Below are 144,179 nucleotides of genomic sequence, written 5' to 3' on the forward strand. Positions count from 1 at the left end.
AACCGTAACTTCGCTCATGCTTTTGCAAAGAGCCCATCTACTTCTGTTGAGCTACCTTACACCAGGTCTTGGCAGTGAAGGTACCATTTGTAATAATAAATAAATGTCTGCCAATGACACCATCGCCACGTGTAACATACAGGGGTTATAATGTCTATGAAACATCCTTACTTCTTTAGTGCTATCAGATTTTGGCTCTGTTTAACTGCGTGAATAATACCCCCATTACTGTTTGTATCAATTTTGAATAACAATTTCTGTTAATAAAACTCTTATTCTCAATAGGTGGTTTGCTACCTACCGAAATGATAATAAATTTAATTATGGTATGTAACGAAATCACAAATTCATTAATTAAAAACAGGATGAGCAATGTTACTAACCTAAAACATTACAACGCCAATCAAATTAACTTCTTAAACTAACTACCCTACCATTGGCACAACTCTATTCCTTATCGCGCCCATTTCCCTAACTTACATTGTTTGATACTGGTCACACAAGTCGTTTTTCATCTGAAATGGAAATGAAATGAAGTCTCACGCTTCTTTACAGAGCGTAGGGGAACGATGCGGGAGACCCGCACCACCTTACTAGGCAAGGTCCTAATGGAGGTGGTTTGCCGTTGCCTTCCTCCGACCGTAATGGGGATGAATGATGATGATGAAAACGACACAACAACACCCAATCATCTCGAGGCAGGAAAAATCCCTGATCCCGTCGGGAAGCGAACTCGGGACCCCGTGCTCGGGAAGCGAGAACGCTACCGCGAGACCACGAGGGCAGACTTTTCATCAGAAGCTCCACCTAAATGGACACAGAATCAGAGAGCTCAAGCAAAGAGTTAGTGGAACACGCACTCATTTACAATTACAGGGACCTACTTTGCCAGCTGTTTGCGCTAATATCACCGTAATTCAGTGTGAGTATCACAACGGTCGTCCCAGTCACCGGCGTGACTTTATCTAAAAACGTGGACGTGATTTCCACCCAAAAAACTCCTGACAGTAAGTTGCTCAACTGCAGAGTTCGTCACGAGTCGATACACAATCTACTTGCATAAATACCAGGAGTAATTGGTAGACTCAAGTGCGCGGCAGCAAGGGAACACTTAATGTTGCATTCGAACGCTACAAGTGAGCACAAATACGTTTTCTCTTCTCAGAGCAACAGATGATACTGCTTTTGTGGATATGTATGCACTAACTCTGAACAGTTGGAGAGGGATCACGAGTCGCAATGCCAGCAATATCTCCAAACCTAGCTATGTTTAGCCCTCCACTCGTCGACCAGACTCTCCTTGTCTGCCCAGCACCGCACCAGATACCGGAGTCCTCAGTACCTCTTATTGCCGCCAAACTTTCTAGCTCCTCTCACATGTATCCCTGCACATTTTCTACCAATCAGGACTCTGAAATTTCGCGCAGTTCTCCCAGCTTTCACAGGCCGTATTTGTGTCCCGTTACAACCGTTGTATTGCCGTAACGGCGAGAAGCAGTCTCTCTCTCTGTCTCGCATGTACGCTCTCTCTCTCTCTCTCTCTCTCTCATTCCACCTGTGTGGTCTCAGGCTCGCCCGGCGCCCCCTACAGTCACTGGTGACACTCTGCCGCCAAAGCAGGTACTGTGTGAAGCTCTGGCCAGCCACCGGCCACCTCGCTTGTTCCACAGCTCAAAACAGTTCTTTCCTGTGTCCATCCAAACCATGTCCCCAATGATAATATGCAAAGTTCTCAAAATCTTATGTACCAGTATGAACCTTGGGTTTGCTATTAGTATTATTTCTGCCTAATGGCTCTACCTGTCCACGTGGTATTTGTCATTTACTTCCTGAATCAATCTCATGTAAGGTGCTGAAATCTGCCACCTTACAATTATAATTATATTATAATTAATAATATAACTATAATATTCAGTGCTTCAGTTGTCTGAATTGTCACGGCACACCACTGTGAGTATTTTGATAAATACAGGTTTCATTAATTATCGTTACGTATTATTCGCAACATACTTTTTAAAGACTTAAGGATGTGTAAGGAGGATCGTGAACTTGAAAATATGAATACGACATTATTTTATTGCGAAAAGTCACATTTACTACGGATACTTAAAAATTTTGGTGTATGTTTAAGCAAAAAATTCAAATCAGTTACCGAATCTGGTATAAGAAATCAGTAAAAATTAACCTTCTGTTCGAAATTTTTAAATGTAAAGTACGTGACCAGATTACAGTATTTTAAAAGGATAGGTATGATTCACTCAAACTAAGTTGACACTCAGAGAAATGGCTGATGGGAGCGACCGCAAAAAGGCATTTCCCATTGACACGGTCGCTCCCATCTGCCACAGCACCGAGTGTTAACTTAGTTCGTGCGAATGGTTAAGTAGGCTCTCCCTCAACCTGGTATTGCGAAGGTTAATTGAGACTTTTCTCATGGATGTACAATATGTTAAAAGACGTTTGAATTACTTTCATTGATGAAATAATAACGAACTTGTCATGATAAATGTTTAACACAATGAAGTGTACTTGATAATTATTTGGCTGTTGTAGCCATGCATCATCAAGCAGAAATTAGTTTACAGCACTTATTTATATTGATCAGATTGCTGCACTGGCGATACTTAGAGGTCGGGTTTGAAGTGGATTGGTTCCATCCACCAACGCTTTTTATCTCCCGCCAAGGCTCACAAGAAAGAGCAAGGAGGTTAAGCATTTGGCATGTCTTGCAATATCTTTGCCGATAAGCAGTGTTGCATGAGGTGTGTTTTACAATAGAGAGAGCGAATGATTGAGTGTTACGTTTGTGTATTGCGTTATTTAAGTCTGAAAATTTTCATATAAACAGATGTTGTGAGGCTAACTTTCAATCATGCTCGCCACGATACTGTTTGATAAGGTTAGCTGGAAGTGTCAAAACGAACTGTCAATGTGTTCTCAAGAGCAGCAGTTGCGGCCGAAGCCGCTCGTGTACAAAAAAAGTCTCAAGTATCACCATTGGTCGAAAGAATAACGTCTTCAGAATATGAAATAAACCAAAGGGCATATATTTTGCAAATATTGTAAGTATTTTTCCTTGACCGCTAAACAGTTGATGATTTTTTATTAAATTCAAAGGTAGTTGTCAGAAGTCATAACGTAAACAGGCAGTTTAGTGACAAAAATGAAAGTTGTGTAAGTCCACCCTCCTCCTCATTTAGGATTTGCTTGAATGTATGAGAACGACATTATTGCAAAAATTGGATTATGATGTTTTGTTTTGGACCCGGAGCAATTGGTAATGTGTTTAGTATGCCAACACTTTGACAATTTTTTAAAACATATCTGTAAAACTTGTTGTACATTAACTCATTTTATGTTCTATGATACCATATGTGCATCTGCATATCAGCCAAAGTGCGAAGGAAATCGTGCAATACGATATTTTAATGAAAATCACAATTTGCGTTACTGGTCTCGGGAGCTCACTCAATAGATGCAGTATTATTTGTCATTATTTTGGTTGGAAAGATTTTAATATATTGTATACCATTGATGGTTTTAGATTACTTGATAATATTGAAGCATCTTATTATTATGTAATGCTGTTTTGACATCTAAGTGAGTAACACATAAAATTTATAGAAGGAAGTGTTGAGAATTAACATGTATTAGAAATATTATGGTTATGAAACCAAGGCATGGAGCATGGCATAGTTCTCAACATGGATTTATGCTTTTAGCAGTAGAAAAGTCTTACTCATGAACAACTAATTAAAGCAGTGGAGTAAATAACATATTTTAATGTTTCATGTGGGGTATGGATTCTTATAGTGTTGAATCTGAAGTAAAATATATGCTGTTGTGTGATAGTTTGCTTGGTTCAGTAATTTAAACAGCAGTGATACATACATTGGGTTCAATTATGAGATAATAACATAATAATACTTGTAACAACCAAATGCTGCTGTTATTTTTACTGATAACAATAAAAATGGGATTTCTTGCAATTATGTATAATGATGATATAATTATACCGATTGAGTCAAAGACTTGAGTTTTTGTGGTAATATTTTGTTAGCTGATTTGAGGGTAGCTGAATATTAAATTTGTAACTTTCAAACAGGTACATAGATCAAATGAGGACCTCATGATGATCTTTCAGACTTTGTTTTATTTTGTAGAGTGCAGGCACCTTATTTACTTCTACTTAGCATTGAAAGGGGATTTTAAGAAAAAGAGACATCTCATATCTACCAGCAGTAGTTTCCAGACACATTACTGTGTCAGTACCACATCTCTTCTTTGATGCATGACACTATTATAGTGGTGGGCATGTCAGTAGTTCGGATGACTGATGAAGTGGAACAGTTGTCAGTCACCAGTCTGCTGGGCATTTACCACATTCAGTTGTATTAATCTCACTTATGTATGCCTGACTATCTGTGTTAACATGTGTTGATACGTGTAGGTATTATGCGAAAACAAATTGTCAACTTGTAACACTCCTAGCTCCTTTTGTGTGCTACAAGACATGAACGGTCAGCCCACCATTTGTGTACTATCAGGGGCATGGACAGTCAACCCACCAAGCCAAACTTATGCAGGGAGTCTTCCTGATCAACCCTTGTATAAAACAAACATATGGTCATTAGAAGGTCAACATTATATCAACGTTGGCATCTTGTTGTTATGAGAGATTTAAGCTGCTTGGAAAATATTTTTCCTCCACAAAATCAGAAATTGTTGGAAATATTATTAGCTTTATTGAAAACTAAAAATGTTGCAAAATTTAACCTATAGACTAACACCATTCAAACAGCAAAATTACTGCACAGAACATTCAGCTTCTGTAAGGATGTTGTGTCATGCTGCGACATTATTAACCTAGACATGAGAGTCACAGGAAGATTATGCAGATACTGGTGTCACAGAAATAAAAAATAAAAAAAAAATGATAAAAGTAAAAGGTACATTGGAGAAAAGAGTAGTACTCATTTAAACATTCAGCTCACATGCTTTGCCAGAGTCCAGATGGGCTTACACTCCAACACTTTTTATGTCAAAGCCTGTGATATGTTTCAGATGTCAGAGATAAAGACAGATTATTGTTGCATGTAAATGTGGTTGGACCTGCAATAGGTGTGGACCAGCAGCACACAAAACAGAGTAATCCTCTAAATTTCTAGTCTCTGTCTTCCTTAGCCTTCATTGCGTTATACAGAACCTTCTGTATTTATGATTTGGCAGAATTATTTTACTGTAACTTTATGGTGAGATGGCCATCTGTCACAACAGTCATTGGTTAACTTAAGGGATGGAAGTCGTGTACGCCATCTACCTGTGAGTTATGTAAACATTTGTTATGTGTGTTAATATATAGTATTCCCTGAGTTAGAGCTTTGGTACTAGCCCAGCATTTGTCTACATGAGAGGGAATGCTACCTATGAACAACATGCTGGCTCCCGGTGTTGAGACTCACTCTCTCTCCTGCCTGTCTTGCGAGCTAGTGTGCTGTGTGCTAATCTTTACAGACTGACCAACAATATTTATTTACACTGACATCCATTAATTGCAAGGTAGATAACCCTATATTGAACAGAGTATGTTTTTGGGAGCAGAAAATTCAGGGACTGAAGTAATCAGGCAGGTTCTTTCTGGCAAAGAATTGTTCGAATAAAATTAACTTAGACTTCTTTCACACAGTACTAAAGAAACAGAAGGAAATCAAATGCAGCCAATTAAAAGGCTCAATATTACTGAATGTAGCTTGTACTACAGTAAAAGCAACTATTTAAATGTTGATGCGTACAACAGTGGATTGAAATATAGTTGCATCTATCCGCATGAGCTCAGGGAAGCATATGAGATTGCCACTTACTTAGTGTAATGTTGCTCTGTAGTCAGAGACAGTCAGTTTAAAGCCTGAAGGATCTGTTGTGAACCTAGCAGCCTCTTTGGCTCAGTGGATCTGTGATTAACTGAAGACAGTAGAAAATAGTCAAGGCAATAGTTTAATTTCTATAAATTATTCCACTCTGCCCACCGTAGGTAGCTTGGGCAAAGGCACCCAGTTGTGTGGTGAAAGGGGTTATGCGCTCCGCATCTCCCACTCCCCCCCCCCCCCCCCCCCCGGGCTCTTAGAGGAAAGAAAAAAATAGTGTAATCATAGGGGAAAGAAAAAATAGTGTAATCACATGTTTTTCTTTCAAGAAAATGGTTTAAAAGTCAGTATTATGTAGGTTTTTAATGGGGTTGGAACTGAAACTTTTTTATGCATACTTACAAGTCGCCATTCATCTTCCAAAATATTCACAATACTCCATAACCTACCCCCTCCCGCAACCCCACCTCCGTCTAGTCCCCCCACCTCCCCCTACCAACTGTCATATGGGTGCCCTTGGTCTGGGGTGACTCAGTTTAACATTGCATGTAGCTCAGATGAATAATTAATGGGACCTATATTATGCAGTATATACTCATATTTTGCTTTAAAAATAATTGAACTGTATAAAATGTCAACCGCTCTTTTCTGCTGATAGAATGTTATGTTTTCCAAAAGTGTGTTCCTGCTCTTATGCATGTAATGTTCTCAGAAACATGTAAAAACAATAGTATTATGGAAATTAACCTGTAGCCATCTAAATTGTGTATCTCTCATTTTATGGTATGATGTGGTTTCACTAAGGAGTAGTTTTTAATCTGCCTGGCATCTACCAAATCTGAGGGGGAAAGACTACAGGTGACAGTGCATCACTAACATGTGGTGTGCTGCTCTTCATATGCATACTTGATATTTCATTCCATCCATTTTAGTCCCAACTTTTGAAATATTTAATAATAATTCTATAAAAAATTTCTGGTTTGTAAATGGCATTATGTTGTAAAATGATTTACTAAAGTGTCAGGTACTGCTGGAAGTGGCCTTGATCGGGACAGATAATACTACTGGGGCAGTACAACTTGAGCCTTAATACACATTTTCACTCCTGCCCATCTATAACCATAAAAGGAATGTAAATAAATTTTATCATATCATATGATTGATTGTTGGGGATTAAGAGAAACACCTATAAATTGATTTAATAATATTTTGTTTCTAGTCTGTTTCCTGTAGCTGCATGTGATATAACTATCCCAAGACAACTCCTTGTAAATATTCTGCATAATAGCCTGTAAAGATAATAACCCTAAGTATGCACCCTGTGTGTGTGTGTGTGTGTGTGTGTGTGTGTGTGTGTGTGTGTGTGTGTGTGTGTGTGTGTGTTCAAAGTGTTGATTGTTGAGTGGAAATGGAAATGAAGTCCTATGCTTCTTGACAGCGCATAGGGGAACGATGGGGGAGACCCGCATCGCCGTACTAGGCAAGGTTGTAATGGAGGTGGTTTGCTGTTGCCTTCCTCAAGCCATAATGCAGATGAATGATGATGATGAAGACAACACAACTACTCCCAGTCACCTCGGGGCAGGTGAAAATCCCTGACCCCGCCGGTAATTGAACTGGGGAACCCTTGCTTAGGAAGCGAGAACGCTACCATGAGACCACGAGCTGCGGATGACCGTTGAATAGCATCACCTATTGCACCCCCCCCCCCCCCACCCCCCACCCCCCCGCCATGAACCATAGACCTTGCCATTGGTGGGGAGGCTTGCGTGCCTCAATGATACAGATAGCCGTACCATAGGTGCAACCACAACGGAGGGGTATCTGTTGAGAGGCCAGACAAACGTGTGGTTCCTGAAGAGCGGCAGCAGCCTTTTCAGTAGTTGCAGGGGCAACAGTCTGGATGATTGACTGATCTGGCCTTCTAACACTAACCAAAACGGCCTTACTGTGCTGGAACTGCGAACGGCTGAAAGCAAGGGGAAACTACAGCCATAATTTTTCCGAGGGCATGCAGCTTTACTGTATGGTTAAATGATGATGGTGTCCTCTTGGGTAAAATATTCCGGAGGTAAAATAGTCCCCCATTCGGATCTCCGGGCGGGGACTACTCAGGAGGACGTCGTTATCAGGAGAAAGAAAACTGGCGTTCTACGGATCGGATAGTGGAATGTCAGATCCCTTAATCGGGCAAGTAGGTTAGAAAGTTTAAAAAGGGAAATGGATAGGTTAAAGTTAGATATAGTGGGAATCAGTGAAGTTCGGTGGCAGGAGGAACAAGACTTCTGACCAGGTGAATACAGGATTATAAATACAAAATCAAATAGGGGTAATGCAGGAGTAAGTTTAATAATGAATAAAAAGATAGGAGTGCAGGTAAGCTACTGCAAACAGCATAGTGAATGTATTATAGTGGCCAAGATAGTCACGAAGCCCATGCCTACTACAGTAGTACAAGTTTATGTGCCAACTAGCTCTGCAGATGACGAAGAAATTGAAGAAATGTATGATGAGATAAAAGAAATTATTCAGGTAGTGAAGGGAGACGAAAATTTAATGGTCATGGGTGACTGGAATTCGAGAGTAGGAAAAGGGAGAGAAGGAAACATAGTAGGTGAATATGGATTGGGGGTAAGAAATGAAAGAGGAAGCCGTATGGTAGAATTTTGCACAGAGCATAACTTAATCATAGCTAACACTTGGTTCAAGAATTATAAAAGAAGGTTGTATACATGGAAGAATCCTGGAGATACTGAAAGGTATCAGCGTCCGGCCATCCTGATTTAGGTTTTCCGTGATTTCCCTAAATTGCTTCAGGCAAATGCCGGGATGGTTCCTTAGAAAGGGCACGGCCGATTTCCTTCCCCATCCTTCCCTAATCTGACCTTGTGCTCCATCCCTAATGAGTCTAAAATGTTTCAGATAGATTATATAATGGTAAGACAGAGATTTAGGAACCAGGTTTTAAATTGAAAGACATTTCCGGGGGCAGATGTGGACTCTGACCACAATCTATTGGTTATGAACTGTAGATTAAAACTGAAGAAATTACAAAAAGGTGGGAATTTAAGGAGATGGGGCCTGGATAAACTGACCAAACCAAAGGTTGTACAGAGTTTCAGGGAGAGCATAAGGGAACAATTGACAGGAATGGGGGAAAGAAATACAGTAGAAGAAGAATGGGTAGCTCTGAGGGATGAAGTAGTGAAGGCAGCAGAGGATCAAGTAGGTAAAAAGACGAGGGCTAGTAAAAATCCTTGGGTAACAGAAGAAATATTGAATTTAATTGATGAAAGGAGAAAATATAAAAATGCAGTAAATGAAGCAGGCAAAAAGAAATACAAACGTCTCAAAAATGAGATCGACAGGAAGTGCAAAACTGCTAAGCAGGCATGGCTAGAAGACAAATGTAAGGATGTAGAGGCTTATCTCACTAGGGGTAAGATAGATACTGCCTACAGGAAAATTAAAGATACCTTTGGAGAAAAGAGAACCACTTGTATGAATATCATGAGCTCAGATGGAAACCCAGTTCTAAGCAAAGAAGGGAAAGCAGAAAGATAGAAGGAGTATATAGAGGGTCTATACAAGGGCGATGTACTTGACGACAATATTATGGAAATGGAAGAGGATGTAGATGAAGATGAAATGGGAGATATGATACTGCGTGAAGAGTTTGACAGAGCACTGAAAGACCTCAGTCGAAGCAAGGCACCGGGAGTAGACAACATTCCATTAGAACCACTGACGGCCTTTAGAGAGCCAGTCCTGACAAAACTCTACCATCTGGTGAGCAAGATGTATGTGACAGGCGAAATACCCTCAGACTTCAAGAAGAATATAATAATTCCAATCCCAAAGAAAGCAGGTGTTGACAGATGTGAAAATTATCGAACTATCAGTTTAATAAGTCACAGCTGCAAAATACTAACGCGAATTCTTTACAGACGAATGGAAAAACTAGTAGAAGCCGAGCTCGGGGAAAATCAGTTTGGATTCCGTAGAAATGTTGGAACACGTGAGGCAATACTGATCCTACGACTTATCTTAGAAGAAAGATTAAGGAAAGGCAAACCTACGTTTCTAGCATTTGTAGACTTAGAGGAACCTTTTGACAATGTTGACTGGAATACTCTCTTTCAAATTCTGAAGGCGGCAGGGGTAAAATACGGGGAGCGAAAGGCTATTTACAATTTGTACAGAAAGCAGATGGCAGTTATAAGAGTTGAGGGACATGAAAGTGAAGCAGTGTTGGGAAGGGAGTGAGACAGGGTTGTAGTCCCTACCCGATGCTATTCAATCTGCATATTGAGCAAGCAGTAAAGGAAACGAAAGAAAAGTTCGGAGTAGGTATTAAAATCCGTGGAGAAGAAATAAAAACTTTGAGGTTCGCCGATGACATTGTAATTCTGTCAGAGACAGAAAAGGACTTGGAAGAGCAGTTGAACGGAATGGACTGTGTCTTGAAAGGAGCGTATTAGATGAACATCAATAAAAGCAAAACAAGGATAATGGAATGTAGTCGAATTAAGTCGGGTGATGCTGAGGGAATTAGATTAGGAAATGAGGCACTTAAAGTAGTAAAGGAGTTTTGCTATTTGGGGAGCAAAATAACTGATGATGGTCGAAGTAGAGAGGATATAAAATGTAGACTGGCAATGGCAAGCAAAGCGTTTCTGAAGAAGAGAAATTTGTTAACATCGGATTTGATTTAAGTGTCAGGAAGTCGTTTCTGAAAGTATTTGTATGGAGTGTAGCCATGTATGGAAGTGAAACATGGACGATAAATAGTTTAGACAAGAAGAGAATAGAAGCTTTCAAAATGTGGTGCTACAGAAGAATGCTGAATATTAGACGGGTAGATCACATAACTAATGAGGAGGTATTGAATAGAATTGGGGAGAAGAGGAGTTTGTGGCACAACTTGACTAGAAGAAGGGATCGGTTGGTAGGACATGTTCTGAGGCATCAAGGGATCACAAATTTAGCATCGGAGGGCAGTGTGGAGGGTAAAAATCGTAGAGGGAGACCAAGAGATGAATACACTAAGCAGTTTCAGAAGGATATAGGTTGCAGTAGGTACTGGGAGATGAAGAGGCTTGCATAGGATAGAGTAGCATGGAGAGCTGCATCAAACCAGTCTCAGGACTGAAGACCACAACAACAACAACATTGCACTAGATTAAACAGCATCATATTTTTACAATAAAAGACACATTGTGTTACAGAAAGAGTTTATCTCAAATTGTAAGCAGTAATTTAGAGTAAAAATCTAATGCTGAATCAGATGTTGTAACATTGGCTGTTGGCTGAGGACAAGTTTTATTAATGTCTTGTTTCATATAATTTATTGTTTGTGTTGATGTGACAGTCTGCCTACAAATAATTACTAAGTAAGAGATACTATACTTATATTAGCTTTACTTTTCCATTGTTCCAGGTATTTTAAGAAATATTTCGAACACAAGACATAAAAGATGCATCCAGAGTGTAAAAAGTTAGGTCTTCCACTTGATGAGGATCACAGTCATTGTCAGACCTGCATTAAAGTTAAAGAATGCAAAGCAAAAGGACTGAGAACTGAGAAATGTGGTATTATTGACTGCCCAAATGATTGTGGATTTATGTTCCACAAATGCAAAACGTCAGAACATTTACTATTGTGTCTGAATTTAAGAGTTCCTTGCATTAATTCTGGAAATGGGTGCCCATTTACCATGCCTCGCAAAGAGAGGGGAAAACACTTGGAGACTTGTCCTGCCAGTGTCGTCGTGTGTACAGTGGAATGGAACCGTTGGCCAACATGCAAGATGAAAGGACCACATTTGCCTCGACAATCACATAAATCAGGACAACTAGGTAAAGTAGTTTTCCATTATTTTTATGTCTTATGTACTGTGAAAACTACATGTTTTATGTGAAATGGTTATACTTATGAGTGATGATGTTAATTATAACTTCACCCTTATGAAAAATATTCACATGTTTAGTGCATATCTGACACTATTAACCCAAAAGTCCAGCAGTTAATATTGATAAATTCGCCTTTGTGTCAACTACGGTCTAGCAGAGAGGTTTATTTCTTCTTGCGTGGAAGAAAGAGATGTATAATTTTTACATGAAAAATGACTTAGATAACCTCTCTCACATGAATTCCTTTACTTTTTCATTAGGTTATCCTAAGCAAGTGTTCTATTAGTTAAATATAAACTTAGACTAATTTACTGTGTGCTTCTGTTGGGAATTTATCGTTGGTCTTAGCCAGTCAGATGATAGGATACAGTACCAGTTAGAATTGCTTGATCATATAATATTCATTGTCACAAATATTCGGCTATTTTTTCCAGAATATGTCATGATTTCAGAGGTGTTCGTTAGATTGGGACCTGATAGTTCTGCTTAGACAAAATACCAGGTAACTTCATTTATACAGCAAAGGAAATTACGAACTACCATTGCCATTGGCTACCCACATACAACTCAATATTCACCGAGTTCACTTTGTCTGATTCATCGTCAGTTACCAACTGCAGCGAACGTTCGAGCACTTTGGCTCACCATAAATGTACTTTTACCTAAATTTGCTGTTGAGTTTAGTATGTACAGTAAGAAGCCATTTTCTGCTGTCATGTTGCATACTAATCTTGAAACTTAAGAAATGATTATTATGTATATAATGTAGGCATCAAAGCAACAACTCACCAAATAGGGAAGTGTTGGGTCATAGACAGGCACACAAAAAGGAATGAAAACTTCACTAGCTTCTGGACAAATGATTTTTTGAGCTAGATTTCACATGCATATGCATGTAGACACCCATACAGCTACATTGTGCCAACTGACTACACAATCCTTGGACAGCATTTAGGCAGATAGAGTAGGATGAGTGATTGTGCTGTGTGGAGTGGGTGAGGGGAGAAAAGAGCCATGAAGAGGGAGGGAGCGCTGGGGTAGTGCGACTGATTGCTTGGAGAGAGGTGGCAGGTGTGCACGATAGGACTGTCAGAGGAAGAGGTAGCAGGTGCACGAATGAGGAATGTGACACATGGGCACTGGAGTGAGCGAGTTCATGCAGTGCACAATGATGGTAACAGAGGGGGGTGTTCTGGGACTGGGTGACAGAACAGAAGAAAGGGAGACTTGGTTAGGGTTTGGGTGCAGAAGGTCAGTGGAGATTGAGGCCTTAATATCCGCTGAACCCCTGCACCCACACCCTCTACCCACCAGTAAAAGGGAGCAAGGAAGATTTGGTTTAACATCCCATTGACATTGAGGTCATTAGATATGGAGAACTAGTTTGGATTGTGTCAAGGATGGGGAAGAAAACTGGCCATGCCCTTTCAAAGGAAACACCCCGACATTTGCCTGGAGCAATTTAGGGATATCACAGAAAACCTAAATCTGGATGGCTGGATGCGGGTTTGAACCGTTGTCCTCCTGAATATGAGTCCAGTGTGCTAACCACTGCGCCACCTCACGTAGTCTATCCAACAGCTGCCCTTTCTTTGTCCTTATACCCTCTCCCAATCCAGACCCCCATGTCACAGTCATTGTGCATAAACTCATTGGTGGCGGTGCCCCTGTGTCACATTTTGTCCCATGAACTTCCTACCTCTCCTTCCTGCATTTCTATCTCACACCCCTGCTGCCTCCCTCCAAGATGTCAACCAATCTCTCCCAAATCTTCGCCCCTTTTCTCCCCTCACCCACACCACTTGACACAACCCCTCACCCAGTTCACCTGCCTAACTGCAATATGAGTGTTGTGTTTTCAGGCGGCACAGTGTTGCTGTACATACACTCCTGGAAATTGAAATAAGAACACCGTGAATTCATTGTCCCAGGAAGGGGAAACTTTATTGACACATTCCTGGGGTCAGATACATCACATGATCACACTGACAGAACCACAGGCACATAGACACAGGCAACAGAGCATGCACAATGTCGGCACTAGTACAGTGTATATCCACCTTTCGCAGCAATGCAGGCTGCTATTCTCCCATGGAGACGATCGTAGAGATGCTGGATGTAGTCCTGTGGAACGGCTTGCCATGCCATTTCCACCTGGCACCTCAGTTGGACCAGCGTTCGTGCTGGACGTGCAGACCACGTGAGACGACGCTTCATCCAGTCCCAAACATGCTCAATGGGGGACAGATCCGGAGATCTTGCTGGCCAGGATAGTTGACTTACACCTTCTAGAGCACGTTGGGTGGCACGGGATACATGCGGACGTGCATTGTCCTGTTGGAACAGCACGTTCCCTTGCCGGTCTAGGAATGGTAGAACGATGGGTTCGATGACGGTTTGGATGTACCGTGCACTATTCAGTGTCCCCTCGACGATCACCAGTGGTGTACGGCCAGTGTAGGAGATCGCTCCCCACACCATGATGCCGGGTGTTGGCCCTGTGTGCCTCGGTCGTATGCAGTCCTGATTGTGGCGCTCACCTGCACGGCGCCAAACACGCATACGACCATCATTGGCACCAAGGCAGAAGTGACTCTCATCGCTGAAGACGACACGTCTCCATTCGTCCCTCCATTCACGCCTGCCGCGACACCACTGGAGGCGGGCTGCACGATGTTGGGGCGTGAGCAGAAGACGGCCTAACGGTGTGCGGAACCGTAGCCCAGCTTCATGGAGACGGTTGCGAATGGTCCTCGCCGATACCCCAGGAGCAACAGTGTCCCTAATTTGCTGGGAAGTGGCGGTGCGGTGCCCTACGGCACTGCGTAGGATCCTACGGTCTTGGCGTGCATCCGTGCGTCGCTGCGGTCCGGTCCCAGGTCGACGGGCACGTGCACCTTCCGCCGACCACTGGCGACAACATCGATGTACTGTGGAGACCTCACGCCCCACGTGTTGAGCAATTCGGCGGTACGTCCACCCGGCCTCCCGCATGCCCACTATACGCCCTCGCTCAAAGTCCGTCAACTGCACATACGGTTCACGTCCACGCTGTCGCGGCATGCTACCAGTGTTAAAGACTGCGATGGAGCCCCCGTATGCCACGGCAAACTGGCTGACACTGACGGCGGCGGTGCACAAATGCTGCGCAGCTAGCGCCATTCGACGGCCAACACCGCGGTTCCTGGTGTGTCCGCTGTGCCGTGCGTGTGATCATTGCTTGTACAGCCCTCTCGCAGTGTCCGGAGCAAGTACGGTGGGTCTGACACACCGATGTCAATGTGTTCTTTTTTCCATTTCCAGGAGTGTATATGAGTGTGCTAATGTGTTCATCCAAAAGCTATCAAAGTTGTAATGTTTTTTGTGGTCCTGTCAGCACCTCAATTCTTTCAATATTGGTGAGTTTTTATCTTCACTCCTAAATTATTTATGTTCTGCCAAAATTTTCCACACCATAGAAATTATTATTACTACTTTTGATTGCCAGTATCTCTGAGGAATTAGAAACTTGCTTGATAGCAGCTGTTACAACTGTCAAAAATATCCATCTCCTATCACTGTAATGTACCAACAAAAAATAATACACTGGGTAGCAAATTCTAAGTTCTTGGCTTTGTGTGTTGATAATAACTGAAACTGGAAAAAAAATTGTAGCAGACTTGCTAAAATTTTCAGGTTGAACTGCTTTCGCCATAAGAATATTTAACAACTTTGGGAATATTCGAAAAGGGTAACTTAACATATTTTAATTCTCTGATGTCTGACAGGATAATATTGTCAGGTAACCCTTCATGTAGGCAAAAAATATTTATTGCACGGAACAATGTTATTAAAACTGTGTGGGTTCTTGTAAGCATCTGTTAAACACTTGGGAATATTAAACACAGCCTCACAGTAGATTTATTCATTCATTCATGAACTTTGTTCTCAAAAATCATCTGTAATTTGAGAGTAATGCAGATTTTGACAAATACAATTGTAGAGGGAAAATTTATCTGCACTTTCTGCTAGTGAATTTAACTTTGGCACAGAAAGCAGTGAAATTCACAGCTATAAAACTCTTTATTAGTCTAACCATGGAAATAGAATGTCTGGCAGACAGAAGAAGTTTTTCTAAATGAATATTAAGGTGGTTTTGCATGACAGCCCCTTCTTTACCATGGAGGAATATTTGAATAGACGTAAGTAGTCAATCACAAACCAATAAATGGCCAACATGTAGCCCATATATAGAACAGCATTTAAACAAAATTCAGAGAGTATTGCACTTGGGAGTAGAAACAATAGATACATAGGTAACTGCTAAAGAATTTAAATGTAATATTTTTCCCAATAAGATAATTTGACAGAAAATAGAGGGAATAAAAAATAAGATAAAGAAAACAGTGGAAATGCACGCTGTGGCTGGGGGGAGGGGGGGGGGGGGGGGAGGGAGGATGCAAGAAACAGGAAATAATTGAAAAAGAATGTGAGAAAGATGCACAGATGCATCTGAAAGGTTGCCAATAAAAATACGTTGGCGAGAAAAGGTATAATTTGTATAGCTGCGAAACTTTGGGAGTCAAAAGAAAGAGCAGACTAATCTAGCTGAATCAGATGAAGAAAGAACCATACAGGTTTTTGACCTCATATTGTAGTATGTATGTTATGCAAAAATTGCATGTTGCTAGAAATGATAATTAATGCATCTCAAACAGTGTCTGCATATTACCTGTTGGTGACACATGAAGATTTGTGTGCACTGCCACTCAAACCTAGTTTTCCCGTTTTTCACAAGTGCTCACCTTAACTACTTCAGCTATCCTTGCATGCTTTCAGGACTGACCCAAACTTCCATATGTCATACTTTTTATGACCCTATCGTTCACAACTTTACTTGGATTCCTATCACAGGGTTTCAAGGAAACAAATGTATTCAACATTAGTACTGAAATTGTCATTTTGCCTATTGAGCACATCATATGGAAGCTGGTGTTAGTGCTGGAAGTGTGCTTGGATAGACAAAGTGGTTGAGGTGATTGCTCACAGCAAGCAGGAAATCCGGGTTTGAGTCCTGGTCTGCCACAAACTTTAATGTGTCACCAGTAGGTAGTATCTTCATCAGGCCCGGATCTAGGGGGGGGGGGGGGGGGTTTCAAACCGGGTATCTTTCTCAGGTGGCAATTTCAGAGGGTGCCAAATTCATATTCTTGAAGAAAAAAAACCTTGTTTCACAAAGCACCTAGCATTTAGTGCCCATTGGTCTATCGATTATTCATATGATTTTGAAACACATCCCTATTGATTTTTGAACACATTCTAAGTTGATTTCTGAACGAATTATGAGTTGATTTTTGAATGTGTGCATAGTGCACGTGAAGTCTTGGGCAGGGGAATCCCCATTGAATCAAGAAATAAACAAACTTTCCCACAGACAAAATGGGATGGGGCTATAGGAGCTGAGCCAGGTGAATACCAATTGCTGTTTGTTTATGTAGTTGACTGGGTGTGCGAATGATAAGCATTGTTGTAATTATTAGCAAAATCCATAGGTTCAGACCACCAGAATGAAAATAAATGATTAACAGTAATAACAGGTAAGAAAGATTACATGTTATCTCCTTGGCTTATCCAAGAAAATGAAATTTTGGTAGAAAATTCTTGACAGATTGCTACACTACTAAGGGCAAGTTTTACAGTCCCTGGTTAGCAGCCACTTAAGTTCTATTCTCAGAATAGTGTGGAAAATGCATTGTACAAACACATAATAACACCTAACTGGAGAATAAACATGGGATAACTGAACTGGTAATTCCGGCAGTGTTAGAGAAGTTAACCAGAGAATAAGTTTTGGCAATGGCAGAAGTAGTTACAGAATTAGTGATGACAAAATTGTTTGTTAGAATGAGGAATGAGAAGAAATGGGGACATCACACAAATTATATAGAACAACATGCTGGCTCCAGATTTATACAAAAATTTCGTTCCACTGGTACTTTTCAGTTTCATGCTTGAGGAACTGGAGTGTATGAATGAAATGTGAAACTGTTCCTTACATAAAACCTTTTGCTTTCAATAGGCATAATAGACATTTGATATTGGTATTTCATGTGTTATATTCTGTTGTGTTATTTACATAAAGAAAGTAGATAAAAATGACCATTTGTGCCAAAACAGTCTCACTTATTTGGCATGTGTTACAGTTGCTACAATATTAGAAAGCCTATTTTGTTTTATCTCGCAGACAATGACAAAATAGATGTGATCAAATCGAGAAACCACAACACTCTTGGGTACTATTCGTATTGACAGCATTTTCAGTGTTAGATGATGACATTTTGGTTTTTCTTATAGTAAAACGTTTGATGAACTTTGATGAGGTAATTGATTCTTTTGCAGAAAGGAAAGCATGATGTAAAGTTGTAGCAAGATTAGAGAGAAAAAAAATGCTGGGACCTAAGGATTGAAGAAATGTGTACTGTCTTGCTTGTCTCTTGTCTTTACAGGTTTTATGTTTCCTATATTTAATTTTAAATCACACAAAAGAGAAAATTATTAGGTAATAGGCGATAAAGAGTGCAAATTTTCTGAAGAGTTGTTATTCTCACGGCCACAAACAATCCCACCTTGTATTAATTGTCAATTTTTTTAGGGAGGGTAGGATGTCAAACCGACCAACTGAAAGTAGGAAAGGCACCACAGTGCATTTCAATTTCCACTGCCCTGAATAGATGTTTAATGGCTTCCATTACAAAATATAAATGTATGAATTCCACAGAGTGAAATACAGTGATGTGCGATAGAAGAATGCTGTGTGAAGATGTGTGGAACTGCTCTTTGCCACACTTAAGACCTAATAACACATCCTACATTTCCTCGAACATATATGTTTTGTACATCAAACTCTTCAGAAAGATATGCACTAGAAGATAAACATATATTTGAAAAATTGAATTTTGACGTCCTATCTCAAACACTGGTGTGTGGGAGGGGAGTATAGAAGGGGGCTAATGTCAAAAAGATTCTGCAATTGTGAAAAAAACTTCATAAATTAACTACTGCTGCAAGACCATCACCAATGTCTGTTTCTTCACACACTATTAAAAATCATACTGTATTTGGGCCAATGAATTGTCACCCAGTTCCTCACTTCCTTTTTCTACTAATACATGTTTTTGACAGTTGGGTTGTGGGTTATGTAGCTGTTATTGAATGTAAATAATTCATTTTCCTCATGAACTTCCTGACCACCCTTCCTATAATCAGTAGTGCTCAAAATATATGCACCTGTAATTGGGTTTATAATAGCTCCATTCTATTCACACTTCTATTTTCTGGTGCACCACTGCTGTTGTTACTGCAAATATCTCCACAACCTACCTTCTTATGTGCACACAGCTGTATCAGTGTCGTTGCTGCCAATTGCCCTGTCATCTTCTTCTGTGTCAATTTCACCATTAATGCTGTACTATTATCATAATGATTCTGACATGAATCCTCCACAATGACTGCTTTCTCAGCAATGGAGAGTGCATGCTTTTGAAATTTTCTAGTGGATTAAAACTGTGTGCTGGATTGAGACTCGAACCCAGTACCTTGCCTGTTGTGAACAGTGCTCTTCTCAACTGAGCTGTCAGAGCATAGCTCACAACCTCTCCTAGCTACTTCACTTCTGCCAGTGCATCTCTCCTACATTTCAAACTTGGTAGAGGCTCTCCTGCACACTTTGCTGGACTATCACTCATGGAAGAAAGGATATTGATGAGAAATGGCGTACACACAGTATAGGATCTTGTTTCCGAAATTAAAATTTCTCTCTGCAGTGTAGTGCGCACAGCTCTGAAACTTCTTGACATACTAAAACTCTCTACTGGAGCGCCATTTGAACCCATAAGGGTGATTGCCAGAAATACCTCACTATATCAGTCAGTAAGAGCACTCCCATCACAAGGTGACATTCCGGGTCTCTGTTTGACACAATTTTAATCTGCAATTACTACTGTTGGCTTGTAAGTTGTTGATAATTTGTGCTACCATTGTGTAAGTAGTACATTCCACTAAAATATAATCTTTTTCTTATTGATAATTATGACTGCAACATAAAACCCACTTCACTTTACCTACTGTGCAAAACATTGCCTCATCCAGTCTGAATGTTACATTCCTCTTTTGTAAATAGTCTTTAACTGTAGCCAATATCTGCTTCAGTGTATTTAAATTTTAGGATTAAAGAGGTAATTAAATAATTCAGTGCCCATGTGTGGTTATAATAGCATCAATTTTAAATGTTTCAAATATTTTCATGTTGCTTTTAACAAAAATTTACAACTTTCTTTGAAAACCGATTTATTTCCTCTTTCCAAAAATTACAATGTAAGTGGAGTAATTGAGATGTTATGGTGTGTAAGAGATGGTGGGTACATGAAGAGTTGTGCACAGATGCAAAGAAAGCTGGAATACTTTGCAGTAATATGAGCATGTTCTTTGCCTCACTTCCAAACCATAAGATTTAACTGCTGGCTACTCAGAAAACTGGGAATCCTAGAACCTGTTCCATGTGCAAACACTGTTTTACGTATGCAGCTTTTGTGAAAAATTTATGTATGCTGAGAACTAGCAATATCACTTGTTAATGTAATTAAAATGGAAGTGGTAGCTTTATGTGACTGAAACGCTAAACAGCCTTACTATGTGTAAACTAGTGTGAAAGTCAATACCAACTGTTCTGTATGCAGCCAGAAGTGCACATTCCAGAATGACACAATTTTTTGGTTTGTCACTGTCCTTGCTATTCCAAATTGTGCTAATACCCACCTTCTTATGTGCACACAACTGAATTTGGTGGGTGGTTTAGGGTTAAAAAATCTTTTGAGCCATTCCTCAGTTCTGATAGTTCATTTTGTTGTTGTAATCACAAGTGTTTGTCCCAGGCTGCAATAATAATGCATTTGACACACACCCATTATTGCCACCAGCAGGCACAATAGTCACTTGCTTTTGCTAGAACTTTGGTGGTGAGGTTTGTATCATACTTCCAGTTAGACTGAGCATTATGCCTTGGACCAGGGCATTATGCCCATAGAACAAACATCAGCAGTAACTCTTGTTATGAAGTTTATAATCTTGCCTACATATAAAAATTCCTGTGATAGTGAATGGTTCACACAGTATTACACCTTTTCTTTGTGTAATTCTTCAATTTCCTTAAATAATTTCCAAATATCTGCTTTCTTCTTTCATCATAATTCACTGTTCATTTTATGAAAACCGTTTTTGTCATTCAGGCTGCTGCCACTTAATGGAATTTTTGTGTGTGTGTGTGTGTGTGTGTGTGTGTGTGTGTGTGTGTGTGTGTGAGTGAGTGAGTGATTTGAGCTCCTTCTATCACTGTTTCTTATTCAGTTTTTAAATGATGTAGCTTCCTTGTCACCCCAATGGCACCTAAAATGAGTTCAAGATTTTTACACATACAGCCATAGTGTCTGCCACATATAGTTAAAAGTTTCTAAAATTGGTAGGCTTTTTTTGATTATCATCTTTCTTAATGAACTTAAATAAATTGTATTTTCATGGCTACGACTATGCATAATTTTCCTAGCACTTGTTATTCTACAAATGAAGTCAATCAGCATATGTGATGAATACAGAGAGATTATAAGTCAGAGCCTGTTTATTACACTGCCATGCTCATGTTGATGTATGACTTTTGTTGAAACTCACTGACTTTGTATGAATTGTAGGGTAGAAAGAGTCTTTTGATGTCACAGGCTGTGACTAAACTTTGAGAAAGACCATAGAAGATTGAGGTAACAATGATGCAAATATCTTGAAGAAAATGAATTTCTTGTCTGGATAATGAGCATTAGTTGATATGAGAGAAAAGTATTACTGCATCCTGGTGGCAATTCATAATGTATGTACTTAACATTTGCGGCCTGAAGTGTAAATTTGTTGCTAAGATGTTAACAGGATATGGAAGGAATAGGCAAAAGGGATAAGACATTTTCTAAGTGGATCTGAATAGTGTTGGATCCATATGCCATGGAGATCCAGGTACAGAATAGAATTTTAATTTGGAAGTACTGTGAACTGATAAGTTGAGATAGTATTTGATGCTGGTGCATTTCATGCATAGCAAAATTTCTGTATGGTCTCTAGTTAGCTATCTTGGGGAAGGTTCAGTGACTTTCAGAACTGTTTGGTTTTCATTTGCATAAAGATGTGAAACTACTGTTGTGGATTATCTGACAATGTGATTAACTGACAGTTGACATAACTGGAATTGCAGAAGTGTTAGTTTCAAGACATTTATTTTATTTATTTTCTGGCATTTTTCAGATGCCGATTTAGCCCAAAGTGATGAGCGAGCCTTAGTAAAGTCATTTGAAAATCCCATGTGGAAAAGACAGTACCGACACTGTTGTAATAATTTCTTCCCAGCAATTCCTGTATCAAAGGAGAAGGATGGTATTGAGCTCGTTTTCAATGACACACAAGATGGACTTTCTTCACAGGAGAGCTCTCCAGGTATAATTTAATTTGATGCAGCAGTACTACTGCCTTTATGTTATTATTATTATCTATATTTATTATTTGCCGTCATATGTGAAGTTTGCCGGCTGGTGGCTGTAGCAAACTTTGCAAACTACTTCAGAAAAAAAGAAAGGGATATTATGGCCTCAGAGTACAGTCTCTGTTGTTACCTAAGTTGCAGCAAAATGTAACAGTCTTTTATTGTTTGCAGTAGATTGTCTTTGAAACATGCACCTTTTCAAGAATTCACTGTATGTTACTGGGTACTTTTATGAGGGTTGTGTCCATGAGCCCTCCACAAACTTTAACATTTTTTTAATTTCTAAGCATGCATTGTTTCTTGTCTGTATGAATAAATTATTCTGTGTGGAACAACATTTTAATTATTGGTATAATTATTTAGAAATAGTGTAATTGCTGACTTTTTTTTCCAGCTGTTCCTGTATCGAAACAAATTGATTGCAATGAAGGAACTTTTGTTGAGGCTTTAGATGGTTCATCTTCTCCAGAAAAATCTATAGGTAATACTGGGTATTCTAGCTTTTTGTAGCATTTCCAATAAGTGAAACTGTAGGGTAAGAAGTATTGAACCATAAAATTAGATGTTAATTAAACAATTCATTTGGGTAATGAATGATACATTTTGCCAATACTAAATTTTTATTTATCCCCCTAATCTTAATTTATGATTATGAAATTGTTGAATGATGAAACTGTGTTTCTTATTTATTGCTCTGTATTTATGTCTCATCAGAAAAATAAATAATCAGGATCATAGACCAACAACCCACTTCTGTCAAATTCTATTGCAAGTTGTAAGTTATTCACTGATTATCAGCACAGGATGAGACTTGATGGGGCATTTTCGTTATTTTTTATTTGCACTGGTGTTTGCAGTCAGAATGAGGTTTTGATCATGTGATTGTATGACATCTACATTTCTTTGATCTTGTTTCACATAATAAAGTGGTCTCACGCCATGGTATTCAGCTTGTTGGAAACCTAAAAATATACAGAGGAACTTTTACACTGAAAAATTGAAACTCTGTGACAGTCCTTTGAATTGAGACCTTTACCTTTCATGAGCAATTCTGCAATGCCCACTTCCTTCTCTCTCTCTCTCTCTCTCTCTCTCTCTCTCTCTCTCTCTCTCTGTCCTTTTGTACTTTTAGTTGTGAACTTGTTCCACATTACAGAAAGTTAGGTGGGATCTACCAAAAAGATGACTAAGAGTGGATGAATTTAAGTGATCAGTAGTCATATTAATTCCTTTTTTAGATAAAATAGTCATATCAGCAAACAAGTAAAAAAGTAGACCTCTAGTAGCAAAAGTAGGAACTTTTCTATCCCATTTTGCATTTGTAGAACACTTGCACTGGTGATAACACAGAGACCAGTGGAACAAAACTGGAGGTTCCTGAGGTTGATGATGGCAGAGTTCACGAAGTGAATGGCTAACAAAACAAGTTCAAACTGTTAGCAAAGTCATCTTAAGCGTATAAAAACAGTCCAGGGAGCAATCTGAATCACAAACATAGTACAGACAAGGTCAAAACTGTACGGATCAATGATGCACACTGAAAGCTTCAATGATTAGTGAGAGACTAACTGCCAAGTGTGGGACATGGTATTTACCAGTACTCTTTCATCGGAGGATGGGCCCATGTGATATGTCTGTGGCTGCAGCAGTGCCTCTTGTGGGGCCAAGCTGCAACTGCAGTATGCAGTCTCAGTATCTCTGACCTGTCTTCCAGATTAATTCTTGGGCTGAGCAGGGAATCTGGTTCACTGTTGGATACTAAAGGAACTATGCTACACAGATAGTTTTTTTTTCATTGTCAGTGGGGTATTTGTGGTAGAGGAAATGGGAGAGTTTATTGGTATAAGTGTTAAGGGATTTGGTGGTGTAACAAATCTGCTTTTGGCAGATGCTTTAGCTGTGGGGAAGGGTCTGTTTGTTGTAGTTGGCGAGTGGCAGTTATCGGAGTTTGGATATTGTTGTGTGTTTCTTGGTTGATTTATTGTGGCCAGATGTTTGGATACTGGGTTTAATGAGATAGAGTGTTGGAGTTGGAGGCGAACTGGATGAACATATTTTGAGCTGAGATGAGGAGTTGAAAAAACTGACTTTTTTTTTAACCATGAATCCAGATCATAAAGGTATTGATGAACCTATACCAAGACAGTGGATGGTGTTTGAGAGTTAAGGAATAACTATTCCATGCAATCCCTGAGAAATAACTGTCTCGAGGATTCCATTTGTAGATGTGATGCAAAAACCATAGGTGAGAATAAAGTTGGCTAGTGTGACAAGGAACAAGGTTTTGAGAAGACGTGTGTGTGTGTGTGTGTGTGTGTGTGTGTGTGTGTGTGTGTGTGTGTGATGGATTCAGGTAGTATATTTTATATGGTCTGCAAGACTGGGTGATTTGTTGGAGGTACTGCTATCAGATTGGTGATACATTTTGTTGGCACTTTGATACCTGCCAGAATAGTTGTCTTAAGGTATTTTAGGTTTTTTGTGTGTGTGTGTGTGGGGGGGGGGGGGGGGGGCAAGAGGGGGAGGATGTCTTCTTTCTGCTGCTGCTTCTCATCTCTGGCTCCCTTCCCCTCCCAGCAGCAAAATTACTATTCTAACTTCATCTGTGTTTCTATATCTGTATTGAACCGAGTGGCATAGAATCACCTCCCTTGTTACCTAGTGCCACCAATATCTATTGGATTACTCTGCCAATCCTAAGTTTATCAAGTTGAGTCCTCTAATCAGGTCATCCCTTGTCATTTTTTTTTTCTCCATGCCACCCAGAGTAGCATTTTGACGTCACCCCATCTGACCTTAATGTTTGCTACTTTCATATTGAACCCAATAACATTCAGAGACTACTGTCAGTAACTCTAGATTACTTTTCCTGCAACTGATCCTATTGTAAAACCTGCATCTTTCATCATGTGCAAGCCTTAGTCCATATAAAACAAACCCTGAAGCAACAGTATCTCCACATTGACAGCTTCCACTCATTCCACATCAAATTCTCCCTTTTCTACAGTCTCTTGTCATGAAAAACATACCAACACTGAATCCCACAACATATGCATCAACAATCTCTTCCATTATCTCCTCTCCCTCAACTTCACTGCAGACCATGTTCACAAACAGACAGCTTGCAGACAGTCTCCTCCTCTCGTCCCTTCACAAATACACCTCCCATTTCTTAAAAACTCTGAAAACCCACTCCCCTCTATGTTATCATCCAGGCCATTGCTCCAAGTCCATGACTCAAGTCAAGCCTTGGCATGAGATTTTGTGCCACAGATACTTTCCCACAACACCCACTATTGCCTACTCTCAGATTATTTCCTGTACACCAAGATTCCTATACCTGCAGTCATTCCCACTGTAAGATCTGCTCCATGTACACACCTACTGCCATTGTGCTAGCACTGTCACTGCTAAATTTTACATCACCAAACACAGAGAAACATATCAATCCCTGCATACCATTTACTTAGAAACATTTGTTCACTGCATAGCTTTTTGGAACAGGTGACCAGTACTAAACTGGTTGGGCATATGAATGGACACAGAATAGTGTCTGTCTTGGAGACACAGAGTACCTGGTTGCTGAGCTTGCTCCATAGCATGGCTTAAAGGGATTGAAAGCCTCCTACACAACATGGGCTATTGGGATCCTCCCCAGTACTAGTTTTCCTTAACTCCAGAGATGAGAACTAGTTCTCCATCATATTCTTCTTTGGGTTTTCCCCATTTCCTCCTAGTTTTTAATTCCACTATTAATTCCACTTCTCATTCCTCTTTTTCTTAATCCGTGTTCACTTCTGACTCCAACGTGTTCTCCTCTTCAGACTGAAGCTGACACATTGATTATCATTGTACTAATATTTGTCCAGCTGTTTTGCCTCGGATGCCGCCTCATTCTTCTTTCTCCTCACAACACGTAATTCCCTATCAACCTGCGTTTTGAATGAGTTCCCTCATTTCCAATGTATCCCTCTTTCTTTTGTGAGGAAGAAACTAGCAATTCTAGGAAATGTAAGTAACAGTTTTTTTTTTCTAAATATCACTTCACGACACTCAGTTACTAGTTCTTCTTTGATGCGATCTTCAGTCTGAAGACTGGCTTGATGCTGCTGTCTATTTTAGTCTATCCTGTGCAAGCCTTTCATCTCTGTATAACTATTTCAACCTATATCCATTTAAACCTGGTTACTATCATCAAGCCAATTTTGACCGCCGCACTTCCTTCCATTACCAAATTGATGATTCCTTGATGCCTCTGGGTATGTGCTATCAACTGATCCCTTCTTTTAGTCAAGTGGTGCCATAGATATCTCTTTTCCTCAGTTGTATTCAGTATCTGCTCATTAGTTATCCTTTCCACCCATATGAACTACAGCATTACATCGCAAAGGTGTCTAGTCTACCCTTTTCTTGCTTGAACTGTTTATCATTCATGTTTCACTTCCATTCAAGGCTATACTACAGACAAATACCTTCAGAAATGTCTTTGTAGTATTTAAATTTATATTTCATATCAACAAATTTATCTTCTTTAAAAGTGCTTTTCTTGCTATCACCAGTCTGCATTTTATATACTCTCTAGTTCTCCCATCATCACTTATTTTGCTGGCCAAATAAAAGAACTCATGCACTACTTTTAGTGTCTCATTTCTCAATCTAATTCCCTCAGACTACATTTCAGTATCCTTCTTTTACTTTTGTTGGTGTTCAATTTATAATATCTTCTCAAGGCATTATCCATACAATTCAGATGTTCTTTCAAGTCATTTGCCATCTCTTGCAGAATTGCAATGTCATTGGCAAATCTCAGGGCTTTAACTTCTTCTCCCTTCTCTTTATATCTGGAGTCTGGTTTGTATACGAGTTGTAGATAATCTTTTGTTCCGTGCATTTTATCCCTGCTCCCATTAAAATTTCAAATAGTATGTCCTAATCAGCATTGTCAAAAGCTTTCTGTAAATCTACAAATGATGTAAACACATGTTTGCCTTTCTTCAGTCTATCTTCTGTGATAAATTGGAGGATCAGTGCTATCTCACATGGTTCTACATTTCTCCAGAATCCAAACTTACCTTCCTCGAGGTTCGCTATCAGTGTTTCAATCTTTCTGTAAATGTTTTGCAATGATTTGTTATTAAACTGATAGTTCAGTAATATTCACTTCTGTCAGTGCCTGCTTTCTTTGGGTTGGAATTAGTACATTCTTCTTGAAATCTGTCTCACATATCTTGCACACCAGGTGAAATAGTTTTGTCATGGCTGGCTCTCCCAAGAGTTGCAATAAAACTGAAGGAATGTCCTTTACTTAGGGATCTTGTTTCGACCTGGATCTTTCAGTGTTATGTCAGATTCTTCTCACAATGTCATTTCTCCCATGTTGTCTTCATGTACTTCCTCTTCCCCATCTATAAAATTGTCTTCAAGTTCGTTTCCTTCATATAGCCCTTCAGTGTATTCCTACCAACTATTGGCTTTCCGTTCTTTGCTTAGTGCTGGTTTACCATCTGGTCTCTTGATATTTATGCAGCTGCTTCTCTTTACTGCAAAGGTATATCTTAATTCTAATTCTGCTACGGGTGACATCTATCTTTTCACTAGTCATACATGTTTCTACAGCTTTACATTCCTCCTTTAGCCATTCCTACTTTACCACTTTGCACTTTCTGTCTGTCACATTTTTTGGACATCTGTACTCCCATTAACTTGCTTCATTTGCATCATTTTTATATTTTCTCCTTTGTCAGTTAATTTTAATGTCTCGTGCATTATCCAAGGATTTCTACTGGGCTGAGTCTTTTTGCCTATTTAGTCTTCTCTGGGAATTGCACATAACTAATGTGCAAATATTTCATATTGTATTACAGTGTTATCATTGCCTTTTTTTCCGCCTTCAGTCTCTTATTTGCTGAGAAGTTGTTACTGCTATGATGGTCACTTCCAGGTGATGATAACTGATTACAAAGATCGTTTTTTGTGGGGAAGAAAAGCTCTGTATTCACATCTTATTCTTAAATCTGTTGGTGCCTTTTGATTCACTGTTCCCAAGTACAATATACTTATTTACATCAAAATTGTCTATTGTCTTTTCCATTGTGCTGTTAGAATATATTCTGCTATACATCTTATTTGTTGAATATGGATTGTTCCATGCGATTGCTTTAAGGTTCTCAGTTTTTTGTGTGCCTGTCCTCTGTGCTGTGGCCCTGAACATATCATATTTGTGTTTGGCTGGTGCAATGATTTGGGTATTGTGATGCTGGTGTTCTTTGATTTCTTTTAGATATGAAAGCTATGTTATTACTGTTAATTCAGATTATGAGGTCTAATGATCTTCAATAAATTCATGATATGTGATAAAATATACAGTTTTATTCTTTATTTTATTCAAGTAACACCTTAATCGTTTCAGTATAATCTGCAGTGGCAAACGATTAGGTAGCTTTCACCAAAAAACATTAGAAAAAGGTACCATAAACCACTGACATTGCCCACTTTAAAGAATTTCCTGTTTCTCTCAGAATTTGTGTGTAATGATGTTAATGGGAAAACAATTTTCAATGATGCTTAGTTACACTGATCAGCCAGAACATTACAACCACCAACCTACTATCAATAGAAAGCTGTCCAGGTGATAGCAGCTTCACCTGGTGAGGAATGACTGTTAGAGGCACACATGGTGCATGTAGGACCAGTGTGTGTGCTGTTCATGTGTAGAAAGGGAGAGGTGCATGATCCATTTGTGTTTGACTGAAGGCAGATTATAATGGTCTGTACAACTGATCAACACTCACCTTAATTACAATTTGTTCACTAACAGAATAAGACAGGTGTTAGTTCAGAGCGTTTCAGAAACTGCTTGACTCATCGGGTGTTTGAGGTGAGTGTCTTCAATGCGTGGTGAACCCAAGGTAAAACCATGTCCAGACATTGTGGATTTGGGTGGCTACCCCTCATTACAGATGTCAGATGTTGTAGGTAAAACAGGGCAGATGGTGATCTGTGGTGGAACTAACATCAGACTTTGATGCTGGGCAGAGTACAAGCATGTGAAAGCACAGTGCACCAAACACTCCTAATTATGGGTCTCCGCAGCTGACACCCATGCATGTGCCATTGTTAACACCATGACATCAACAACTATGACTGAAATGGACAAGTGACCATTGGTACTAAATGTTGGTGCAAAGGTGGAGCATTGCATGGTCTGATGAATATCCATACCTTCATTGTGTTGATGGGAGGGGTGCGAATGTATTACCTTCCAGGGGAACAGCTCCCTGACTCCTGTACTGTGGGATGGAAACAAGCTGGAAGTGGCTCCATTATGCTCTAGGGAACATTCAAGTGGGCACCCAAGTGTCCAGTGGAGCTCGTGCAAGACACCATGATGACCAAGGAGTACCATACACTGGTTTCAGACCACGTACACCCGTTCATGACAGTCATGTTTCCCAACGGCAGTGGCATTTTTCAACAAGATAATGTGCCATGTCACAAGGCTAGGAGTGCGATGGAGTGGTTCGAGGAACACAGTAGTGAGTTCCAATTGATGTACTGGCCCCCCAACTCGCCAGACCTGAACCTGATTGAACACATCTGGTATGTGATTGAACATGGTGAAAGAGCTCATCGACGCCCCCCCCCCCCCCCCCCCACCCCAACTCCCTAGAATTTACGAGTATTAGGTGACTTGTGTGTGCAGATGTGGTGCCAACTCCCTCAAGTGACCTATGAAGGCCTTATTGCTTCCTTGCCAAGATGAATCACCACTCTTATCCATGCCAACCAAAGGCAGACAACCAGCTTTTAGGTAGGTGGTATAAGGTACTGTATATGATATGGCTCTCACAAATTAGGTGAAATTTTGATCCTCAGATTTTTTGCAGTCAGGTCTTACTGTCATTTCAAACCTTGAAGGAATTTGTGGCAGATAAGAAAATTATCTGTAGACTAGATGGATTTTGTTGCTTGGAAGTGGTGATGTACTGGATCACTGAAGACCATCATTGCCTCTGTTGTGGAAATGTGTGCTCTGAACTAACACCAGTTTTATTTTGTGAGTGAATAAATTGTAATTAAGGCGAGTGTTGATCAGTTGTACAGTGTCGTTGTTGTCCTTTTTCTAGTAGAAAATACATTCCTGGAAATGGAAAAAAGAACACATTGACACCGGTGTGTCAGACCCACCATACTTGCTCCGGACACTGCGAGAGGGCTGTACAAGCAATGATCACACGCACGGCACAGCGGACACACCAGGAACTGCGGTGTTGGCCGTCGAATGGCGCTAGCTGCGCAGCATTTGTGCACCGCCGCCGTCAGTGTCAGCCAGTTTGCCTTGGCATACGGAGCTCCATCGCAGTCTTTAACACTGGTAGCATGCCGCGACAGCGTGGACGTGAACCGTATGTGCAGTTGACGGACTTTGAGCGAGGGCGTATAGTGGGCATGCGGGAGGCCGGGTGGACGTACTGCCGAATTGCTCAACACGTGGGGCGTGAGGTCTCCACAGTACATCGATGATGTCGCCAGTGGTCGGCGGAAGGTGCACGTGCCCGTCGACCTGGGACCGGACCGCAGCGACGCACGGATGCACGCCAAGACCGTAGGATCCTATGCAGTACCGTAGGGGACCGCACCGCCACTTCCCAGCAAATTAGGGACACTGTTGCTCCTGGGGTATCGGCGAGGACCATTCGCAACCGTCTCCATGAAGCTGGGCTACGGTCCCGCACACCGTTAGGCCGTCTTCTGCTCACGCCCCAACATCGTGCAGCCCGCCTCCAGTGGTGTCGCGACAGGCGTGAATGGAGGGACGAATGGAGACGTGTCGTCTTCAGCGATGAGAGTCACTTCTGCCTTGGTGCCAATGATGGTCGTATGCGTGTTTGGCGCCGTGCAGGTGAGCGCCACAATCAGGACTGCATACGACCGAGGCACACAGGGCCAACACCCGGCATCATGGTGTGGGGAGCGATCTCCTACACTGGCCGTACACCACTGGTGATCGTCGAGGGAACACTGAATAGTGCACGGTACATCCGAACCGTCATCGAACCCATCGTTCTACCATTCCTAGACTGGCAAGGGAACTTGCTGTTCCAACAGGACAATGCACATCCGCATGTATCCCGTGCCACCCAACGTGCTCTAGAAAGTGTAAGTCAACTACCCTGGCCAGCAAGATCTCCGGATCTGTCCCCCATTGAGCATGTTTGGGACTGGATGAAGCGTCGTCTCACGCGGTCTGCACGTCCAGCACGAACGCTGGTCCAACTGAGGCGCCAGGTGGAAATGGCATGGCAAGCCGTTCCACAGGACTACATCCAGCATCTCTACGATCGTCTCCATGGGAGAATAGCAGCCTGCATTGCTGCGAAAGGTGGATATACACTGTACTAGTGCCGACATTGTGCATGCTCTGTTGCCTGTGTCTATGTGCCTGTGGTTCTGTCAGTGTGATCATGTGATGTATCTGACCCCAGGAATGTGTCAATAAAGTTTCCCCTTCCTGGGACAATGAATTCACGGTGTTCTTATTTCAATTTCCAGGAGTGTATTATTTGCTGGTTTGAATAAGCATTTTCTAACTGAACATTTTTGAATGAGGGATGTATGTATTATTTTCTGGTGAAATCAGCTTCTGATATTGCTTACATCATGGGGACCAAGATTTGCTTGTTTTGAATTTATCTCAAAAAATTCACTGAGAAATTAGGAACCAACACTACATGGTCAGGAGATTATTAATTATCTGCTGTCCTCAGAGGTAACAGAAACAGTGTTTGGATATGCTTAAGTATTGAAAATTCCATGAACATCCAATGGCACTATAAATTCAGTTTGGATGTATGATGTTCACAAACAACGCTTATTGTGGACTTTGAGATATATAGCACACAAAGAAAAACTACAAAAGTTTTGAAACTTAGTGCAGATTACAACTGTGTGCCAGACTGAGACTCGAACTTGGGACCTTTGCCTTTCATGGGCAAGTGCTCTACCATCTGAGCTACCCAAGCACGACTCATGCTCTGTCCTCACAGCTTTTTTGTCTTAATACAGTGATGAAATATTTGAATTAAAATGTGAGAGGTCTTACATCTACAAGATTCATTGTTGGATAATAAATTTTGGATGTTGGTGAACCATGAAGCACATAGTATTGTAAAATTGGAGAAATGTGGGCTTGCATATCTACAGATGGAATAGGACTAATAACTAATGTCTTGCACACTTGCAAACTAATACCACTGTTTTGTACTTGCATAGTGACAAGCCTTAGTCAGAATACAAGTAGCAATGAGGAGGAATAAGCATCACTAATCTCTATGTTGAAGTGTTGTGTAAGAGTCTAGAAGATAAAAAAAGCAATGAAGTAGTGACCTACAGATACATATATCTGTTGATGGGAAATTCTCTAGTGGAGTTACAGTGTTGTGCAATTCATTTTAACATTAACACCACATAGCTGTGGAAATATGCCAATAGAGTTATGTTTATACTGTTGGCCACAAGTTAAAATTTTGGTGTTTCAATCTAATGTGTATTCTCCTTAAAAATTATTGTTTGTTTTACAGTTCATTTGATGGCCACAACCACCTTAATAATTTGAATTGATTTGAATGGGTTACGCATAATCTTTAAAAGTGTGTTACCTAGTCAGGGTTAAAATGCAGTGAATTGTAAGATAAATGTTGAACATTTGTTGTATCCACACCCATGCACATGTGCCTCCCCCCCCCCTGCCCCCCCCCCCCCTCCCCCCAACACACCCACATATGCTGCTGTTTCACTTCCTCTGCCTTCTTCATTGCTTGTTAGTACCTTGTGCTATTGGCAGCTTGTCATCTTCCTTTCTTTCAGTGGTCTGCAACATAATATCATATATCTTGTACAATCTCTCCAAATTCATACTGTGTAACTTCCTTGAGTAGTTAGTGGAAATAACCAGTTTCATATTTCTCATTTATTATTTTTGCTGGAATTCATTTCAAAGTTAAGGTGAATCACGGTTTCTTCATTATGCCATTCATACCACCATATAGTTACCCCTCTTCTGTATGAGCACAGTTTCAAAAGCTACTATCATACCAATGAGTTACGTGTAATTTCTGTCGCAGTCTCCCAGTTCTATCAGACAATATTTTTATTTCATACAACACTATTTTTGCTATTGTTTATTTTTTTTAGGTCAGCTGAACACCAGCAGCAGCGATGATGTTACTGAATTTGAGTCTGATCAAGAGCAATGCAGTTCTTCCACAAACAAAAGAGTCTATAATTTTGTGTCAAATGAGACACCAGTTTCCAGTACATCATTGTCAAATAATATTGAGGCAGAAGCTGTGGAGCAGCACAGTAATGCAAATGAAAATGGTATTGATACTTTTTCAGAGATTTCTTCAGTTGTTCTGCCTTTGTCGTTTTCATTAAGTCTTACCATTGATAGACTCCCAAGAAGTCAGAGCAAACCAATGGACATATACACATTCTTATGTGCTCAGGAGTTCAGACGAGATGATTATGGTTGGCACTATAAGAATGTACACTGCGATATTCAAGGTGGATTGGATGGATGGGTGGAATATCGTTGCCCATTAGCACAGTATGGCTGCACATACAGTATTAAAAGATTGCACCCATGTAAGTTGGGAGCATCTGTGATTCACAGTGAAGAGCTTGAAAGTTTTGGATTCAAGGAGACTGCTAACAGCATTGAAGAATCACATTCAGATTCTGACCAACAGCAGCTGCATTTGGCTGAACTGCCATTTGAGTTACTGAGTCAAATATGCTTATACTTGGACTCATTCAGGTAAAACATAGTTTTGTCTTACCAATAATTATAAACAGCGCTTACATATATCACACCTGATATGCTATGCATAGAAGGAACTTCCATATAGCACTTCATTGTGCTAGAAGTTTGTCCTAATGTAGTATTTTTATATATATATATATATATATATATATATATATATATATATATATATATATATATATATATATATATATTTTTGTAGTTTATCTGTTTCAGATCCCTATTCAGTTTTATTTTATTGATATTTATATGATATCAGTAAAGATGTATTGTTGAGTTCTTTAGACTGCATTAGATAGATACATAATTGTGTTTCTAAACCAGTGTTGTTATAGAAAAGAGAGAGAATCACTTCAGAGACTTTAATTTTTGAAGAGTGTCTTATTATGTATCTGTGAATAGATCTCTGAATCAAGCTTCAGTTTTCTGCTTTGGAATCTGCCACTTTCAAAGCAATGAAAATTTATTTATATAGTGAAGTGTTTACACTTGTTTCAATGTGATTATTCTTTGCAAACTAAAAAAAAATTGAAATGTAAGAACTTGGAAGGAAGAGAAGGTAGCTTTAAAATAATGTTATTAAAGGTTAACAGATTTTTAAACAGAATATCAACCAGCACATACCATCCATGATTTTAAAATGCGAAGTGTGGTACTATTTGAAGTTTGTTGTAAGAATGTTTAGCTGTTGCAACACAACTGGATGGAAAAATAAATTTGTAATGCATACAGTCATGTGAATAACTTTATTATTTCACGAAAGTGGAAATAAATATTCTGACTATAAATTGTGGATGGGAAAGCTGTAACTTGTGGGGTGGGGGGAAGAAAGTTAAGTATAGGTGATGGCAACATTATGGTATTCGGGAACTCAAGCTTTCCAAGTAAAGGTAGAATAAAATAAGGAATACAGGTATGATGGTCAGCACTAAAAGAAACTTATATTATTGTAAAATTTGGACCGTAAGATCTTGGCCCATACTGTGGTTGCCAAAAAGTTGTATCTGCAATACTAATTTAATAAAAATACACATTGTACTTTAATTTTAGAATGGTTAGACTGTTAGGGTTAGATAATGGTGAAGGCTTCAATTAACTCATTGAGTGTGATGCCAGACTTTTTACTATAAGCCAATTAAAACTTGGTACAGTGTGCATATAATTCAGAAAGAGGGCTAATAAGAATGTGATACAGAAATATGGCTTGTCAAGCAATGACATATTAATGTTGGTGACTGCATATACTGGACCATTGCACAAGAGGTAAACAACATGGCAAAATCTTTCCAGTTGAGTGACAGGTTGAATACGATAAGTATTTATCAACTTCTGGGTAGTTAGACACTAGACGTATGTGTTGTATGTAATTAAGTTCTGATCTAATGTGGGATGAGGCTTGAGGAAAACAAAGGATTAGTATCTCTCAAAATGGAGAATGACACACTAGCCAGAGTACATAATCCCAGTCTGGTGCAGACAACTCACTCGTGGCAACCATTGTGGCCCATGTGGGACTGTTTCCTCATGTCTCAGGTGGTCAGGATGTGATGGCCACTGTCACTGACATTTGGTGATTATCATCTCATAGTAGCAGTCACCAGTGCTCCAGTCCTCCTCCAAGACTCCAGTGGAACAGAACTGTGTGTGCCAAATGTCGTTCTACCAGGCTCCAACCGAACTGAACTGTCTTCCAAATTGTTCTCCAGCCCATCTTTTTTCCATGGCTTACATTTATGGGTTCATCAGTTGTACATTTGCCATCTGGTGGAGTGTGGTGTTACATATTTGTGGCTTGCTCTCCTTGCCACTTTGTGCATTCATCAAACAAATAAACACAGAAACATACTGTGATTGGATTTTCTATGTTAGGCTGCCGCATGCTTCTGGCCGTAGGAAAGTCTGTTCTTCCACAGCAAGGTTCCAGTCAATTCATGTTTTTGTGTGGTTCGAAACTTCTGCAGTCATTCTCCAGGAAAGTCCATTTCCAATGTCTGAAAGGATGGGTGAAGCTTTGGGTATTCTAGGACATCTACCAACAAACATTCAATGAGAATTTTTCAGAAATACCCCTTCTTGTAGCGGCAGTCTGCCATAATTTCCCACAAACTACATCTACATCTACATCTACATTGATACTCCGCAAGCCACCCAACGGTGTGTGGCGGAGGGCACTTTACATGCCACTGTCATTACCTCCCTTTCCTGTTCCAGTCGCGTATGGTTCGCGGGAAGAACGACTGTCTGAAAGCCTCCGTGCGCGCTCTAATCTCTCTAATTTTACATTCGTGATCTCCTCGGGAGGTATAAGTAGGGGGAAGCAATATATTCGATACCTCATCCAGAAACGCACCCTCTCGAAACCTGGCGAGCAAGCTACACCGCGATGCAGAGCGCCTCTCTTGCAAAGTCTGCCACTTGAGTTTATTAAACATCTTCGTAACGCTATCACGGTTACCAAATAACCCTGTGGCGAAACGCGCCGCTCTTCTTTGGATCATCTCTATCTCCTCCGTCAGACCGATCTGGTACGGATCCCACACTGATGAGCAATACTCAAGTATAGGTCTAACGAGTGTTTTGTAAGCCACCTCCTTTGTTGATGGACTACATTTTCTAAGGACTCTCCCAATGAATCTCAACCTGGTACCCGCCTTACCAACAATTAATTTTATATGATCATTCCACTTCAAATCATTCCGCACGCATACTCCCAGATATTTTACAGAAGTAACTGCTACTAGTGTTTGTTCCGCTATCATATAATCATACAATAAAGGATCCTTCTTTCTATGTATTCGCAATACATTACATTTGTCTATGTTAAGGGTCAGTTGCCACTCCCTGCACCAAGTGCCTATCCGCTGCAGATCTTCCTGCATTTCGCTACAATTTTCTAATGCTGCAACTTCTCTGTATACTACAGCATCATCCGCAAAAAGCCACATGGAACTTCCGACACTATCTACTAGGTCATTTATATATATTGTGAAAAGCAATGGTCCCATAACACTCCCTTGTGGCATGCCAGAGGTTACTTTAATGTCTGTAGACGTCTCTCCATTGATAACAACATGCTGTGTTCTGTTTGCTAAAAACTCTTCAATCCAGCCACACAGCTGGTCTGATATTCCGTAGGCTCTTACTTTGTTTATCAGGCGACAGTGCGGAACTGTATCGAACGCCTTCCGGAAGTCAAGGAAAATAGCATCTACCTGGGAGCCTGTATCTAATATTTTCTGGGTCTCATGAACAAATAAAGCGAGTTGGGTCTCACACGATCGCTGTTTCCGGAATCCATGTTGATTCCTACATAGTAGATTCTGGGTTTCCAGAAATGACATGATACTCGAGCAAAAAACATGTTCTAAAATTCTACAAGAGATCGACGTAAGAGATATAGGTCTATAGTTTTGCGCATCTGCTCGACGACCCTTCTTGAAGACTGGGACTATCTGTGCTCTTTTCCAATCATTTGGAACCCTCCGTTCCTCTAGAGACTTGCGGTACATGGCTGTTAGAAGGGGGGCAAGTTCTTTCGCGTACTCTGTGTAGAATCGAATTGGTATCCCGTCAGGTCCAGTGGACTTTCCTCTATTGAGTGATTCCAGTTGCTTTTCTATTCCTTGGACACTTATTTCGATGTCAGCCATTTTTTCGTTTGTGCGAGGATTTAGAGAAGGAACTGCAGTGCGGTCTTCCTCTGTGAAACAGCTTTGGAAAAAGGTGTTTAGTATTTCAGCTTTACGCGTGTCATCCTCTGTTTCAATGCCATCATCATCCCGTAGTGTCTGGATATGCTGTTTCGAGCCACTTACTGATTTAACGTAAGACCAGAACTTCCTAGGATTTTCTGTCAAGTCGGTACATAGAATTTTACTTTCGAATTCAATGAACGCTTCACGCATAGCCCTCCTTACGCTAAGGTTGACATCGTTTAGCTTCTGTTTGTCTGAGAGGTTTTGGCTGCGTTTAAACTTGGAGTGGAGCTCTCTTTGCTTTCGCAGTAGTTTCCTAACTTTGTTGTTGTACCACGGTGGGTTTTTCCCGTCCCTCACAGTTTTACTCGGCACGTACCTGTCTAAAACGCATTTTACGATTGCCTTGAACTTTTTCCATAAACACTCAACATTGTCAGTGTCGGAACAGAAATTTTCATTTTGATCTGTTAGGTAGTCTGAAATCTGCCTTCTATTACTCTTGCTAAACAGATAAACCTTCCTCCCTTTTTTTATATTCCTATTAACTTCCATATTCAGGGATGCTACAACGGCCTTATGATCACTGATTCCCTGTTCTGTACATACAGAGTCGAAAAGTTCGGGTCTGTTTGTTATCAGTAGGTCCAAGATGTTATCTCCACGAGTCGGTTCTCTGTTTAATTGCTCGAGGTAATTTTCGGATAGTGCACTCAGTATAATGTCACTCGATGCTCTGTCCCTACCACCCGTCCTAAACATCTGAGTGTCCCAGTCTATATCTGGTAAATTGAAATCTCCACCTAAGACTATAACATGCTGAGAAAATTTATGTGAAATGTATTCCAAATTTTCTCTCAGTTGTTCTGCCACTAATGCTGCTGAGTCGGGAGGTCGGTAAAAGGAGCCAATTATTAACCTAGTTCGGTTGTTTAGTGTAACCTCCACCCATAATAATTCACAGGAACTATCCACTTCTACTTCACTACAGGATAAACTACTACTAACAGCGACGAACACTCCACCACCGGTTGCATGCAATCTATCCTTTCTAAACACCGTCTGTACCTTTGTAAAAATTTCGGCAGAATTTATCTCTGGCTTAAGCCAGCTTTCTGTACCTATAACAATTTCAGCTTCGGTGCTTTCTATCAGCGCTTGAAGTTCCGGTACTTTACCAACGCAGCTTCGACAGTTGACAATTACAATACCGATTGCTGCTTGGTCCCCGCATGTCCTGACTTTGCCCCGCACCCGTTGAGGCTGTTGCCCTTTCTGTACTTGCCCAAGGCCATCTAACCTAAAAAACCGCCCAGCCCACGCCACACAACCCCTGCTACCCGTGTAGCCGCTTGTTGCGTGTAGTGGACTCCTGACCTATCCAGCGGAACCCGAAACCCCACCACCCTATGGTGCAAGTCGAGGAATCTGCAGCCCACACGGTCGCAGAACCGTCTCAGCCTCTGATTCAGACCCTCCACTCGGCTCTGTACCAAAGGTCTGCAGTCAGTCCTGTCGACGATGCTGCAGATGGTGAGCTCTGCTTTCATCCCGCTAGCGAGACTGGCAGTCTTCACCAAATCAGATAGCCGCCGGAAGCCAGAGAGGATTTCCTCCGATCCATAGCGACACACATCATTGGTGCCGACATCAGCGACCACCTGCAGATGGGTGCACCCTGTACCCTTCATGGCATCCGGAAGGACCCTTTCCACATCTGGAATGACTCCCCCCGGTATGCACACGGAGTGCACATTGGTTTTCTTCCCCTCTCTTGCTGCCATTTCCCTAAGGGGCCCCATTATGCACCTGACGTTGGAGCTCCCAACTACCAGTAAGCCCACCCTCTGCAACTGCCTGGATCTTGCAGACTGAGGGGCAACCTCTGGAACAGGACAAGCAGCCATGTCAGGCCGAAGATCAGTATCAGCCTGAGACAGAGCCCGAAACCGGTTCATCAGACAAACTGGAGAGGCTTTCCGTTCAGCCCTTCGGAATGTCTTTCGCCCCCTGCCACACCTTGAAACGACCTCCCACTCTACCACAGGTGAGGGATCAGCCTCAATGCGGGCAGTATCCCGGGCAACCACAGTCGTAGTCCGATCAGGGGATGCGTGGGACGAGCTGGCCGTCCCCGACAAACCTCCATCCGGACCCCCACAGTGATGCCCATTGGCAACAGCCTCAAGCTGTGTGACCGAAGCCAACACTGCCTGAAGCTGGGAGCGAAGGGATGCCAACTCAGCCTGCATCCGAACACAGCAGTTGCAGTCCCTATCCATGCTAAAAACTGTTTTGCAAAGAACGTCTGAACTAATCTACAGAGAGCACAAACAAATCGACAAAATTTAAACGGTTATTAAAATACAAGATTGCCTAGTAAATGCAGTAATGCTGCTACTTGCGCACTGCTGGCACTGCTCGGCGGCGGAAGGAGACTAAGCGAAATTACACTATTCAGGTACTAAAACGCGATGCTACACTCTCAAATACTATAATACGCCCGAAATTTATGAATTAAACAATGCAAGTACAAAAACACGCAAAGAAATTAAGAATTAAACTATGTAACAAATGAGTGAGCTAGGAGTATAAGACTTGCTGCTCAGCTGCTTATCCAACGGCGGCAGGGAGCACACTGACTGACCAACCGACACTGGCCGTTCAAAACAAAAACAGTAGACAAACGACTACGCGAATTTACACTATTCAGGTACTAAAACGCGATGCTACAACTCTCAAATACTATAATATGCCCGAAATTTATGAATTAAACAATGCAAGTACCAAAAACACGCAAAGAAATTAAGAATTAAACTATGTAACAAACGAGTGAGCTAGGAGTATACGACTTGCTGCTCAGCTGCTTATCCAACGGCGGCAGGGAGCACTAGTTTCTCATAATAATGTAATTAAAAATCTGCTGCACTTGTAGCTAATGTATCCTTTTATTCCGCAACTAATTTTGGAGGCTTTATTGCTCGATCATCAGGTGCCAGCCATTGTGAGCAAGAAGTGGAGGAAGTAGTACAAAATGATGTAAAGCTACGATTAATGGCACCAATCACATGAATTATTAAGTCATGGGTGTACAGTGGGCAGGTTTTCAGTTGTACACCAATTTATACAAAATGCCTACACATGCACATAGAATTGCTTGCACACCAAATCACCTCCCTCCTATTTTTGCCACCACATAAGCACATTTCTCTAGTGAGGGCACAGAATTTCTTCATGTGCTAATGTGATCAAAAAAGTAGTCACAATAGTAGTCACAATAATCATTCTTCCCTTAGAGAGAGAGAGAGAGAGAGAGAGAGAGAGAGAGAGAGAGAGAGAGAGCAAACCCTACTACTTCTTGGGTTACGTGTCTCATATATCTTTGACACAGTGTAATTTCTTGCATTCATCCAGAAGATCTTCTGACATTAGGAATCGTTTTCCTTTAACTACCTTTTAACTTATCATTTAAAAGCTCCACAGTGGGTAGGTGCTTTAACACAGTAGAGACCTGATACAAAATGAAGATAGGGCTTAATCACAAGGTATGGAAAATTGATGAGTGTGATTACTTAAGTACAATTGTAGGTATTACTTTCAAGTTGAGACTGTAAATTATAGATGGGGCTCACATATCAGGACTGGTCACTTTATTTTTCATCTGCCTCTGTACTCTGCAAGCCACTTTATGATGGATGATTGAGAGTAATTCATGTACCACTGTCACTTTTCCCCTTTGCTGTTCCAGCCTTGAATGGTCTGTAGGAAGAATGGTTGTTGGTAAGCGTCTGGAATTGGATGAGCATTTCTATGACACCTTTTCACTTAAGAAATGAACCTCTAGTGAGAAACGCTACTCTTCATAGGTTTTACTTGTGTTTCCTTTATCTATCCTGTCTGGTAGGAGTTCAGACTGACATGCAGCATTCAAGCATTGGTTGAATGAGGTTTTTACAATCTACCTCCTCCATGGGTGGACTGCACTTCTGGAGGAATCTCAGTCTGGCATCTGCCTTACTTGTGATTAATTTCATGTCATTGTTGCACTTTACATAACTCTCTATGCATACTGAAATATTTAATAGATGTCACTGCTTCCAGTGAGTGTTCCCAATTGTGTAATTGTACAGTAGTAGACCTTTCTACTTATTTATGCTAATTACATTATGTTTATTTATTCAGTATCAACTGCCAATCCCTGCACTAAGCACTGACCCCCTGCAGTTCTTCCTGCATTTCACTACCATTTCCTAGCATTAAACTTCTCAGTTTGCAACAGTGTTTGCAAAAAGCCTCATCAAACTCCTGGTGTTATCCACAAAAAGCACTCCGTCTTCAGGCCATGAGTGGCCTACCGGGACCATCCGACCGCCGTGTCATCCTCAGAGGAGGATGCGGATAGGAGGGGGTGGGATCAGCACACCACTCTCCCGATCGTTATGGTGGTATTTTTGACCAAAGCCGCTACTATTTGGTCGAGTAGCTCCTCAATTGGCATCATGAGGCTTAGTGCACCCCAAAAAAATGGCAACAGTGCATGGCGGCTGTATGGTCACCCATCCAAGTGCAGGCCATGCCAAACAGCGCTTAACTTCGGTGATCTCACAGGAACCAGTGTATCCACTGTGGCAAGGCCGTTGCCTGGTGTTATCCACAAGGTCATTCTAATATATTGTGAAAAGTAATGGTCCTGTAACACTCCCTTAGGGTATGCTTGAAGTTACTTTTATGTGTGAAAAGATCTGCTTATTAAGAGTAATGTGCTGTGTTCTGTTTGGTAAGAACTCTTCAATTTAATTACACACCTGGTCTGATGTTCCATATACTAGTATTTTGTTCATTAGGCAGCAGTGTGGAACTGTACTGAATATTTTCTGGAAGTCAAGGAACACAGCATCAAACTCAGCATTGAAATCTACTGACTTTTTGGTCTTGTGGATGAACGTAGTAAGCTGGGTTCCACACGATAATTGTTTTCAGTTCCATGTTAATTCCTACAGAAGAGATTTTTGATCTCTAGAAATGTCATAGTACATTAGTTTAAAACATGCTCGGAAATTCTACAGCTATAGACGTTAGTGATGTAGGCCTATACTTTGGTGTGTCTGTTTAAAGACCTTTCTTGAAAATAGGAATGACTTGTGCTTTTTTCCAATCACTAGAAATGTGTTTCTCTTTGGGTGATTTATGGTACACTGCTGCTAGAAGAGGAGCAAGTTCTTTTGCTTACTCTACATAGTGTTGTGGAGGTATCTCATCAGGTCTAGTCACCTTTCTTCTGTTGAGCAATTTCAGTCAGTTCTCTATCCCTTGGTCACTTGTTTTGACAAATGCTATTTTGACAATGGTGCAATGATTTAAAGAAGGAGCTGCAATACAATCTTCATCAGTGTAACTGATTTGGAGAAAGGAATTTAGTATTTCAACATTCTTTCTGTCATCCTCCATTCCAGTACCATTATCGTCACAGAGTCTCTGGACATATGGCTTTGATCTATTTACTGACATAGCATAAGACCAAAACTTGGTAGGATTTTCTGTCAGATTGGTTGATAGAATTTTGTTTTTGAGTAAGTTGTACACTGCATGCACGGCTCTCCATTTACTACTTTTGGCTTTGTGCAGTTTCTGTTTGTCCATGAGGCTTTGGCTATGTTTAAATCACCAATGAAGCTCTCTTTGCTTGCAGATCAGCTTTCCAACATGATTGTTTAATCACAGTGGGATCTTTTCCATCCCTCATGACTTTGGACTGCAGATATCAGTCCAAGGAATATTGTACAGTATTCTTGAACTTCGTCCATTGATGCTCAAAATTATCAGTGCTGGAACTGATATGTTCATGTTGACTGCTGAGATAATCTGAAATCTGTTTCTTGTCACACTTGCTAAGCCACTATATCTTTCTACCTTTTTTTTCATTTCTATTTAAATCAGTATTCAGTGGTGTTGTAATGATCTTATGGCCACGGATTCCCTTTTCTATGTTATGTTGTTGTTGTGGTCTTCAGTCCTGAGACTGGTTTGATGCAGCTCTCCATGCTACTCTATCCTGTGCAAGCTTTTTCATCTCCCAGTACCTACTGCAACCTACATCCTTCTGAATCTGCTTAGTGTATTCATCTCTTGGTCTCCCTCTACGATTTTTACCCTCCACGCTGCCCTCCAATACTAAATTGGTGATCCCTTGATGCCTCAGAACATGTCCTACCAACTGATCCCTTCTTCTGGTCAAGTTGTGCCACAAACTTCTCTTCTCCCCAATCCTATTCAATACTTCCTCATTAGTTATGTGATCTACCCATCTAATCTTCTTTCTATGTTAACTGAATTGAAAATTTTGGTAGTGTTGCTAACCAGGAGATCTAAGATATTAGCTTTTTGAATCACTCCTGTGATTAACTGCTCAAGGTAATTTTAGGATAAGGCATTTAGAAAAATTTTATATGATGTATGCCATCAGATAGTCTTTCAGAATATTTCTAAATTTTAAATTTCTTGGGTGTCCACCTGGTTCGCATTGTAAGTTCTTTACATTATTTTGGCAGAAAGACTTTCAGCCATCTTCAGATGATTCCTGATGACTGCTGCTCTGCCCATGTCTGTGTCCTGTATATGTTGGCTATTACTCCCTCCATCACTTTGCTCCTATTGTTATATGTGCAGCTGCTGCAATGAGTGCTGATGGTGGGAGTACTGGTGCCCACCTGTGAAATGGTGAATTGTGGTCCAGTGTACACAGTATTGTCGTAGGGTGTGGACCTCACTGTGTGGGAATACTTTGCTTTTTGTAGACACAGTACAGGGTTCCACACCTGATCCTGTTGTAGGCCATTATTTTTGTTAATTAGATTGTCTTGGACCCTAATTTCAGTGGACATTTTGATGATACACTCACAGAAGGAGGAAGATTGCCTATCTTAGTTTTGTTATAGCCTGTAGTATGGCCAGTTTTATATTGCAGTCAGCCATGTCTGATTTGGTAGTCTGGTGTAATTCAGTGTGATGTCTGTGTTCATGGCACCTCCCTACTAATTTGCAAACACTTTCCCCAACGTATGCCTTGTTGCGTAGGCAGCAGATTTGGTAGACCCATGTCTTATGGAGGCTTAGATCATCCTTTACCGAACTTACTATTGTCAAGGATAGGGGGTGGGCGAAATACATATTTTACATTTTGTCATTCGAAGATTCTGCTTGCTTTTGTGTAGGTGTTACCAACAAACTGGATGCATGCTACTGATTTGCATTCCTCATTTTCATTGCATGGTTGTATACCTATTACTTTCCTGAACACACTCCTTATCTGCTTATTACTGTACACATTCCTTTGGAATGTTGTCTTCAGTAGCTTTGGTTCAGTTGGAAGGCTGTCTTTGTGGCTGGTACATCACACCATGTGAACAAATGTGTGTAAGAGGCCGTCATGCTGGGAGTTGTGGTGACTGCTGGAGAGATGCAGGTACAGATTCATTTGTGTAAACTTTCTTTGCTCACTGTGTCCAATTTGCCATCTTGTTTCTCTTCCACCAGAATGTCAAGAAACAGGAGGGAGCCAACACTGTCCTGTTCCACCTCCATGGTGAACTGAATGTTGATGTGAAACAAGTTGAGGTGGTGGAGAAATTAGCCAAATTTGCCCCATCGAAGCAACCAAACAACAAACATGTCATCCACATAATGGTAGAAGTAGGTTGGTTTTAGTTGGGCTTACTCGAGGACCTTCTCCCCGAAATCTATGAAAAAATTCACCACAACCAGCCACAGAGGATACCTCATGGTGATGATTTCCATCTGTTCATAATAATTTCTGTTGAACTGAAAGTAAGTTGAGATGAGCACAAACTCAAAGTGTCTCATTCATATTGGTGTTGAATTTCCTGCTTACAATTCCATGGAGTCCTTTAGGGGTAGGCTGTTGAAGGGGGACACTATGTCAAAACTCGCCAACAGGTCACTGTCATCAAGAAAAATTTCTTGTAGATGTAGTACAAAATGAATGGAATTTCTGATGTGATGATGGCATTTTCCGATAAATGGTCTCAGGAGAACAGTCAGGTGTTCAGCCAATCCATATGTAGTTGCTTCTATATTGTTTCTTATCAGTTGCAGTGGGATTGCCTCATTGTGAATTTTTGACAGTCCGTACAGTGTTGGTGAAGCAGCAGCTTGTGGCCAAAGTTTCTTGACTGTTTTCACATTGAAGGTATTGCAAGGAACTGCAGTAATTTTTCTCTTGAAACAACTTCTCAAATTGCCTTACATTTTCCTTCACAATGCATCACCTAGAAGTTCATAAATTTTGTGTAACACATAAGTTCCCTTTGTCGGCTGTCATGATGACCAATTCTGGGCAGTCATGTAACTCACAGAAGGCTGCTCTTTCTCCATTGAAATGTTTCTCTTCAGTGGTGTGGCCATTCAGGTGGTTTGTATCACATTGTTTATAATTTCCACAATTGGTAGCGATGTTGGAGTTGGGGCAAAGTTCAGTCCTTTCTCAGGCATCAGCATTGCTGCTGATCGTTGGATGTCCTCTCTGTAAGGCTGATCATAATTCACTTAGGTGGTTCTCGAATGGTACTTGTCATCCACAAAGAGGGCATCCCAGTGCAGCCTGCAGTTAGCAGTAGCACAGCAACAACATATGTATTGGCCCAAACACCTGATAGGTCTCCTGAGTCCATCTGTGGGAAAATGACAACATCACATCCAAAATTCTATTCATTTTGTGCAAAATGTACAAGAATTTTTTTCTCAGTAATAGTGACTTGTTGATGAGTTTTGACATAGTGTCCCTCTTCACAAGACTAAAGCACTCCATGAAACTAATAAGCAAGAAATTTGAGACCAATCTGAGGAGACTCTGTTCATCTAAACTTATTTTCTGTTCAATGGAAATTATTATGAACAGAAACACCCCATATGGTGTCCCCTGTCACTGGTTGAGGCGAACTTGTTCATAGAAGATTTTGAGAAGAAGGCCGTGGAGCAAGTCCAATGAAAACCAACATGTTTCGACCAGTACATGAATGACACATTTTTCATTTGCCTACATGGATGGGACAGCTTTGATAAATTTCTCCATCACCTCAACTTGCTTCACCCCAGCATACAGATAGTTTACCATGGAAGCAGAACAGGATGGTGTCAATGTGCTGCTATTTCTTGACCTTCTGAACCAGAAACCAGGAGGCAAATTAGGACACAGTGTGTACAGAAAGCCCACACACACTGATCTGTATCTGCATGCTTCCAGCAGTCACCACAACTTCCAGCGTGAAGATTTCGTATACACACTTGTTCACAGGGTGTGATCCATCTGCCACAAAGATAGTGTTTCACTGAGCTGAGACAATATTCTGTAGAAATGTGTACAGCATTAAGGAGATATGGCATGCATTCAGACAGTTAATACATAGACAACAGCAGAAAGATAAAGAGGACTGCAAATCACTAGCATGTGTCCTATTTGTTGGAAATACCTCCAGAAAAGTAAGCAGAATCTTGTAGTAACACAGTGTCAAATGTGTATTTCAGTCCACCCCCTAACTTTGACATTGGTAGGTTCAGTAATGGATGACCTAAGCCTCCTCAAGCCAGGGTCTGGCAAATCCACAGCCATTGTGACAAGATATACAATAGGAAAAGCATTTGCTAATTAGAAGAGAGGTGCTATGAATATATACACCACACTGAGTCATGCCAGACTGTCAAATCACTCATGGCTGACTGTAGTATAAAACTGGTCATACTATAGACTACAACAAAACCAAGATACCTGAGCAACGTCCTTCCTTCTGGGACTGCAAGATCAAAGGAGCCATTTGAAGTTAGGGTCTAGGGTGAGATGATCTAATTAAGAAAGACAGCATCCTACAACTGAGTCAGGGGTGTAACCCTGTACTGTGTCAAAGAAGAGCAAATCATTGACATACAGTGAGGTGCGCAACCCACAACAGTACTGTGGACATTGGAAACCACAGTTAGAAGCTGGGGGTCACCACCACCACCACCACCCACTGGGTCAGTTGCACAGGTAGTGATAGGAGCAGAACAGATTTGTGGAGGTGATAATGGTCAACATATATAGGACACTGACATGGGCAGAGTATCAGTCATTATGAATTAACTGAAGACTGCACTGATTGTATTTGCCAAAATATTGTGGAGAACTTACGTGACCCAGACGGACACACAGGAAGTCTACAGATATCATACAATTCCCTCTCCTTACTACATGCCATAATCACTTGAGTCTCCCAATCTATAGTTGGTGGTAAGTTGAAATCTTCTGCTGGTATTATAATTTGAGTTGAATTTCCCATAAAACATCGATTTGGACTGCTATCATAAATGTATGTAATTTTTGTATTATTATCTTGACCACAAATTGTTTTGAACAGAATTACCGATTTTAGCTAGACAGTAGACATCTTCAGAATCTACAATAGAAGTAAAAGAAAAAGAAAAACATTTCTATCTACTACAGTATGGGATTAAAAACAAATGGCAGGAAATATAATATAAACATGATATATTTCTCATTCTGGTGAACAGCAGCGAGTTGTAACCATGTAAAAATAAGTTGAGTCTAAACTGCCTTGCATGCATCAGCTGGATATAGATAGGGTGCAAAGCTATCCTAGAGGTTGTACATGCACACATAGCATACAGATAATTACACAGAGTAATTAAGAAAAGATTTATTTAAAAGTAAATTTCTTTAAAATATTCTCATTTGTATTTAAATGAGCAAAAAGTATTTTTAACCATCTGAAAAATGTATTTGTCTTCTGACTGTTTAAAGCTGGTCAGAATTTAACAAAACTTAAAAAAAATCAATATTGGTAACAGAGATTAGTCTGAAATTGAATACATTTTGATGGCACTGTGGTAGTATTATAAAGGAAGAAGATAGAATAGACTTCGAGAACGTGTATATTGGTCAGTCTGTCATATGCCAATTTTTGTCCAACAGCTTGTGCAATCTCTCAAAGACCTGTCGTCGCCTGAGAAGTGTATGTTTCTCTCGTCTGAAAGAAAGAGGCATAATTTTGCAGCAGTGGAACAAAATTTTAGTCAATGGAAGAGTTTCTTGGGTGACCAGCAAAGTGGTAATAATTCAGTTATATATAGTTTGAGACCTAATTTAACATATAATATTAAAATGAAGTTTTTGTTGAAAATACCAGTTCTTCTGTATGTCCCACATGATTTATTTCCAGCAGAAGTTCACACTCTTAATATTTACAGTAGTTAAACATTCTTGAGTTTCTGTAGTGTTAGTGCCAGTGGTGATGCACTACTTTAAGACTGTTCTCATTTATTGTTGGAATATTGTATGTGATGTAATTTCATAACCATAGGTAATTATAGAAATGATTGTTGCATATGGATGAAGATAATTCAGCAATAATTATTTGCATTTGGCCACTATAATAGTACTGATAAAATTTATCCTTGCATTTCAAGAGTGAATTCTGTCATCATCAGGTTGCTGACACTCAGTTTGTGGCATTCAATTAAATAAAATAAAAAAAAAAACACTTTGGACTGTGGATATTCATTTTATACAAAATCTTCCACAAACTGTCAACAGCCTTATGAAGAGAATATTGTCTCTTGAAATACATAGTTTAATTATATTGAAGAACAACATTTTCCCACCAGACTGTGTATTATTTTTTTTTATTTTTCACACTACCGGTTTTGAGCATAGTCCATTCTCAAGCACATCACCAGTAATATATGTGATTAAGTCATTGTAATTAATTTAAAAATCACATGCCCTACATAATTGTGGAGAGCACAGTCATTAAACATCCTCATCTTGCAACATTTCCTGCGAAGCACGCTGTATACACCCATGCAGAAGAAAATTATAAATGCTATTAAAGTGGTTAAATGTAAATAATTGTTACCCATAAATTACAGGAACCACTACCTCCCATCTGAAAAATGGATAATATGAAACTGAACATAATTAATATGCAGTGGACACCTCTGACTGTTGTACATATGCATGAAATTTCAGAATACACTCAGTGTCTTGTGTCATTTGTCACACAATGAGCCATTTAACTCCATTACCAGTGAAGAAGCAGAAAGTTTGTCCAATTCTCTGCTCACTATCCACGTGACAATCAGAACTGAGAATGAGTTGCGTGAAAGATAGTGGTCTCATTGAGGGAAATGTCTGCACTGCAGGAAGCACTTAATCACTGTGAAATTCTGCAAATAGATGAGCAGGTTATTGCAGTGTGTAATACAATGTACACATATTAGAAAGAGGTGATATTCACATTCTGCTCTAGCCTTAATGATTAAAGTTTTTTGTGCATTCCTTAAATGATTTCAGACAAATAAAAATAGTAATGAAGTCCTGTGCACACACTCCTAGAATGAATTACTATAAAGATTTATGTGCACAAGAAGGGAAGGAAGGACAGTTAGTGTGTTGTTCCAGTGAGGCAGCAGTCATTGGAGGGGTACAACCAGCCTACATTGCACAATTATGTGGGAGGGAGTTGGAAGGAATCAGCAGTGGACACTTTGAAGAAACCATCATGGCATTCACTACAGTGATATATGAAAATTACGAAAAACTTAGTTTATATAGATTGGGCAGGAATGTGAATATGTCTCCTTCAGGATACGAGTACATCGTGTTGTATGCTGCACCACCACTTTCACTAATTCCGCAGGAATTTTACATGACGTCCTTATTCACATAAACACTGTTGCAATTTAGCCATTTAAAGGAACTGTAGGGCGAGTGGAATGTGACTTGTGGGTACGAAAGTAAGGGATGACTTGTCTGCTAAATTCCAGTCATTAATCCATATCACAAGGTTGCAACAAGTTTCTTGATTTGATTACATTACGTTAATACTTGTTTCACAGATCATGAATATGACATTTCGTAATGACAGGGAAAATGTCAGTTTAACATAAGCCTTCTTTACATGATTTTCTTTTCACTTACTCATTCATATATAAGAATTCATGTATTGAGTGGAAGGAGTTGTAATTCAGAAATTCTTTTAATTAGCTTTTAAATGCAGCTAGGCTATCTGTGAAACATTTAATGCTATTTGGCAAATGACCAAACATTTTTGTGGCAGCATAATTCACCCCTTTCTGTGCCAAAGTCAGGATTAACCCAGAATAGTGAAGGTCATCCTTTCTTCTAGTGTTGTAGCTATGCACTTTACTATTATTTTTGAAATGGGATGGGTTATTAATGGTAAGGTCTTATGGGACCAAACTGCTGAGGTCATCGGTTGATGGGCTATTAACGAATTTCATAAACGAATATATGTATTGTGCACATACTGTGAATATCACGAGTTCCTTAAATAAATGTCTGCAAGGTGATCTTGGGTGGTCTCCAGCTATTATTCTGATTACACAATTTTGTGTGATGAATAATTTTTCTCTTAATGATGAATTACCCCAAAATATGATGCCATATGAAAACAGTGAATGAAAATAGGCATAGGAGGCTAATTTACTGACATGTTCATCACCAAAATTTGCCATAATCCTAATGGCATAAGTGAGTGAAACTGTTAGTGTTTCTTCCAATTCAATTTCTCATCAGTGCACACACCCAGAAATTTTGAATGTTCTGCCTTAGCGGCAGACTTCTATTCAAAGTCTATTTTTTATCAATGGTGTTATGCTGTGTACTCTACAGAATTGTATATACTGTGTTTTCTCAAAATTTATTGAGAGCCCATTTGCAGAGTGCTGCTTAATAATTTTCTGAAAGACATTATTTACAATTTCCTGAGCTAATTCTTCTTTATTGGGTGTGAGTACTATACTTGGATCATCAGCAAGAAGAACTAGCTTTGCATCTTCATGAATATAGAGTGGCAAGTCATTAATGTATTTTAAAAACAATAAGGGACCCAAGAAAAAATCCTGTGGGACACCATTCTTGATACCTCCCCAGTTTGACTACTCTTCTGATTATTGCAGACTATCTGTATCGTTAATTTCAACCTACTGCATTCTTCCAGTTAAATATGAACCATTCATGCACTGCCCCACTCATACCCCAATACGTATGCTTATCTAGAATAATTTCATGATTCACAAGCCAAAAGCATTTGAGAGATCACAAAATATCCCAATGGGTGACGTTCGATAATTCAGAGCATTTAACATTTGATCAGTGAAAGTATATATAACATTTTCTGTTGAAAAGCCTTTGTCTTAAAATCTTCAACTGCTAAGATCAGTACCCCATAACCTGATTATTAGTAACCTTTCATAATGGTCTTATCTACTAACGAAATTTCGGCACTACACTGCTACTTATGTATAGTATTGTTGGGAAAATTACTGTGGAAAACAAATCAAGTGAGGACTTGGAGATGTGCTCTTCCCTTCATCTTTGTCAGAGAATACTCAAGTCTACATTAAAGTCCTCATACATACCCCTCCCCCTTAAAAAAGAAAAGTTAGTGTACTTTCAAAATTTCTGAAGTTAAAACAGCAAATGCTATTACTAAACTTTTTATTTAGCTAACTTCACACTAAAATATCTCTTCACAGCAATAATTTTAAAAAGTTCAGCCTGTTTGAGAGGATTGTTTTCTCCAGAATAAATTAGGGTTCTCTCATACGCAGAGTGTACTGGAAAAAGAGATAAAGAGAATATATCTGTATCTAAAATTACCAAGTATGCAGCAACCAGTCGCAAAATCATGTTTTATTTATTCACTTTTGCAAATCGATTTCAACTGATTAATAGCCGTCATTGGTGCTATCAACCAATATGTGCTCTGAGTAGTAATACTGTCTTAAGCAGAGGTTAAACATCAAATGATGGCTGTTAATCAGTTGAAATCGATTTGCAAAAGTGAATAAATAAAACATGATTTTGCGACTGGTTGCTGCATATTTGATAATTTTATGGTTTATGGTCACTGCTCGACTTGGGAATCACATGGAGCCCACCATTCATATCTGTATCTGTTCCCATAGAATATGATGTTCTCTGAAGTACACGCTATCTGATTCAGAATCCATTTTCAGTTCATTGACTTCTGCCTGAAGTCCCATTCTGTTTGTATGAAACACACGTAATGTTGTGCAGCTTGCTTTCTCTGTATTCACAAAGACCTTTGTCAGTAAGGATTAGTTTTTGTGTACTAGTACTTTTTGGTTATGATCTTTCTCATTAGCCTTGTTTTCCACAGTCATGTCAGACATTGATGCTTTTGTGACATCCAGCACTCACGTAATCTTGATAAACATGTTGCAGGCATCTACTGGGCTTAATTGCCCTTGTCAAAAAGTTGGAGGTCATTTGTCATTTCAGTTTGCTTCACCAGCTGCCATCCAGTTAAAAGATAGCTTTGTGTACAAGTATGCTAACATCTTCCACTGCCGTAAGAAATGAGCACTGAAATGCACTTGTTAAGATTTCCCAAAAGTTTTTAACAACATAGTTGTATGGAGATAAACAGCGATTAATTTACTTATAATCAGTTATTCAAAATCACAGTCACAATCACATTATTTATTTTGCCGCCAACTGGTTTCAACCCACAATGGGGTCATCTTCAGGGCAATTTACATTGTTTGGTCACTCGCTGGAGTCATCACCCTGCCTGTGCACAGTTGGTAACTTCCCAAAAGTGTTTTGTTCTGGAAGAGTTTATTATATTGATGACATATCTGTACTTGTTATCTAATGTGTTGACATAAAATTGTGATGATAAAGTTTCTAAGGAGGCTTGGTGGAAAGTTTATTATGGTTACAATATTTTTCAGTGAAGATACATATTTAGAACACATCAGCTTTACTCACGGCTAGATAAGATTACATTCTGGGCATGCACATCATATGACATTTGCATGTACATGGATACACTTTAAAGAAAACATAAGGATACACTTTAAAGAAAACAGAAAACACATATAGGATGCATCCCCCCTCCCCTCCTCCCCCCCCCCCTCTCTCTCTCTCTCTCTCTCTCTCTCTCTCTCTCTCTCTCTCTCTCTCTCTCTCTCTATCTCTATCTCTATCTCTATCTCTATCTCTATTCGTTTAGCCAATTCCGACCCTCCATGATCTTGCTTCCTCTCACAGACTTTCCATGTTGAAATCCATTACTTATGTGATGTTGTCTGTCCATCTCATCCTTTGCCCCCTCTTCTCTTTGTGCCTTCAGTATGCCCCAGCATTAACTTCTTTTGCAGTGGATCATGTCTTTTCATAATGTGCCCAAGCTAAGTGAGTTTTTGTTTCAGAATCAGACCTTCCAAAGAGCACTTTGGTTTTATTTGCTGTAATACTGACCTATTCATTCTCTTTGAAGTCCATGGAATGTTAAGGAGCTTCCTCAAACAGCACAATTCAGAGGTGTTTATTCTACACCATTCAGCCTTCCTTATGGTCCAGGTCTCACATCCATACATCACACAACTGAAAAGACCAAAACAAATATTATATAGATCTTTGTTGTTAAATTTATTTCTCTACTCCTCAAAACATTGACAAGGTTGGACATTGCCTCTCTGCCAAGTAAGAAACGTCTCTTGGTTTCGTGGCTGCATCACCATCAGCAGCAATCTGGGAGCAGAGATAATTGAACATAGAAACTACCTCCATTGTTTCTCTTTGTATTTGCCATGAAGTGATATGTGTAGTTGCCATAACTTTCATTTTTGTGATATTTGACATTAGACCAGACTTTGTATTCTCATCTTTCACCTTCAGTAAGAGGATTTTTAACAGTTCTTCATTTTCTGCCATTAGTATGGCATCATCTGCTTATGTAAGGTTCTATTTATCCCAGCTATTTTAATTCTGATTTCTTCTTCATCTAACCTGACATTCCTCATAATGTGCTCCACATACTGCAGTCTTGCTGTACTCCTTTTTGAATCTTGACCCTTTTAGTTGCCCCATATATGGTTCTCACCATGGTTTCTTGGTCAGAGTATAAATGCCACTTGAGGTAAATGAGGTGATCTGGTACTCCCATGTTTTTTAGTACTTCCCATAATTTGTTGTGGTCAACATAGTCAGAGACTTTAACATAATCAATAAAGCAGAGATACACACCTTTCTGGAATTATCTTGCCTTCTCCATAATCCATTGTATGTTAGCAATTGGATCTCTGGACCCTCCTCCTTTACAAAATCCAGCTTGTTCTTCAGGTAGTTCTCAGTCTATATACTGGCGAAGTCTATTTTGTAAGATTTTAAGCATGACTTCGCTAGCATGGGAGAGGAGTGCAATTGTTCAGTGATTTGAACATTCTTTAGAAATTCCCTTATTTGGAATCAGGATGAATACTGAGATTTTCCAGTCTTTTGGCCACTGTTGGGTTCTGCATATTTTCTGACATATTGAATGCAACACTTTCACTGCATTCTTTCCAATGAGTGTGAACACTTCTGCAGGAATTCCAAGTACACTAGCCTTGTTTTTAACAGTACTTCATAGGGCCCATTTGACTTGACCTCAATCTCTAAAACACCTTGCTCTGCTTCTAAAATCACATTGACTCCATCATCATCATCTAATTCTTTCTTATATAGATCTTCTACATATTATGCCCTTCTTTCTTTAATGTCCTCTGCTTCTGTTAGATCTTTACTATTTCTGTCTTTAATCATTCCAATTTTTGCCTGGCATTTTCCTTTGATGTCTTTCAAACAGTGGAAAATCCAGGATGGAATGTAACAGCATTATGAAAAGGTAAGTTGATACTCACCATATAGCGGCGATGCTGAGTCACAGGTAGGCCCAACAAAAAGACTGTCACAAATGAGATGGTCTTTTTGTTGTACCTATCTGCAACTCAGCATCTCCACCTTTGATGTCTTTAGTTTTCTTGTAAAGATCCCTTGTCTTCCTCATTCTCCTACCCTCTTCAACCTCTTAGCACTATTCATTTAAGAAAATATTCTTCTCTTTTCTGGCTAATTTCTGAAACTTTGTATTTAATTTAAAAATTACTGATCCATCCATTTCGATTTTTGCTTTTTTTCTTTTATCTGCAATTTGCAATGCCTCATCCAGTAACCATCTGGCATTCTTGATATTCTTTATGTTTGGAATGTATTTTTCTGTTGTGTCTTCTAACTCTAATACATTAAATGTGTTTTTGACTTCTACTGGATAATCAGAAGGTATGCTATTAAGGTTGTATCTTTAAGATGGAATAGCTCTGGCTACTTTTGTCAGTTTCAACCAGAATTCTGCAATTAAGAGCTCATGATCTGATCCAAAATTAGCTCCAGATCCAGTTGTAGTTGACTAGACAGCACTCTTCCACCTCTGATTACGAAGTATGCAATCAGCTTCATTCTGTTGTTGCCTGTCTGGCAAAGTGTAGGTGTATAGTGTTGTTTGGGTAACTGGAAGAGGAAGAATGAAATGTCAGTGGACACCACTGTGATAATGGACACAAATACTCAAACTGACATGGACTCAGAGCTTAGTGGATTGCTGAGACAGTATCTGTGTGAATCAGATTATTCACTGAACATTAGATTGAATATACAGAACACATTATCTGTAACTGAATGACTATAAATTAAAACACTATGTTTTGTATGGCAAATATGGTAAAAAATATTAATGATAGTCCAAAGATAGAGATAGCAATGCTAAAAGACTAAACTAAAGAGAGGAAGGAAAAGAACCCCTACGTGTGATAACTAGTGATAAATATCAGTGAAATGTTATCTAAAACTTTAATTCTGTGTTAAGTGACAAACAGGTGGAGAAAATTTTGTACAATGATGTCGTAAGAAACTTCATTCCCACTGCTGTTAAATGAATGAATAAAGTATTTTCTGCCATCTGAAAAGTGTGAGAAATTCTTTGAAGATTGGCCAAGGGGTCTTATCATTCCATTGTTCAGATATGGAAACAGGAAAAACTTCTGAATTTCAAAGCCATTTTACTTCTGTCACTCACTTTTAAATTATTAGGAGAAAACTGACAAACCTCATGCTAAGGTCTCTGCCTGTAACTAGAGGAATCTTAGTTCAGGTCATACTCTGGGTTTCTCGTCTTACGTGTTTTTTAAATCACTCCAGAGTTCAGAGAAAGTGATTTCAGGTAAGTCTTGGCCATCAATAGGTCTTAAACTCTAATGAAAAGTTGCTATAAAAATTTTGTCTTTTGTAAAATGTAATTATTTATGTGAATATTAATTCTGTTTTTTCATAATGACACTCATTAGTATAAAGTCAAATAAAACTTAAAATTTTAGTCAGTCTCATTCAAAGTGGATTTGAGCACCGATAAACTTTCAAAAACTTGTCATTATGGAGTTTTTGCATTGATTTGGTACAAATTAGGTACTGTTAACTTTATACTTCCAGCTATTTACAGAAATGGCAGTTGTCAGTGAAACTACATGTTACACTAAATGGTACTAGACATAAATGTTGTTTGTTGTAGTTTTGGCCTTTTATACCATTTTTATGTGTGTTTTGTAAATTGTGGTGAGTTACAGTTCATACGTGTAAATGGTTCGATGAATGAACCAATATATGTTTTCAAAATGCATGTAAATGTGCATGAAGAGTTGTGTCAAAGCCTCATGTAATGCTGAACACACAAATGTGAAGCAGATTTGCCTGTTGCAGCCAGTAAAATGTAGTAAGGGTGAAGAATTGTCACAGTGTAATGGAGCAATGCATAAACATACTTTTATTAAAATTGCAGAAATGGCATGCAATGTTGGTGCAAATGCATGAAACAGAAGCCAACATCAGAATTCATGTTTGTCTGCTCTGAATGTTTTCAGGGCAGAAAGGAAATTGTTGGCATGCTTCACATTTTAGTCAGTTGTCAAGAAGAGAAACGACAATATGATTTATGTGTTAACAGATGCTGGCACAAAATTAGTGACTGTCAATAAGACTGAAATGACAAACTGTGGATTAATGAGGACATTGTTATCAGCATCATTCAGAGATTTGAGTAAGTGGAATAGCTGTTCCAAATTCATGTGACACAAATACACTCCTGTAGATTTATTGACATGTGTGCCAGAAATCCATTTTTGCCTCAAGCCATGATCACTGGTGTAGTGTAGAGTGCCAGCGAGGTTCACAACTGTCTGCATCACAATTTGACAGATGTTGACAGAGTTTGACACCAATGCTTTGACTGATTCCAAATGATGCCTTCACTGACAGTTTTTAACAGCAATGGAGATTACTCTGTATGCAAAAATGTATATTTTTCATATCTTCTATGTTTTTTGTTTTCGATATTTTTCACTGAATGTTTTAAGTGCACCTTACAAGTAGTCTGTTGTGAATTGTAAACATTGGGATGCGTAACCTGCTTTTCTATTTACTGAAGTAAGTGAGGTGTTAGTATTCCTTGTTCAAGTTTAATGTTAAAACTATTGCTACTGATGAGAGTTGGGAAGTAAAGAAGTAAATTACAAGTAGAGAACAATGTGAATAATATTGAAATGTAAAAATGTTTGAGGGTTTTATCAATAGGACCAAACTTAGAACTTCTATTACTTTCTTCCAAACTTCTATCCCCCTCTCACCCTCCACCCCTGCCCCCCTCACCCCTCTCTGAGAGAGAGAGAGAGAGAGAGAGAGAGAGAGAGAGAGAAAGTGTTCACTACACTGCAATAACTGTATTGTGACCAAGTGATAAACCTATATAACAGACAGAAAAGTAACAAAAATAAATAAAAGTTTTTGTTCCACATCTTTATGCCCATATTGTCTTTAGGTTGGAAACATGCCACATTAACACTTTGACTGCCATCCACATAAATCTTGCCACTTCTTAGAATGCTGACCATTTTTGTGGTTCTTTAATATTTTTTATTAAGAAGACTAGCAAACATTTAACTGTGATACTAACCTTTTATGAAAGGCTGGAACTACTTCTTCTAACATATGTCCAGTTTCTTTGAACATTTAGTTTTTTTGTATTTTGTAATGAATATTGGGTTTTGCAAAATATATAAATGTTTATCAAAGTGAAGATAATTTTTGATTGCCATCCTGGTTATAATATTCTACTATTATACATTAAATAATTGAAAACTTACATCTTAAAATCATAATTATAAGTTGTTAAATTTTTTTCACAATGTATTTTTTCTTTTGTGATACACTGTGAAACGAGGACCTTTGCACATGGTGATTTTGTATCAACTGCTCTGGCATGTAGAGTATTTTCTTGCAGCCTTTGTCTGAACATACTTTGCACATCCTCTGAATTCCGATTTTATCTGGTGAAGGTGGACTTCCTTTTTCCCTCCAGGAAATGCTTTGCTGTAATGCAATTTTCTTGCACCATTTCGCTATTCTGTGCTCAGAAGCCCCCAAACAATGCCTTGTGATCATACAGATCAACCCCAACTGTTTTTATATTTTGGTTTTCGTCTTCTGTCTTCATAACTTACTATTTCCACTCAGTGCCTAGTAGTTAGCATGAATACATATCTTTTGTCTTTCCAGCATACTTCTATAAGATTCCTATTCCGCTGGTACATCTGTTCCTGTCTTTGTACGCCAGATGATTTCAAAGTCTAAAGCAATCTCTTCCTATTCTTACAGTTCCAATAAGACCTGTCTACTCCCCGCTCTCTCACGAGACTAGGGCTTTGTTGGTAAATAATGTAAGCCCCTTACCCAATTAGGTGTCAAGTAGTCTTTTCACAGTGTCAGCTGCAACATTACTTTGGCCACAAAAAATGTCAAAACTCCATATATAACCAAAATCTGACTGACACCATGCATAATTTCTTGTGATATTTGCCTGATTTTATGGCAAGTGCTGCTTGAAATAAATTCTGCCCTATATTTACACACACCTTCATTGACTGATATGTTTTGGTGGGCAGATACACATGCTGAAACACTAAATAAATAGTTTCAATTAGAGGATATACCTTTTGTAGTAGGTCATATCCTGGTTCACGTTGCTTGTTTTCCATTGAATTATCATTCAGGTGAAAGTTTGACATGATCTGGAGGAATCTGTTTCTGCTGAATAAATTTGGGCAAGAGAGACAAGAACCTTGGTTTCACTGATCTTACTTAAGGGGGTTTTGGCTGATGCTGGCCTGGAAAATTATAGCCAAGATTCCCCACCCCCATTGGAGGGTCCCAACCAGATATTATACATGAAGAAGTGAACTGGCTTGCACAGTCAGTTTCCTTATCTCCTGTCTAGAATAAAGATTAGTCTGCTCTTTGAAATGAGCAAGAAAGCCATTGTCCATTAAACATGGAAAAAAAAAATGATTAACAGAACTATCTACATCCAGTTCACACAAATCTGACGCTGTCACCTGCACTAAATATGTCTATATTCATTAAGGAGTCTGTATCAGTCCATCTTTCTTTAGAATCAGTATAATTTTTTGTTGTGCATTCCATTGTCTTATCCTCCTTTCAAGATTGTCTGAACTGATGTTTTGTGGTTCTACGTTCGTCGCGGAATTACTTTCTGTATTTTCTGATCCTTCGACAAATTTTTAAAGAAACTGTATCACAGTTCAGAAATGACGAGACATCAGAAAGTAATATGAACAAGTGTTTCAACAAATGTTTTACGAAATTAAAAGTAGAAATAGTCATTTTAAGTTTGGCACAGTTCTTTGCTTAATATCAAGATCATTTGAATCATTGGTATTGTCATTCTCACTGTAATTTTCTATAAAATCTTCCTCCAATTCACACAGAATTTTGTTGTTGGTAAGAAAACATGAAGCTTCATCATTCATTTCTTTATATACTGAATGAACAACTACCATTCTCCACCAGCTTGTTTGCATACAACAAACGCAATCTACCAGCTTCTTTAGGCACAGCATTTCTGCCATTTATCAGCTGTTTTAGAAACTACAGAGTGAAGACTGATGATGTCATCTGCATATGTGATTTCATATTTAAAATTTGGAGAAATCATATCTTGCCAAATGGCAGGATCATCAGTTTACCAAAATTTTCACATCCTGTCAGCTGATGGGATTAACAGTCAAAATGTTAAGCAAGGACAGAGTCGAGAAATTGTTGATAGGATCAACATTTGTATCAGTTGTAAAACAGAGAAAACTTCAAACAGAAATTAAGCAAGCAGGCTGTTCTCAAGACATCTTTTAAGTGACTTCTCAAAAAACAGAAAGTGCGTGTACTAATTAAACCCTCCTTGAACCATGGACCATGGGCCTTAACACAGTGGGATGGCTTGCATGACTCAACAATACAGATAGCCACACCATAGGTGCAACCACATTGGAGAGGTATCTGTGGAGAGGTCTAGCTGACATATAGCTCATGAAGAGGGCCAGTAGCATATTCAGTAGTAGCAGGAACAACAGTCTGGATGAGTAACTGACATGGCCTTTTGACATGAAGCAACATTACTCTGTTATGTTGGTACTGCAAGCAGCTGAAAACTAGTGAAAATATAGCTGTTAAATATTTCCTGATGGCATGGAGCTTGCTGTAATGATGATGACATCTTCTCTAGGAAAATATTACAGAGCAGAAAGAGTCCCCCATTTGGATCTTAGGTCGGGAATTATTCAGAAGGATGTTCTCAACAGGGGGGGGAGGGAAACTGATTTTGTATGGCTCAGAATGTTAGATCCCATAATTGGGTTGGTGGATTATGTAAGTGAAACATGGGTGACAAGCAGTGTAGATCAGAAGAGAACAGACATTTTACAAATGTTGTGTTACAGAAGAATACTGCATGTAGTATGGGTAGATTTAATAACTAATGAAGAGGCACAGATTCAGATTGGGGAGAAAAAGAACTTTAGGACACAACTTGAGTAAAAGACAGAATCAGTTGATAGAATACATCCTGAGACATCAAAGAATAGCAAATTTTATTATGGAGGGAAGTGTGAGGGATAAAAATTGTAGAGGGAAGCCAAGGTTTATCTAAAGGAAACAGGTTAAGGTGGCTGTTGTTTGCAATATTTATGTGAATATGAAGATAATAGCACAGAATACACAATGTTGGAGAATTGCATCAAACTACTGATGGTGACGACACTGATAGCAACAACAACAACAACAACAACTACTACTACTACTACTACTACTAATAATAATAATAATAATAATAATACTGTTAATTGAAAGGAAGTATTGAAATCAGCTATATGGAAGTCTGCTGTTTTATTTACCTTTCACTATATAGATATGCAATTGCATTTTGGCTGCACTAAAGACACAAATAACAGTTTGTGCAAAATATGAACTCAATATATCCCAACATAGTGTTCACTATAAAGTGGCAACTGAAAAGAAACTGCTGTTCTTTTGTACATGTTGATGGGTTGAAAGTGGTTGACACATTGGGATATGTTTCTACTATAAATCTGTCTGTATAAATTTAGGTTTGCCTACAAACAACCACAACTGTTGAGTGCATGGAAATGGTTTCAAAACACTGGTAGGCAGAAGACAGTTTTGGAAGTGAAAACCATACTGCAGCAAATCTGTCACCTTATCAAAGTTGCTAAACATATACTCATTTATAAATAGCCATCATAGTTTTTCTGTCAGCCCTTGATGTGTAGATGTAATTCAGAGCAGAACACTAAATGAAAGACAATAATGAGAACAAGAAAGTCTAAGTACAATGCAGACAAAATCCAATAAGCAGAGTGGCATGATTGGTAGTAGCTCAAAAGCAGACTGCACTAGATTGAATCATACTGCCTGTCTGGCTTCGTTGCTGCAAATGGCTTGACCCACATGACATGCCACACATGCACCTGTTGATGATGGTTCACTACAATCTGTAGCACCTCTTGAGTCGTGGTCAGTATCAGCCATTGGTGGGCATATTGTATTGGTGACTGGGACATATGTCTTTGTGGTGTTCTAGCTTTAATACCCCATCTGTAAAAGATGAGCACCTTTGTGTCTGTCAAACCACATTGGTACAGTGTCCTGTAGTTCCTTATTTGTGTAAGCCAAAGAATGTAATTCCATTGACAACTGTATGAAGTAACTGTATACTGAGTTGTTCCTAAGACTACATGCATCCATTGAAAACAAATAAAGGTACCACAACAGTATTTGACTACGTGCTACAGCATCAACTAAGTAACTAATAATACTTCAGTGAATGGAATGGGATGTGGTGGATTACCTTCTTTACAGTCTGTATTTGATATGTGGCTTCCACCTTTTTACTGAGATAAAGATGTAATTGAGCATATGACATTTCACATCAAATGAGGACATGCCAGGCACTGTGATAATATTTCTATCAAAAGTTAGCAGAGTTTTTTGCAAAGAGTGCAGAAAAACTGGTATGTCCGTTTTCTGTTTATATACCCATTCTGATACACACATGTGATTTAATTTCTGGCACTATAACAGGTTGAAAAGTAAATAGCCCTCATATTAATATGATGATAGAAAACAACAGAATGAATAAAGGAAAGCAATTTTTGTATAGAGGATGGGCTAGGAAATGGCTAGGCACATGAAAAAGAAGTTAATTACTGTAACTCACCTTTTTTTGTTAATTATTCTTTTGAACCATGGGAAAATTATAGACATCAGTTGGAAAAATATTCTACTTCTGTTTGGTTTCTCAAACTTTATGGTATATGCTTTGTTACCTTTCAATGTATTGTTTCTTTATAGTTAGTAGCATCTGTAATGTGTGCAAAAAACCTATATGTGTAAGTATTTACTGAATAGTGGTATTTTTTCTTTATTAATTTCAGAAATGGGTATTCAGTACTGCATTCAGCCCTATTGAGGGCTGGGTTCACACAAACTCAGGAAATATGTCTGACCATTTACATCACTGTGCTTATAATGTCAGGTAAGACTGTGTTAAATATCTAAGGTTAGAAGAAATTTAATTGAAATTATTTTTATGAACAGTAGTGGCTCCCTATCCCACCCCTCTCCCCCTCTCCTTCTCTCCTACCTACCCCACCTCTCTCTCTCTCTCTCTCTCTCTCTCTCTCTCTCTCTCTCTCTCTCTCTCTCTGTGTGTGTGTGTGTGTGTGTGTGTGTGTGTGTGTGTGTGTGTGTGTATTTTAAGTCTGGGTATGTTTAAGTATACATTCCCTCCCCCATTCCCTCCTCCCCCACTCACTTCTTCACCAGATGTCACTGATACATGGTGATCTGGTAAGGCACAATTCAGATGTAGCCCGTTCATGTAAAAAGTTTACCACATGAGTATTTTGCCAGGAAGTGCGGAGATACAGTACCAGCAAATGCATATTTGCCAGTCTGTGCCTCAATATACTAGGTTAAGCCCTATCTCTTTGCAGTCTAATGAAGGAAAAGCATGTGCTGATTATAGTGACTTTTATGTAGGATGAAGATTTTAAAGACTGGCCCTATTGGTGCTCTTTGAAAGAAGGTCTCGTTGGCATTGATGTTCACTCTTCTTGTACCCTTTAATTTTCTTAGTGATCCAAAAAAATACAACACTAAACAAGCACTCCTTACAGCCATCTACATGGCAGAGGTACACACTTGACAAGCTACACTAAGCAAAGTAAGAGGAAGGGGAAATCTGCCTCAGTATATTGAATGAAACTACATATACACTATGCTATCAAGAGTATCCGGACACCTGGCTGAAAACAACTTTAAAGTTTGTGGCACCCTCCATTGGTAATGTTGGAATTCAATATGGTGTTGGCCCACCCTTAGCCTTGATGACAGCTTCCACTCTCACAGGCATACATTCAGTCAGGTGCTGGAAGGTTTCTTGGGGAATGACAGCCAATTCTTCGCGAAGTGCTGCACTAAGGTATTGATGTTGGTCAGTGAGGCCTGACATGAAGTCGGCATTCCAAAACATCTGAAAGGTGTTCTATAGGATTCAGGTCAGGACTACGTGCAGGCCAGTCCATTACAGGGATGTTATTGTCGTGTAACCACTCCGCCACAAGGCTGTGCATTATGAACAGGTGCTCGATCGTGTTGAAAGATGCAATCACCACCCTGGAATAGCTCTTCAACAGTGGGAAGCAAGAAGGTGCTTAAAATATCAATGTAGGTCTGTGCTGCAAAACAACTAGGGGTGCAAGCCCTCTCCATGAAAAACACGACTACACCTTAACACCACCGTCTCCGAATATACTGTTGGCACTACACACGCTGGCAGATGACGTTCACCGGGCATTCACCATACCCACACCCTGCCATCGGATCGCTACATTGTGTACCGTGATTCGTCACTTGACACAATGTTTTTCCGCTGTTCAATCGTGAAATGTTTACGCTCCTTACACCAAGCGAGGCGTCGTTTGGCATTTACCGGCATGATGTGTGGCTTATGAGCAGCCGCTCGACTGTGAAATCCAGGTTTTCTCACCGCGTGCCTAACTGTCATAGCACTTGAAGTGGATTCTGATGCAGTTTGGAATTCCTTTGTGATGGTCTAGATAGATGGCTGCCTATTACACATTATGACTCTCCTCAACTGTCAGTTGTCTCTGTCAGTCAACAGACAAGGTCGGCCAGTACGCTTTTGTGCTGTAAGTGTCCCTTCATGTTTCCACTTCCTTATCACATTGGGAACAGTGTTTAGGGGTGTGGAAATCTTGCGTGCAGATGTATGACACTAGTGACACCCAATCACCTGACCATATTCGAAGTCCATGAGTTCCACAAAGAGCCCCATTCTGCTCTCTCACAATGTTTAATGACTACTGAGGTTGTTGATATGGAGTACCTGGCAATAGGTGGGCAGCACAATGCACCTAATATGAAAAATTATGTTTTTGAGGTGTCTGGATACTTTTGATCACATAGTGTAAATAGTCTGTGGGGAAATTCAAATGAATGAGTGGTTAGGCACACATTATATTTGTTTTCTAGTTGGCACTTAGGCCACAGCTGGTTTCTGCATAATAATAAACATTTGTAATAATTGTATGTGGAAGACATTGTCATTTAGGTACATTGCTGGTATTATGAGGGGTACCCAAGTGAAAATAAGACAGATGGAATAAAGTAAGTAAACTGTTTATTTCAGACATAATCACCATAACATAATGTATTTGACTCACTTTGAGTTAGGATGGTCAATGCCTTAATTGAAAAATGTTGCAGTTGTGTACAGTACTGTGATTGTACCCAGGCATGCACCTCTTTGCTCAAAGCAGATCGATGGCCACAAATGTCTTTCTTCAGGGACCCAAAAATATGGAAATCACATGGGGAGAGCTGGGGGTTGTGTGGGGATATGTAAGGGCTTCTCAGCAAAACTTCTGGAATGTAGTGGAGACAACCTTAGCAACATGTTGGCCCACATGGGTACAATCATGGTTCCATAGGCAACCACAAACATTTTGCCATGAAGGCATTGATCGTCTTATCACACAGTAGAATAAATTTTTTAACAGTTATGGAAAAAAATTTTGAAGTAATAAGCAGCTACTTACATTTTTCCAATCTGTTCTATTTTTATTTGACTGCCTCTTATACGGTTAACTTAGTTAATAGGGTCAAAGAGGTAGGGCAAGGCATGTGACATCAAAATGCAGCAGAAAACTGATGAGAGATGGATGTGGTTTCAATTCTGATACATGAATAATTCAGTGACCATCCTGACGAGTCTCAGTCAACTGTTAATAAAATGTACCATGCAGTACACATTGGTTTTCTGCTGATGGAAGGAAGAAAAATGCCTCAAGAAATTAATGTCACTCAGCAGATACCTTAAGTTGAGGTTTTGGGTCATTCGCCCATCTAAAGTTTTTACATCCTTTATCACAGTTTTGAAATTGTATTTTATAAACTAAACCTACTTACACAGTTTCAAAGCCATCAGTAAATGTTTAGCAAATATAGTTACAAAATGACAGATTTCAACATTAGAGTATATCCCACAATTTATGGATGGTAAATGCAGTAGCACTATATCACAAATTACAGGAGACAAGAACAATCAGACACTGACTAAGCCAACGATACTGTCTCCACCCTCTCTTGTCCTCTTCCCTTATAAGGAGGACAAATGTTTAAGAAAAATGAAGAAAATAGATAAGTGAGAACAAAAGGTGTGAGGAATCATAGCAGTGGCTACCCTAAAATTGACCTTGAACTTTTACTAAGGTAACTGTTAATTCCTTATCACCATCTCTCTAGTTCCTCAATTGATTGATCATCAATTACTTCACCAGAAGATTACTGTTGTGGAACAACAGAATCTACATCTGACTCCACCAGCTACTTTAAGGTATGTGGCAGTTGCGAATAATACTGTCTGTGGTCCGTAGCCTAGGTTGCAAAGGTCTGTCCATACACATGCCAGCTATCTTGCCTCATTTGTTATACTCATCTTAAGCATCCTCAGTTTGAAGGGGGAACAAAGTATCCATTGTTGTTTCATCCTCTCACCCATAGATCAGGAAAAATGGCGCAAAACCCATAGTGTCTTTGTTTCCTGTGTTGTATCTGAATATTGTGACAGACAGAATTGTATTTGAGTCTCTGTTCAGTGTCTATGTATATTGAGAGCACATTTGTGAACATCTTATTAAAACATTGTGTGATGACATTTGTCTGCTGCTGGTAGGTAGATGTCATCCTGTGGATGATGTTGCATTATGAAATTACTCCTGACACCAATCTTGACTAAAAAACTTTTCTATGATTAATGAACTTTAATTCAAAAGTATATCTTCCACAAGAAACCACATGATTTACAGAACTTTGACAGTTCCTATAGCCTTGATGATTGTGTAGTGCATGAAGTAGTCAGTGAACCTGTTATCCATTTATTCCCATTTGTTGACTCGATTAACCTCCCAAAAAAGGAAATTCCAGTGTAATGAAGTGGAGCAACTGTAGGAGGAATTGGTACGAGATGTCCTGGGAATACTAAGGCATGGGCTTCCATTGTTGGCAGTTCCCTACAGTGGCTTACAAAAGTCTTACAGTTCAATTGAGACTTGGCAAATGATATCTGCTTTTGATTATATCAAAGGTCTTTGAAACTACCCGATGACTTGACATTGGAGTGTCATGAAAATACTTCAGTATGTAAATGAACTGGGATGACGAGCAACCATTTGCATCCCGTTGGGTCATAATTATTTTTACACAGTGTTCCATCTTTTAATCTTAATTCTGCTTTGGTGACATCTTTCATTTCTATGGTATCTACGATCTTCACTGATGTTGGATTTTTCCTTTGTTCATTACTGCTGCGATGACTTGGATATAGAGTTTCACTCTACCAAAACAGTACATAAATGATGTAGTAAATGATAGGATTATGGGTAGTGTTGGAAGGAAAGAAACATAAGTGAGTGTATGAGAGGGAAACCGGAAGCTGATGACTTCTCTCTGCCTTTTGTGTGTTTTGCACATTATTAGAACAGCATGCACTTGGGTGTTAGTCCATTGTATATTTTATGTTGTTAAAAATATAAATTGCATTTTATAAGTAATAAAAATTAGTGGACCACATAACTTTTGCTCTTTTATATAACCAAAGCAATATTGAGTACTTTCAACGCAAGTACAGTTTACGCGTACAAATCTATATAATTATTTTGGTTATTCCGTACCCAATAGAACATTCTTCATCATGATCAAAGGCAACAGTTTCCTGTTATTATTGATAAGTGTGAAAGTTGTTTATGAATAACAATAGAATGTTTTATGTAAGTTCAATGAAGTATTGGAGCGAAGTTTGATATGGTTTTAAGGAAATGTTTTTTTCTAGAGCTACATAATATAACTGTATTGCTTTTCTTGATTTTTGCTACAACATCCTTCTGTTTCACGTTACAAACCAACAATAACTTTTGAGTAAAACCTGAATTAAACATTGAAAATTTGAAGCTCGCTATAAATACTGCTTATTTTTAAGCACCAGATGGGAGGATAACTATATAGAACAAAAATGTTCCATAGTTTATGTAGCCGTTTATATGAGGGTTGCCCAGAAATTAATGCTCTGAATTTTTCCTTCTTCAGCAATTCTTTATGGAACATAATGAGAATTACACACACACAAGAGTGGTGTTTTATCTACACACCCTATTTTTCCACATAATCTCCATCTCATTTTATATCCTTCCTCCAGTGTGAAACAAGGGCATGACTGCCCTGTCAGTATCAGTCCTTGTCCTGATGGCAGATAATGGCATCCACACTTTCTTTGCTAATTGACAGGTGTAGCACCAACTGCCGAGTCCTAATGTGTCTGTCCTTGCAAATGACTATATCAGCTCGCTGCAACACGTCAGGTGTGACAGCCATGGATGGCCTCCCCAACCGCTGCAAATTGTAGGAGCTCCACTGAACTGCCTTCTGATGACCTCATCCTCCATGCCCAGTGACTAACTGTGCTTCTGTCGACAGCAGATGCTCCATAAACTTAGCACAAGTGTTTGTAAATATTTCCCACAGTTTCTTTCTCTGCACTGAGAAATTCAATAACGGCACATTGCTTGTAAGGTACATCAACCATACGCGACTGGAACAGGAAAGGGAGGTAATGACAGTGGCACGTAAAGTGCCCTCCGCCACACACCGTTGGGTGGCTTGCGGAGTATCAATGTAGATGTAGATGTAGATGACATTTTGAAACTGTCCTGCAGCTACACTATCTGTCGGAGGTGACGGAAACTTGGCACGCTCACTCAGGAGACTTCAAATAATACATATGTTACGTTTCACACTTGTAGCATTGTTTTTGGCTGAGAAAAAGAATGTGGTGTATTACGTTCTGGGCAACCCTTGTATATCCTTATCCCGTTTCTAAGCAGTTCACCACTTCCGGTTTCTGGGGGAACCTAGTAAGACACTGAAGACACTGATCTCATACACAAACAGAGCAATGAAAATGAGGTAATGCCCCTTAGATACACAACACACCTAACATACAGGAAATGCAGTTATGAGCTTAACTGACCAAGGTAACTAGGGAAATTACTGTAGTCTTCACTTACTTACGGTAGTTTACAGTAACCTGCAGTAATTCTACAACTCTACATGGGTTCAACCAGCACCTATTATGTTCCTTGAATGGATTTTGTGAAAAGCAGATAGCATCATTGTTTTTGCGTGTAACAGTGACTTTGTGCCCTGAAGCTTCAGTGCCCTTTTCGTAAGATGTCTTACTGATTTCTTTAGGATTATCAGTTGGCATACATAATAATCAAATGTCACAACAGTGAATGGACTGCTATATTAATGGGGTTGGAACTTATCGACTGATCATATGATTGCAATGCACTATTTCTCAGTCATACAGTAATTCTTCTAAAATCACATGAGCCTTTGTTTTCAGATATTTTATTTGTTGTAAGGAAGATGACCACAACTGATTTTGGGAATGACAATTCAGTCAGCTGCCAACAGAAATCAGAGATTCTCCCTGAATGTAGAAGGCAGGCATCAGTGATGAACAATTTGCAGCTAGCTGCACCCAGTGTGCTCAGTGGCTACTGGTGGGACCTCTTCCATATCTCAGATGAGAGCCTCAGAAAACGCACTTAGCTGACACTGGCTTTCTTTCCCAACTTGTGCACTGTTTCTCCAAGGGCCTTCCATCATCCACCCAACATTGGAGCTCCCACTGACTACCATACCTAAATTCTGCACTTCTCCAGACCTTTCAGCGAGATTGGCTTTGGTTCTAACAAGAGAGGAGTCTGATGCTGGATTAGATACGTTCTCAGCAATGGGCAAGACCTCAAATATGCTTTCAAGACATAAAGGGGCAGCTTTGTGGACATTACCTTCTTTTGCCTTCCATGTAGAGGTTGACAGGATGACTTCGTTACACACTGTTTTGAATCAGTTGAGCAATCACGATCTGTCTAGAAGTTTCATTTAGTTCAGAGTGCTTGTTTTCATAAAAATGATTTCACATTTTTGGTGATTTTCGTTTCACATTTTTCTTTATCCTGAAAAGGCTTGGATTCTCTTTTAATCTAAATTATAAGATGAAGTCACACAGACCCAGTGAATAGGATGGGTGTGAAACTATCTTAGTTTTAAGACTTAATTATGTTACTCAGTGCAGAATATTTACCCACCTCAGGAGCCATGTGTGTTAACATGCTGCTTACAGGTTGGGGAGGTGCATCGGGCCCGGATCTGCCTGGCACATTAACTGTGAAGGTCGGTGTGCTGGCCAGCCTGAATATGGATTGTAGATGGTTTCTCACAGCCGGCCGTTGTGGCCGAGCGGTTCTAGGTGCTTCAGTTTGGAACCGCGCGACCGCCACGCTCGCAGGTTCGAATCCTGCCTCGGGCATGGACGTGTGTGATGTCCTTAGGTTAGTTAGGTTTAAGTAGTTCTGAGTTCTAGGGGACTGATGACCTCAGAAGTTAAGTCCCATAGTGCTCAGAGCCATTTTTGGTTTCTCACATCCCATTAAGTGAATACTGGGCTGGTACCCAAGTCCCACATCAATCATGTGATTTGCAAACATATAGAGAACTTTTACTCACTTTCACATTAATAACAATACATGCATGCAGTTTCGGTGCCCATATTCCATTCTGGCGGTGGGGGGGGGGGGGGGGGCATAATAGTGTGGTGACGGGAAGGCCATCCAGCCAACACTTAAATTAACCATGCCAAATCTGTTAATGACCATGCTGACCCTATGTTGATACGTGGGACAAAGGCACAAGGAAGAAATGATGACTCCATTTACAATATTAGCTGTGATGATTGTATGAGACAAGTAAAAATGGTGTGCTGAACTGGAATTTGAACCCAGATTCCTGCCATTTCTGAGCGGTACAGTACCGGTTATTCCACCCACAGAGGCTCACTTTTAGCTATAACTCATTACAGATACAGATTACAGATCAATACACAACTTTATCTTGTCACATAAAGTCATTATCATTTTGTATTTTGGCCAAAAAAACAGTTGATACACAACACTTTGCAATTTGGAGTATTGTCATGGTGAAGAACCAGTTATCTCATACCCACATTGCAACCTGTAATTATTGCAGTAGCTCTCATGACTGTAACACCATGCATCACCATCTGTAATAATTTTTACTAGAACTTGATATCAACACATTGATGTGTCATACTTACTTGACTTGACTTGACTTGACTTAATTTCTTTGGCCCCTATGGGGGCATAGGGCATCCAGGAGAATTCGCCATCCATCTCTGTCTTTGGACATTTGCCTCAATTCTGCGCAGGTCTTGCTAACTCTTTTTGCTTCCCCTTCCACTGTCCTCTTCCATGTGCCCCTAGGTCTTCCTCTCTTCCTTGTTCCCTGGGGATTCCATTCCAATATTTTTTTCCTGATGGCTCCATCTGGTTTTCTCAAGGTGTGCCCCAACCAACTCAACTTTCTCTCTCGTCTCTGGTCTTCTATAGGTATCTGGTTTGTTATTCACCAGAGCTCCTCATTACATATTTTTTCTGGCCACCAGATATTCATGATGCACCGAAGACACCTATTTCTGAAGCTTTGTAACTGGGATGTTATCTTTTTATCCATTTTCCAGCTTTCACTGGCATACAGAAGGACAGCCTTCACATTTGTATTAAAATACAGATTTTTGTTTTGTATATGATATTTCTGTTTTTCCATAATGAATACAATTGTATGAAGGCAGCATTTGCCTTTTTAATGCAGTTTTTCACATCATCTCCAGCTCCACCATCTTCCGTCACTATACTACCCAGATACAGGAATGAGTTGACAGTCTCCACCTGCTGCTCCCCTATTAACAGTGGCACCTCCGTGTTCCCTGAATTTACTCTTATTTCCTTTGTTTTGCCTGTATTTATCTTGAGGCCAGCAGTCTCTACTTCTTCTTTCAGCAAGTTTAATTTAGCTTGCGTATCAGTCAGCCTTTGAGCTAATAAAACTATGTCATCTGCAAAATCCAAATCCTCCAGACATTCATGGATCCCCCACTGGATTCCTCGTCTCCTCTTCTCATAACTGAGTCTAGAACAAGTAGAAAAAGTGTTGGTGATTAAATGCAACCCTGCCGGACTCCAGTTGTTACTTTTATGGCCTCTGTCATATTTCCCTTGTGGAGTACACAACATTTGTAGCCATCATATAGATCTTTTATGATGTTTAAGATTTTCTGTGGTGTGCCATTCTTCCGCAACACCTGCCAGAGCACTTTGTTTCACAGAATCAAAGGCCTTTTGAAAATCAATGAATGCCAGGTACATGGTTGCTTGGAATTCTTTGCTTTGTTCTAAAATGATCCTAAGGGTGTTAATAAGATCAACACAACTGTGCTGTGCCCTAAAACTGGCCTGTTCTTTACGCAGTCACTTTCCAAGAGACTCTTTAGTTCTGCTCAAAATAATTCTGGTGAGGACCTTACTGGGCACTGACAACAATGTAATACCATGCCAATTGTTACAGACTGACAAATTTCCCTTTTTCAGGAGCTTTACCACCAAACCATTTTTCCACTCCTGTGGAGATTTCTCTTCAAGCCAAATATGCTTCAGCAAGGGATGGAACATTTTAACAGTACTTTCAGTATCAGCTTTTAAGAGCTCCAGTGCCCTGTTGTCTAGGCCTGGAGCCTTTGTTTTCTTTAGTGTTTTCAAAGCTATCCTAATTTTGTCCATTGTGGGACTCTGCAAATTTGTATCTTGATCTTCTTTGACTTCCTCTGGAATGTCTCTTACCTGTTCCTCTTGGTTGTCTTCACAATTTAACAGTACCTTGAAGTGCTCCCCCATCTCTGTAGCTGTGTCTGTTGAGTTGCAAGCATCACCCCATCCTTGTTCGTAACTGGCCCTCCACGTCTAAAGTTCTTCATTGACAACTGTTTGGTCATATTGTAGAGCTCTTTCACATTTCTTTGTCTTGCTGCCTCTTCTGCTAATTTTTCTTGCTCATCTATCAATTTTCTTTTATCTCAACATAGTCTTATTTTCACTTTTTTGTTCGCCTCTGTGTATTCCTTACGCACTTCTGCGTTCTTGTCTTACAAAGATTTAACATAAGTTTTAGTTCTTTCCTGTGGCTGATTTTATTCCATGTAGCATCAGAGATCCATTCCTTTCTTTGATTTGCCTTAAATCCTAAGATTTTTTTCTGCCACATCTAAATAACTGTCTTTGATTTTTTGCCAACATGTTTCAATTCCCTCTTCCATAAAGTTTTCTTCAGAGAGGACCTGGAATCTGTTTTGTAGTTCAAGGACAAATGTTTCTTTGATCTGTTGGTCTTTTAATCTTGCCACATCTATTTTCTTTCACCTGTGATTGAGCTTGGTTCTATTTGCCACTATCTTCAGTCTGAATTCTGCCAAAACTAGGTGGTGGTCACTTCCAACGTATGCTCCTCTTCTATTTTTGACATCTAACAGAGTGTCGGAACTTGCGGCTTATGACTATGTGGTCTATTTTATTTTTGCTAACGTGGTCTGGAGAAACCCACGTTATCTTATGGCAGCTACAATGTGGAAACAATGTGCCTCCAATGACTAGGTCATGTTCAGCGCACGTATCTATCAACAGTTCACCATTTACATTCCTGATCCCCGCACCATGCACACCCATGATATGTTCAAGCCCTTCATTTTTTGAACCAACTTTTGCGTTCAAGTCACCCATTAAAATTTTTATGTCCCTAGAATTTGTTTGTCTAAGGACTCCATTAAGCTCTGTATAAAATGCATCTTTTAATTCTCCATTAGCTATTTCAGTAGGTGCATAGCATTGAATTACAGTGACATATCACACATTTGTTTTAAAGCGTGCGGTTATTATCCTTTCTGAGACTGGTTTCCACTCCAGTGAGCTCTTCTTGCTGCTTTGATAGTAAGAGCCCTTCACCATTCCTATGCATTGTGTCTTCAACTGTCTGACCCACATACAGCAGCTCTCCACCATTCGGTGTTTGGAATTCCCCAGATTCTGGCCACCTTATTTCACTTAGTCCCAATATATCTAGTCAGTAGTTCTCCATCTCTTTTTTAACCTGTCTTAGCCTCCTTGCCTCTCTCAACGTCCTTACATTCCATAAACCAATACAGGTTTTTCTTTTCAGGCCAAAGGTCATATCCTTAAGATCCACTCGGCTGTTTCTCCTTTTAGTTTCTGTGATATGTGTTTTTTGGTTGTGTGGGTTATCAGCCCACAGCCCCTGAGTGTCCTGGTGGATCTGTCACCTCATAGCCTGGACAGCTGCCAAGGTTTTATTTCAGGGCCTTACTCCTTAGATAGCTTGTCTTCACCACGACTACAAAACACTATCCATCCCTTCGCAGTAAGGCCTATGTACATCAACGTTGTCCTGGTTTCCAAGGATCTTCCGCTGTCCACATTACGGGACTGTGTCTGCTGTCACACAATCAGAGGGAGGAAAAGGAAAGGAAGAGAGTGTATAGGATGGGATAGAATAGAATAGAACAGGACAGGACACTGGGAGACACACTTTGTCTGGATCCTCTATGGAGACCTGTCCGGCTTGGGAGCCCCTGCTGGTAGTTACACTACCGCTGGTATAGCCCTCCAATTCATTGGATCACACAAACCCCCTTGCCTACACGGACAGTGTTTCGTTAACGCGGTGTCTCCTGAGGGGGTTGTGTCATACCCACAACTGCAAAATTGTCAAGCATGTCAATCAGTAACTTACAAAAACCAGCATTTGCTGATGTCTCTGCATGGATGATGGTTGGTCAGTCGATTTACAACAGTGTGGTACCGAGCAGGATAACTCATGAGTACTACACTTCCACTCACAGCAAAGGATTCTAGTTACTACTGGATCTTCATTCATGCCGTGATTCATCTTCTGATTTATATGATCTTGTTTAATTGACAGTTGTTTGTTTTGTGATACAGTTTGTGTATGGATTCCTTTACAACAGAACTTGGATAGACATGCACACTTAACTTGTGACAACCAACCAATAGGTACAGCTGTCTGTATGACACAGATAGACTCTCACAATTAAAGGCTATTTCATTTCTATATTTTACACACAGTCATTATCATTTCATTTTCTGGTCAAAAGATGTTCTACATACAACGCTTTGTGGTTGGGAATACTGCAGTGGTGAGGAGGCAGTTGGCAATATTGGGAGCAGGGTATATACACTCTGGGACAACCGAGAAATCCGTGAAAAACCAAGGAATTTTTTCATCTGGGAGAAAACCGTGGCAAACCCGGGAATTTTTCAGAATTCCAGGAATTTTTCATTGTTTTAGTTTTCTGTTAAATTTATGTAATTTTGACTGTTAAAAACTGATACTCTAGCAAAGAATATTACTTTATCCCACTACTGCAAAATAATGCTGCAGCAATAAAACATAAATGAGAGAGAAAAAAAATAAAAGTTTAGTTGCAAAGGAAATGCGCACTTCACAACATCCCGCCTGCCAACAGCAAAATGTGTCAATGGCCTTCGGGTGAAGACAATGCAGTACTTCGTAACATCTAATTGCTTCTGATGAGCATGACATCAAAGTTGTTTACATTAGATTCGTTTGAGCAGTTGCCAGTGGGCTCATGCACATTTGTATTTCAGTCACATGTGAGCAGTACCTTCTCCCGCTTCTGGCTACTTGTAGGCAGATGCGAAGCGTATAAATTTATCTGGAGCGCCCAAACTGCCAGATTCATGCATGCACAGAGCAGTCTTAGTTGTAGTGGGGGGTGAGGTAGTTCCCACGTGACCTGTGTTTATGTTTAGTGATTTTTTGCTGTTTCCTCTTGGTTTACAGCTCCCACGTCAAATGGAAACAAAACAGGTTTCTGTGGCCAGGAGCTATGAAATGAATTAAAATACATTCACATAATTATGGAAGGCTGAAAACAATTATTAGTTTCACTTTTCTGATTTTATTTCCACGTGTTTGACAGCCAAACAATAATCGCCTTGCAAGCAATAATCGCCTTGCGGAACAATGAAGTTATTTTCATCGGTTTTCTAAAGAAACTTGGTTTTTATTAATATTTTCCACGGAGACAATCAATTTATTTGAAACGAAGCATTTCATTCCACAGTATGGCTAGTTCCAATTGTTCGCAGAATTTCAAGTGCACATTCTCATCTTCTGGCACGTACGGCATTTTACCATAATAAAGAACCAAATGTGAGATAGTACAGTTCTGGTACTCCAAGAAATTTGCATCCCGAAAACCATAGTGAAAAGCTTAATGTGAGGTTGGGACCTACTTCATTCCGAATATGGACATGCGAATGCGCACATCAAGCTGAATTATACACTTTAGTATGGTTTACAAAATTCCAATGCTCTTGGAGTATCCCCTGATGTCTTGTTTCTTTTATGACATATTGTAAGACCTCTTAATGCTTTATACATAAGAAAATATGGGCTTCCTATGCCATCGTAGCTGCATAATGCCTGCTTTCTGGCGCTCTGTGTCAACTACCAAAACGAATCTATTTCTGACAGGTTTCAGGAAAATATTATGAATGGTGGTTTGAAAAGTATTATTTTCAAAGTAAATTTTCTTTTACACAATATAAAACATATTACGTGTGAGAATGTGCAATGTATTTCTTAAATCACACGTTGAGGACCAGCCACTCAGAAGAATTTCGAGCCCAGAAGACCACACATTTATGTCATTATTGTAAATTTTACTGGCACATTTCTGTGATGTATCTTAAAGTGTAACACTTGCAAAAAAAGACTAATATTACATGTGAAAGCTCAGCTTCTCTTGTAGCTTATTAATCAAAAATGTCTCAAATGGCTCTAAGCACTATGGGACTTAACATCTGAGGTCATCAGTCCCCTAGATTTAGAACTACTTAAACCTAGCTAACCTAAGAACATCACGCACATCCATGCCCGAATCAGGATTTGAAACTGCGACTGCAGCAGCAGCGCAGTTCCGGACTGAAGTGCCTAGAACTTCTCGGCCACAGTGGCCGGCAGTTATTAATCTTCGAGATCTATATTATATGTGAAAGCGTAGCTTTTGTTGTAGCTACACTACATATGTTAATTTAAACCATTTAAGTGATGTTGCTATTGGCTGACAACATCATGTTCCCTCTGCTCTGAACAACTGCTGTCATCGGCTGGCAAGATCATGTGACAAGAATTATGATTGGCTTACAAAAGGGCATTCCAATCTTGATTTCAATGCTTTGGCAACTAACTTGCTGTGCTTGGTGGACTTTGAATTTATAAGTCCATATTTACGAAAACATGGAAAAAGTGTATTTTCACCCGGGAAAACGTATTTTGTAACCGGGAAATCTGGGATTTTTTTTTCCTTGTCCACATATACATCCTGTGTGAGGGAGTAACTTGAATGATTTATGATGATGATGATAGCGGATGATATTTGTATGAGGTGCATCCAGAAAGTAAGTTTCCCTATCTTTTAAAACAAAGACAACATAGTTACATGAAAAACTTTATTGGCAACAGGTACAGCAATGTTTGAGCTATTTTTTGACATAGTCACCAAAATAATTAAGACACATGTCATATCATGAGATCAACTTTTGTATTCCTGTGTCATAGAAGTCTGTCGCCTCTGAATGGAACCAGTGTGTGACAGTCTTCTTCAACCATGGCGCACAATTTCTTGAACAGCAGGTGCTTAGTGACAATTTCATGTGACAAGGCTCACGATATTCATGGAAAATGGCTGCTGAACTATGTAATCATGAAGAAATGGTTCTCTAGGATGCGCCGCCACACCAGCTCAAGCAGGTGATCATTGATGAGGGATAGTTGCCCATTGTGGTCTTCATTATGTGCACTTTGATGACCTTCAGAAAAAATCCTACACCAGCGTCACATCATCTGTTTGCTCATGATGTTTTGCCCATGTAGCTGACAGAACAAATGATGAATTTTGATGGGCACTATGTTTTGTGCATTAAGGAACCTTACCACTGACAAAACCTTGCAGATGGTGGGGGAACAAATGAGAGACAACTTTTTGGGGCACTGCTGCCATGATACTGGCATCAGGTGTAACCTGTCCAGCTAGCATTTGATTGACATGTCATAGATCTGTTATGCATGCACAATCTTCCTGGCTAAATACATTGAGAGAGAGAGAGAGAGAGAGAGAGAGAGAGAGAGAGAGAGAGAGAGTAAACATTTACAGAACTTGTTAACAATCCTGTGTAAACAGTTTTTAATATAGACTATGCATTGTTCATAGTTTGTTTGCTCCATTTTAATATATTACCATTTACTGGGAACAGGACCCCCTGCTGGTCTGGGGGTTAGAATAGGGCCGAGGTATTCCTGCCTGTCATGAGGCGACTAAAAGGAGTCTCTCATGTTTCAGCCTTTATGTGATTGTCCCCTGTAGAGTTTGACTTCCATTTTTCAAAGTTATCCTGAAGAGCGAGCCAATTGGGAAAGGGCGCCTTACATGGTGCATGTCTATCATGCGCTGAGACCTATTGCATCCTTCATCGACGTGGATCTCCACTTCTGCTCATTCTCCAAAAGTTGGGCAAGGTCACCCTCCTGGGTGCGTATTTTTCCATCATGTGTGCAGTATCGTTTTCTACGCTGATGATGATAGTGGACTTGTTTGCTTGCTTGCACCTGATATCCAGCACGGTAGCCAGTCCATTGTGGTGGGACTGCCATGTACCCTGTTGGTTGTGTGGCGCTGTGGGGAGGCCCCCTAGTTGGAGTGGGTGGCATCAGGGTGGATGACATGCGATGAAGTGTAGTACATCATCTCTTGTGGTGGTCAAACACCAGCAGTCTCTTAAGTGTTCATGGGCTCAATTCAACGCACAGAAGTACGACCCCAAATTGTTCCCTTCCCTGGCACACCATGGATGGCAGCCACTCTTATTCGCCCCGTTACCTTGTATGTTTGAGAGGTGATGGGGAATCTTTCATGATGATGAAGCTTCAGTTTTTTGTTGACCATTTAGAGGTCAAGTCTGTGGAGGTGGAGGGCTTGCCCAAAATGAGATGTGGGTCAGTCTTGATCAAAACAGCATCCTCTGCCCAGTCATTGGTGTTACTCGCTTGTGACAAGCTGGGGGATGTTTCTGTAACCATCACACCCCATAAGAGCTTGAATATGGTCCAAGGTATCATATTTTATAGGGACCTTCTTTTGCAGTCTGACGATGAGCTGTGCGCCAATTTAGAGCAATGGGGTGTACATTTGGTTTGGCGTGTCCACCGGGGCCTGAGGGATAATCAAGTTGCCACCGGTGCCTCAGTCGTAGCCTTTGAGGGTGATACATTACCCAAGAAGGTCAAGGTGATATTCTACCACTGTGATGTAAAGCCCTATATCCCTCCCCCAATGCAGTGCTTTAAATGCTGGAAGTTCGGCCATATGTCTTCCCGCTGTACTTCTAGCGTCACATGTCGAGATTGTGGATGCCCATCACATCCCAATACTCCATGTGCCCTGCCTCCCATCTGTGTCAACTGCGGAGAACACGATTCACCTTGCTCGCCTGACTGCAGGATGCTCCAGAAAGAAAGGAAAATCATGGAGTACAAGACCCTGGACCAACTGACCTACACTGAGGCTAAGAGGAAATTTGAACGCCTACATCCTGTACATATGACATCGTCTTAAACCATCGCTACAACAGTTCTAGCCCCATCATCTCCGCCAGCCCCAGTCACCTCTCAGAGCCGGAAGACTACACCTGCCCCCTTGACAATGGGGGCATTTCCTTCCCTGTTGCTCCTGCACCACTTACTTCGGGAACAATACCCCCCAACCATTGGGGATATGAGTTCCCTCTTCTGTGCCAGAGAAGTGTAAATCATCTTCGGCTCCTCTCGCTAGGAAGGGGTCCCATGGGTCACTCCCATCCCAGGTTTCCGCTAGTGGGAAATATGACACCCGCCAGTGGCTGAAGAGCCCTAAAGCAGCTGGTCATAGGGCTTCATGATCATCCTCAGTCCCAGAGACTGAATCAGTGGAGTCCTCCCAGCCAGGGAAACCCAAGGAGCAGTGAGAGAAATCCTGAAGAAGATCCCCAAGACCAAGGAAATTGCGGTGGCACCCACACTACCGCTACCTACAAGCTCTGCGTCTGCGGATGAGGTGGAGATTCTGGCATCCGCTGAGGACGTAGATCTTGCCATACCCTCAGACACAATGAATATAGACTGCTCAGGCAGTAAGTCAGTGGCAGCAGGTGACCCTGAGGCGTAAATTGCCTCATTGAATGTTACATGCCTTCCCAGTCTCACGGTGACGTCATCCTCCAGTGGAATCGCGGAGTTTTTTCCACTGTCTGGCTGAGCTCTGGCAACTGTTAATTTTTACACTTGCTTTTTTGCATTGGCCTCCAGGAAATCTGGTTCCCGGCAATGCGGTCCCCTGCCCTCCATGGCTATAAGGGATATTACAGGAACTGTAGTGACTATACTAGAGTGTCGGGTGGAGTTTGCGTTTATGTCCTAAACTCAGTCTGCAGTGAAACTGTGCCCCTTCACACCCCTCTTGAAGCTGTGGCTGTCAGAATAAGGATGACACAGGAAATAACTGTCTGCAATGTATATCTTCCTCCAGATGGTGCAGTACCCCTGAATGTATTAGCTGCACTGATTGATCAACTCCCTAAACCTTTCCTACTTTTGGGAGATTTTAATGCCCATAACCCCTTGTGGGGTCTCAGTTCAACCTCTGCCTCTTAAATACTGGGGCCGCCACACATTTCAGTGTGGCTCATGGTAGTTAGTCGGCCATTGATTTATCAATTTGCAGCCCAGGACTTCTCCCATCTATCCACTGGAGAGCACATGACAATCTGTGTGGTAGTGACCACTTCCCCACTTCCTGTCACTGCTCCAGTGTCAGGCACATGGATGCCTGCTTAGATGGGCTTTAAACAAGGCATACTGGGAAACTTTCACCTCTGCTGTCACCACTGAATCTCCCAAACACGAAAACATCGATGTGATGGTTGTGCAGGTGACTACAACAATTGTTTCTGTGGCAAAAAATGTGATCCCTCGTTATTTATTGTGCCCCCAGCGAAAGACAGTCCCTTGGTGGTCGCCTAAAGATGCTGAAGCAATTAAGGAGCATTGGCAAGCTCTACAGCGGCATAAATGGCACCCTTCCCTGGAGCACCTCATAGCCTTTAAATGGCTCTGTACCCACATTCGCCAACTTATCAAACGATGGAAGCAGGAGTGTTGGGAGAGATACATCTCCTTAAAGTCTGGGCAAGGATCAAATGTGTTTTTGGGTACCAGACCCCACCAGTGTTCCGGGTGTTAACATAAATGTCGTGTTATCTACCGACACAATGATGGTTGCCGAGCACTTTGCTGAGCACCATGCTCGAGCCTCTGCATGAGCCTCTGCATCGGAGAATTACCCCTCAGCCTTTCGCATTCTCAAATGGTGGCTGGAAGGGACAGTCCTCTCATTCACTACACGCCACAGTGCATCCTATAACGCCCCATTTACAGAGTGGAAGCTCCTCAGTGCCCTTGCACACTGCCCAGACACTGCTCCTGTGTCAGATCAGATCCACAGTCAGACGATTAAACATCTCTCATCTGACTACAAGCAACATCTCCTCATCATCTTCAACTGAATGTGGTGCGATGACATCTTTCCATTGCAATTGCAGGAGAGCACCATTGTTCTGGTGCTCAAACCCGGTAAAAACCCACTTGATGTGGCTAGCTATCGGCCCGTCAGCCTCACCAATGTTCTTTGTAAGCTGCTGGAATGTGTGGTGTGTCAGTGGTTGGGTTGGGTCCTGGAGTCACATGTCCTACTGGCTCCTTGTCAGGGCGGCTTCCACCAGGTTCACTCTACCACTGATAATTTTGTGTCCCTCAAGAGTGCCATCTGAACTGCCTTTTCCAGACACCAACACCTGGTTGCCGTCTTTTTTGATTTACGAAAAGCGTATGTCATGACCTGGCAACATCATATCATTGCCATATTATATGAGTGGGGTATATTAGGCCGGCTCCTGACTTTTATCAAAAATTTCCAGTCACTTCATGCTTTTCATGTCCAAGTTGGTGCCTCCCTTAGTTCCTCCCCCAGATCCAGGCGAATGGGCTCCCGCAAGGCTCTGTATTGAGTGTATCTCCATTTTTAGTGGCCATTAATGGTCTAGCAGCAGCTGTAGGGCCGTCCGTCTCACCTTCTCTATGCAGATGACTTTTGTATTTTGTACTGCTCCTCCAGTAGTGGTGTTGCTGAGCAGTACCTACAGGGAGCTATCCACAAGGCGCAATCATGGGCTCTAGCCCACAGTTTCCAGTTTTCAGCCACAAAGTCAGGTGTTATGCACTTTTGTCAGTGTTGTACTGCTCTCATCTGGAACTGGAACTTTACCCTAATGACGATCCACTCACTGTAGTGGAGACATATCGATTCTTAGGACTGGTTTTCGACACCCAATTGGATTGGCTTCCTCACCTTCGTCAGCTTAAGTGGACTGCGCATCCGAATTACTATCTCCTTTTTACACCCATGGCGGTTCATCTCTCACATCGGTGGCCCAGTTCAGGGCTTCCAATTGCAGTTTGTGTCCGATCCCTTCTTTCCGAACTGGAGTCCTTGCCTTTACCACCTATACTTGTAGTCCATTCACGTATACCTCCATGGTGTACACCTAGGCTGCGGCTTTGCCTTGACCTTTCACATGGCCCTAAGGACCCAGTTAACTCCATGGCTCTCCACTGCCACTTCCTCTCGATTCTTGACATGTACCAGGGCCATGAAGTGGTTTACACCAATGGCTCGACGGCTGATGATCACATCGGCTTCATGTATGTCCATGGTGGACATATTGAACAGCATTCCTTGCCCGATGGCTCCAGTGTTTTCACTGCTGAGCTGATGGCTATTTCTTGTGCTCTTGAGCTCATCCATTCATGCCCTGGGGAGTCGTTTCTTCTGTGTGCTGACTCCTTGAGCAGCCTACAAGCTATCGACCAGTGCTACTCTCGCCATCCTTTGGTAGCAACGATCCAAGAGTCCATCTATGCCCTGGAATGGTCCAGTCATTCAGTGGTGTTTGTCTGGACCCAAGGTCACGTCAGAATCCCAGGCCATGAACGTGCCGACAGGTTGGCCAAACCGGCTACACGGAAACTGCTTATGGAGATCAGCTTCTCTGCAACTGACCTTGTGTTCAGTACTACACTGCAAGGTTTTGTGGCTTTGGGAGATGGAATATCATAACCTCAGTACACACAACAAACTGTGTGCCATTAAAGAGACTATGAATGTGTTGGAGACCTCCACGCTGGCCTCTGTGGTTCTCTGTTGGCTCCACATTGGCCACACTTGGGTGACACATGGCTATCTTCTGTGCCGTGATGACCCACCTCAGTGTCGGTGTGGTGCCCGGCTGACAGTGGCCCATTTCTTGGTGAGCTGTCCTTCTTTGGCTGCCCTGAGATGGACTCTTCAGTTACCAGACTCATTGCCATTAATTTTAGCTGACACCACCTCATCGGCTAATTTAGTTTTATACGTAACAGTGAGTTTTATCATTCTATATAAGTCTTCATGCGTGTCCTTTGTCCCTTTGTATTCTCCACTCTAATGCTTTTAGTCTGGATGTTTCAATGTGTCACAGAATGGCTGGCTTTTCCTTTTTATTCTTGTGGTTGGCCAGCCATGGTCATTTGCTCTCTTGTTTTTATCCCTTCTACCTGTTTCTTGCTTCTCTCTGTGGTTTTCTTTTCCTGTTTTGTCCATAGTAGTGTTGGTTGTCCTTCTGTCATTCTTCTGGTTATTCCATTCTCCTGTTACTGTGCTGTACGCACCTTTCTTTTCTTCTTTCCCTTGTGTAATTATTTTACCGGGAACAAGGGACTGATGACCTTGCAGTTTGGTCCCTTCCCCCTCCTTTAAACCAACCAACCAATACCTGGCTGGTACCTACATCCAACTTCAGTTACATGATTCACAAACATTATGAAAATGTTCTCACACTTTCACGTGAGATAACACTAGATGCAGGTGGATGTCGTACACACAAATTCCATCCCTGAGGGGGGGCAGGGGGTGGGAGGGGGGGGATGGCGACAGAAAGGGCATCTAGCGACCTTCTTCTACTAACATTGCCAACTATCCAGATTAACATTTCAACCTCATGAAGATGCAGGATAAGGGCATGATAAAGGTAAGTGGTATTTGGCGAACTAAATATTTACCAAGGGCTTCCTGTGAGTTAATGTATACAATCGAAAGATTACCATTGTAAGGGCAAAACTGGCTATGATTATCATGTTATGTGATCACACCTAAATTTTCCCTATCACTAGATTATAATTATTACCTCTTTTCAGACTTCCAGTGTTTGCCCATGTCTGAAAGCATGCTAACTTTTGCTGCTTTGCCTTATAATTGGACTGTGCTGTGTATCATTGCAATTTCTATGAATGCTGTATTTTTAGGGGTACAATAAAAAGTTAATTAGTGAAATCATTGTTTAATCTCTAATGCAAGGCTCCCTGAATATATACATAAACAATTTTATTCTTATTTTACAGACATTCGTATGATGAGCAGTATTATCGAGTAATACCACATGAGCTAACCCGCCGAATAGAACTAAAATGTTCCACCCAAAACGTAACGTTAACACACATAGAGAACGTGTGGTGATGCAGTAACTCAGTATATCTTGTATGAGAGGAATATGGATATCATCAAACCTCGCAAGTGTGACATCTCCATTTAGAAGTTGGTTCAGAAGCACCAAACTTCTTTTGTGGCTTCATTAAAGTTTTCCATATGTGTCCCTGTCTTTAAGCATCTAATGACATGACAAGATCAAAAGAAAATAGTATGACGTATACTGATGGAGATGGAAATGTGAAGACTTTTTTTCAGTACTAAGATAACTACTGCCTACAGTAAAAGTTTAATTAACGCACTGCCCAGGTTTTACATTTAATATTGGATATTACTTGTTATTTATTTCTTACTATGGCAACATAGAACTGAATTATAAAGTTCCTTGTACTACCCTTTTTTAACATTTTTTAAAAAATATTTATAATGTGCAATGTTGACATTTTTCTTTGTAATGAAGGAATTGTGATGTGCAACATATAGTGAAACTAACCTTCTCAACATTGAATTATGTGCAACCATGTGAGTCAGATTTGGTTCATAGGTAAAGCACAGTCCTTTTTCTTTACTTTCTGTTGAGCAAGAGCACTGCCTAAATAGTACTTACTGTTGCTAAATAGGTTGTTGCTGCTGATGTATGAACATATATTGCACATTATGTTGTTCTAATTTTTTATTTCTAAAATATGTTATTAGTATCGATTTATTAAATTGAATTTATTCCTGTTACAGGCACATTTGAAAGTTTCCAGAACTGTCAATTTCAAGACTGGTTCTGCACAGCCATCCTATTTTGTTTTCAGATTCCTAACACCACCTCAATGTATTTAATAGGTGCAGGACTTTTTTATGTTCCTTACTCAGTGATGCTTCCAGTTAATGTTTGTAGCTTTTGTCAGTTACTTCTCTGTCTCAGTATTTCAGTCAAGCTTTCTTTAAGAGATAATTCATTTTATTCCAGTTTACAATTCCTAAAGCTTTCTTCAAATTTTTGTGTCATAAAAGTCTCTCCATTACAATTAACTGTAAGAGTGTGTTTGCTTCCTAAAAGTCTTTACTTTTTATATGGCCTAATAAATTGTTCTCCAATATCAGTCTCAGTTTTCTGTGCATTAAACTGACAAAGAGGTGACAGCTCATTTCATAAATTTCACACGTAGGGGGTTCATGTTCTTTTCTAAGCATGGTGATCACTGAAAATTTGATAGTACATTTCTTGTTTAATAGATTATGGACAGAGAAAGAATATTGCAAAATTTCTTAACATGTTCATAGTTCTACTAAAAGTTTTCCACTTTCGTTTCTTTGCTCTTATTGTTCATTTAATTTTAAACGGTTTGAGCCACTGGTTTCTTTTGTATGGAGGTATTCTTAATTCAGGTAATAAAAGAAATTTTGATTTTGTAATTACAAATGGCAAAATGATTGAAGTTTTAAAAGTTGTTTAAAATATCTGTCCCATAACAATCTGTCTCAGTCTTTAAGGATTCTTCTGTCCCATAACAATCTATCTTGGTCTTTAAGGATCTAAACAGCAATATTAGATCTAATCAAAGATAATGTAAAGTGTTTCTCTAATGGGCATGATTTTATGTATGCAGTCAGGCATGAATTTGCCCAAAAAGTGTGGACCCAAATCCCCATCTCGCCATTGTGATTGAAGTAATTACCATTATGATTTCTATAATATTCATGGCCAGTTTTCTTCTTCTTCACCCAACATAGCTTGAGCTAAACTTTAGTGTCCACAGAATATGCATTTAGATTGTTGAGCATAACGTTAAAGGATAACTGATTCCTTCCTACTATCCTGCGGAAGTGGTGGTGCTACCATTTTACAAGTGCTTTAATACAGCCATGGTTCCACAAGGTAAAACATGTTACTTGTTTCTGATGTGATAGTTATACACCGATTTTTGTGACATGATCAATTAAAATGCAGCAAACATCAATAGATACAAAAAGCAGCATGCCAGAACAACTTAATACCTCTGAGACTAATAAGTACAGAAAACTGACTTGATATTATTAGTACTAGGACAGTGAGTATTGCATTGAAGATAGAGAAAGTAGGGGTGATCAAGAGCTGAAAACTATTAGACTATTTCAAATTATATTGGAAAGTGTATCACAGCTTATTCATTGCTTATTCTGTAAAACAATGGGCAAAGCATATTAATAGAGCTGTCTTATGCTAAAGGAAATTAGAGAAGTGCTATACTGATTGTGTAATTTAAACAATAAAATTGTAGCTGATTATAAAATAGCATTGCCAGTAACAGAAAACATTTGCTAAAATATTAATTCATTGCTTAAAAGAAAAGAAAAGAAAACAACAACACAGGTGCAGATATTTAAAAATAAAGAATAAATATTGAAAATAGATTGTACGGCATTGCTTGTAGTGCTCTGACAGACTCTACATAATGGCTGACATTGTATTGTAATGTGACTCATTTGCAGTGTTTGTATCATTGTTGTTGACATAATATCAAAAACAGCATTTGGGTTGGTCCCTGTGCACACATTGAAGTCGCACATCTGTTTTACCACACACTAGTTTTTCCATCTTCTTTTAAGATTCAGCAAGATCTTTTTCTCACTAATTTAATCAAAAACATTATTTATTTATTGAAATTTTCAGTGATCACTCATTTCCAATTCTTCATGGATGTCCAGTAGTAGTCTGTCACTAGCTCTATGCAAGACGCTGGAAGTTGTGCTATAGGTTTGCAGCAATATGTTTCTCTTTTTTTTCCCATATAACTATCAACTGTTTTATACTGAAATAAGATCTGAGCACTTACACTACTCAAGAATGTATTGTTTCTCTAATTTGGTTTAGAATTTTTTTCATTGTTTTAGCCAAGAAAAATGTGTACTGTATGATATGTGCTCACATAGAATGTGAGCATCATCTTTCTCTGGTTCAAACATTCCATTCATCATAAACTGGTAATAAATCTGCTGATGATGAACTTAGTGGGAATTGTAGGAGCAATAGTGGTTTTCTCTACATTATCTGGCAGCTGCTAGAGGGTGATGTGAATAACCTCACACTTCAGGCAGCAGGAATCATTGTTTCTCTCTCTCTCTCCCTCTCCCTCTCCCTCTCCCTCTCCCTCTCCCTCTCCCTCTCCCTCTCCCTCTCCCTCTCCCTCTCCCTCTCCCTCTCCCTCCCCTCACACACACACACACACACACACACACACACACACACACACACACACACACACACACACATACACACACACAAAAGTGTAGAAACTGGGATATTTGCTTTGAAATGTGCCTCTAACAGAGTAAGTGCTTAAATTTGTGACAAAGTTTAGTGTTTTCAATACACATAAATATAGCAGATTGCTGAGGGTTGTGAATAAGGTGTGCATAAGTATATTTTGACAGTGAAGTAATTTAAAATGTATATGCAATAAACTTGCGTATTATATGCCCAAGTTGGTGCAATTCACAATATTCATTTGCCATCTCTCTTATACACAGTAAAACACATGATACTTTTGTTAGAATTAATGAATATTGAAGTTTAGTAATTCAAATGGTGCATTTGTATGTAAATGAAAGAATGTGTGTTTCTTGCTGAAAAATGTGCCTTATGTTATTAATGTTGCCAGTTTGAGCTAATTGGAGGCATTCAGCTATAATGGTTTCTTTTAAAACCAAAGGATAGCTGTACTTTTCTATACTTGCAGCTCATTGCTGGTGTTGTTTATGAATGATTGGTTTAATGCTGCATTTCTTGTGCACTGCATTTTGTGTGACTGTTATTATATATGTGATACAAAGACCTGAAAGTTACTAGTTATATTTATTAAATTCCAGGTAAAAGTTAAGACTACATTGCTATTTATTGGCAGGAAGTATACTGGCAGTGAAATAATTTTAGGCACTGTAAATTTTCATTGGATTTTATAAATTTTGCTCGTGTGGGAGAGAAAACACTTTTGCATGTGTGAAGTTTTTCAAAGTTTTTTGTGGAACAAAAATTGATGTTCCGTGAAACAAAGATTTTTGTTAAAAAAAGGAAATAGTTTTTGTGAATGATTTACAAGTCCTGTGTAGTGGGCAATAATGTAATATGAATGTAGGAGTTGTAAAAGACTGACTACATTACAAAGTGAATGTAATTTTGCAAGCAGCATTGTATGTTAAAGGAATCTGTCACTGTTACATGCAAAATAATTGTATATTTGAGGTAATGGTGGAGCAATTGATTACAAATTGAAAAGCTATTTTTGTGGAAAAAATATTGTGGGCACTCAACAGTATTATGTACCCATGTATTTGTAAAAAGTCTGTTTGTTTTTATTATATTGCTGATATGTGCTTCAGTTTGAGCGCCTTTCAAGAGTCATTAATACTTTCTGTTATTTTTATTCAAATAAAAACCACTGAATGGTACAACATTCTTTCCTTAATGTTTTCCCTATTACCTGTGTATTTCAGTTACAATTCATCAGGATGATAAATGATAAGGTAAAATTATCCCTCCTTTAAGTATATCAAATTTTTATGACACAGTTACATTAATATAAAAGAAATTATAATGTGACATGTCATTTTACTCTGAGTTGAAAGTGTGATTAAAGAGGTTAACTTAAGTATGAGTTGTTGATAGGAACACATAAAAGAAAGAAAACTTGCCACATTTTGGAGTTATCCTTTGACAAACTTGAGTAAACACACACACACACACACACACACACACACACACACACACCATGGTGTGAGCTAGGCTATTTTGCAGCAGATTGAGTGGTTGCATTGGGGATAGTGTCGGGTGCAGTGGGTAGAGGAAGAGGGATGCAGGGAGAGCGACTGAGGGTGGGTGGCTAGCAGCTCGGAGGGAGTTGGCTGGTTTGCGGGCTAGGAGTTCGGGAGGGCGGGGTGGCAGGCATATGGGCTGGCATGATTATAATGGCTGGCAGAAAGTAGCACGTGCTGAAACTGATATGATTTGGGAAGGGGTGACAGGACAAAAGAAGGGGAAACTATTGAGTGGAGAATGTGGGGACAGTGGACTGTCAGAAATTGAGGTCAGGACAGTTATGGGAGTGGAAAATGTGTTATAAGGATAACTCCTATCTGCATACTTCAGAGAAGTTTGTCGCAAAGAGAAGGATCCAGGTGGCTAGGGTTGTGAAGCAGCCATTGCAATTGAGCGTGTTGTACTCAGCTGCATTTTGTACCACCAGGTAGCCATATCAAATTTTATATATGACATGGCTGCTTCACATGTGGCCCAGCCTGTCATAGACTTATCTCGCCGCATCAGAGACCAGGCCATTTGTGAAAGCAGCTGTGCCATGCATCAACTCTGCTGCAAACATTGTACAGCCTGACATGTTGGTATGAATGCAAACCAGCTGTTCAACAGGATGAATGGCCACACCAAACTGTTATCAAGAACAGAGTTGAACACCTTGTGGTACAACATGCAGTTAAGCTCAACGTGCTCAGTTTCGACGGATGCTTACAACCCAAGTCAGCTGAATCCTTTCCTCCATCACCAGCTTCTCTGGACTACACATACGGGATGTATTCTTACAACACATCCCCCATTACTGTAAATGTCCTGACCTCAATCTGAGGTAACCCACTGTCCCCACACCCTCCACCCAACATTTTTCCCTTCTTTTGTCCAGTCATTCCATCACAATTCACGTCACCTTCAGTGTGTGCTGCTTCTCACCAGCTACTACAATAATACCAGCACATATACCTACCACCCTTCCCTCCCACATTCCTAGCTAGCAAACTGGCCGCTTCCCTCCAAGCTGCTACCTACCCACCCCAGTCTCTCTCCCTGCCTCCCTCTCCCTCCACCCACTGTACCTGACACTACCCTCATGACTACCAGTCCACCTGCTGCAAAATAGTATTGGCACTCTTGTCTAGCTGGCACATGTAAGGGCATAGGTGTGTGGGTGTGTGTGTGTTTGTGTTTGTTTTTCCTCTAGGTCGTCAAAGGAGAACTCCAAAATCTAGCAAGTTTTCTTTCTATTATGTGTGCCTATCAACATCTCAATGCTTCTGCTTTTTGATTAGTTGTCTCCTTCAATCCTGAATTATTTACATTCTAAATGAACTTTCCTTCAACATTTAACTTAAGAATGTGTACTGTTTGAAATTTACCCCAGTTGTATTATAAGACTTGCCAATAAAAACCATCACCTTATTGTGTCAGCGGTTACTGAAAAGAAGCCAGATATTGTTAGTCTGAGTTTTTGTCCCTGTCTATTAGAAAAATAGGCATGATTAAAAAGTGGGTTGCAGTGACAGTAGCCAGCAGATGTGTATCAGATTGATTTTTTCTTCCCATATTTTAGACACTTATTGCTAATTCATGAAAACTGCAACACTAAGAAGGAATTTTGTAAAAGAATGGAAGTTACATTACACATGGCATGTAGCTGTGCAAAGGAATTATAAAGTGAGCAAAGCACTGAAATTATACTACTTGCTCAAAACCAAAACTTTTGAGGATATGCCACTTGCTGCAATTGGACACACAGCGCACTGCTAAATAAAATAAAATACGATGCCAGCTTAAAAAGTATCCGACGTATTGCCAGAAAAAATATTTCGAATACCTGACGGGGTTGGGACCATAATCCCCTTCAAAGTAGGCCCTTTGTGCTTCCACACATTTAGTCCACCGATCCTTCCACAGCTGGAAACACCTCTGGAGTCTTCTTTTGGAATGGTGTTCAGCTCCGTTGTCATGTTACGCATTATCTCTTCTCTACTCTCAAAATGGGATCCTTTCAGGGGTGGCTTCAATTTTGGAAACAACCTGAAGTCGCAAGGGGCGATGTCTGGAGAGTAGGGAGGTTGGCGAACGGGTGTAATTCCATGTCTGGCCAAGAAATTTTGGATCAAGTGGGATGAATGTGTGGGGTCATTATGGTGTTGCAGTTGCCAGTTTTTCGCCATTCACATGTCTGGTCTTTTGCGCCGAACTGCGTCACGGAGTCGCCGGAGAATATCTTGATAGTACTCCTTTGTCACTGTTTGTCCTTCCAGTACGTATTCGTGATGCACAATTCTACGGACATTGAAGAAGACAGTTAGCATCACCGTGATTTTGCTTTGCTCCTGCTGCACTTTCTTCGGCCTTGGAGACTTGGATGCTTCCATTGCGATGTCTGTCTTTTTGTTTCTGGATTATACCCGTACACCCATGACTCATCTCCAGTTATCACAGTATTCAGAAACCCGGGATCAGTCTTGGTGGTGTCCAGAAGGTCCTGTGCAACGTCAAAATGGAGGTCTTTTTGTTCCGATGACAACAACTTGGGCACGAATTTCGCAGCCACTCGGTGCATGTTCAAATCATCACAAAAAATTGCATGTGCAGAATCCTTATTCACTCCAACCTCTTGGGCAATCTCCCACATGGTCAAACAATGATCTGCCATCACCAAATTTTGCACCCTCTCAACAACAGCTGTACTCCGAGCAGTTTGGGGCCTGCCAGAACACTAGTCACTCTCCACTGATGTGCGGCCATTTTTGAATCAGTTGAACCTCTCCTTAATTTGTGTTACACCCATCGCATCTTCTCCATACACCTGCTGAATCTTACAGATTGTTTTGCTTTAAGAATCACCAACCTTTTGACAAAATTTGGTGCAGTATGTTTGATTAACACATACAGTCATCTTGAGAGAAACAGTAATCCGACGAACCCGGTGTGTAGCATCTCACTCAGTGACCGACAGGCAGTGACTGATGCGCTGGAAGGCGGGGGACGTAATTCACGCATGTGCATAAAGGTCTCTTTATTTATTTATTTATTTATTTATTTATTGTTCCGTGGGACCAAATTAAGGAGAAGTCTCCATGGTCATGGAACGAGTCAATACATGAAATTATAACATGATAGTAGAAACAGATAAAATGAAATATAAGAAACATATTCAGGCAACAAGTCGTAAGTTTAAATAAAGAAAATCAACAGTGTAACACTGGAATTTGCTTAATTTTTCAGCTCTTCCAGGAGCTCCTTGACAGGATAGAAGGAGTGAGCCATGAGGAAACTCTTCAGTTTGGACTTGTAAGTGTTTGGGCTACTGCTAAGATTTTTGAGTTCTTGTGGTAGCTTATTGAAAATGGATGCAGCAGAATAGTGCACTCCTTTCTGCACAAGAGTCAAGGAAGTGCATTCCACATGCAGATTTGATTTTTGCCTAGTAGTAACTGAGTGAAAGCTGCTAACTCTTGGGAATAAGCTAATATTGCTAACAACAAACGACATGAAAGAAAATATATACTGCGAGGTCACTGTCAGAATTCTCAGACTATTGAATAGGGCTCGACAAGAGGTTCTTGAACTTACACCACATATAGCTCGAACAGCCTGTTTTTGAGCCAAAAATACCCTTTTTGAATCAGAAGAATTACCCCAAAAAATAATACCATATGATATAAGCGTCTGAAAATATGCGAAGTAGACTACTTTTTGTGTTGAACTTTCACTTATTTCAGATACTGTTCTAATGGTAAATAAAGCAGCATTTAGTTTCTGAACAAGATCCTGAACATGGGCTTTCCACAACAGCTTACTATCTATCCGAACGCCTAGGAACTTGAACTGTCCCGTCTCGCTTATAATATGCCCATTCTATCTGATCAAAATATCGGTTCTTGTTGAATTGTGAGTTAGAAACTGTAAAAATTACTGTGATTTAGCATCAAATTATTTTCGACAAGCCACGAACTTATTTCATTAACTAAATTATTTGATACTGTTTCAATATTACACACAAGTTCCTTCACTACCAAGCTGGTGTCATCAGCAAACAAAAATATTTTTGAATCACCTGTAATACTATAAGGCATATCATTTACATAAATAAGAAACAGCAGTGTCCCCAGCACCGACTCTTGGGGAACGCCCCACTTAACAGTGCCCCATTGGGACTGAACATCACTACCACTCTCAATATTGCGGAGAATTACTGTGTGCAGTGGTGCCACTCTATCGTCTCTATTTTGCACGGGAAAATCAAAGGTCAGACACTTTTTAGACAAACCTCGTAGAGTTTCAAAACGTTCTTGAGGAATGACATTCTATATAACTTCTGTAAAACTCTAATATTTACCTTTGGTGGTTACTAGGTATATGTGAAGACACATACATACCTTCAGAATTTATCTTTCAGTGACATGTTAGAAGAATGGACAGAATAGATATGGATCATCTGCCACGCAGAGAAGTATTCATTTGTCCTACTCAGTCTTTCGTGGTGGCATGCCTGAATAAAAGTTTTTATTCAAAGGAGTATTCTTGTTGTGTATTGTCCAGTTGATACAGCTCAGGGACTGTGTTAATAGCTCAAGTTGTCTCTCTGAGAAGAATCATTACACTGAAGATAATTTGTGAATTTTGTTTCATTTTCTTTGTATCATTTCAGTTAGCTTTACTTACATCAGATGTAAGTACTGTAATATGTAAATGTTGTCTTTTCTTCCCCTTTAATACAGAAATTGAAGGCACCAATAGATCATAAGCAAAACATAACTGTTCTCAGTATATCACTCTAAATATGACCTTATACTATCATGCCATAAAACATTTACTCTGAACTGATCTGTCAGACCACAATGGTGAATTTGCAGTTACCATAACAGACAATACATCAGTCTAGAAGTGTAGTTAACCCATTGACTACTGCAGACGAACTAATTACAACCCACTTGGGCAACAGTAAAGACCTTGCTGTTGTGTGCCACACCACATTGTCTGTCACCTACTTGCACTGAGTGTTGCATTCAGTGTGCTATTAGGTGTTGAGTTACATGTGTGCCCCACCTTGTGCAGAATATTTCTGGAGCATTTGCAGTGTTAATTTTCATTGCCTGAATTTTTTCACTGCCAAGACAACAAAATGCAGGGACTACTAAAAAATTCAGACTCATAATTTCAGAAAATAGCTTCATAGTTGAAATTCCAAGATCTGCCAATAAATTTACCTCTATTCATAACTGGTTTTAGTCTTGAGATGATCTTCAGCTATCTTAAGGTCATTTATAACATCTTACAAGGCAGTATTAAAACTTCAAGTAGCATAAAATACATCCTGTTTTACTGCTGTGAGGTGGTAAAATGCATTGAATTGTTAATAATGGGACACACTAAACATTGTTAATCTTTGTTCTACGTGTCCAGCTGGATTCCAGCATTTTGTGGAGTCACTCTGCATGTATCTCATATGGCCTCAGTAGTTATGGATGCTTTGTGAAAATTGCTTTCATAGCAGGGAAAATAGCGGTTTGGTAAGCAGGTGATTGTGTAATAGTGAAGAACCTGTATGCCTGATGTACAGTGAGGAGCTGCGGCCAGTGGCAAGTGGTGGCTCCTTAACCTCGGCACAGAGGCTAGGTATAGGGTTGGTCCTGCAGGCAACTCTAGCCAGACTAATCCCCTCTTGGTGGGTAGCATTTTGATTGTCTTGAGATATGTGCATTCATTATGTATCAGGGATTTCATGAAAGGTTTATAATGCTGTAGTAAATGTTCCCAGTCTGCTACACAAAACCTATGGCTAAGGCACTTCAGGATATTCAGTGCCTTTGGAGACCTTTTGTTCTGGTTCCTTAGGTGTGATAAACATGACAACATTGAATTAAATAAGAGACCAAGAAATTTCTTTGGAATTTAAAACGATGTCCCTTATTTGCAACTCTGGTAAACATTAAAAATTGGTCAAGTACAGTTAAAACAAAAACACACACACACACACACTTATATATAGAAAATCCAAAATTTGTATGATCAGCCCACTCTTCCAAACTTATAATAGTATGTTGCAGTTGGCAGGATGCTATGAATAGGGCTGGAAGAGGAACAAAATACTACAAATAAGGAACACAGCACTTTCCTTCTTACTGTGGATGTTATACTCTTTATAACAATAGAAAATAGAGCTACATTCAAAATTCTGCCTTGAGGGACACTATTCTCCTTTTAAAATGTGCCAGACAGTAATTCGCCACCTCAGTACCTAAAGAATTGTTTGTGTGGGAAGGACTTTAAGATATAGGAAGTCACCTATGGAAGCTCCATTGATGGAGCTGTCCAAGAATATTGTGCCTCCAAGCAGTATCATATAACTTATCTATATAGAAAAAAATATGCCTATAGATTGCTTCTGTGTAAGACAGTCTGTTGTAGAGCTATGTCCAGGAGGTCAGGTTATCAGTGGTGGAACAATACCCACAGAATCCACACTGAGAGAGGCAAATGTGTCATCTCTTGGGTCCACACAGGTGTCAATGTACTATTCACTCCGAGATGTTTCCTACACAGCAAGTTAAGGTGGCACTTTGATAACTATTGGGGCATGTTTCATCTTTTCCCACTTTTAGGAGGGGGACTAAAATTGACTCTCTCAATAATTTGAGAAACTATCCTGTCTGCCATTATTTATTAAAAAGTTCTAGAAGTATTTTTGTTGGTTTTTCTCAAGTTGCTACAGCTTCCTGTACTTTATTCAGTTGTGACCAGGTGTTGTATCATGAGGCTCAGGAAGACCCAAATCATGCACCTACATGGAGAAGGGCCAATTATAGGAGTCTTGTGTCATGGGATCTTAAGTCCAACCATCCCCTTCCCTGTTTGGACAGTGTCGCTGGAATTCCAGTTCAAGGTTAACGGTACAGTGCGGGCCATTTTTATTATATACAGGGTGATTATGTGATGATGTTACAAAGTTTCAGAGATGATGGAGAAATGTCCGGAAATAACCAATTCAATAGTTATAAGTAAAAATTGTTCTGATACCTCTAACAGCGGAATACAAGGACCAGTAGTGTTGTTACTAGGATTGTAGGTTCCTGGATCATACCCAATTTGCTATTCATCAATGGGTGTGGTTCCAACATAGTGGAACCCCACCTCACATTGGACTGAGGGTTTGTGAACACTTGGATCAGACATACCCTGAAAAGTGGATAAGCAGAGGAGGCCCTATTTCAGGCAAGCATGTTCACCTGATCTTACCCCACTTGATTTCTTCCTACTGGCCCATGAGAAAAGTTTTGTACAAGATGTCTGTTGAGATGGATGAGAATCTCGTGGCAAGAATTCTCACTGCCTGCAACACTGTTCAAACAACCCCGGGGATATTAAAATGGGAATGACAGAACTTTGTGCAATAATGATGTGTCTGTGTTGACACTTTGAACAACTGTTGTAAATGTAGCAGCTTGTGAAACTTTTGCAACTAAATGGAATTCATTACTACTGTACCACAGTCTCTCAGTCTCTCTGACATCAAGTTATGTGTGCCATTACTAGTCTATCAACAGGTGAAATTATCTGAGTGTGTTGGGGAGTATTTAGTGAGAATTCTGTAGGTTATGATCAGAATTCAAAGGTTGGAGCCCTCAGTTTGATTGCTATGTGAGACTAAGGAAGAACTTCAGTAAATTTTCACTTCTACCTTTCAACTTGGTCATTTCCAGATTAGGTTCCCTTACCTTAAATTGATACATTTACCCTTCTCCATCATCCCTGAAAGTTTGTAACATCATCACAGACTCCTGCTGTATATACTCCTAAGCTGAACTTCTGGTGTGGACCCTTCTGGATGACATTTTTTTTTATAATTAACCTGCAAAAACAACACTTCAGAGCAATTTTTCAATTAAAAGCCTATAAGGCACAATTAAGGCTTGTTATTTAATTTTTAAAATTTTGCTGTACAATGAAGTTATTTAATGAGGTGATGAGATTTAAAAAATGAAAAGATTGGGAATCATTAAGATATTCAAATTGATTTACTAACATTACTTTTAAGAACTATGTTCCTTAAAAAAAAAATCTGAGATTCATGCCCATGCACAAACCAATAGTTTAATTTTGAAAATGACATAAACCATAAACAGTTTGTAGTAATATAATTATTAAGACAAAGAATATTTTTATAGAAATTCATTTGTATTAAAGAACTGAATTTGTTTATTTGACTATTGAATCTCCTGGTAAAATGCTTATTGTGGCTGCATGACCTTGCTATAATGTCACATTTCAGACACTATGGATCTTAAGACAGCTTGCACATTTTCTGCAGTAACTTGGTAACAAATAAAGTTAACCAAAAATAGTTTTCCCCAGTTTAAAGAACTTGAGGATTTGTATCTGGGCCCAGAAAGTAACAAATTTTAGGGGTCCTGGTTTCGTTGAAATGAGATATGGAAGAACTACCACAATTCCATCATGCATTTTTTAAAAAGTTGTGGCAATTTTGCCAAATGAAATGTCGTGTGTTTGACTAGACATAATTGGGTATTTGATGTGGGAGCATGTGGTCTGTGAAATGACAGCAGTCCACTGAAAAATTCAACCATATAAACCAATATAAAATAATTACAGCTATATCTTTTGCATTTGTAAAATGGCCACATCTTAGTTTCAAAAGATAGCCATATTATATTTAAAACTTTTGTGATGTGGCCTCCCTAGCCTGCAGTTTAGATAGTATGTGTGTAAATGTGACACTGGTACCAGTAGTCTTCATGAAATTTTGTGCTGTCTATGGATAATATTTGCATGCTGCCGGGGAGAAGGAGCATAAGCCAACTAAGCTTCTGCTGCAATACAAGCCACAACACCATCTGGATACCACTATCATCACTTATCAGCTGATATGTTGGTACAGACTTATAATTACATCATTGAACTTTAACCCATGCCCGGAACCAAAAGGTATAACTTCCCATAATCATGCTCTATTTCAACTGAGGGAAAGGGCCATGAGACAGAGTTCTTGCCTAGACAGCTGAACTCTTCACAAATTTTGATTATACCAAATTGCTGCAAATATCTTATAATCACTTGGTCAAATACAGCTATACCTATTAAATAATAATAATAAAAGTAAATTGTTGCATCTTTGGTTTCTAAATGCATGACTAAACATAATTACTGCACAAAATGTATGAATGTCTCCACTAATCAATTTTTACAGATAGCTGAAAGACAGGAATCTTAAAAAATGAGCAGTGGTGGGATCAAGAAGGTTAAATGGATTTTCAGTCCATAGAACAATTAGGTTTTATGTAGAACTGTGGAGGGAATAAGTTAAGAAAGTACTGTGAGAAGAATGGATATGTTGTGAGGATATCCCAATATACTAACATAACATGGAGTAGTTTGAGGGGTGAGGGGGACAGCGGAAAAATAATAGAGTTCTGTTGAGGAGGAAGCTGTCTGAACTCCTAGTATAACTACACTGTGTGAACAAAAGTATTAGGACACTTCTATGTAACATGGAATTGACCAGCAGAAATCATGAGAGGCTGACCCACCGGTATAAAAGGAGGCAGGCACTGTTGTGTTGCCAGTAGAAAAGCAATAATAGCAGAATGCATTGGTCAGGAGAGCTCGGTGACTTCAAACATTGACTAGACATTGGGTATCACCCATATGACAAATCCATCCCGTACATTTCAATTCTTGTACAACTGTTCAAGTTGAATGTTGTTGATGCGATTGTCAAGTGGAAAAGTGAAGAAACAACGACAGCTAAACTAAGACTAGGCAGCCGTCATGTACTGATGGATAGGGATAGTCAAGCATTGTGGAGGGTGGTTGTAAAAACTGCATGAAATCGGCAGAAGGAATCACTCATGAGTTCCAAGGTGCTACCAGCAGTTCAGCTAGCACAGTGAAATAAAAAAGAATGGGGCACAGTGATTGAGAAGCCACACATTTCTGTAGTGAATGCTACACAACACTTGAGGTGGTGTAAAGAAAAACACCACTGAACAATAGGTGATTGGAAGTGAGTGATTAGGAGTGATGAATTATGCTATACCCTGTTGTAATTGGATGGCAGGGTTTAGGTTTGGCGAATGCATGGAGAATGTTATCTGCCATCATGTGTAGTGCCAACAGTGAAGTACAAAGATACTGATGTTATGACATGGGGGTGTTATTTGTGACTAGTGTGTGGTCCATTAATGTGCTTAAGAGAATGCTAAATGCAGAAGGATATGAACACATTTTACGGTAAGTGTACTGCATCAATTAGAGGAACACTATGGATGGTTGACTGAATCAGCTGACAACTCATCTTCTCATAAACCAGCATATGAGGCAATAGTTCGTGGATAACAACGTTCCTGAAATGGACTGGCCCACCCAGTCTCAACCTGAATCGAATGGAACATCTTGGAAATGAGTTAGAATGTCACTCCAGACCTCAGCATCCACCATCACTACATTCTTTGGTTTCATCTGTTTAGGAAGAATGGCTGCCATTCCTCCACAGATATTCAGACACCTCTTTGTTATGAGATTTAAAAGTTTCCGAGCGTACATATTGTTCCACCAAATTTTGGGCGAACTGCCGGAAGTTTGCAACTTCCTGCCACAATATTTCGGTGCAGAGTCTTCTGTCCATCTTCAGGTGATACTGGCGAAAACTCCCTGAACTCTGGTACTTAAGGCCTCTCCGGCACATGTGTGGTAGATTCACTTGGCGTTGCGTGTGCATTACTTGAGCGAATTTGATTCTGCTGTGCCACGCGCCCTTTGTGGTGAAAACTTGCTGCATCGATATCAATTCGATTGTCTTTCCACAGTTCCATCACAGAACTATGCCAGCTAGGGAGGACACAAAGTTTTTCGACAATTGGATTCCATGCCGAATTCAATTGGTAACCGCCATCACGATTAATAGGAGACTCATTGCCAGACAGCCATATTTCCATGGATTCATTAATAATAGAAGTCCAAAAGTTAAACGTATGGGCCACAATTTTTGTCTCATTGTAATCCATGGCATGACCAGTGGAAACACAGTGTTCGGCGATGGCAGACTTACAAGGCTGAAGAAGACGAGTATGCCGCTGATGTTCTACAATGTGATCCTGCATAGTACGCATCATTTGACCTATATAAGATTTGCACATTCACACGGAATCCTGTAAACACCTGCCCTGCGCAGCTGTAGGTTGTCTTTGACAGATCCTGACAGTGATGAAATTTTTGCAGGAGGGCAAAAGATTGCTTTCACTTTCTATTTTCTTAGTATTATGACTATCTGTGCTGAAATATTACCATTATATGGTAAATAGGAAGTCGTTTTAAAGGCCCCTTCCTCTTCTTTGCTCTGTTGTTTACGGGTCTGCAGCACTCTCTCCACTTGCTGGGATGAATACCCATTCTTCAGAAATACAGTCTGCAGGTGCTCCAGTTCCATTTGCAAGCTATCGGTGTCAGAGATGATGTGGGCTCAGTGAATCAATGTCTTCAAAACACCCATCGTTTGTAGAAAGCCCACTCACACAGCCTTTTACTTGCAAGCTGCTAGTTGCTACCATCCGGCACAAATGATGGGTGTTTCGAAGACATTTATTCACCGAGCCCATGTCATCTCTGACACCGATAGTTTACAAATGGAGCTTGAGCACCTGCAGACTATATTTCTGAAGAATGCGTATTCATCCCAGCAAGTGGAGAGAGCGCTGCAGACCTGCAAATGACAGAGCAAAGAAGAGGGACCGAGCGAGGTGGCGCAGTGGTTAGACACTGGACTCGCTTTCGGGAGGACGACGGTTCAATCCCACGTCCGGCCATCCTGATTTAGGTTTTCCGTGATTTCCCTAAATCACTCGAGGCAAATGCCGGGATGGTTCCTCTGAAAGGGCACAGCCGACTTCCTTCCACATCCTTCCCTAAACCGATGAGACCGATGACCACGCAGTCTGGTCTCCTTGCCCAAACAACCAACCAACCAAAGAAGAGGAAGAGGCCTTTAAAACCTCTGCCTATTTACCCTATATTGGTAATATTTCAGCACAAATAGGCAGAACTCTAAGAAAATATAAACTGAAAACAATTTTTCGCCCTCCTCAAACATTTCGTCACTGTCGGGATCTATCAAAGACGACCTAGAGCTGCACAAGGCAGATGTTTACAGGATTCCGTGTGAATGTGCAAATCCTATGTAGGTCAAATTATGCATACTGTGCAGGATCGCATTGCAGAACATCAGCGGCATACTCGTCTTCTTCAGCCGTGTAAGTCTGCCATCGCCGAACACTGTATTTCCACTGGTCATGCAATGAACTACAATGAGACAAAAATTGTGGCCCATATGTCTAACTTTTGGACGTCTATTATTAATGAATCTGTGGAAATATGGTTGTCTGACAATGAGTCTCTTATTAATCATGATGGCTGTTACCAACTGAATTTGGCATGGAATACAATAATCGAAAACTTCGTGACCTCTGTAGCTGGCGTAGTTCTGTGATGGAACTACAGGAATAAAGGTGAAGGGTGGACACATGCCGTAGTAATGCCACTAATACAGTCCCTGGCTAATTTATTAGATGCATTACAGTTTGTAAGCAAATTTTGATTTATGTCTAACGAAATTTTTTTATTTTAATACATAGATTGTGATAAAATGATTATATAATTACAACAGAAATTAAAATATTGTGAAAGTGGAAACATTTTTTTAATATCTTGTTGAGCCACCTTTTGGAGCTATGAGAGCCTTAATACGATGTGGCATGCTTTCAATGCAGGACTGTACTGTGTCCTGCATTGGTGGATGATGATGCCACACATGGATGATCTTCCCTAAGAGCTGTGTTTTTGTTGTGATGACTTCTTTTGTCACCTTCCTCTTCATTAGTTCCCATACATTCCTGTGGGGTTCACGTTGGGACTGTTACCTGGCCAGTCTAACAGAGGAATAGTTTGTGTCTTCATAAAGGATTTAACTGACCTGGCTGTGTGACAGGGAGCTCCATCCTGCCCATTTGGGAACCATTCTCTGATCTGTGGTATTAACTGTTTTTGCAAGACTTCCACGTACTTGTCTTGCCCAATTATGCCACGTAAAGACATCCTGTACCCTTGCCACAGATGACAGACCAAATCATCACCTTAGTTACGTCTTTTATGGCCTGAATAATGCAGTTGGGATGAAATTTTTCTCCCGTTCAACAGCACACATACAGAGATTTGTTAGTTAAAATTTCAAACAGGTATGCTTCATTACTGAAGCATACCTGTAAAAATCAAGAAACATAATTAATATACTATGAATACATAGGTTATATCATATCATAAATACACTCCTGGAAATTGAAATAAGAACACCGTGAATTCATTGTCCCAGGAAGGGGAAACTTTATTGACACATTCCTGGGGTCAGATACATCACATGATCACACTGACAGAACCACAGGCACATAGACACAGGCAACAGAGCATGCACAATGTCGGCACTAGTACAGTGTATATCCACCTTTCGCAGCAATGCAGGCTGCTATTCTCCCATGGAGACGATCGTAGAAATGCTGGATGTAGTCCTGTGGAACGGCTTGCCATGCCATTTCCACCTGGCGCCTCAGTTGGACCAGCGTTCGTGCTGGACGTGCAGACCGCGTGAGACGACGCTTCATCCAGTCCCAAACATGCTCAATGGGGGACAGATCCGGAGATCTTGCTGGCCAGGGTAGTTGACTTACACCTTCTAGAGCACGTTGGGTGGCACGGATACATGCGGACGTGCATTGTCCTGTTGGAACAGCAAGTTCCCTTGCTGGTCTAGGAATGGTAGAACGATGGGTTCGATGACGGTTTGGATGTACCGTGCACTATTCAGTGTCCCCTCGACGATCACCAGTGGTGTACGGCCAGTGTAGGAGATCGCACCCCACACCATGATGCCGGGTGTTGGCCCTGTGTTCCTCGGTCGTATGCAGTCCTGATTGTGGCGCTCACCTGCACGGCGCCAAACACGCATACGACCATCATTGGCACCAAGGCAGAAGCGACTCTCATCGCTGAAGACGACACGTCTCCATTCGTCCCTCCATTCACGCCTGTCGCGACACCACTGGAGGCGGAGTGCACGATGTTGGGGCATGAGCGGAAGACAGCCTAACGGTGTGCGGGACCGTAACCCAGCTTCATGGAGACGGTTGCGAATGGTCCTTGCCGATACCCCAGGAGCAACAGTGTCCCTAATTTGCTGGGAAGTGGCGGTGCGGTCCCCTACGGCACTGCGTAGGATCCTACGGTCTTGGCGTGCATCCGTGCGTCGCTGCGGTCCGGTCCCAGGTCGACGGGCACGTGCACCTTCCGCCGACCACTGGCGACAACATCGATGTACTGTGGAGACCTCACGCCCCACGTGTTGAGCAATTCGGCGGTACGTCCACCCGGCCTCCCGCATGCCCACTATACGCCCTCGCTCAAAGTCCGTCAACTGCACATACGGTTCACGTCCACGCTGTCACGGCATGCTACCAGTGTTAAAGACTGCGATGGAGCTCCGTATGCCACGGCAAACTGGCTGACACTGACGGCGGCGGTGCACAAATGCTGCGCAGCTAGCGCCATTCGACGGCCAACACCGCGGTTCCTGGTGTGTCCGCTGTGCCGTGCGTGTGATCATTGCTTGTACAGCCCTCTCGCAGTGTCCGGAGCAAGTATGGTGGGTCTGACACACCGGTGTCAATGTGTTCTTTTTTCCATTTCCAGGAGTATAATAATTTTAGAGTTAAATTACTGATCTCCAGAAGTCCAAATTCTTATCACACCACTGTTTAGCCCACTTCAGATGCTTTGCTTTCATTGTGGCTGTTAACATTGGTTTTCCAGCGGGTCGACAGGCCTTGAAACCAATATCCTTCAACTCTCTGCAAACAGTATGTTTGGATGCATTCACATCGGCCTCTTCCAGTTGAGATTTTGTGTGTTTCATTGTTGCAAATCTGTTTTGTAGGCAAATTCTTGTGAGAAATCTTTCTGTTCTTGGGGTGAAAATTAGTTTTCTTCCACTTTTATTCTTCCTTCTAGGGCTCAAGTCTTTGCCTGAATCAATTTTCTTCTTTATGTGCCTCACGCTAGCTTCTGACATTTCCAACCTTCATGAAATTTCACGATTGGTATACATTTTCGTATTATCGAGGGCGTTGACCTCAGCTTTTTTACATTGTGAAATGCCCCCTCTTTTACCCATTTTTAAAGGTCACAATTAGTAATATCTGGCTGTTAAACAATCAATTGTGATATCAATATTATGAAATTTATAATCAAAGTGAACAAAGTATTACACCAGTTATACATGAGAACACCACTGAACTGGTCCTTTCCTGTATGCTGTACTCTGCACATTGATACCTAAAATAAGTCAACAATCCAGTGTCACATACCAACAACAGATACAAAATTCAACAATATAATAAGTGCCCTGAATAACAGTCATAAATTTTCTGATTAATTGCAGTAAATATAGTTAGTACTCATTGTGTAATTATTACAAATAACATTACAAATGTGCAGTGCATCTAATAATTTGGCCAGGGACTGTAGGTGTCTGGATACTGTTGATGAGATATTGTATTTTACTGATTTTCATTAATTCAGAGAGAGTTTCTTTAATAAGCCTTTGGCCAATAACTTTCAATGCTCAATGGCAGTCAACTTGCTCTCCACCTCCACTACAACCCTCCTTATCAGATGTCAAGACCTTCAATAATAATAACAATAATAAAACGGTGACCTTGTCACTAGCTCCCTGTCCATACTGAAGATCAGGGAGAGAAGAAAATGAAATGACAACTAATACATGGAACTGTCCATCCAGATAACTACATTATGCTTACCAGTCTATGAGATTGGTCCCTTACAGACTTTGTCTATTACAATCACCTTGAACAAAATGAGAAAGTACACTGAAAGGCAGTTTGCCTTCTCATATTATCATATTGTCAAAATGCTTGTTAAAAAAGTGTTGTAGCTCTTTCTTAATATCTAATGGGAGATTCAACTTCTGTGTATCTTATGACAATATTTCAGCACTAGGATTGTGCTAATATTAATTGGTTTCATCATTGATAGTGACAATGTGTGTGCTTGTACAAAGTCTGTATCTTCAAATTACAATCACTTTCAGACACACAAACAGCTGATGTCAATCTGGAGTTGCAAAATACAAATCAGTTTTGTAATATTAATTGGTTCATATTTATCTTTCTTCATAATGCCCATCAGTTTTGTGGTTAATAATGCCCATTGCAGAAGTAGGTGGTAATTCTTATGTCAGTCATACTTTTTGATAAGTTACATGTTGCCCCTGGAGTGTTAAAAATGATGAGTTCTTCAGGGCAACCATAACCCACAGGAAAATATTCCACTTAGTCGTAAATTTATCCAATGGCTATGAAATGACTCTCTTTTGGTAGAAATCACTGCATCTCACTGAGGAACTATAGTTTTGCAAACTAGGGTAGGGAGAGCATTGTTGTTGTTGTTGTTGTTGTTGCTGTTGCTGCTGCTGCTGCAAGAGAAGGAAGATCAGAGTTTAACGTCCTGCTGACAGCGAGGTCATTGGACACGGTGTTGCTATTGTGATCGTAAGCATGCCTCACGCATGCTCCGTCTCAGGCGAGAGATGCTGTAGTTGTCAGTCATGTGTGCATGAGGTGTGCTTGCTTGTGTGTGTGAATGGTGTGTGCCTCTCTTTTACTGATGAAGGCTGTGGCTGAAAGCTTTAAGTAAGTGTCTTCTCATTTTACTTGTCTGCAACTTGGGTGTCTTTAGCATAACATTAAGATAGTGATGAATTTGAGCCCAGTGTTAGTGCCACCATCAGAGTTATTTACGCAGCCAGAACTTAATGACTTGATCAATGAACTGAACTTATCAAAAGAAAGTGCAGAAGCAAATTGAAAATTCAAAAATCTTTTCGCATTTGGGACTACTTTTGTGAAGTATGGAATAAGGGAACAGGATATCATATCTTTCTCTTCCAAACACAAGTCTGTGGTTTACTGCAGTGATATATCAGGACTGGTAGAGTGGCTTGGTGTCGACTATCAGGCATCTCAGTGGAGACCTTTTATTGACTTCATGCAGTCAAGCTAAAGCATGTGTTGCTCCACAATGGAAATCACCTTGGGTCTATTCCTGTTGTCCGTTCCATTCGCATGAAAGAACTTACGAAAGTATTAAGTGTCTGCTGCAGTGCATTAATTACAAAGATCATCAGTGGCTTCTGTGTGGTGACTGAGATGATAAGCATGTTAGTGGGCTTTCAAATGGACTATGCCAAACATTCTTGTCTCTTGTCTTGTAATGCATATATGCATTCCCTTCACATGTTTAAGCCAAGTATTACGCACATTTATGTGATCGGGAATGCTCAGTAGCAGCCAGGCTACATGTACATTTAACAATTAAGCATCAGCAAGAGCATTAGTGATGAAATCATAGGAGGCAATGTTGTGCAACCTTAGTAGAGACAAGATCCGACTATTCGGGAGTAGGATCTTACAATCTGAGACAGTGTTCCGAACAGCGGAGGAGTAGTACTCAAGCGTCAACTTTAGGTTACAATATCTCCGGATGTAATTAACATTTTACAATGCAACAAACGGCACTGATTACGTATTTGTTTATATGTTCAGATGTGCTAACAAAACTAACGGGGTTCCATTTAAAAAAACGTACGTTTGTGTTAAAAAACATACTTCCATGCATTTTTTTATTGGAATCGGTTTGTCAGTATTTGATGTGCTTTACGAAATATATCCAGCGGTAACGTTAGGTGACTCACCCTGTATTTATATAAAAGTGAGAGAAATGTCCTTATTGGCTGAGGGAGAAAGGGGGGTCTCTCTTGTCCTTCAGGAAGACAGGGCGAGTCAGTCGTGAGGAGCCACTCAAAACGCACGGTCGAGTAACCAGGGCGGCTCTAAAAGAACGGTCACGAGTGCATATTTCGGATGTTAAACAAGATATAAAGTGAAGTTATTAATTATAAGAATGCCACGTCTCGTGGGCAGCGTCTATTATTATGTACAGTTAGAAAACAGTGTTAATGTGTGGAAAGAGTCGAATACAACGGCATAGTCCAGAGCCGCCATATTGCAAATACTGATTCTGTGATGTGTGTGACAAAGCAATTTCTGTATTAAAACAAGTATACTACAAACATTGTTGACAATTAACGACTGGCATCCCTAAACACTCCACTTCAGCAGGATCACCACCTACATGGAACCTAGCGACTGAGCGCTACTACTGAGTGACGAGAGACTTTCTGAAGCAGCAAGACACCAGGTTAGTGATACCTCCCAGAGAAGTACTTCCTTCTCGCTACAATGCCAATGAGGGTGTTGTAGTCTGAATTGAACTTTTGTGCAAGGATTGAGCTTTGGCAATGGAAAGAATGGCCATCCTGAATATCTCTGTCTGCTGGTTACATGAATATCAAACATGAGATGCTTGTGGAATGTAACAAAATATTATTTCTTCCAAAACATATTAAATTGGGAATTATGTCCCAGTTTGTGCATACAATGGTTAAGAATGGTAATGCCTTCAAATATACCTGCATGTCATTTACAACTTGCGGCTGATGTATTTACTGGACCTGAGAAAAGAATGTTACAACATTATCCACAATTTGAGAATACTATGACACAAGTTGAGAAACAACCATGGACAAGCTTCAAAAATTTTACTGAAAACTTCCTTGTAACTACATGAGTCCACAGTACAAACAAATGGTTCAAGAACTGTTTAAAAACGTGCAACGTGAGTATTACACTGCATTTCTTTACATTCTCACATAGACCATTTCCCTCACAATCTTGGAGTTTACAGTGAGGAACATGGTGAACACTTTCACCAAGGCTTAAAGGACATTGAAAAATGGTATTATGGGGTTTGGATTTGTTGTTCTCTGAAAAAGAGTCAACATCCTTAGAGAAGGTTAAGGTAAAATGGTTAAATGAAAAAAAAAAAAAAAAAACTCTTCCCTACACACTGAAATCTGAATGTGTTACTTATTCGTTTATTTTTCAATTGTTTCTTGTAAATTATTGATAGTAATTTGTAAGAAATAATATGACTGAAAAAATGTGATGTATAATTAAAAATGTATGTGGATGCACAAATTATTATCCTTATTTGCAAGAAAATTTGATGTGATGCCAAAAAACTGATAACATATTCGCTTTCAACACCCCAAAAGTATGAAAAACCATTATTCAAAACCAAAAAATCATTTAAAAGATTTTAAAATGCAGAGCAGTGTTATTAATGACTACCAGTTTCAATCTGGTCTGCACGTTGACACCTAAGTTGGAAAAGGAAAGAGAGATGACAAAACAAAAATTAAAAACATGTAATGTTGTAAACAATACCATCAAAGGAATCACAAATAACGTCATGAAACCCACATATACCTTGTGCCAGAAGGTATAGTTTGTCAATAGTGCTATGAATGACATAAAACCAACAAGATTCAGTGATGGAAAAAAAAAAAAAAACTTATAGTCAGTCGCATGATTGGCTAGTATAGCAATATAGCGTAAAAGAGATTCTTCCATCATAAAATAAAAATAATTAAAAAGATTAAAAACATGTTAACCTAATACATTTCAGTACGTTGATAAGTTATAAAGTAAAAGATAAAATACAAATGTAGGAAATAACTCATTTAAAGAAATAAGAGCAAATAAATTATCTGAAAATCATTTCAAAGTGTATGTCTCAAAGAAATGTGTACATAACATAATAAAGTACCAAGCGGACTTTTCCAGTTTATTAACAGATTATATTTTTCTCAGGTATGCAGCCAGATCATGCAATCATCTGAACACAATATTTTTATGGTCCACCTGGCCACCCTGTTCAGCTGACAACACTGTATGCTAACCTCACTGGAACTGACTGATATGCACGGTGGCCCTTCTGTAAGCCGCAGAAGGCCAACAGTGCAAGCGCCAGAAATGACTGTTGCTGCTCCCTAGTGCAAGTGAACTTACAGCACCCCAGTGGTGACAGTTGGAAAGAAACAATAAATCGTAGTCAAGTACCACTGTCAATACATTCTGCCAGCTGAGTCAACAACATTTTCTAATATCAGATGAAACAGCATTCCCAGTCTGGCTTAAAGGGTAACATTTGTTTCTATTGATAATGTTGTCTGGAAATCTAATTTTGATAGGATCCTTTAAAACACAGTCCCAATCATGAGATGTAGGGGCAACCATTTTTGTCTCATCAAATATCATTCTGTGCTCTATGTAACATAGTGCTCCACCACTTCAGATTGTTCAGGTTGCATGAAGCGTGTGTGGTGATGGTACTCAGTACACTTGTGTTGAGTGGTACAAATTGATTGGCCAATATACAATTTCCCACAGTGGCGAGGGATTTTATAAACATCAGGCTTCTTCAATCCTATGTCATCTTTTACTGAACCAAGGAATGCTCTAACCTTGGCTGGCAGATGAAATACACTTTTGATATATTTTTAAAATTCTTCCTAATTTTGAAGCTATGCCCCCAGCATATGATAGAAAAGTTGCTGATCTACAGGTTTTCTCATGAGGTTCTGGTGCAAGTCCAAACTGGTCTATCTGTGTAGCTATTCTGACTTAACATGAGCTTAAGGTGATCAAGCTCTTGTGTCAAATTCTGAGCATCTGAGATGGCATACACCCTCTTTACCAAAGTCTGCACTATCCCTGTGTGTTTATACAATGAATGGTAACTCACTGCATGCAGATACTGGTCTGTGTGCATAAATTTTTCAACAAACACTGTGTCCTAGTGTCCCATTGTCCTTTCTATAGACTGATATTTCTAAAAACAGAAGCTTTCCATCCTCTTTGACCCCCACTGTGAACTTGATGCTGGGGTGAAGGCATTTAAAATGATCCAGGAAACAATTAGGAGTGTGAATTCTTTGTGGACGTACCATAAACATATTGTCAACATACCTCCAAAGACAGGTGGATTTTAAAAATGCCATCCTCTGCACTCTGTCTTCAAAATCTTCCATAAATAAGTTGGCAACTATGGGGGATAATGGGCTCCCTATAGCCACTCCATCAGTTTGCACAAAATAGTTTTCACTGAATAAAGAAATATATTGATGTCAACACATGATGACAAAGCTTTTTCATTTCCATGTCCAGTTTTTCATTAATTAACATCAAGGATTCTTCAAGAGAAACCCAGGTAATTAGCAGCACTACATTGAGGCTCACAAGCAAATCTAATGGACCAAGACACAGAGACTCCAACCACTGGATAGAAATCATAGAATTGGAAATATATTCACATTTTCTTCTTTGAGGGCTAAGAACAGATGCTAAATACTTAGCCAAGTTGTAAGTGTTCATGCCCAAATCACTCATGATGAGACATAGTGCAACTCCTCCTTTGTGAACTTTTGGGTAAACCATATAATCTCATAGGTATGCAGGATGATGTTTTTTAAACACATCATCAGATAATTAACTCTTCTTGAAAAGTGATAGTGTCTTCTGTTTTATTAATTCAGTTGTGGTATTCTGCAATCCATTGTATACCAAGCCCTTAAGTAAAATATACATTTTGCCCACATAATCATCCTGAGAAAGAGAAACCAGTGCATTACCTTTTGTCTGCTAATAGGATTAACAAATAAAAATTGTCTCTCATGGATCAGATAGCTGCCCTTTCGATGGAGGAGATATTACTCAGCAGGGGCAGAGCCTGATGCTGCATATGTGAAACCTCTTGTCTGATGACCTAGGATTGAGGAAGCCCATTTGAGCCGTGGTAAAAATTTGCTGTTTTGAAGAGCGTGCTGCAGTGCGTAGTGTAAAGCAGTCGCCTTCCGTTTCCGGCAGTGGCACCGCTGTGGCAATCACAGCTTTGGTGTCTCCCTCTGGTGGGAAAGGGGAAAAGTTGCCTCTTCATGTGCATTTAAGGGGCGCTATCAGCTCGCTGAGCAGGCAGTTGGAGACGGACCAGCAGTGAAGTCGGCGAGTCGGTCAGTCTGTCAGGTTGGGAGAGGCTAGTCAGTTGGTCAGCTGGCTCAGTGTGGGACCGTCAGAGTCTGTCTGTCATCCAGAGTGCTAGTATGGGTTAGGCTGCCAGTCTGCTCGAGTTATTCTGGGCAGTGGTCATTGGCAGTTGCATCGATCGGCTGGTCGGTCGCACGCTGAGACACGGGATGACTTGTCTGTCTTGGGCATGGCGCGTGTGAGGTCGCCACGTCAGTCCAGTTGGCCGCGCCATGTAGCGGGAGCAGTGGCTTCATGGCCGACGCAGGAGCAGCAGGGAACAGCCCACAACGTCGGACTGGCCGGTACGAGCTGCGACACCGTGAGACGGGAGATCAGCGCGCCTTCCTGCGTCCGTTGAAGTGGCTGGCAGCGGCGGTTGAGGAGAGCGTTTTTGGAGGTGCTGCACCAGGTCTTCGCCAGACATCGCAGTTTATTAGAAGTTAAGTGATTCATGATATCTTGTTTCATTTACTTGTTAAATTCTACTTGTTTTCTTGGTCAGTCTCTCATCCCCAGCTTGCTCATCTGTCCCTCGTTCGCATTTGTTAGGCAGTTAGCGTCTGTCTGTCTGTCTGTCTGTCTGTTGGTCTGCTGTATGTTAATAGTTACCTCTGTCATGTTTGTCGGATTCGGTGTTAACAAATTTATTGCTTAAAGTGTAAAGGCCGAATTTCTGAAATATGTTTTTATCTGGCCCATCATCTTGAGAGGTGGTATATGTGTAATGTAGAGCATGTTGGTACATTTTATGTAAAACTGCATTGTATTGATTTTATTTAAATGGTCATTTTAGTATATAAAGTTGCCACCCTTCCACCGTAAGAGTTCCTTTAAAAACAAGTTGCACTTTCAGTGGCAAATATTTTTAATGTGAGTGTTTTGTATCATTTCCATCACTCTTATGGGATGCATAGTTTATGTGTTTGTGTGAGTTGTTAAAATTTTTAGTTTAAAGTAATCTGGTAATTTGCGCCAGTGTAGTCTTTCACAGGTTGTTGTGAGTGGTCGTGACTATGGCCATGTTGTTAAAAGGGAGTGGCAAGTTTCTCAGCCTGAAAGCTCATGTTATTTATGGCTCTGAATAACTTGTAACTTGATATTTACAGGGTGATTTCTGATCATAATTTTTAAATCTGTTAAAAAAAGGCTTTTAGGAATAAAATTCCCATTTATTAAAAAAAAATTTAATTTGTGTCATCAGTTACCCATTGGCAACTACTTCCATGCTCACAGAGTATGATTAAATGTGTTAATGTTCTTGATGAATCGCTAGTAAATAAAGTAAATTCTTCAGAAAAGGTTTTGAAAGTAAATTCACAGTTCACCACTGTTTATTAAATCCCTTGCCACTGTGGGGAATTTATGTTGGCAGGACAATTCACACCATTCTGCACACATGTACTGAGCAGCATATCCACACACAATTGATGAAGCATGAGAAATCTCTGGAGGTGGAGCAGACACAAACACTTTGCCCTTAATCTTACCATTCAGGCAGCATTTTAAATAGAGACAGTGGTTATGCTTTAAGCAAAATTTGGAAACTTTTTTATCTGCCATTATAAATGGTGATCATTCATTCAGCTGGCAGAATATGTTGACAGTGGTAGTCGATAGCGATTCACTGGTTTTTGCCAACTTTCACCACTGGGGTGCTATCGGTTCACTCGCGCTAGGGGGCAACAGTGACAATTCATAGCACACATCCTTCCATGTATATAAAAGAGCCACAATTTATGGTATCAAATGGTCACTTGAGAAGAATATTGAAAGACCTTTTATGTTCCTGTAAAATGTGATTTTTTTTTACATAGATATAACATAAAATGGTAAGTGGAGTCACAGTACAAATATTAGATCCATTTTGGTGTGTCTGCTTGTAAAGTTGTATAATCCAATGAATGGATGAATAAATAACATAAATTCAGGGTGGCAATTCTTCTGGAAAACCTGGAATTCTCAGGCAATTACATTTTACCTGGAAAAAATCAGGGAAATCTCATGGAATTTGTGAAGACCACAACAACAACAACAACAACCAAGCATTGATACTGGATTTTATTGAGTTTTCTAAATCAAAAATTTTAAAATACTTAATATTTCAAAGTGTGTTAATTATAATTATGCATATTATTCCAGATAAATTACCGATGTTTAAAAACTGTGGTTAAACTACTGCTTATGGCTGGTATATAGCTCAGCTGAGAGGAAAGAAAGGTCATTATTCTTGTATGCTGCCCCGTCCCCCTTCCCCCTGTTCACTATTAATTTATCAGGAGCTTCTAGACACCATCTTCCTCCTCGCCCTGGAATTCCGAGGAAATTTTGTTCCAAGTTTGAGTGGTGACATTGTTCGATAAGAACTAAGTGGACTGCCCCATGAGACGCAGTCATTGTTGAGGTGGGGCAGCTTGTGTATCTCAATGATAAAGATAGCCATGCCATATGCACAACCAAACTGGAGGGGTATCTGTGGAGAGGCTAGACAAATATGATGTTTTTGAGGAGGGGCAGCAGCCTTTACAGTAGTTGCACAGGCAACAATGTGGATGATTGACTGATCTGACCTTGTGACACCAGCCAACATGGCCTTGCTATGTTGATACTGTGAATGGCTGAAAGCAAGAGGACACTACAGCCATTACCTTTCCTAAGGACACACAGCTTTACTGTATGGTTAAATGAAGATGGCATCCTCATGGGTAAAATGTGCCGGAGGTAAAATAGTACCCATTTGGATTTCTGGGTGGCTTCTGCTCAGGAGGATGATGTCATAAGGAAAAAAAAACTGCCATTCTGTGGACTGAAGCATATAATGTTAATTACTTAATCAGGTAGGTAGATTAGAAAATTTAAAAAGAGAAATGGATAGTTTGAAGTTAGATATGGTGGGGAGCAGTGAAGTTTGGTGACATGATGAGTAGGGCTTCTGGTCAGGTGTACAGAGTTATAAATACAAAATTAAAATGAATAAGAAATTGAGAATGCAGGTAAGGTGCTAAGAGCAACATAGTGAACATGTTTTTGTAGTCGAGACAGACACAACACCAACACGCAGTAGCACAAATTCATATGCCAACTAACTACGCAGATGATGAAGAGGTTGAATAGTAGGAAGAGTAACACAAGGAAGAATAGCAGGAGAATAGGAGAACGTGGACTGGGAAGGCGGGGGGTGGGGTGGGGGGGGGGGGGGGGGGGTGCGGGAAGAAGCGTGGTAGAATTTTGTGCCGAGCACAATTTAATCATCACTGACAATTAGTTTAGGAGCCATGAAAGAAGGTTCTGCAGGTGGAGGAGATCTGTAGCTGCTGGAAGTTTTCATACTGATAATATGGTAACAAAGAGATTTATTATCTAGATCTCAAACAGTAGTACATTTCCAGGGTCAGATGTGGACTCTAACCATAATTTATTGGTTATCAACTGTAGATTAAAACTGAAGAATTTGCAAAAAGGGGAGCATTAAGGAACGGTTGACTGAAGTGGTGAAGGAATACAGTACAAGAAGAATTGGTAGCTTTGTAAGATGAAATAGTGATGGCAGCAGATTATCGAAAAGGAAAGAAAGACAAGGCCTAGAAGAAACCCTTGGATATCACAGAAGATACTTGATGAAACGAGAAAATATAAAAATGCAACAAATGAAGCAGATGAGAGGGAATACAGACATCTAAAAATAAGGTGGCAGAAAGTGCAAATTGACTTAGTAGAAATGGCTGGAGGGTAAATACAAGTCTCTAAAAGCATGTATAAATAGGGAATTACAGATACCCAGATACCACCTACAGTAAATGGGAGTGTCCTATGGAAGAGAGAAACAGCTACATGAATAACAATAGCTCAGGTGGAAAACCAGTAGAAGAGAAAGCTGAAAAGTGGAAGGAATATATAGACTATAGAGGGTCTATACAAGGGAGATGAATATGAAGGCAACATTATAGAAATGGGGGAGGAAGTAGATGAAGATGAGGTGGGAGATACAATATGTGATCAAAAGTATCCAGACACCTGGCTGAAAATAACTTACAAGTTCGTGGCGCCCTCCATCGGTAATGCTGGAATTCAATACGGTGTTGGCTCACCTGTAGCCTCGATGACAGCGTTCACTCTTGCAGGCATATGTTCAATCAGGGGCTGGAAGATTTCTGGGCAAATGGCAGCCCATTCTTCATGGAGTGCTGCACTGAGGAGAGGTACCGATGTTGATCGGTGAGGCCTGGCATGAAGTCAGCGTTCCAAAAAATCACAAAGGTGTTCCACAGGATTCAGGTCAGGACTCTGTGCAGGCCAGTCCATTACAGGGATGTTATTGTCATGTGACCACTCTGCCACAGGCTGTGCATTATTAACAGGTGCTCGATCGTGTTGAAAGATGCAATCGTTATCCCCGAATTGCTCCTCAACAGCAGGAAGCAAGAAGGTGCTTAAAACATCAATGTAGGCCTGTGCTGTGATGGTGCCACACAAAAAAACAAGGGCTGCAAGCCACCTCCATGAAAAACACGACCACAATATAACAGCACCACCTCCGAATTTTACTGTTGGCACTACACACGCTGGCAGGTGAAGATCACCTGGTATTTGGCATATTAACACTCTGCCATTGGATCGCCACATTGTGTACCATGATTCATCACTCCACACAACATTTTTCACTGTTCAATCATCCAATGTTTACCCTCCTTACAACAAGCAAGGCATTCTTTGCCATTTACCGGCATAATATGTGGCTTATGAGCAGCCACTCGACCATGGAATCTAAGTTTTCTCACCTTGTGTCTAACTGTCATAGTACTTGCAGTGGATCCTAATGCAGTTTGGAATTCCTGTGTGATGATGGTCTGGATAGATGTCTGCCTATTACACATTATGACCCTCTTCAACTGTCAGTGGTCTCTGTCAGTCAACAGACGAGGTCGGCCTTTACGCTTTTGTGCTGTATGTGTCCCTTCATGTTTCCACTTCACTATCATGAGTGGATCTAGGGATGTTTAGAAGTGTGGAAATGTTATATACAGATGTATGACACAAATGACACCCAATCACCTGACCACATTCAAAGTCTGTGAGTTCTTCAGAGTGCCCCATTCTGCTCTCTCACGATATCTAATGACTACAGAGGTCGCTGATATGGAATACCTGACAGTAGGTGGCAGCACAATGCTCATAATATGAAAAATGCATGTTTTTGGGGGTGTCTGGATACTTTTGATTACATAGTGTACAATACTGTAAGAAGAATTCGACATAGCACTGAAATTCCTAAATTGAAACAAGGCATCCAGAGTAGATGACATTCTCTGAGAACTACTGATATCCTCAGGAGTTCTAGCCAAAATAAAACTATTCCATCTAGTCTGTAAGAAATATGAGACATTCAAGAAGAATGTAATAATTCCAGTTCCTAAGAAAGCAGCAATATACTAACATGAATTATTTACAGAGGAATGGAAATAACTGGTAGAAGCTGACCTTGGGGGATGTCAGTTTGGGTTCAGGAGTAATGTTGAAACACATGAGGCAACACTGAGCCTGTGACTTCTCTTAGAAGATAGGTTATGGAACAGCAAACCTACATTTATAGCATTTGTAGACTTAGAGAAAGGTTTTAACAATGTTGACTGGAATACTCTCTTTGAAATTCTGAAGGTAGTAAGGTTAAAACACAGGGAGTGAAAAACGAGATGGCAATTGTAAGAGTTGAAAGGCATAAAAGAAAAGCGGTGGCTGAGAAAGAAATGAGACAGGTTTGTAGATTATCCCTAATGCTATTCAGCCTGTACATTGAGTGAGCAGAAAAGGAAGCCAAAGAAAAATTTGGAGAAGTAATTGAATTTCAGGGAGAAGACATAAAATCTTTGAGGTTTGCTGATGATGATGTAATTCTGTAAGAGACAGTAAAGGATCTGGAAGTGGGGTTGAATGGAACTGACAGTGCCTTGAAAGGATGATAGAAGATGAACATTAACAAAAGGAAAACAAGGGTATTGGAATACAGTCAAATTACATCAGGTGATGCTCAGGGAATTAGATTAAAAAATGAGATATTAGAAGTAGTAGACGACTTTTGCTATTTGGGCAGTTAAATAACTGATGATGGCCAAAGTAGATAGGATATAAAATGTAGACTGACAATAACAAGAAAAGTGTTTATGAAGAAGTGAAATTTGTGAACACTGACTACAAATGTGTTAGGAAGTATTTTATGAAGGTATTTGTCTGAAGAGTAGCCTTGCAAACAAGTAAAACATGGATGATATGTGGTTCAACCAAGAAGAGAATAGAAACTTTTGAAATGTGATGCTGCAGAAGAAAACTGAAGAGTAAATGAGTAGATTGCATAACTAATGAGGAGGTAGTAAGTAGAATAGGGGAGAAAAGAAATTTATGGCATAACTAGACTAAAAGAAGGGATCATGTGATAGAATACTTTATGAGATTTCAAGGAATTTCCAGTTTAGTATTTGAAGGAGCCATGGGGATAAACATTGCAGAGAGAGATCAAAAGACAAGTACAGTTAGTAGATTCAAGCGGATGTGGGTTGCAACAGTTATTTGGAGATGATGAGACTTGCACAGGATAGAGTAGTGTGGAGAGCTGAATCAAACTAATCTTTGGACTGAAGACCATAACAACATCAACAAGTACTACTACTACTCTAAGGGGAACAACGATGCTTCGAACCTGACTCAGTGTGGAATGACTTTGATGGTGGCTGAATTTATATTCACTCATACTGATTGAACTCGAGTGTGGCTTACTGATGATTGAGTGCACCATTTTTTGTTCATGGTGCCTATTTAGAGACTAGCATATGAAAGTTTTCATAAAAAATTAAAATACAGAAAAATTAAAAATTCAATAATAACAGAAAAGACCTTTAGACATTTGATAATGTTTTTTTACTAACTGCTGCCTCTGTATTCTTCAGATGTCATTAATATTAGGCTTTATTTTCTCTTCATTTTCTAGTAAAGCCTGCCAAGAGCTATTTTTTATGTCTGTGTGCAGCTGCTAACTGACAGTTTACCTAGAGAGTGTGGTTGTTATGATGTTATTAGTTCTGACACTAGTCATCAGGCAAATTTGCCTGTTAAGTCTTGCTATTAGTGATTGCGGATATCACTCTCTACAGTATAGGCAATGATTTGGCAGACTCTGAATACATTTGTTCCACTTCTAATCCTCAGAATTCTATGCTTCTATATAGGATAACAATTAAATTGTTATGGCATATTCTAGTCAACAACACCTACTCACATCACAAATTATACTCATTCCCCTTCCAGCACTCCATTCCTCAATAGAGGCAATACTTGTGTTATTATATACTTGACTCTACTTGAATATACCATTTTTTAAAAGCACACATAATTGGGTCCCTTTATTCACCCATGAACAAAAGACATTGTATGAATGTAGTCAGTTCATAGCCAGGTCTAGTTACAGTAAAATTTCTTATAGTTAACTTGTTTACAAACTTACATATAAATAAAATCATCTAACATCAGTATATGTAAGTAATTTAATTTTTTTTCATATTCATATATTCTTCAATATTATAAAAGCTACATGTTATTAAAAATTGCTTTATCTGTACTCTAATGTTATGAAATTCTGTAATTTTCCGTATTGTAGCAGGCAATGCACTAAAAAGTATTTTGGGTTGATAATGGACACTTTTTTACTACAGGAATTTTTTGTGGGCAGCTCTGAGAAAATCATCTCTGTTTCTTGTTTTGTAGCTGTTTAATGTTGAAAATTCCTGGTGAATTTTTAGGACACATATGCATTCATAAATGTATAAGCTAGGAAGTGTCATTATTTTAAATTCTTTAAATATTTCCCCTCATGCCTCTCTATGGGGAACTCCTTTCATTATTCTGATAGACCTTATTCGGAACTTGATACTTTGCTGTACCATACCTGTACATCCCCAGAAGATCACGCCATATTTAAGCTAGCTGTTGACCCAAGCATAATAGGCACAGAACAGTGATCCATTGCTGCAACATTCCCAATTCTTAGCATGTAATAGTTTTTTATTCAAAGCTTCTAGATACTTCTATGGAGCTTATGTAATAGTATGGTTCCCTAACTCAGCTTTTACACTGCTTATAACTGTACTTATAATGTTACTGAAAGTCAACCATACCATTTTTTCCTAGTATGTGACCAAATTGTTATACCCAAACCAATTTCCTGTCTCATTTATCATCTTAGAGATAGTGGATGTCCATATCACATTGTTTGGAAAGGCACCCATTTTGTGCATTTTCAGCTCTTAATGCGGTACCTCATTTTATTCCACTTTTGAGCTCCTAAATGTACAGTGTATCCCAAAACTTTATCGTCAAAATTAAACAGATGACAGATCTTGAATGGAGGATTTTGAGATAAGAAATAAATGTTCAGTTATGTATAGGCCCTACTGATCTAGTAGTGGGTGGGAGGCACATGTTTAAGAGCTGAATATGTTTTATAAGAAGCGTCTACCTGCTGCACAGACATTTGTGTCACTACTTTGAGAAATAATACATAATCATCTGTGATGTGGCCACATTAGAGTTAACCACTGTTTACCATTCATGACTGGCTTGTTTAAGACGGAGTTTCAATTTGCAGACGTGCATTGAATGTATGAAGCAGCAAGTTGTAGTGCTTGTAAAGGAACAATACACTCATAAAAGTTCTACAGTATCCATCATTCAAAGAAGAAGAAATTTGTCGTTGTGTACTGGACATTCAAGACATGATTTTCGACAAGGAATGTAACATATAAGAGATGAGAGGTCAGACTTCCGTAATCCATCTGAGTCAGTGGTCGTCAAACTGCAACCCCCACGGGCCACACGTAGCCCTAATCAAGTATTCCTGCAGGCTTTGGTTCTCAGCTGTATTTTATAACCAACAGCCGAATCCAAAAACAAGTAACGTTAAGAACTTCTTAAGAGAGGATTTTTTGCTCAGTAATTGTTGTCAAACCGGTGCGCGGCAATTTAAAATTCTTTTGCTCTATATTGGAGGATTTTGATATCACAAACATGGCTAATCATTGTCAGCAACTACACAATAATTTTATTCGACGAAGGAGTCAGTTACAGCCAGCAGCTAACGTTTAATAGCTTCTGAAGGAGGATAACTTACGTATATCCGAAACCAGTAACGGTTAAATACTTACCAGTTGGATCTGTTGACTGTACCCAAGGTTATTTAGAAGGGACTGTACCAGATCTCTTCGTCAAATCTGGAATTATAGGAGCCGCGCCTGTCATTATCAGGGGCGAAGCTGTGTGCTGGGACAGATAGATGGTGGTTTAGTTGGAGTATATTGTTGTTTGTCATCCAGAGCTGAGAACTCTTGGGTGGGTGTGCCTCGTAGCGATCAGCTGCTGTGGTACAAATTTTAGCTGGAAGTACCGTGGATTGGTCAATGCGCATTATAGAGACGGCCATCTTCAAATGCGGTACATATTTGTTGCAAGGAATACTAAATTAAAATAAGGCTGTTGTAGTACAACGCAATGAATAGGAAAAAAGTTACGTTCAAAATATTTAGTAAACATTTGTGATCGTACCGCAGATTGTCTAACGCTGTTAAAAACAGGGTGAATCAACTAAAACTTCCATGGAAAGTGCTACTGATGTGCGGTTTTCATAGAATGGGTTGGTAGTCAGGGGCTTTCACTGTTAGCCAATAAACAGATTATAATAACACTTGGAAAGTGTATTTTTGTGCAAACACACAATTTTTAACTGGAACAACGCTTATTGACATTAACAAACTGTAAGTACTGTAGGGTAAATTCGAATGTCAGTGGTGTTTGTTGCAGGAGTCTAGTGTGAGTCGTTTACGAGATACCGTATCGTGAAAAGTTTGCACACCTACACTTGTTTGTGTCATTTAATCTTCGTAGTTGCTAGGTGTGATGCTATTATATTTACTTACTGTGTGCTGTGAGTTTCTTGAGTGCACTGTGACTTACTCCTCAGTTAGTGTGTGCCAGTACAAACAGTAGGTCGTGAGTGGACGATGGGATTTACCAGTGCAGAAAAAGCCGACATGCTCATGGTGTATGGAGAGTGTAGGAATAATGCAATTCGTCCTTCACGATGTATGCATCAAGATATCCAAGTAGATGGAAACCATTTCGGCAATAATTTATCAACCTATTCAACCAGTTATGTGAAATGGTGGAGTAACACCTAGACAACGTAGCAGAAGGAAACCAGTAACGACAGAAAAGGGGAAGGCTAATGTTCTTGCTGTTGTTGCAGTTGATCCGCACGCTAACTCCTGCAAAATCGCACGAGGAGGGGGCAGGAATCAGGCAAGTGTCCAGCGCATTCTCCGTCGAGATAGGTTACACCCCTATAACGTCTTTCCCCACCAAGGGCTTCATGGGAACGATTACGAGAATCGTGTTAACTTCCGTACATGAGCATTAAGACAGGATACTCCAGACGTATCATGTATCTTGTTTAGTGATGAAACCATATTTACCAATCATGGCCAGGTAAACTGCCGAAACATGCACTCTTGGTCTGTTGACAATCACCTGTTGACTTCGTCAGGTGGAATAGCAGCGAACATGGAGTGGAAGCCTGTGGTGTGGAATAGGGAACCATCAGCTCAAAAGCCAGTGCTTCATAGACGGAACAATGAACACGCACAAATATTACAGCCTCCTTGACACACCACCTTACACCGATGCTAGAAGACGTTCCTCTGCAGACTAGGAGGAACCTGTGGTACCAACAAGATAGCTGTCCTGCCCATAGTGCGCCAAGTATTACAGCATGTCTTCGCGAATTGGTTCCAAGTCATTTGGATTGGAAGCAGAGGACTTGCTCCTTGGCTGACTAGTTACCTGGATTTGACGCCTTTAGACATTTTTCTGTGGGGAAAGCTGAAAGACATTGTCTTCAAGGACGTACCAACTACACCCGATGATATGCAATGACGTATTACTGCATCCTGCTCATACATCTCCGCTGAAATGCTAGCACGTCTGCAGCAGTCGCTTCATACCAGTCTGGAAATGTGTGTTGCCAATGCTGGTGGTAATTTTGAACACAGCCTGTGATGGTCAGTTGTCTGGTTACTGCTCAGAATCCATGTAACTAATAATAAATGAATCGACTTCATTTACTGCCGGTACGATGGACGTGGAAGAATTATGGGCGAATTTTAAACACATTGTAAATCACGCATTGGACAAGTATGTGCCGAAAAAGTGGGTTACGGGCGGAAAAGAACCACCGTGGTTTAACAGCGCAATTCGGAGAATGCTCAGGAAGCAAAGGAAGTTGCACTCGCGGTGCAAGAAAGATCGGAAGAATGAGGACAGGCAAAAGTTAGTCGAGATTCATGCTGCTGTAAAAACAGCGATGCGCGAAGCATTCAACCACTACCACCGTCATACCTTAGCAAAAGATCTTGCTGAAAACCCAAGGAAATTCTGGTCTTACGTAAAATCGGTAAACGGGTCGAAGGCTTCCATCCAGTCACTCACTGATCAGTCTGGCCTGGCAACGGAAGACAGTGAAACGAAAGCTGAAATTTTAAATTTAGCATTTGAGAAATATTTCACGCAGGAGGATCGTACAAACATACCGCCGTTTGAGTCTCGTACCGATTCCCGTATGGAGACCATAGTGATAGACATCCCTGGGGTTGTGAAGCAGCGGAATGGGTTGAAAATAAATAAATCGGCAGGTCCTGATGGGATTCCAATTCGGTTTTACAGAGAGTACTCCACTGCATTGGCTCCTTACTTAGCTTGCATTTATCGCGAATCTCTTGCCCAACGTAAAGTTCGGAGCGACTGGAAAAAAGCGCAGGTGACGCCTGTATATAAGAACGGTAGAAGGACGGATCCTCAAAATTACAGACCAATATCCGTAACATCGGTTTGTTGCAGGATTCTCGAACATATGCTCAGTTAGAATATAATCAATTTCCTTGAGACAGAGAAGTTGCTGTCCATGCATCAGCACGGCGTTAAAAAGCATCGCTCCTGCGAAACGCAACTCGCCCTTTTTTCACATGATATCTTGCGAACCATGGATGAAGGGTATCAGACGGATGCCATATTCCTTGACTTCCGGAAAGCGTTTGACTCGATGCCCCACTGCAGACTCCTAACTAAGGTACGAGCATATGGGATTGGTTCCCAAGTATGTGACTGGCTCGAAGACTTCTTAAGTAATAGAACCCAGTACGTTGTCCTCGATGGTGAGTGTTCATCGGAGGTGAGGATATCATCTGGAGTGCCCCAGGGAAGTGTGGTAGGTCCGCTGTTGTTTTCTATCTACATAAATGATCTTTTGGATAGGGTGGATAGCAATGTGCGGCTGTTTGCTGATGATGCTGTGGTGTACGGGAAGGTGTCGTCGTTGAGTGACTGTAGGAGGATACAAGATGACTTGGACAGGATTTATGATTGGTGTAAAGAATGGCAGCTAACTCTAAATGTAGATCAATGTAAATTAATGCAGATGAATAGGAAAAAGAATCCTGTAATGTTTGAATACTCCATTAGTAGTGTAGCGCTTGACACAGTCACGTTGATTAAATATTTGGGCGTAACATTGCAGAGCGATATGAAGTGGGACAAGCATGTAAAGGCAGTTGTGGGGAAGGCGGATAGTCGTCTTCGATTCATTGGTAGAATTTTGGGAAGATGTGATTCATCTGTAAAGGAGACCGCTTATAAAACACTAATACGACCTATTCTTGAGTATTGCTCGAGCGTTTGGGGATCCCTATCAGGTCGGATTGAGGGAGGACATAGAAGCAATTCAGAGGCGGACTACTAGATTTGTTACTGGTAAGTTTGATCATCACGCGAGTGTTACGGAAATGCTTCAGGAACTCTGGTGGGAGTCTCTAGAGGAAAGGAGGCGTTCTTTTCGTGAATCGCTACTGAGGAAATTTAGAGAACCAGCATTTGAGGCTGACTGCAGTACAATTTTACTGCCGCCAACTTACATTTCGCGGAAAGACCACAAAGATAAGATAAGAGAGAATAGGGCTCGCACCGTATGGTGGATTGCGGAATATGTATGTAGATGTAGATATGCATTTGTGTTGTTCTTTAGTGTGTGCTGTCACACGTATTGCGTCAGTGTGGGAACATTTCAAAATGCGATATCTCGTAAACAACTCGCACTAGAACCCCGCAACAAACACCACTGACAATCTAATGTACCCTGCTTTCAGCTTGTTAATACCGATAGGCATTTTTCATTGAAAAAAGTGCATGTTTGAACAAAAGATACACTTTTTATGTATTATTACAGCCTGTTTATTGGCTAACAAAAAATGGTTCAAATGGCTCTGAGCACTATGGGACTTAACTTCTGAGGTCATCAGTCCCCTAGAACTTAGAACTACTTAAACCTAACTAACGTAAGGACATCACATACATCCATGCCCGAGGCAGGATTCGAACCTGCGACCGTAGCGGATGCGCGGTTCCAGACTGTAGCGCCTAGAACCGCTCGGCCACTAAGACCGGCATTGGCTATAAGTTCAATTCTTTTATCTTGGCGGCTCGCGCATGCCCGCCCAGACGCGGGAGATTGCTGCGTTGCCAGTTGCACACGACGCACGCGCCAATAGAAGCAGCGCCATAGTATAGCATAGTTCGCAAGCTTACGTGTAGGGGGGAGTGCGCAGTTCGTGAAGTAAAGCCACCACAGCCGCATTAACCCCTTCGCTGCTACAAAGACGTGCTCCCTGCATTCCGCGCTGTGCGCGATTTTGTCACTGCACTGCTCGCCTGTGCAGACACATCGTGTTCCGACTGCTTTGACACTCGTATCAATCGATTCCACAAAAACTATTTGGCTCAAAAATTAGATTTTTACACATCTTCTTGACTGATACCTTCCCCCCATAAATGACTTAATTTTGTTTCGATGTTCAACACAGTTATTATGCAGCATTAAATATAGTAAACCATTGCACGAAATTTTGAAGAGTTTGCAGAGGTTTAAGTCCATAGAGTATACTTTCTGTATGGCCGATTTTAGTTGCCACAATGTTGAGAATGAAATGTGGACAAGATACCTAAATTTCATATAAAATTTACTGTATAACAATAGCTCATTTAAGTACCACATAGGTGTCGTATGTAATATTGAGAAATATTCCGTCTTTCGCGACTGTAACAAAAGTTTTATTTACACTGAGCACGTTTGGCTTTATTTTAAAGCACTTCAATCAATCAAAAGGAAGTAGACATAATACATTAAACAAAACTGTGGACTTACAAAAACATTAGGACTTGAATATACCGTCTATCAGTGAAGTGCTCTGAGCTATGTCAAATATAATTTTTGTGTGTGGCACACACAAACATCATTTATTTGCTAAAACACTGATCTGCCAACACAAACGTTGAATATTGTGTTACCGCAGCACAAAACTACGAAAAGTGACTTGGCAATGGAGGAGACAAAATGCTGTCCACTGAAGATGCTTCAAAAGAGAGAAACGCGTCTGGTCTAAATAAGTGGCTTATTACAGTTGCAGAAGAGGAATATATTTCAGTACCATTGGTAAAACTGCGACTGTGGAACAAAAACAAGAAAGAGAACATGAGTACCATTGTGTATGTGCCATACCTTTCCTTGATTGAAGTGCTTTAAAATAAAGCCAAACGCTTCCGGTGCAAATAATACTTTTATTACAGTCGCGAAAGACGGAATATTTCTCAATATTACATACGACACCTATGTCGTACTTAAATTAAATGAGATATTGTTATACAGTAAATTTTATATGAAATTTAGGTATCTTGTCCACATTTTATTCTCAACATTGTGGCAAGTAAAATCAACCATACGGAAAGTATACGCTATGGACTTTTACCTCTGCAAACTCTTCAAAATTTCGTGCAATGATTTACTACATTTAATGCTGCATAATAACTGCGTTGAACATCGAAACAAAATTAAGTCATTTATGGGGGGAAGGTATCAGCCAAGAAGACGTGTAAAAATCAAATTTTTGGGCCAAATAGTTTTTATGAAAAGGAATGATAAGTGTGTCAAAGCAGTGGGAACACCATGTGTCTGCACAGGCGAGCAGTGCAGTGATGACAAAATCGCGCACAGCGCGGAATGCGGGGAGCACGTGTCTGCAGCAGCGAAAGGGTTAATGAAGAGACAAAGCACTAGAAATTTAAAAAAATTGCATTCAAACGAATATAATTCGTGAAGTAAGGCACTTCGATATTGTTTTTAAATAAGGAAAATATTAAGCACTGCACAAGGTTTGAAGTCATAATCTATCGCGTAGCAGCCCAACACCTTAACCGTTACGCTAACGCACCTTGTCTGACTACATAACGCCACGAGGAATATAAGACGTCACGCAAAATACTGACAAACACTGTTGATATGACTATGAATAACTCACGCTTCGTCGAAATACAATAGGAAACAAACAATTACCGCTGTTCTTTATTGCGAAAAAGCGGTTCGTGAGAGTGATACAAACACCTTTTCTTGCTATCACCTGAATTAGGAGTCTTATTCCTTGTTTGGTTTAATTAATTAATAGAATATGAAGCAATTGGTATAAAGAATGCTTTTCCAAAGTTTCTATAAAAGAATGTCTGCTATCAAGACATTGCTTTTGTTCTATTACTTTATTTATGACTGAACGTTTCTAAAACTGAAGACACTCGTCCATGCTCTGCACTGCAGTCGAGATGTGGCAACGTCGTTCTCTGTTCATTGGCTGACTGTGTTTTGTGACGTCAGATGCGCAGAACGAACCTAAACTCGGCCGCCAACATAAATGAAGCGCATTTAACAGTGCGAGTCCCTGACTACCAATCCATTCTGTGAAAACTGCACATCAGTAGCACTTTCCATTTCCGTGATATTTGTGGTGCAAATTTTAGATGATTAACCCTGTATAAGTACAATATTACTGTTATTAATCAGTTAATCATACGTTTCCACAAACAAAACAACAACACTTAAGGACGCAGCCAGGATTTTGTCAATGGGGGAGTCCAATTTGCTAAAGAGGACCTTAAAATGGCTCATGTTTTTCATTTTATATTCAAACACATATATTCTTTATTAATTTTTTGTATACAGTTTGCCTTTGTGAGGCGTCCATACAAATAGTATGTGGTCTATAAAATTAAGCAAGAAAAGCAATTGTGTTTTAAAAAGTAAGATGTATGTTCTCTTTAGTATATATACAAGAAATACCCTAAAGCGCAATTAAATATTTCTTTATTTGGCAATGTAACTTCACTCTATTGGCAAACGATTTAAAATACGAATATAATGTATTGCCAATTTGCTAACAAAACACACTTCAGTATTCTAATATGAAGTTCATCGTCGTAGAGTAGAAGACTCTTAACGTTGGGTTGAATAACTTATGAAGTTAAACGGATTCAAATCTCTTTTGACAGTAGCTACCGTTCTCCTACTACCATCTTGTATTTAAATTTACGATCTATCTGAAACCAAGTTATAAGTTCTTCAGCATATCAGTGCTTCCCAAGTTCCTCAATTCAGTCTCAAATTTTATTAAAGTATTAGGCTGGTGTCCAAGTTCGTAGCATTTTCCTATAAGTTTAATAAACACAACAAATACACATAACGGAGACTTCAGTCATCAATAATAAATTCTTGTTCACTATTTACAGCAACCTGCCAACGCTGGGGTAACTTTTCTATTGGGTGACTGTAGAAATCACGTGGTTTTGTGGCGAAGAACTCGTCGAGCCATGTTCGGAGCGCATTTTCATCGGAAAAGAAAGTTTCTTGAAGTCTCTTCGATAGAGAGAGGGCAAAGTGAAAATCTGAGGCCTCAAGATCAGTTGAATCAGGTGGATGCGGAATGACTTCCCAACCCGAGTCCCGTGTAGTGGTTTTATCTGTCTAACAGAACGCGGGCGGGCGTTATCGTGGAGTCTGTAAGACGTCTCAGTTGTCTACAGTGAATATCAGCAGTGATGGTTACACCTCAGGGAAGTAATTCGTAGCACACAACACCGTTCCCCCAGATGCATAACATTATCTTTTGTGTATGCGTGTAGATCTTTGCACAGGGAATTTCTGCTTTGTTTGGGCTAAACCTTCCGTTTCTTTTCCTTATGTTAGCATAAACACACCATTTCTCGTCATCCTAAACGATACAGGATACGAATGGTCGGTGTTTTTCACGAGCCAATTGGTGACAAGCAAGCAGAAATGCACATAGGGCCTCCTTCTACTTTGTGCGATTTTGGATTAGAACATGAGGTATCCATACACCCGATTTTTGATCCTTCCCCATTGCATGCAGATGTCGCACCATGGTGGAATGGTCACAGTTCATCACATTTACGAGTTCTCGAGTACGCTCACTTGGACCACTGTGGATTAATGCGTTTAAACGATTTCATCAAACCCCGAAGATCTTGCTGAACTTGGAAGACAGCAACCAATGTCAAAACGATCCTTATTAAAACAAGAAAACTATTTTCTTGCCGTGCTCTGTCACATAGCATTATCCCCATACATGGCACAAATGTTTTTGGTCACCTCCGCTGCTATTACTCCTCTATTGAACACAAATTGAAGAATATGCCAGAAATGTTCTGATTTCTCCACTTGGCCCTCCATTTTCAGGAGTCCACAGCCCCACTCACTATCTCTAAATGACAAAATGTAAACTCAGACTGCAACAGTGAACTATAGATAAAATGACAATCGATAAATAAAACCAGAGCAAACAGAATACCAACATGAAAAAATCAAAAACGTTACGAGCTTTTGCAGCAAACTAACATCTTTCATTTGAATAAAATTCTTCAACATCATAAAATGATTAAAACATTTTAAAAAATTATTATTTCAGGGGTCAACTTGAAACTATAGCAACCAAATTTACACTATGTGATCAAAAGTATCCGGACACCCCGAAAACATAAATTTTTCATATAAGGTGGATTGTGCTGCCACCTACTGTCAGGTATTCCATATTAGCGACCTCAGTACTAATTAGACATCGTGAGAGAGCAGAATGGACCGCTCCGCAGAACTCACGGACTTCGAATGTAGTCAGGTGTTTGGGTGTCTCTTGTGTCATACGTCTGTACGCGAGATTTCCACACGCCTAAACATCCCTAGATCCACTTGTGATAGTGAAGTGGATTCGTGAAGGGACACGTACAGAACAAAAGCGGAAAGGCCGACCTCGTCTGTTGACTGACAGACCCTGCCGACAGTTCAAAAATGGTTCAAATGGTTCTGAGCACTATGGGACTTAACATCTATGGTCATCAGTCCCCTAGAACTTAGAACTACTTAAACCTAACTAACCTAAGAACATCACACACATCCATGCCCGAGGCAGGATTCGAACCTGCGACCGTAGCAGTCGCGCGGTTCCGGACTGCGCGCCTAGAACAGCTAGACCACCGCGGCCGGCTGCCGACAGTTGAAGGCGGTCGTAATGTGTAGTAGGCAGACATCTATCCAGAGCATCACACAGGAATTCCAAACTGCATCAGGATCCACTGCAAGTACTATGACAGTTAGGAGGGAGGTGAGAAAACTTTGATTTCATTGTCGAGTCAACAGTAAAATTCGGAGGCAGTGATGTTATGGTGTGGTCGTGTTTTTCATGGAGGGGTCTTACAGCCCTTGTTTTGCGTGGCACTATCACAGCACAGGCCTACATTGATGTTTCAAGCACCTTCTTGCTTCCCGTTGTTGAAGAGCAATTCGGTGATGGCGATTGCATGTTTCAACACTATCGAGAATCTGTTCATAATGCACGGCCTGTGGCAGAGTAATTACACGACAATAACATCCCTGTAATGGACTGGTCTGCACAGAGTCCTGACCTGAATCTTATAGAACGCCTTTGGGGTGTTTTGGAACGCCGACTTCATGCCAGGCCTCACCGACCGACGTCGATACCTCTCCTCAGTGCAGCATTCCGTGAAGAATGGGCTGCCATTCCCCAAGAAACCTTCCAGCACCTGATTGACCGTATGCTTGCGAGAGTGGAAGCTGTCATCAAGAGTAAGGGTGGGCCAACACCATATTGAATTCCAGCATTACCGATGGGGGAGAGGGGGGGGGGGGGGGCACGAACTTGTAAGTCATTTTCAGCCAGGTGTCCGAATACTTTTGATCACATAGTGTATTTATAAAACGAAACCAATACACAAATACTATGAGCCACAGTTAAATCACACATTAATTTCAACTAGACTTCTAGAGTATGTGACCTCATAAATGAGTTTGAATTTACCCATGATAATATAGTTTACCTCCTTTGATTCCAATAAACGCCTCTACGATTCGTTGTTGTTTGTATGACATTTATTGACAAATACGTTAGTGTTGTGACGGTCAGACTCACTGTTCCGAGGATGTTACGAATAAGACATTCCACAGTGGAACATCGTTCTTGCAGTAAAACTTGGAGACACAATACATCGCCGTTCCACAAGTGAGGCATGTTTATGCACAAATACATAGTAGAAAATGACGATCGCCAGCAGCTTTTAGTGCCAGAAGTCTCCAAAGAGATGTTCAATGGAGCACTTTTCATTTAATCAGAGAGGCTGCATCCTCAAGGGGGAGGAAACCGTCAGGAAAGAAAGGAACTTGGGAGGAATTTTCTGTAGCCTATAGTAAGGGACCAACCTTAGCATTTGCCTAAATTGATAATGGGAGACCATAGGACACTATTTACAAAGTTGCCGGAGGATGGATTCGAAACAGCTCGCCTCTCGAATCCAGGAATTTCTCTCTCAGCACCTCAAACTGGTTGTTGTGCATTGTTTCCGAATAAAATAAAATGCATCACAACACTGTTATTGCATGTTTTTCCTTTATTTGTATGTGTTTCGTCGTCTGATAGTAGATGAATGCATGCCTACTTTAAGATTTAATTGTACAGGGAATTCGTGTCTTCAGTTATTGTAGCCGGCCGGTGTGGCCGTGCGGTTCTAGGCGCTTCAGTCTGGAACCGCATGACCGCTAAGGTCGCAGGTTCGAGTCCTGCCTCGGGCATGGATGTGTGTGATGTCCTTAGGTTAGTTAGGTTTAAGTACTTCTAAGTTCTAGGGGACTGATGACCACAGATGTTAAGTCCCATAGTGCTCAGAGCCCTTTTCAGTTATTGTAGTGCTGAAAGAGCGAAAATAGATTTTGTACGAAAGGGGAGGGGGATACAAGGCGCAGTCAGCTCAGATGAAATCAAGCAGTCCGATGGAAAGATCTTTTAAAAACGAACGAACTATGGAATGCGCTATCATCACAAATACCCCTTCCGCTCTCCACAAACCCCTCCCCATCGTTCCGTATCGGAACTGGTTTTTATAATTGAGTATCGCCTGGGAGACCAGATTGTACAATATTTTACTATTTGGGCTAAAAATGATAGAATTTTGAGAAAATTTTGTAAAGGATTGCAGCCATAGCCGTTTGGGTGAGATTTTTGTTGAACAATGCGATTTTTGGCGTACAAAATAAATCGAAGTGTATTTTAATACACTTATTTTAATTTAATGTTATTTGTAATTATGTTTACCTCTCCGCTGTATAGTGAAATACTGAAATATTGCATCCCAAAGTTCTACCCGTCTCCAAATAACGACTCTAGGGCTAACATTAAACTGCTATAGATAGGTAATTAGGCTATTATAGCAGTGCGTAGAAGTTTTTAACTTACCATAACGCTAATGGACGAATCAAAATCGGTTTTTCTCTTCTTTCTTGTTACAAAATTATCCATAATTACCAACTATCAGAACAGCACACAGCATAAAACAATCAACGGCATCACATGTTGTAAACTTAACTGCAAGTACGGAATGAACTGATTAACAAAACAACAACTGAAGTCAGGTAAGGCCAAGAATGCACAATAGATGGTGTTGACTAAAACAGGGATAGGCGATAGCCGATAGTACTATCGATATATCGAGAGTTTAAATCTATTGATCACCTTGCAGAATATGGATAGAGCGTATCCCTTTTTCGTCATATGACTGAAAATCAAAATATAAGGGCGATCAAGAAGTTAGCGTCCTCAGGCCGTACAATCCGGAATCGATATGCCACTCAGGCAAAATGGCAGTGAGCACTGAGGCAATCATTCCACCGACACTCCAGGTTGAGGATACCCGTTTGGTAAGCCACCGTGCCCTGCTGCATGAAGAGGTCCGTAATTGCCGAAGCACATCCTTGTCCGTCGGGAATCGTGGATCCTTCCAGACCTTTTTCTAAGAGACCGAAAGTGTGATAATTAGAAGGGGAGAGATCAGAACTAGAGGGCGGGTGCTGGAATGTCTCCTGCTTGAGTTGTCATAACGTCTGCATTACGACATTTGCGGTATAGGGATGTGTGCTGTCATGAAGCAGCACCCGGACATGTTCTTCATTCTCAGATGGATATCTACCAGTGTTAGTTCTTTGGCAGCCAAGAAAAGAATAACATCACATTAGGCCTGTTTGGATGCATTCGGTAATAACATCCCCATAGTTCATGTTTCCGCGTTTACAGCATGTACGTCGGAAAGACACGAATGCCACATTAATCCCTTGCCCACATGCCGGTGCTTATATGCTAGGATAGGAGTCGCACTAAGTTGCATATGAGCTACAGCAACGTCCTAAATTGTAAATTTTTTGATCGCCTCTTGTATCTTTCAGTTTCACTACACGACGGCTAGGTCGTGTGTAATTTCATGTAGGTGATAGGGGGGAGTGTTCCGCAACTCCGGACTCCCAGTCCCCACCCCCAACTGCCTTTGGCTACGGCCTTGCAAAACCTCGTCAGGTAATTACAGTGTCACAACTCTGTGGTGACCGAGGGTGGCACCAATGTGAAACAGAGAACCGTTGAGACGAAGTTTTCCGAATAGTGTCGACTTTAAGAATCAGTACTTGGGGGACGGTGGTCAACTTATCGCGCCCTTTTTGTAGCTAATCTATTGGTGGCTCTTCACATACTAATTTATGTAGGTTACCAATTAATAATAAGATCGGTACATATGTGGCTCGAGGTGCCACCTCACAATATCTGTCTTGGCTGATGATCAAAAAAAGTTTGATAATCATTGATCTAAGTAGTGTATGATAGAAACTTATTATGTCGGTTTAAGGGCTTTTTCATGAAGGTAGTTACTTTCAGCACATGCTGGAAATAAACTTGTGAAAATATGTTGCAGAAAGCATCACTTTTCAGAGGAGTGGTATTTGTGAGAGTAGAAAATGTATTTTGGTCCTCAGGCTCTGACTTGCTGATATCCCTGAATGTTGAAACAATTTTGTGGAGCCACTTGGCGCTTGGGGAATCAAGGAATCATATGACAACTTTTCTGGATTAAGGAGGCAAGTAACTGGTCCCGTGGCGTAGAGATGATGTTTTAAGTGCTGCATATACGTATAGTAAAGGATGAGAGCTCCTTCGCGATCCATAGATTTTTTGTCGACTTAGGAAGCTCAAGAGTGTGTAAAGACATTCCTGTATATGGGTGTAGAATTCTAATTAATTATTTTCCCGTTTTCTAGGTGTGCACTGTGGTTTAATGCTTGCTCAGGTGTATCTTCTATTGTAGAGAAATTAGCTATCTGGAGGTAGCGTTTAATAAAAGTGATAGGCTTCATGAGGTCAACTAAAGTCATTATACGAGATTAAATTTGTTTTTGAGAAAATGTGAAGTGTGGTGTTTTCGTATATCTTTTGATCTATTGACTTTATAATGATACACATACACATGTCTGGCAATTAAGTTATCTGTACTGTACGTTGTCCTTGCTCGTGCTTGTGGCAACATCGAATGCATCTCCATTCCAATTTGGAATTTTCTGTGACGGCACAACGTCACTCCTTAATTTTCTCTTCAAAGGAAATCCCGGAAGCTAATTTTGGCTTTACGCGCATACTGCTGTCGAAATGACGTGACGTCATTGCGAATACGAGAACCGGGTAGCGAGAACACTGTTAATGCAAATAAATTCCCAAATCCCTTTGCTGAAATAGAATGCAGCTGCTTGTTAGCTATTATTGTTGCTGGTCGTTTTGTAGTACTATGAGGATAAGTAGAAATCATTGTGCTGTTGAGGAATGTAAAAATGCTTTATATAAAACTGTGAACATCGTTCATCATCGATTTCCGGAACATAGAGAAGTACTACACACCTGAGTGTCACGCTGTGAAAGAGCTGATCCTGTTAATGTGACTAATCCAAGGATTTGTTCAGATCATTTCCTCCTCGATGGCCGCCCCTTGTGACCCAGCGGTTCTAGGCGCTTCAGTCTGGAATCGCGCGACCGCTACGGTCGCAGGTTCGAATCCTGCCTCGGGCATGGATTTTGTGATATCCTTAGATTAGTTAGGTTTAAGTAGTTCTAAGTTCTAGGGGACTTATGACCACAGCAGTTGAGTCCCATAGTGCTCAGAGCCATTTGAACCATTTTTTTTGTTAAGTCCCATAGTGCTCAGAGCCATTCGAACCTCCTGGATGATTACGAACAGGACTTAAAAATTGAGCTTCTGGGGGTGCCTTTGAGAAGAAAATTAATAGGTTGATGTCCTGTCGCAGAAAATTGCAAATTGGCATGAAGATGCATTCGAGGTCGCCGCAAGCACCAGCAAGGATGACGTACAGGTGATTGCCAGATTTTCATTCTTTTTAGGAACACGTATCTGTATACTATCGAGTTTGGCTCTATTTGCGTACCGGTATTGTTTTTTTTATAGCGATTACAAAAGTTTCATTTCTACATCATCAACATCATCGTCGTCATCGTCGTTATCGTCATCGTCATCAGTATCAGCATCATCATCATCATCAACAACAGCAGTAATAATAGTAAATAGATCTCGTTCTTCTGCAATAAAATAACAAATTGGAGATAATTTAAATAGCATTTATCTTTACTTGGTAAGAAAAAGGGGAATGAAGTGCAGCCCGAAAGAAATTGCTAATGCTTTCATCTTTAGAGCTTTCTCACCTAAAGCTTACACTTACTTGAAGAAAAAGAACTACCCTTTTCCTTGCCGGTTGACACTTCAGAAATGGACCGGACAATTCAAGTGCAGACCTGGAATTCTGACAGAAGCGCTGGATCTTATGAAAGTTAAGACAGAAACATTCAGACCTCTAGAGGAAATAGGAGTCCTAACGTTTGACGAGGTGAACGGAGATGGTCGCGTGTGCTATGGCTCATCACGTAACATAATTTTAGAGCCAAAGAAAGACGTTATCGTGGCCATGGTACGTAGTTTGCTGTCATTATGGAAAGAGCCTGAAAAAACTATATACTGACTGCGATTGTACCATGACTAGTGAGTTACTCTCATGAACATAACGAAACAGTTAGAAGCAGCTGGAATCCAAACTGCAGCAGTAACTTGTGATATGGGAGGCAAGTATTCAAAGGACTGGACGGAGTTTGGATTTTCCACAACAAAACCAAAATTTCCAAATTTTATAACTCCAGTGAGAAGAGCCCGGGTTTGCTGTAACGTACCGCATTTGCTTAAATTGCTTAGAAACCATGTTTTCGATGATGGAGAAACTCTGTCATACATCACAGTCTTACACAAGAAGCTCTTTGAACATCTGTTAGCAACACAGAACAGGGATTTAACCATCATATATCACATTACGGAGGCTCACTTAGCAGTAAGAGGACGAGCTTGGAAGAATGTACGAATAGCAACACAACTGTTTTAACACCGTTGTGTCCGAGCTGTGAAATACACTATGTGATCAAAAGTATCCGGACACCCCCAAAAACATAAGTTTTTCATATTAGGTGGATTGTGATGCCACCCACTGCCAGGTACTCCATATCAGCGACCTCAGTAGTCATTAGACATCGCGAGAGAGCAGAATGGGGCGCTCTGCGGAACTCACGGACTTCGAACGTGGTCAAGTGATTGGGTGTCACTAGTGTCATACGTCTGTACGCGAGATTTCCACAGTCCTAAACAACCCTAGGTCCACTGTTTCCGATGTGATAGTGAAGTGGAAACATCAAAGGACACGCGCAGCACAAAAGGGTAAAGGCCGACCTCGTCTGTTGACTGACAGAGACCGCCGACAGTTGAAGGCGGTCGTAATGTGTGATAAGGAGACAGCTATGCAGACCATCACACAGGAATTCCAAACTGCATCAGGATCCAATGCAAGTAGCATAACAGTTAGGTGGGAGGTGAGAAAACTTGGATTTCATGGTCAAGCTGCTGCTCGTAAGCCACACATCACGCCGGTAAATGCCAAACGACGCCTCACTTGGTGTAAGGAGCGTAAACATTAGACGATTAAACAGTGGAAAAACGTTGTGTGGAGTGACGAATCATGGTAGTGTGTGGGTATGTCGAATGCCCGGTGTACGTCATCTGCCAGCGTGTGTATTTGCAACAGTAAAATTCGGAGGCGGTGGTGTTATGGCGTGGTCGTGTTTTTCTTGGACGGAGCTTACACCCCTTGTTGTTTTGCGTGGCACTATCACAGCACAAGCCTACATTGATGTTTTAAGCACCTTCTTGCTTCCCACTGTTGAAGAGCAATTCGGGGATGGCGATTGCATCTTTCAACACGATCGAGAATTTGTTCACAATGCACGGTCTGTGGGGCAGTGGTTACACGACAGTAACACCCCTGTAATGGACTGGCTTGGACAATGTCCTGACCTGAATCCTGTAGAACACCTATGGGATGTTTTGGAACGCCGACCGACCAACCGACCGACGTCGATACCTCTCTTCAGTGCAGCACTTCGTGAAGAATGGGCTGCCAATCCCCAAGAAACCTTCCAGCACCTGATTGAACGTTTGCCTGCGAGAGTGGAAGTTGTCATCAAGACTAAGAGAGGGACAACACCATATTGAATTCCAGCATTACCAATGGAGGGCGCCACTAACTTCTAAGCCATTTTCAGCCAGGTGTCCGGATACTTTTGATCACAAAGTGTACCTGCTAAACAAAGAACAGGAAGAAAATTGAACTGAACCGATCAGTGACTCCCAACGGCGCCCAAACCCGGGGACAAGGGAGCAGGGGCGGCCCCTCCCTAGCTCTTTTGCAAAGGAAAAAATGTAATCTAGTCAGGTGTTCTTCTTTAAAGTCAGTCTTAAGCAGGTTTTTAACAGGGTCGGAACTGGAACTTTTTTATGGCTTCTTACAAGTCGCCATTCGTCTTCCAAAATTTTAAAAATACTCCCAGGTCTAGCCTCCTCCCACCTCCTAAAGCTGTCGTATGGGTGCCTGTAATGACACTTTTGATGTATTAAGCCAATGGATTCCTAAGGATGATAAGACACTTCTTCGAAGTGGCTATGCTCTTAATTTTCAAAGACAGGAGAACACACTAAAATGCTTACTCGAGGTTTGTTCTAACATGCGTTGCGAAAAAAAAAAAATGCCTGCTGCCATCCTAGAAGGCCTTATAATGTCAGTTAACTCTCTCTTCGGGCTTTACAGTGATATAAAGAATGTTGGAGCTTCGTATATCTTGACTTCCAGGCTAAATCAAGACTGTATGGAGACCTGTTTTATAGAATTCGTGGTCTGGGCGCATTTTACAGCAACCTTACACCTGTCGAAACGAAAAGTAGAATGCGACTGCTAAGACTGTCTGGAAATATAGAAGACACCCCCTTGTCGGAAAATGCATCCGTTAAGAAAAGTATTAGTGAGGTGCCATCGCATGTTTCTGCAACAGAAGAAAATGAACAGAACGTCACGAAGTTCATCACAAGCTAATTGTGTATTAACGTAACTGGAAATACGACAACTGATTTACACTGCACTACTTTCAGCGAGCCAGAACTAGATATGTTGCAGGTTTCTAATGATGAACCAGCAACCAGTGGATGTGGATCCCAAGATGCATCTAAATATCGCGCGTGTTGGACAACATTTAAATGCAAGCACACTGACAGTTCCTTTGGTTCAGTCTCACAGAAACTGCTTCCGGATTCAGACTGCATCGCCAGTAATGACACGATCTCCGCAATCTCCAGAGGTGGACTCACTTCTCCTACAAGTGACTGGTTCAATAAAATAAATGAGTCTGAAGTGATATTTTTCAGCCTTCAAGGTCGATATGTTGCTAAGTGTGACGGAGTGATGCAAAAGTTAATTTCTACAGTAATAACAAAGTTTCTCGAAATTCACAACGAACCTCAGGCTTCTGCGTGCCAACTTTATTTAGGTGCAACACTTCGAACTAACTGCATTCCAATGTGCTCTCTGTAATGTAGGCTCCCGTAAGCTTGTGCCACCTGTTGATTACTGGCAGAAGTACCCGCCGAAAAATGAGTAAACGCCTATAGCATACTCTGATGACTTTGTTTTACATTTAATTCACACTAAAAACAGTTAAATTGTATGTAACGTTTATTAACAATTAACGAGTAGAACGTTTGTAGATAATCAAGGGAAACTTTTGTAAGAACCTGGTACATGTGCCTAATATCGTGTAGCGCTCGGGCGCGCACGAAGTGCCGCAACACGACGAGGCGTGGACTCGACTAATGTCTGAAGCAGTGCTGGAGGGAACTGACACCATGAATCCTGCTGGGCTGTCCATAAATCCGCGAGAATACGAGGGGGTGGAGAAGAGTGTTTCTGGAGCCACTCTGTAGCAATTCTGCACGTCACATTGTCCTGCTGGAATTGCCCAAGTCCGTCGGAATGCACAATGGACACGAATGGATGCAGGTGATCAGACATGATGCTTCGTACGTGTCACCCGTCAGAATCGTCGAATCAGGAGGCCAATATCACTCCAACTGCACACGCCCCACACCATTATAGATCCTCCACCAGCTTGAACAGTCGCCTGCGACATGCAGGCTCTATGGGTTCATGAGACTGTCTCCATACCCGTACACGTCCATCCGCTCGATACAATTTTGAAGGAGACTCGTCCGACTAGGCAACATGTTTCCAGTCATGAACAGTCCAAAGTCGTAGTTGACGGGCCCAGGCGAGGCCTAAAGCTTTGTTTCGTGCAGTAATTAAGGGTACACCTTGGGCCTTCGGCTCCGAAAGCCCATATCGATGTTTTTTTGTTGAATGGTTCGTACCCTGCTGACACTTGTTGATGGCCCAGCATTGAAATCTGCAGCAGTTTGCAGAAGGGTTGCACTTCTGTCACGTTAAACGATTCTCTTCAGTCGTCGTTGGTTCCGTTCTTGCAGGATATTTTTGGCAATAACCGGTCTAACAACTGCACCAGACACTTGTGTCTGATATAGGCGATTCCGACCGCAGCGTCGTCTTCTGCCTGTTTACATATCTCTGTATTTGAATACGAATACCTATACCAGTTTCTTTGGCGCTTCAGTGTAAAAATTTATAAGAATAAGTTGGTATACCAAAGACATTCGAAGAATTAAGGAAGCTCCATGAGCAATAAGAACTTCGCTAACTCAACTTCACTTGGCGACCATTTACACGCTCATAAAATGAAGTACGTACTAAACCGAAGGGGAATCATCATGTATTGTTAGACGTTCCTGAAAGCGCACATCAGACCGCACGCGACAGTGGAAATAAGCAATGCTTGCTCTGGCTGTGGTCACTGAATTATATGCTAGGGTTGGTAAACAATGTGAGAAGAAGAAAATGCTCATTGTGGTAGAAATAATGGATGAGAGACGGGGGGAGAGGGGAAGTTCGACTTTTATTCGAAAATAAGGAATACAAACGTCTCAAAAATGAGATCGACAGGAAGTGCAAAATGGCTAAGTAGGGATGGCTAAAGGACAAATGTAAGGATGTAGAGGCATATATCACTAGGGGTAAGATGGATACTGCCTTCAGGAAAATTAAAGAGACCTTTGGAGAAAAGAGAACCACTTGTATGAATATCAAGAGCTCAGATGGAAAACCAGTTCTAAGCAAAGAAGGGAAAGCAGAAAGATGGAAGGAGTATATAGAGGGTCTATACAAGGGCGATGTACTTGACGACAATATTATGGAAATGGAAGAGGATGTAGATGAAGATGAAATGGGAGATACGATACTGCGTGAAGAGTTTGACAGAGCACTGAAAGACCTAAGTCTAAACAAGGCCCCGGGAGTAGACAACATTCCATTAGAACTACTGATAGCCTTGGGAGAGCCAACTATGACAAAACTCTACCATCTGGTGAGCATGATGTATGAGACAGGCGAAATTCCCTCAGACTTCAAGAAGAATATAATAATTCCAATCCCAAAGAAAGCAGGTGTTGACAGATGTGAAAATTACCAAACTGTCAGTTTAATAAGTCACAGCTGCAAAATATTAACGCGAATTATTTACAGACGAATGGAAAAACTGGTAGAAACTGACCTCGGGGAAGATCAGTTTGGATTCTGTAGAAATGTTGGAACACGTGAGACAATACTGACCTTATGACTTATCTTAGAAGAAAGATTAAGGAAAGGCAAACCTACATTTCTAGCATTTGTAGACTTAGAGAAAGCTTTTGACAAGGTTGACTAGAATACTCTCTTTCAAATTCTGAAGGTGGCGGGGGTCAAATACAGGCAGCGAAAGGCTATTTACAATTTGTACAGAAGCCAGATGGCAGTTATAAGAGTCGATGGGCATGAAAGGGAAGCGGTGGTTGGGAAGGGAGTGTGACAGGGTTGTAGCCTCTCCCCGATGTTATTCAATCTGTATATTGAGCAAGCAGTAAAGGAAACAAAAGAAAAATTCGGAGTAGGAATTAAAAATCCATGGAGGAGAAATAAAAACTTTGAGGTTCGCCGATGACATTGTAGTTCTGTCAGAGACAGCAAAGGACCTGGAAGAGCAGTTGAACGGAATGGACAGTGTCTTGAAAGGCGGATATAAGATGAACATCAACAAAAGCAAAAGAGGATAATGGAATGTAGTCTAATTAAATCAGGTGATGCTGCGGGAATCAGATTAGGAAATGAGACACTTAAAGTAGTAGATGAGTTTTTTTTATTTGGGGAGCAAAATAACTGATGATTGTCGAAGTAGAGAGGATATAAAATGTAGAGTAGCAACTCCAAGAAAAGCGTTTCTGAAGAAGAGAAATTTGTTAACATCGAGTATAGATTTAAATGTCAGGAAGTGGTTCAAATGGCTCTGAGCACTATGGGACTTAAAATTTGAGGTCAGCAGTCCCCTAGAACTTAGAACTACTTAAACCTAACTAACCTAAGGACATCACACACATCCATGCCCGAGGCAGGATTCGAACCTGCCACAAGAAGAGAATAGATGCTTTCGAAATGTGGTGCTACAGAAGAATGCTGAAGATTAGATAGGTAGATCACATAACTAATGAGGAGGTATTGAATAGAATCGGAGAGAAGAGGAATTTGTGGCACAATTTGAGTAGAAGAAGGGATCGGTTAGTAGGACATGTTCTACGGCATCAAGGGATCACCAATTTAGGGATGGAGGGAAGCGTGGAGGGTAAAAATCGTAGAGGGAGACCAAGAGATGAATACACTAAGCAGATTCAGAAGGATGTAGGTTGCAGTAGTTACTCGGATATGAAGAAGCTTGCGCAGGATAGAGTACCATGGAGAGTGGCACCAAATCAGTCTCTAGACTGAAGACCACAACAACAATAACTTCTTTTACGAATAGAAGAAAAATACTTCTTTGGAAACTAAATGAGGATAAGCGAGTGTAATTATCGATTCGTAGTAGGCCGTGTGGAACAGAAAACAATAATGAAGCAGGATGCTGTGATGTTAAAAGCAATTAAGTTTTCCGAAAAGTTTGTAAACTTGTGACTTTTGTACAGTGTTTCACACATATACATGGAGAAGCTTCAGCGACTGCGTCATCCAGCCCTTACAAAGAAAGTGAACCTAATTATTTCATTAATCATAATTCCAATTTCGATTAACACAGGAGGTAAAATTACAAATCTGATGGTAACTGTCAATTGCTGACTGCAGGAATACCGGTATTTAAAAAGTCGGTAAACTTAATAAACACACTTCTAATAAAATATTAATTTTTGTTAATCCTATTCCACATCTCTATCTACATCTAGACACATACTCCGCAAGCCATAGTACGATGCGTGGCGGAGGGTACCCTGTACCATTACTAGTCACTTCCCTTCCTGTTCCAGTAGCCCCTGTATGAGCCCTAATTTTTCTTATCTTGACGTCGTGGTCTTTTCTCGAAATATCCGTTGGCGACAGTAGAATCGTTTTGCAGTGAAGTTCAAACGCGGGTTCTCTAAATTTTGTCAATAGTGTTCCTCGATGATTCCCATTTGAGTTTGTGAAGCATCTCTGTAACACTGGCGTGTTGTTCGAACCTACCGGTAAAAATGGCTCTGAGCACTATGGGACTCAACTTCTGAGGTCATTAGTCCCCTAGAACTTAGAACTAGTTAAATCTAACTAACCTAAGGACAGCACACACATCCATGCCCGAGGCAGGATTCGAACCTGCGACCGCAGCGGTCTCGCGGTTCCAGACTGCAGCGCCTAGAACCGCACGGCCACTTCGGCCGGCACCTACCGGTAACAAATCTGGCAGCCCTCCTCTGACTTGCTTCGATACCTTCCTTTAATCCGACCTGGTGCGGATCCCAAGTACTAGAGCAGTACTCAAGAATGGGTCGCACTACCGTCCTATACGCGATCTCCTTTACAGACGAACCACACTTTCCTGAAATTGTCACAGTAAACCGAAGTAGACCATTCGCCTTCCATATCACAGCCTTACATGTTCGTTCCATTTCATATCACTTTGTAGCGTTACTCCTAGATATTTAATGAACGTGACTGTGTCAAGCAGGGCACTGCTAATGCTGTTTTCGAACATTATGGGTTTGTTTTACCTACTCACCTGCATCAACTTACATTTTTCTACATTTAGAGCTACCTACGATTCAGCACACCAATTTGAAATTTTGTGTAAGTCATCTTGTATTCTCCTACGGTCATTCAACTACGAC

The 144,179-nt window shown here is 40.4% G+C and overlaps 1 protein-coding gene across 2 annotated transcripts; it reads left to right on the forward strand.

The window, feature by feature from the left end:
* Nucleotides 1–2,751: 2,751 nt before the first annotated feature.
* On the forward strand, nucleotides 2,752–88,406 carry LOC126470150 (F-box only protein 30-like). 2 transcript variants are annotated; one of them, XM_050097763.1, is made up of 8 exons: nucleotides 2,752–3,062; nucleotides 11,305–11,723; nucleotides 22,095–22,283; nucleotides 22,724–22,810; nucleotides 33,523–34,147; nucleotides 48,830–48,965; nucleotides 63,580–63,680; nucleotides 85,286–88,406. In XM_050097763.1, the coding sequence occupies exons 2-8, from the start codon at nucleotides 11,342–11,344 to the stop codon at nucleotides 85,398–85,400; spliced, it is 1,635 nt and encodes a 544-aa protein (XP_049953720.1). In that variant the 5' UTR covers nucleotides 2,752–3,062; nucleotides 11,305–11,341; the 3' UTR covers nucleotides 85,401–88,406. The 2 variants fall into 2 exon arrangements, with proteins under 2 accessions (XP_049953720.1, XP_049953722.1); XM_050097765.1 differs by having other exon boundaries at nucleotides 86,103–88,406.
* The last annotated feature ends 55,773 nt before the right edge of the window (nucleotides 88,407–144,179 follow it).

The sequence above is a fragment of the Schistocerca serialis genome, chromosome 3, assembly GCF_023864345.2.
Source record: "Schistocerca serialis cubense isolate TAMUIC-IGC-003099 chromosome 3, iqSchSeri2.2, whole genome shotgun sequence".
NCBI lineage: Eukaryota > Metazoa > Arthropoda > Insecta > Orthoptera > Acrididae > Schistocerca > Schistocerca serialis.

What these genes read in the sequence shown, in the direction of transcription:
- LOC126470150 (XM_050097763.1), top strand. Translation starts at nt 11,342, where the DNA reads ATGCATCCAGAGTGTAAAAAGTTAGGTCTTCCACTTGATGAGGATCAC. An exon ending in TTCACAGGAGAGCTCTCCAG is followed by an intron (nt 22,284 to 22,723) that starts GTATAATTTAAT and finishes TTTTTTTTCCAG; the next exon opens with CTGTTCCTGTATCGAAACAA. An exon ending in TTCTCCAGAAAAATCTATAG is followed by an intron (nt 22,811 to 33,522) that starts GTAATACTGGGT and finishes TATTTTTTTTAG; the next exon opens with GTCAGCTGAACACCAGCAGC.